The sequence below is a fragment of the Ceratotherium simum genome, chromosome 3, assembly GCF_057802395.1.
Source record: "Ceratotherium simum simum isolate JZ-2026a chromosome 3, ASM5780239v1, whole genome shotgun sequence".
NCBI lineage: Eukaryota > Metazoa > Chordata > Mammalia > Perissodactyla > Rhinocerotidae > Ceratotherium > Ceratotherium simum.
The window spans coordinates 37,480,841-37,620,988 of NC_141902.1; the positions used below are offsets into that span (position 1 = coordinate 37,480,841).

The 140,148-nt window shown below is 47.5% G+C and overlaps 4 protein-coding genes across 9 annotated transcripts in view; 2 read left to right on the forward strand and 2 right to left on the reverse strand.

Moving 5' to 3' along the window:
• The first annotated feature begins 2,550 nt into the window (after positions 1 to 2,550).
• On the forward strand, positions 2,551 to 59,425 carry BUB1B (BUB1 mitotic checkpoint serine/threonine kinase B). Of its 2 annotated transcripts, XM_004421406.3 has the most exons (23): positions 2,551 to 2,771; positions 5,055 to 5,201; positions 16,786 to 16,845; positions 17,736 to 17,880; positions 21,789 to 21,985; positions 28,990 to 29,159; positions 30,531 to 30,745; positions 30,915 to 31,006; positions 35,848 to 36,077; positions 40,532 to 40,644; positions 41,147 to 41,262; positions 42,045 to 42,094; positions 43,258 to 43,318; positions 43,450 to 43,555; positions 46,989 to 47,263; positions 48,244 to 48,377; positions 48,672 to 48,812; positions 49,143 to 49,243; positions 51,546 to 51,695; positions 53,089 to 53,231; positions 56,036 to 56,207; positions 56,993 to 57,099; positions 58,862 to 59,425. In XM_004421406.3, the coding sequence occupies exons 1-23, from the start codon at positions 2,737 to 2,739 to the stop codon at positions 59,043 to 59,045; spliced, it is 3,144 nt and encodes a 1,047-aa protein (XP_004421463.2). In that variant the 5' UTR covers positions 2,551 to 2,736; the 3' UTR covers positions 59,046 to 59,425. The 2 variants fall into 2 exon arrangements, with proteins under 2 accessions (XP_004421463.2, XP_087281217.1); XM_087425091.1 differs by lacking the exons at positions 2,551 to 2,771; positions 5,055 to 5,201 and adding an exon at positions 12,595 to 12,680.
• Positions 59,426 to 73,326: 13,901 nt separating this feature from the next.
• Positions 73,327 to 111,126, forward strand: PAK6 (p21 (RAC1) activated kinase 6). Of its 4 annotated transcripts, XM_087425117.1 has the most exons (11): positions 73,327 to 73,738; positions 74,566 to 74,647; positions 86,073 to 86,189; positions 98,244 to 98,452; positions 99,353 to 100,003; positions 106,043 to 106,540; positions 106,671 to 106,804; positions 107,161 to 107,287; positions 107,401 to 107,526; positions 108,000 to 108,134; positions 109,536 to 111,126. In XM_087425117.1, exons 4-11 carry the CDS (start codon positions 98,249 to 98,251, stop codon positions 109,701 to 109,703), a joined length of 2,043 nt encoding a protein of 680 aa, XP_087281243.1. In that variant the 5' UTR covers positions 73,327 to 73,738; positions 74,566 to 74,647; positions 86,073 to 86,189; positions 98,244 to 98,248; the 3' UTR covers positions 109,704 to 111,126. The 4 variants fall into 4 exon arrangements, with proteins under 4 accessions (XP_087281243.1, XP_087281238.1, XP_087281248.1 ...); XM_087425112.1 differs by lacking the exons at positions 73,327 to 73,738; positions 74,566 to 74,647 and adding an exon at positions 85,132 to 85,486; XM_087425122.1 differs by lacking the exons at positions 73,327 to 73,738; positions 74,566 to 74,647 and adding an exon at positions 85,132 to 85,378.
• Positions 111,127 to 114,953: 3,827 nt separating this feature from the next.
• ANKRD63 (ankyrin repeat domain 63) lies at positions 114,954 to 116,242 on the reverse strand. The gene has a single exon (XM_087429117.1). The coding sequence runs from the start codon at positions 116,240 to 116,242 to the stop codon at positions 115,094 to 115,096; it is 1,149 nt and encodes a 382-aa protein (XP_087285243.1). The 3' UTR covers positions 114,954 to 115,093.
• A 5,516-nt stretch (positions 116,243 to 121,758) lies between these two features.
• Positions 121,759 to 140,148, reverse strand: part of PLCB2 (phospholipase C beta 2) — a 19,945-nt gene continuing 1,555 nt past the window's right edge. The window contains exons 2-32 of one of the 2 annotated variants that reach the window (XM_087425138.1): positions 137,847 to 137,924; positions 137,125 to 137,193; positions 136,326 to 136,466; positions 136,112 to 136,191; positions 135,974 to 136,027; positions 135,793 to 135,868; positions 132,936 to 133,036; positions 132,614 to 132,780; positions 132,377 to 132,523; positions 132,045 to 132,202; positions 131,686 to 131,768; positions 131,359 to 131,443; positions 130,601 to 130,763; positions 130,341 to 130,459; positions 130,117 to 130,213; positions 129,011 to 129,095; positions 128,747 to 128,871; positions 128,074 to 128,228; positions 127,371 to 127,535; positions 126,678 to 126,777; positions 126,033 to 126,137; positions 125,775 to 125,869; positions 125,561 to 125,636; positions 125,262 to 125,309; positions 124,921 to 125,146; positions 124,672 to 124,840; positions 124,489 to 124,565; positions 124,303 to 124,398; positions 123,741 to 123,798; positions 123,032 to 123,118; positions 121,759 to 122,672 (exon numbers count right to left, since the gene is read on the reverse strand). In XM_087425138.1, the coding sequence (XP_087281264.1) occupies positions 122,469 to 122,672; positions 123,032 to 123,118; positions 123,741 to 123,798; positions 124,303 to 124,398; positions 124,489 to 124,565; positions 124,672 to 124,840; positions 124,921 to 125,146; positions 125,262 to 125,309; positions 125,561 to 125,636; positions 125,775 to 125,869; positions 126,033 to 126,137; positions 126,678 to 126,777; positions 127,371 to 127,535; positions 128,074 to 128,228; positions 128,747 to 128,871; positions 129,011 to 129,095; positions 130,117 to 130,213; positions 130,341 to 130,459; positions 130,601 to 130,763; positions 131,359 to 131,443; positions 131,686 to 131,768; positions 132,045 to 132,202; positions 132,377 to 132,523; positions 132,614 to 132,780; positions 132,936 to 133,036; positions 135,793 to 135,868; positions 135,974 to 136,027; positions 136,112 to 136,191; positions 136,326 to 136,466; positions 137,125 to 137,193; positions 137,847 to 137,924 (3,489 nt within the window). In that variant the 3' untranslated portion in view covers positions 121,759 to 122,468. Of the gene's footprint in view, positions 122,673 to 123,031; positions 123,119 to 123,740; positions 123,799 to 124,302; positions 124,399 to 124,488; positions 124,566 to 124,671; positions 124,841 to 124,920; positions 125,147 to 125,261; positions 125,313 to 125,560; positions 125,637 to 125,774; positions 125,870 to 126,032; positions 126,138 to 126,677; positions 126,778 to 127,370; positions 127,536 to 128,073; positions 128,229 to 128,746; positions 128,872 to 129,010; positions 129,096 to 130,116; positions 130,214 to 130,340; positions 130,460 to 130,600; positions 130,764 to 131,358; positions 131,444 to 131,685; positions 131,769 to 132,044; positions 132,203 to 132,376; positions 132,524 to 132,613; positions 132,781 to 132,935; positions 133,037 to 135,792; positions 135,869 to 135,973; positions 136,028 to 136,111; positions 136,192 to 136,325; positions 136,467 to 137,124; positions 137,194 to 137,846; positions 137,925 to 140,148 lie in introns of both variants that reach the window. The other variant, XM_004421408.3, reaches the window with a different exon arrangement.

Here is a 140,148-nt window from a genome sequence, read left to right on the forward strand (position 1 = left end):
ATGTGGGACGCGGCCTCAGCATGGCCGGAGAAGCAGTGCGTCTGTGCGCGCCCGGGATCCGAACCCGGGCCGCCTGCATCGGAGCGCACGCACTTAACCGCTAAGCCACGGGGCCGGCCCTAGGACAGGTAAGTCTTGATGGGCCAGCGTGGAGGTCTAAGGTGGGGAGCCTGGTGCAGGAACTCAGTGGAGAGAGTGTGGAATAGAGAGGAAGCAGACACATGCTATAGAGAAATTTCAGCTGCTATACAACTTGTGTTATTGTGCTCAATAGTTTGTGCCAAATCCTCCTTGCTCTTCAGGTTCACCATCTTCTCCAGGAAAATTTCCCTGACCCTCCCTCTCCCCCACCCCCGACCTGGGTTGGAAGCTCCTCCTATGTGCTCCATGGCCCCCTGTGTTTATTTACCTCTGGCTGTGGTGGCAATGTACTGAAATTGCCTGTTTATTTGCCTGTCCCTCTCACTAGCCTGAAGTTCCTAGAGGACAAGAACTGTGTCTAGTTCACTGTTCATGTCTTCTGTGTCCCACACAGGCTCGGCACATTGAAGTACTCAGGCTGAGCCATTATCTCATCCTCTTTGGAGCATAAATGTGTATGAGCTTAATCCTGACTTCCCTTACAGTTGGTGGGCACTGTTGAAGCCTGTATCACCACCTGGGCCCTGCGCCGGCCGCCCAGCCAGAGTCCAGCCTAACAAGAACTCGTTTCAAATAAGACTGTAGAGCACCTGCCGTCATACACTTTGTTTTTTTCAACCTATCTCCCTTTCTTTCCAGTGAAACAAGCCAAAGGTTTAGCCTGAATGTGTTCTGTGTTGGACCACAGTTTACAAGGCATCTGACTGGGCTACAAGAAAGACTGAGATTAAAAGAGCAAATGCTGGGCCAGCCCAGTGGCTTAGCAGTTAAGTGCGCACACCCCGCTGCTGGCGGCCCGAGTTCGGATCCCGGGCGCGCACCGACGCACTGCTTCTCTGGCCATGCTGACACCGTGTCCCACATACAGCAACTAGAAGGATGTGCAGCTATGACATACAACTATCTACTGGGGCTTTGGGGGGAAAAATAAATAAATAAATAAAATTAAAAAAAAAACTGCACTTCCAAGCAATCAAAATTGAGAAGTCGTGGATGTGAACAGGACACCCTGAGGGAAGGAAATGAGGGGCTAGGTCAATACTAGTATAAGATAAGAGACGAGATGAGTCAGAGAGTGAATCCCATATACCACATCTTCCATAATCCAGGAAGGCTTCCTGGATCTAGAGGATTTGGAAGTAAAGAGTAACCAAAATTTCCTATGGGGAACCACTCCTGCCCCAAGGTGAAACACATGATGTGGGCCTGAACAATTAGAGCCCTCAATCCACTAGCCCCCGTGATTGTTTGGCGGGAATGGGCTAAGCAGAGTGACTTCTGAGTCTGAACTTGAACCCAGAAGGATAAAGTCCTGAAGTTGTTACTCAACGGCAATAAACCAACATAAGGGCAGAGGTGAGAAATAGAGAGATGCCCAGGCCTGATGACATCACATGAAGCCTGGGTTAAGCATCATTTGACGTCTTTTATATACAAGCCAGTAAACTCCCTTTTCTGAGTAAGCCAGTTTGAGTTGGATTTCCATTCCATTGCAATTGAGAGTCCCGATGATGCAGAAGAAAGAAGAGCTTCCACAGTACAAAGAAAGAGGAGAAAGCTGGGGACGAAGAGGCAGGGAGTAATGGACACCTACTCCCAGCTCGCGGCTCTAGGAACTGCCTGCTGCCTCTCCCACCATCCCCACCGTCGTAGAGGAGGACTCCTTGCACCTGGGCTTGTTCAAAAGACTCTGCTCCCTTGGCCACAACTGAGCCCGCCATAGTTTCTTCCTCAGGAAATTGGAACTGGGACAAAGAGTCCAGTGTCAGTCGAGGCTGGTTTCCTGAAGGGGAAAGAGGCAAAACCTTGGGAGCCGTGGCACAGCTGTAGTTTCTGCCCGTGGGCCGTGCAATAGAGAAAGCAAGGCAATATCATCACCACCCTACAGATGAGGAAAACTGAAGGTCAGAGAGGTTAATGTGGCTTGCCTAAGGTTGCACATTTGGGACGATTTTTACAGAACTACAATCCAGCTTTTCTGAATTCAAGGGTTGGGCAGGAAACAGCTGGATTAGAGCAGCCTAAGAACTCTGGACACGTGCGAGATTTGGGGCAGACAACAGGGCGTGATCACAGCCTGCCCAGCCACCCCAGAAAAGAGTCAGGCCAAGTGCAAGCACTCAAAGACATCTCCCTAAACTCAATACACCAACAAAATTCTGGTGTTTAACGGGTCTCTCACTCGACTCAGAGCTTAGAGCCAGGAGCACCTGCATGGAATTTATACCGCATAAAGGTGCGGCACCGCGGCAGCCATAGGAAAAACTACAACTCCCATTACGCACCGCGACCGCCTGTATTAAAACCGGGATAAACTACAAGCCCCAGAATTCCTTGGGCGCGAGGCGCGAGTACGGAGGAGAGGAGGGGCGTGGCCACGTCGTCCGCGCGGGACCGTTAAATTTGAAACTTGGCGGCTAGGGATGAGGGCTTGAGGTGGCCGGTTTGTGAGGGAGTCTGGTGCGTGCTTTTGTCCGGGAACACCCTCTGGTCGCTTCAGTGCCTCTAAGGGCAGGTGGCAGAAGGAGGCCCAGACGGTCTGCGGCCCTGAGGAAAGGCCCGCGGCAGGACGAGGGCCTGAGCCGGGAATGCAGGATGGCGGCGATGAAGAAGGAAGGGGGTGCCCTGAGGTAGGTATGGGAGAAGGGCTGTTGGGAGCTGGGCCCGGCAGGTGACAGAGGCTCCGCTCAGAACAGTCAAGGAGAGGATGGGCACGGTCAGGAGCGGAGCAGGCCTGGCCAGAGCCTCCCCACTGTTGGAGTTGGACGCGAGGGGTGGAGGTGTAGACGCAGGGTGAGCACCGACCTCCATGGGGCGAGGCCCGTGCGAATCTTGCTGCCTCCAGCTTCAGAGCAGAGGAGGCCGCGGGACCCCGGTGGGACAAAGAGCTTGGAATTTGTCGTGTGGCCTGTGTATCTCAGCTCAGCCATTTGCTAGCCATTTGACCTTGAACACATCTCAGGATGGAAAAGGCCGTTATTCCTGCTACCTTGCCGAGTTCTGGGAGAATTCAAAGCATATGTAAAGTAACTGTCCCCAAATAAGTGCCCGACACGTGGTGGGTGCTATCATTATGCCAATAACGTAGTTAGAAATCTAAAAAGCCCTTCTATGCATGCTTGCTGCTGCTTCTTACATAAACACATGTCAGCTCTTCTAGGTTGGAATTTTGTAGGCGTCTTCATTACGGGGTACACAGTGCTTAGATAAATGCCATGTCACGAGCTCTTTAATTCATGCAACAAATATTTATTGACCACCTACTAAGCGCTAGGTGCAGCAAATCAACAAAAGGCACAAAAATCCCTACCCTCTTGAAGCTTAACTTCTGGATGGGATGAGGGTAGGGGCGACAGACAATAAACAAAATAAATAAACTAAAAGTTAGACGGGGGTCAGTACTACAAAAAATAAAACAGGAGGAGGCTGGTTGGTACCATTTTAGATAGTTTTGAACAGGAGGCCTCACTGAGAAGGTGTCATTTGGGTCAAGACTTGAAGGAAACTCAAGAGCTAGTCATGCATGTATCTGGGGGAAGTGCAAAGGCTAGAGGGTTTGACTGATTATGGTTGAAAGTCATTGGAAGGTTTTGAGCAGAGAAAAGACATGATCTCACTTGATTTTAAATGGGATCTTCATGGCTGCAGTGTTGAAAAGGCTAAAGGCAGAAAAGGATGGAAGCAAAGGAGACCAGTTAAAAGGTTATTGAAATCATCCAGGCAAGAGAACATGGTGGCCTGAGCCAGGCCGGAAACAGTGGAGATGGTGAGAAGAGGTTGATTTCTGGGTATATTTTGAAGATAGAGCCAACAGGATTCACTGAGTGACTGGGGAGGTATGAGAGGGGTGTCAAGGTTGGCAGTAAGATTTTTTGGCTTGAGCAACTGGGAAAATGAAATTGCCATTTATTTGAGATGAGGGAAGACTGTGGGAGGAGCAGGTCTGGGAGGAGGAAGGAAAAGGAGAGAGAGAGCAGAGCCAGGTCGGTGTGGGAAATTTAACTGAGGTAGTTTAATTGCTATTTTAAGAGCAAGAGAACAAATTGAGATGAACTCAACAAACGTTTATTCAGTGCTTACTAATGTGAGATTCTGTATTAGACCATGGGGATACAAAAATGCATAACATGACCTTATTATATTTACAGGATTCACACAATATAGTTAAAAAGATGTGAGTAGTTACAACCTAAATTATTAATGACTTGCACTTCACTTTCTTGAAGCGAGTTTTCAGCTCTCGTCTAGACTGAGGTCACACATAACTTTCACTTTATTTTGATTAGTGGCTATCTATCTCTCTGTTTAAACCCAGAGGTAATGTCTCTCGTCTAGAAGTAGGCTTCTATCTGACCATTGCAGAGTCTGTAGTTCAGAATACATACCCCATATGGTGATTGCCTCCAAAAAAGTTGTGGGGATTCCCCCCATAGGCTTGATAGAATTGGGGGAGCCAGTTGTGACCTATATATGAAAACTTCAGTTTTAAATCCTCAGTTGAAACATGGGGTGTTAGTCTGACAAATATTTTGCTTAAATTGCTTTAATTGTTTACATTAAACTAGATGATGCTTTCAGTGGTAGGCATAGAACTGCTTTTGGTCTACTTTGCCAAATTTATAATACTTTTTTCCTTTCTTTTCTTCCTGCCTTAAACTTTATTCTTATAGTACTGTCCACAATACCCTTGTCACTTTCTCGCTTCATTAGGCAACACTACAGCCATAAACTTGGAAACCAGGTCACAGAAAGGCTCCGAAGCTTAGAAGTATAATAACACTACTAATGTGCCAGCCCTCCATATTCAGCCCAAAGATCATGAATAATCGTTTATCTGAAAAACATTTGCAATAATCTAGTGACATAATAACTCAATGTTGGTATGAGATTTACTTTCATTTCCCTCTTCACAGTGAAGCCATGTCTCTGGAGGGAGATGAATGGGAGCTGAGTAAAGAAAACGTACAACCCTTGAGGCAGGGGCGGATCATGTCCACACTTCAAGGAGCATTGGCCCAGCAAGACTCTGCCTGTAACACTACTCTTCAGCAGCAGAAACGGTGTGTAGAACGGTGGGGTTCCAACTGTCATCACACATCCCCAACTGTGGTAGATAATGTGGGTGTGAATCCATGTGGGATGGCATAAGGAGTACTCTTCAAAATTGGTAGGATAAGAATCTGTTCCTTGCCTGCTTTCTCATCACATGACAGCTATCTAAAAATCTCAAGTATGATTAAGAACAAGAACTATAGGATTTCATTTCATTGTGGAGCAGCCAAACTCTTATGTCAATAGAAATACATCTTATACAGGGGGCAGTGATAAGCAAAGTAAAGCAAGTATCATATTACAATAGTTCCCAAAAGTATTATGTCATTCTGGATCCCTAGACAGAATTAACTCTTTGATAGTAATCAAGTAGAGAAATTGCTTTCTTGCACTGTGTGTACTGAGGGAGAGTAAATCTGCTATCTTTTATGTGTACTCAATTATTAACTTTCTAGGAAAGTATTTTTGAGAAGATGTCAAAAAGAAATAGTGGTCTCCAAAGAAAATGTAAACCTCAGAGAAATTGAATTTATACTAGAAAGTTTCTCAATAATGGTTTAACAAACTGTGGATAAAGAAAAGCTGAAAAAGGGCCGGCCCCGTGGCTTAGCAGTTAAGTGCGCGCGCTCCGCTGCTGGCGGCCTGGGTTCGATCCTGGGCGTGCACCGACGCACTGCTTCTCCGGCCGTGCTGAGGCTGCATCCCACATACAGCAACTAGAAAGATGTGCTTCTGTGACATACAACTATCTACTGGGGCTTTGGGGGAAAAAAAAAAAAAAAAGTAATTACATATTTTTAAAAAAAAAGCTGAAAAATACTACATTATTCAAATGGACCTATAGAACTGGCTCTCCTTTGACTTATACATGTTTTGATAAATACACATTTTTCAAAAAAGTAAACTGAAGTATCAGTTTCTACTCGCCATCTCTGACAAAAAAATTCTACTATCATAGGCAAATTATTATAATTTTGGGCTATGATGTAATGAATATCCTTTTTCATCTCATTGGATCTTTAAAAGCATTGAGTTTTATGGTTTTGTTTCAGAGACGGTGGTGTTCTGTTCTCAACTCTTCTTCCTGGCTTCTATGACATTGTACTAGTTTTTCCACTTCTTTAACTACTCTTTCTTTTTTTGTGTTGGCTTTCTACTGCTTTTAACCTAAGTCTCTATTCTTTGCCCTCTGTTCTTCTTCCATATTCAAATTTTCCAGAATTTTTTAACTACTGTTTACATCTCTTTTTTTATTTTTTTTTATTTTATTTTTTTTTAATTTTTTGTTTATTGCAGTAACATTGGTTTATAACATTGTAAAAATTTCAGGTGTACATCATTGTACTTCTATTTCTGCATGGACTACATCATGTTCACCACCAAAATACTAATTACAACCCATCACCACACACATGTACCGAATTATCCCTTTCACCCTCCTCCCTCCCCCCTTCCCCTCTGGTAACCACCAATCCAATCTCTGTCCCTATGTGTTTGTTTATTGTTGTTATTATCTACTACTTAATGAAGGAAATCATATGGTATTTGACCTTCTCCCTCTGACTTATTTCACTTTGCATTATACCCTCAATGTCCATCCATGTTGTCACAAATGCCTGGATTTCATCGTTTCTTATGGCTGAGTAGTATTCCATTGTGTATATATACCACAGCTTCTTTATCCATTCTTCCCTTGATGGGCACTTAGGTTGCTTCCAAGTCTTGGCTATTGTGAATAACGCTGCAAGAACACAGGGGTGCATGTACCTTTGCAAATTGGTGTTTTCAAGTTCTTTGGATAAATACCCAACAGTGGAATAGCTGGATCATATGGTAGTTCTATCCTTGATTTTTTGAGGAATCTCCATACTGTTTTCCATAGTGGCTGCACCAGTTTGCACTCCCACCAGCAGTGTATGAGAGTTCCCTTCTCTCCACATCCTCTCCAACACATATTGTTTTCTGTCTTGTTAATTATAGCCATTCTGACGGGCGTGAGGTGATATCTCATTGTAGTTTTGATTTGCATTTCCCTGATAGTGATTTTGAACATCTTTTCATGTGTCTGTTGGCCATCTGTATATCTTCTTTGGAGAAATGTCTGTTCAGGTCTTTTGCCCATTTTTTAATTGGGTTGGTAGTTTTTTTGTTGAGATGCATGAGTTCTTTATATATTTTGGAGATTAAGCCCTTATCAGATGTATGGTTTGCAAATATCTTCTCCCAATTGTTAGGTTGTCTTTTCGTTTTGTTGATGGTTTCCTTTGCTGTGCAGAAGCTTTTAGTTTGATGTAGTCCCATTTGTTTATTTTTTCTATTGTTTCTCTTGCCCGGTCAGATGTGGTGTTTGAAAAGATGTTGCTAAGACCGATGTCGAAGAGCGTACTGCCTATGTTTTCTTCTAGAAGTTTCATAGTTTCAGGTCTTACATTCAAGTCTTTAATCCATTTGGAGTTAATTTTTGTGTATGGTGTAAGGTAAGGGTCTACTTTCATTTTTTTGCATGTGGCTATCCAGTTTTCCCAACACCATTTGTTGAAGAGACTTTCTTTTCCCCATTGTATGTTCTTGGCTCCTTTGTCAAAGATTAGCTGACCATAGATGTGTGGGTTTATTTCTGGGCTTTCGATTCTATTCCATTGATCTGTGTGTCTGTTTTTGTGCCAGTACCATGCTGTTTTGGTTACTATAGCTTTGTAGTATATTTTGAAATCAGGGAGTGTGATACCTCCAGCTTTGTTCTTTTTTCTCAGGATTCCTTTAGCTATTCGGAGTCTTTTGTTGTTCCATATAAATTTTAGGATTCTTTGTTCTATTTCTGTGAAAAATGTTGTTGGAACTTTGATAGGGATTGCATTGAATCTATAGATGGCTTTAGGAAGTATGGACATCTTAACTATGTTAATTCTTCCAATCCAAGAGCACGGAATATCTTTCCATTTCTTTGCGTCTTCTTCAATTTCTTTCAGAAATGTTTTATAGTTTTCGGTGTACAGATCTTTCACCTCTTTGGTTAAGTTTATTCCTAGGTATTTTATTCTTTTTGTTGCAATTGTAAATGGGATGGTGTTCTTAATTTCTCTTTCTGCTACTTCGTTGTTAGTGTACAGAAATGCAACTGATTTTTGTACGTTGATGTTGTATCCTGCAACTTTCCCATATTCGTTTATTACTTCTAAAAGTTTTCTGGTGGATTCTTTAGGGTTTTCTATATACAAAATCATGTCATCTGCAAATAGTGACAGTTTCACTTCTTCCTTTCCAATTTGGATCCCTTTTATTTCTTTCTCTTGCCTGAGTGCTCTGGCTAGGACTTCCAATACTATGTTAAATAGGAGTGGTGAGAGTGGGCATCCTTGTCTGGTTCCTGTTCTTAGAGGGATAGCTTTCAGTTTTTCACCATTGAGGATGATATTAGCTGTGGGTTTGTCATATATGGTCTTTATTATGTTGAGGTACTTTCCTTCTATACCCATTTTATTCAGAGTTTTTATCATAAATGGATGCTGTATCTTGTCAAATGCTTTCTCTGCATCTATTGAGATGATCATGTGATTTTGTTCTTCATTTTATTAATGTGGTGTATTACGTTGATTGATTTGCGAATGTTAAACCATCCCTGCATACCTGGAATAAATCCCACTTGATCATGGTGTATAATCTTTTTAACGTATTGTTGTATGCGATTTGCTAGTATTTTGTTGAGGATTTTCGCATCGATGTTCATCAGTGATATTGGCCTGTAATTTTCTTTTTTTGTGTTGTCCTTGTCTGGTTTTGGTATCAGGGTAATGTCAGCTTCAGAATGAGTTAGGAGCTTCCCCCTCCTCAATTTTTTGGAAGAGTTTGAGAAGGATAGGTATTAAGTCTTCTTTGAATGTTTGGTAGAATTCACCAGGGAAGCCGTCTGGTCCTGGACTTTTATTTTTGGGGAGGTTTGTGATTACTGTTTCGATCTCCTTACTGGTGATTGGTCTATTCAAATTCTCTACTTCTTCTTGATCCAGTTTTGGAAGGTTGTATGATTCTAAGAATTTATCCATTTCCTCCAGATTGTCGAATTGGTTGGCATGTAGCTTTTCATAGTATTCTCTTATAATCTTTTGTATTTCTGAGGTGTCTGTTGTAACCTCTCCTCTTTCATTTCTGATTTTACTTATTTGTGCCTTCTCTCTTTTTTTCTTGGTGAGTCTAGCTAAAGGTTTGTCTATTTTGTTGATCTTTTCAAAGAACCAGCTCTTGGTTTTATTAATTTTTTCTATTGTTTTTTTGGTCTCTATTTCATTTATTTCTGCTCTGATTTTTATTATTTCCCTTCTACTGATTTTGGGCTTTGTTTGTTCTTCTTTTTCCAGTTCCTTTAGGTGCATTGTTAGATTGTTTATTTGAGATTTTTCTTGTTTGGTGAGATAGGCCTGTATCGCTATATACTTCCCTCTTAGAACCGCTTTTGCTGTATCCCATAAATTCTGGCATGTAGTATTTTTATTTTCATTTGTCTCCAGGTATTTTTTGATTTCTTCTTTGATTTCTTCGTTAACCCAGTCGTTGTTCAGTAGCATTTTGTTTAATCTCCATGTATTTGTGGCTTTTCTGATTTTCTTCCTATAGTTGATTTCTAGTTTCATACCGTTGTGGTCAGAAAAGATGCTTGGTATTATTTCGATCTTCTTAAATTTATGGAGACTTGTTTTGTGGCCTAATATGTGATCAATCCTGGAGAATGTTCCATGTGCATTTGAAAAGAACGTGTATTCTTCGGTTTTTGGATGGAATGCTCTGTATATATCTACTAGGTCCATCTGTTCTAGTGTGTCGTTTAAGGCCAATGTTTCCTTATTGATCTTCTGTTTGGATGATCTATCCATTGGTGTAAGTGGAGTGTTAAAGTCCCCTACTATTATTGTGTTACTGTCTATTTCTGTTTTTATGTCTGTTAATAATTGCTTTATATATTTAGGTGCACCTACATTGGGTGCGTAGATATTTATAAGTGTTATATCCTCTTGTTGGATTGTTCCCTTGATCATTATGTAATGCCCTTCTTTGTCTCTTTTTACAGTTTTTGTTTTAAAGTCTATTTTATCTGATATGAGTACTGCTACCCCAGCTTTCTTTTCATTGCCATTTGCATGGAGTATCTTTTTCCATCCCTTCACTTTCAGTTTGTGAGTGTCTTTAGGTCTGAAGTGTGTCTCTTGTATGCAGCATATATATGGGTCTTGTTGTTTTATCCAGTCAGCCACCCTATGCCTTTTAATTGGAGCATTTAGTCCATTGACGTTTAAAGTAGCTATTGATAAGTATGTACTTACCGCCATTTTTTAACTTTTTTTTTTCCCCCCTCAGTGTTTTAGTAGTCCTTCTCTGTTCCTTACTTCTTCTATACAGAATTGATGGTCACTTTAGTTTGACCTCTGTCTGAAAGCTGTACTCTTTAACTCCCCTCCTCCCTCCTTTTATGTTTTTGATATCATATCTAACCTCTTTATTGTGCATTTGTATCCATTACGTTCTAATCATGGAAATAGATAATTTTTCCTATTTGTGGTCTTCTCTTTTCCCCTTAAATCAGTCCCTTTAACATTTCTTGTAGCACTGGTTTCTTGGTGACAAACTCCTTTGATTTTTGCTTATCTGGGAAAATTTTGATCTCTCCTTCCATTTTGAATGATAACTTTGCTGGGTAGAGTATTCTTGGCTGTAAGTTTTTTCCTTTTAGCACTTTAAATATATCGTGCCATTCTCTTCTAGCCTGTAAGGTTTCTGCTGAGAAGTCAGCTGATAGCCTTATGGGGTTTCCTTTGTATGTGACTTGACTTTCTCTTGCGGCTTTTAGGATTCTCTCTTTATCTTTGATTCTGGACATTTTGATTATGATGTGTCTTGGTGTGGGCCTCTTTGGGTTTATCTTGTTTGGGGCTCTCTGTGCTTCCTGTGCCTGGATGTCTGTTTCCTTCCTTAGGTTAGGGAAGTTTTCATCTATTATTTCTTGAAATAGATTCTCTGCCCCCTTGTCTCGCTCTTCTCCTTCCGGGACACCTATAACACAGATGTTAGTGCGCTTGATGTTGTCCCAGAGGTCCCTTAGACTGTCCTCACTCTTTTTAATTCTTTTCTCTTTTACCTGTTCACCTTGGGTAATTTCTTCTAGTCTTTCGTCCAGCTCACAGATCCGTTCTTCTGTATCCTCTACTCTGCTTTTGAGTCCCTCTAATGAATTTTTCATTTCCAGTATTGTATTCTTCATTTCTGATTGGTTCTTTTTTATATCTTCCATTTCTTTGTTGACATTCTCACTGAGTTCATCTATTCTTCTCCCCAGATCAGTGAGCATCCTTAACACTCTTAGTTTGAACTCTCTGTCAGGTAGGTTGCTCATTTCTGTTTCACTTAGTTCCTTTTCTGGGGTTTTGTCCTGTTCCCTTACTTGGAATGTATTCTTTTGCCTCCTCATTTTGCCTCTTTCCCTGTGCTTGTGTCTACGTATTAGGTAGGTCAGCTACATCTCCTGCTCTTGGATAGGTGACCTTATGTAAGTGATGCCTTAGGAGGCTTCCAGTGTGCTTCCCTCAGTTTTCAATGTTCCAGCGGTGGCCCCTATGTGGGCTACGTGTGTCCCTCTATTGTGGCCTGTTAGCTCTCCCTATAGGTGCCCAGGGAGGCTGAGTTATGCTCCTGGCCAGCTGTTGTAATGCTCAGCTGCTTGTAGTTGTTGTGGGCCCTTCAGTCTCTTTATCAGGTGTGGGGAGCCCCAGCACAGTTGGCTGTAAGTTCTAATACCACATTTGTGTTGCAGTATTTCTTTTAACTGAGTAGGCCCCCAGCGTGGCAGGTTGTTAGGCTCAGGGCCTTACAATTGCTGTAAGCCTCTAGCCTATTAGATCTCTTGTCAGCTCTCTGAGGATTGCAGCTGGGTGGGGCTGGCCTCAGGCACAGGAGCACCCAATTGTTTCAGGCTTTGGAAGGTGAGGCAAACCTCCTATGTGGGTCTTTGAGAAGCCCAAGTCTTCTGCAGCTGACAAGCCCTGTTGCCCACAGATCCACACACACAGTCAACACAGTCCTGCCCCGTGTGAGCGCCCCGACCTCCCCAAGCGGACCCAGTCTCTCCACGGCGGGAGCCCCACACACTCTGCCACCGCCCTACACTCTCCACCCGCTCCTTGTGCACACCCTGCCCGCTCAAGTCGGCTCAGTTGCCAGGCTGCGGACAATCCAGTCTCCAATCTATGCAGGCCCACACGTTGCCTGAGGGCTTGTTGTTGGGTGGGGCCAGTCTCTAGGGTGGGCTGCCTGCCCTGGCTGAGCTGGATTAAATCGGTGCTCTAGCGGGTGGAGCAGACCCTGGGCTAGCAGGCCTCAGGGAGAACTCCAATGGCGTCTGTGTCAGCACACCCACACTAGGCCACAACAATGGCCGCCGCCAATGTCCCAGTCCCTGGAGAGGTCTCACCCCTCACCGAGATGCACTCAGGGCCTATTAGGTGAGTCTCTTGTCACCAAAGCACTGTGCACCTTTCTTTCTGGTGATTTTAGGATGCTTTCTGGAACAGGTGAGTTTGCGCGTGGGCCCTTTAAGAGCCAGTTTTAGTTTCTTCGTGAACCGGGTTTTCTGGGGGTACTCCCCAATGCTTTAGTAGCAGGCAAAGTCAGATATTACGCTGCTGGTGTCGATTGTGCTGGGTCCACAAAATGCCCACAGCGGGGGCGCTTCCCGGCTCAGGGCCCCGCGCCTCCAGGGAGGCTGCGTACCTGTGAGCTGCTCCCGGCGGCCGTGAAGCTGGCGGCTTGTGAAGGCGGCGTTTTTCCTCTCCAGAAGGGAGTCTCTGCCTCTTCCACCCCAGCTAGGACTGTCCGCTGCTGCAGGAGTTCCTCTCATCCAGTTTTCAGTTCTGTCTCAAGGGTCATTTTTCCACGAGTAGTTGTAAATTGGATGTGTCCACGGGAGGAGGTGAGCTCAGGGTCTGCCTATGCCGCCATCTTGACTCCGCCTCACCTACATCTCTTACTTGCCTTCTAAATGTCTTTTTATCTACCAGTAACATATAATTAGATAAATGTTTCACTGATATATTAGATACTGAATCTCTTCTCTCATAATTGACCTTCCTTTTTCTACTCCATTTTGGTTACTGGTACCGAAACTCACCTGAGTGACCTTACTTACTGCTTTCTCACCCTAATTTTATTTAGTCATTTACTAAAGATTTTTTTTAAGTATAATTTACATGCAGTGAAATGCTCAGCTTTTTAAGCATACTATTTAATCAGTTTTCACATGCATTTCAAAACACAGTACATTTTTATTACCTCAGAAAGTCCTCTCATGCCCCTTCCCAATTAATCTTCTTCCCCTCCCTCACAAAGCAACCAGTGATCAGATTTTTCTATCACCATAGGTTACTTTTGCCTATTCTAGAATTTTATATAAATGGAATCATACAATTCTTTCACTTAGCATTTTTTTTTAGGCTTTTTCATGTTGCATGAATCAGTATATTGTTCCTTTTTGTTACTGAGTAGTATTCCATTTGCTTATCCATTCATCAATTGATAGACATTTAGATTCTTTCCAGTTTTGTGCTTTATGAATAAAGCTGCTATGGACATTCTTGTACAAGGCTTTTTGTGGACATAGATTTGCATTTCTCTTGGAATAGAAATGCTGGATCATAGAATAAATGTATGTTTAACTTTTTAAGAAACTGGCAGTTTTCCAGAGAGGTAGCATTTTACACTGCTACCAGCAATGTATGAAAGTCTGTTTGCTCCAAATCCACTCCAGTATTTGTTGTTGTCAATCTTTTTTCATTTTAGCCATTCTGGCAGGTATGTAATAGTATCTTGTTATGGTTTTACTTCCCATTTGTCTGCTGACTAATAATGGTGAGCACTTTTTCACATGCTTATTGGCCTTTTATATATTTTCTTTTGTGGTGTATTTGCCCAGATATTTTGCCTAGTTTTAAAGTTGGATTGCAGCAGTTCTTTATATAATCTGTATATAAGTCCTTTATCAAATATATGTGTGGCAAGTATTTTCTCCCAGTCCATGGCTGTCTATTTTCTTGGTATTTTTTGATAAGCAGAAGTTTTTAATTTTGATGAAGTTTAGTTAATTGGTGTTTTTCTTTTATGGTTAGTGCTTTTTGTGTCTTCTCTAGAAGATCTTTGCCCAGTCCAAAATTGCAAAGATATTCTGCTGTGTTTTCTTCTAGTAGCTTTGTTTTAGCTTTTATATTTGGGTCTATGATTCATCTTAAATTTATCCTTGTGTATGGTGTGAGGTTGGAGTAGAAGTTCTCCACCACCCCCCGCCCCCACTATGGATATATTGTCGTTCTGCCTCCATTTGTTGAAGAAAATTTTTTTTCTTTCTCCATTGAATTGCTTTGGGGCCTTGTCAAAAATCATTTGATTGTGTATATGTGGATTATCTCTGGACTGTATTCTGTTCTATTGATCTAATTGTCTATCCTCTCATCAGTTACACATTGTTTTGATTAGCTTTATATAGTAAGTCTTGAAGCCGGGTAGAGTGAGTTCTCCAACTTCTGTTGTTCTTTTTCAAAATTGTTTTGGCTATTCTTGGTCCTTTGCCTTTCCAAACAAATTTTAAAATCATTTTGTCAGTTTCTAGAAAAGAGCCTGCTGGGAATTTGGTTGGTTGTGTTGAATCTATGGATAAATTTGGAGAATTGCTGATTTTTATCAGTAGTATCTTGGATTTTATTTTTTCACCATTTCTGCAGATAATCCCCTCATTATCTCATATTTAAATCACCATTTTAGCTTCATAATTGTGGCCCCTTTTCTAATTTCTCCTACTCTTGTAATGTTACTTGATTAATCTTTATTATTATTTTTTTTTGTGTGAGGAAGATCAGCCCTGTGCTAATATCTGCCAATCCTCCTCTTTTTTTGCTGAGGAACACTGGCCCTGGGCTAACATCCGTGCCCATCTTCCTCCACTTTATATGGGACGCCGCCATAGCATGGCTTTACAAGCAGTGCGTCAGTGGGCCCCTGGGATCTGAACCGGCGAACCCTGGGCCGCTGCAGCGGAGCGCACGCACTTAACCGCTTGTGCCACCGGGCTGGCCCCTGATTAATCTTTTTTTATATCTTTACTTATCATAGATGAGATACTCTCAAATTAAAGAACCAATAGTGACTCAAGCAGATGGAATCCAAGGTCTTTAAATTTATATTTAAAGCATGCCCTTCTTACTTCTCCAGATATCTCCATTTATTCCCAATACTGACTTTATGTTATAGCTCAGTTTCCTCTGGATAACCTCTCCCACTTTCAAACTTTATTCAATACTTATTTCCCTCTCTCTTGGAAAACTCTTTCTTTCGAATCTTATGGTCCCTTCAGAGTCCCACCTTCTGAGGCTGCTCCATTTGACTTCCATTCTTGGAAAGTGTTTACTATCCATTTTTGGCAGCTGTAATATACTATACTGCTTTGTATTGTTAGTTAATTTTTCATTTATGTACTCTTTCTTATTAGAGTATAAATTATTTGTGTCAGGGACTATTTTATTATTCTTTATATCAGACATAATGCCTTATATAGTTTTTATTGACTAATCATTGCTCTGAATTGTGGTTTATTATCCAGTATTTCCTCTCTGTTCTAACTGTTCAATCTTAACCCTCTACCTTTCCTAGCTTTTTTTTTTTTTTTTGAGGAAGATTGGCCCTGAGCTAACATCTGTTGCCTCTTTTTTTTGCCTCTTTTTTTTTTTCTCTGTTTTTTTTTCCTCCCTGAAGCCCCAGTACATAGTTGTATGTCCTGGTTGTAGGTCCTTCTAGTTCTGCTATATGGGACACCACCTCAGCATGGCTTGATGAGTAGTGAGTAGGTCTGCTCAGGATCCGAACTGGCGAACCCCAGGCTGCCGAAGTGGAACGCACGAACTTAACCGCTATGCCACCAGGCTGGCCCCTTCTGGCTCTTTATAGAGTCATATTTTACACTTTTTTTGAAGTACTCCCCAAATTATATATGGTATTATTCTTCTCTGACTAATGTTACCTGTGGAATTTTTCTTTAACTTTAAGATTCTTATTTCTATATATTTGTGTATGTGTTTAGTTTGTTCAATACTACCGTATACATATAAAATAATAGCTATCATTTATTGAGTGCTTACTATTTCTAAACACTTTACACTTAAGACTAATCAACCTAATAAGATAGGTACTATTATTATCCCCATTTTACAAATGAGGAAACTGAAAACAGAGTTTAAATAGCTTGTCCAGTGTCACTCAGCTAGTGATTAGTAGAGCTGCATTTGACCCTAGGGAGTCTTGTTCCAGAGCTTTAAACTGCTTTTCTATGTTGTCTTGGAATTTGTTTCTCTAGTTTCTACATGTTTTGTCCCTCCTGTTATGTTATCAGGCAGAAGCCTAATTATTTCTATTCTTTTTCTTTCTGTTTAACAAACCCTCAAACTCCAGTGAAGTTATCTAGATTGATACTAAACACTAAATAAGTGAATAAAAATGGAGGTGATACTTGTTCATTTGGCTGTTAATCACTATTGCTTACACTAACATTTTCTGTTTAAATTTCAGGGCATTTGAATCTGAAATTCGATTTTACACTGGAAATGACCCTCTGGATGTTTGGGATAGGTGGGTCTTTTTTATTTAACAAGGGCAATAGAAACTTAACAGATGAGTCCTTATGGCCACACTTCTCAAACTGAGGTATATGGAGCAGTGTGTCAGAGTAGAAAGTGGTGTCTTGGGGACACAGAGACAGAATAATCAGTGTATCTTCCTGAGGTGTTCAGGACTGAAGAAATTTCAAGTTTTTGGCGTGAAACTATGAGCTACACCCTTCTCTCCCCATCCCTATTATTTCCCAGAGGTACATGTTAGCTATACTTGGAAAAGTTTCAGGGATACAGCCTTAGGGCATGACATTGAGAACATTTAAATAAACATCCTTTCAATATATTAGACATTTCTGCTTAAAAAATTCCAGAATGGGTCTCAGAGCAGGAACAACAGTACACGTTTGTCTGGCCGCACACCTAGTTGGGTGAGCAGCGTGGGAAAGGTTGCAGAGAGACCAAAGAAAAGACCCAGAGACAGCAAACGAGACATATAGATTTATTGGGAGTTACTTACAGGGAGGTCCAGTGGTGGCCAGCTGGACAGCAACATGCACCCGCAACCGGGGGCGGGGAGGGGGTTTCTTATATAGGCAGGGGACACAAAGGCTATATGCTTACCAAGAGGAGCTGTCTCAGGTACATCCAGTGTTCCCAGGAACCGTAGTTCACGTGCAGGGGCTTTATATCCCTTTAAGATGTGATGTTCTTTCAGTGAGATAAGGTAAGATCCAGGCTGGCCAGGCCCTAGATTGTTACAAATCCCAGCAGCTGGGCGTCCTGCCCAGAAGAGAGCCGGAAGGACACATGGTTGCAATGGGCTTGTGGGCTCTTGCTGAGCAAGCAAGGCCCAGGCCCTACAACGTTAAACTTTAAAAATATTCTTTTCCTTTTCTTCCCATTCAGGTATATTAACTGGACAGAGCAGAACTATCCTCAGGGTGGGAAGGAGAGTAATATGTCAACATTATTAGAAAGAGCTGTGGAAGCACTACAAGGAGAAAAACGGTATTATAGTGATCCTCGGTTTCTCAGTCTCTGGCTTAAATTGGTAAGTCTTGCTCAATCTGAGAAATATTTGGTTAAAATATTAAACCAAGAGTATTTCTCTAGAGGTAGCTGGTACACCAAAAAATGGCAAAACCTGAGCCATTTAGTAGATACTGAACATTTAATAAATACTCAGTATTTGTTAAATTAGGTTCTACTTTAAAGATAGATTTTAATATCAAGTTTTTTTACTCCTTTAAAAGTGATCATAAGTCCTGTATACCTCTCCATGGGAGTGGGTTATTTTAAACATAACTGGGCCATTCAACTGTATTGGAAGAGGATATGTAGGAGCCAACACATGGCAGTAGTACAATTGTTTGAGAAAAAGATTTTGTAGATGACTCTGGTATCCTTTTCTCCCCTTTTTGAGAATCATTACCATAAAAAAATGTGTTTAATTCTTCATCTGTCTTTGGGCTTCTATTACCTACTATGTTGCTACATCCAAAAATATCTGCCTGACCACTTTGTACTTCTCACTTGACATGTAATTCTTTTATTCCTAGACCACTCTTGAGGATTTTTGTGTGTGTGTGTGTGTGTGTGTGAAGAAGGTTAGCCCTGAGCTAATATCCGCTGCCAATCCTCTTTTTGCTGAGGAAGATTGGCGCTGGGCTAATGTCCATGCCCATCTTCCTCTACTTTATACGTGGGACACCTGCCACAGCATGGCTTGATAAGTGGTGCGTAGGTCCGCACCCGGGATCCGAACCTGTAAACCCTGGGCTGCCAAAGTGGAGCGTGTGAACTTAACCACTATGCCACTGTGCCAGCCCCAAGGATTTTTTTATGAAAACATCTTCATAAAAAATAATGACCAGAGTTTCTTAGACGTTAATTTCATTGCTTTTATCCTAAAAGAGATGAGAAAAAGTGATAAATATTTAGAATAGAATGTTAGATAATAGATAATTATATAATGAATAATTACTTATAAAAAATAAAATAAATTTTTAAAAATATAAAAAATAGTAATTAGATAACAGATTAGATAATTCTAAATAATAGAATATTTACAACAACCATTGTAACATGATAAAATATTGCCATTTGAAATTGATAAAATATCTGGCTAAAATATATCTCTTGAGGAGAGCTTATCTTAAACTTCAAATAGTTACTAACATGGGAAATTAGGTGAATCCTTAAGGCATAATGTATCTTGATTTCCACAGAATATTTGACATATCTTGGCATCCTTATTGACAAGTTGGAGAAATTACCTTAGGGATATTAGTTACAGGAATTTATACCAAAGATGGCACCCAAAAAATGCTAAATAGATTTGTTATCGTGGAGACTATGGTTCCTGCTGGTATACTAATGGATTTTGTTCTTCAGTCTATCGTATTTAATTATCCTAAATAATATTCTTATATGTGATTTATTAAAAAGTTGGACTACATAAACCTCTAAAGTCACTTTTAATCCCAGGATTCTAGATTACATTTAATTGGAGCTATTAAAAGTAACAATTAATTGGAATAATTTTTCTGTTCACTGGCACTAACCTGGTGCTGGTACTGAAGAGCAATGACAATATCATAAAGTAAAAAGTGTAGTCTAGACCAGTGCTATTAAAAGAATGGTCTGCAGACTGTTCAAGATAAGTACAAAAATTGAGAGTAAGCATTTAGAAATTTTGTTAACAATTTGGCATTGCCACAACATCAAAGTGCATCATCTTTTTTCTAGTAACTTCTATTTTTTTTTTGTAGTTTTTAAAAATATCAGTCAACAATGGAATGGAAACTTAAAACACACACACACACCCCCAAACTTGCCCCTTCATCATAGTTAATCTGAGAATTACTGATCTAGACAACCCTCAGATTCAAATGATCAGCAATAATCTGAATTTTGTGCGTGGATAACAGAGTGCATATTAAACTTTTGCTATTTTTTTCTTTATGGGATGGTCAAGAGGAGTAATAATAGATGGGTTCCTCATACTACTCCTTTCTTTTGCTTTGCGGAAAAATTTCTGCAGTCAGAATTATTTTTATAAGGGATAGCTACAATCTAGCTAAAGGAAAAATTTGTTTTCAGAAGATATCCAGTATTTTTAATTAAAAGTGTAAAATTGTTTTAGTTTGGCTTTTTAGGGGTTACCAAAAAGATTTGTTTAACTTTTGGATCTATTAATCTATGTTGTCCTTTTATTTATGTTATTTCTTAAGCGCTCTTGTTCAGCACTCTCTAATAACCTGATCTTTATTGGCTGTCCCATGCTGCACCAGAGCTATTCAGAAAGCCATTAACGAAGTAAAGTAAATGTTAAGCTTTATTTATGTAGTAACAGATATCAAGGACTGGATCTTATACTGGTAACACATTCAGAATTATAACTGCTTGAAACACCATCACATATGGGAAAACATCACCAATTTGGATAACCAGAAAAACCCATTTACTGAATTACTGCAAAATTAAACTATAAAATACTAATTGTTTTTGTCAAAAATATAAATGGAGCATTTCATTTATTCAACCTTTTTCTACCAGAGCCTGGCTAGGGACTGGCATATAGTACATAGCAATGTTTTCTGCCTTTGTGGAGCTTAGTTTATTGGGGAAGACAGATGTTACACAACTAATTGAAAGTGTAACAAAAGCGAAAGAGAGAAAAGTATTGAGTTGTATGGGTATACATACAAGGAGAACTTAACCTAGGCTAGACAATCAGGGACAGACAGATATGAAAGAAAATATGTCTAGTAAATAAACAGGAGAAAATGTTAGCCTCCCTAGTAGTAAAAGAACTCCTAATTAGAACACTGAAATGCCATTTTTATATGAAATTAGAAACTTTTAAAAATAAGTATTTTCTGTGAAATTAGTATTTGGAAATTACTACTAGCATTTTAAATTTGTACAACCCTCTTAGAAAGCAATTTGTTACTTTTTAACATAGTTCTTACTTCTAAGAATTTATCTTAAGGGAGTAATGTAAAACGTGAAAGGTCGTATGCATGAAGATATTTATTATAGAATTATTTATAATTGGGTAAAATTAGAAGTTGTTTATCCAAAAAGTAGAGAAATAGTTAAATGATGGACGATCTACTAGATGCAACATTATTCATCCATTTAAAAATAATAGTGAAGAGTAAGCAGCACCATGGGAAAATGAATGATGTACTGGTAAGTGGAATAAAAGCAAATTTTATTATGATTAAAACTTTATAAATGATAAAAATCCTTTTATCCTGTGTAAAATGATATAATATGTTCCTTTTTTTTTCTTAAGGAAAAAAAGACTGAAGAGAATATATCAAACTGTTAATGGTGCAGGATTTTTAGCGATTTTCCCCTCCTCTCCCCCCCACTTCTTGCTACTAGAATTATCTGCACTGTATGTGGTCTTATAAAGTCCCTTCTAAAATACAGATTTTTTCATGTCGTTCTTTTGCTTATACTCTCCCATCCCAATACACATGCATTGACTATCAGGTAAATTTAAAATTGATTAGCTTGACATTCAAGACCTGTCACACCTTTCTTTCCAAACTCATGTTTTGCCTGCACCCCCACCCCCCGGCCTGCCCCGCCCCCTGCCAACTTTTAGTCTTCTCTATCTTTGCTTATGCTATTTTCTTTTTAGAATGCCCTTCCTTTCCCATTCTCTACCTGATGCAGGTCTGTTCCTCCTTCAAGGCCACACTCAAATGTCATACCTTCTTGATGTCTTTCCTCCCCATCCCTTTTTCTTACAAATTAATCTCTTACTTTTGTCTACTTTTTAGGTCCTCCCAGTATAGTTCTTATAACATTGTATTATAATAGATAACATTTTTTTCAATGCAAAATCTCCATATGGTATCTCCAATGACTGTTTGGCACATAATAGACACTCAATAAGTGAATACAAATTGGTTAACTGTTCATGCTTTTAATTTGTTACAGGGACATTTATGCAATGAGCCTTTGGATATGTACAGTTATTTATACAACCAAGGTATTGGCGTTTCACTTGCTCAGTTCTATATCTCATGGGCTGAAGAATATGAAGCTAGAGAAAACTTTAAGAAAGCAGATATGATATTTCAGGAAGGGATTCAAAAGAAGGCTGAACCCCTGGAAAGACTGCAGTCCCAGCACCGGTAAACTGCTTCTCTGGAGCTTGTCTTAGCTCTTTAAAACTCAGTAGAGATAAATGGTCGTTTTTGCATCTGAATAAAGTACTCTCCATGGATTGGCAAGTTTACTTAGTTACTATTCAATTTTTTAAAAGACATATTTAAATATTTTTTATTTAACATACAATAAAATCCACTCTGGTGTATGGTTCTGTAAGTTTTCACAAATGAGTAGAGACGTGTAATCATTACCTTGATCAAGACAGAGGATAGTTCTATCACTTCGTGAGGGATAGTTCCATTCCCTCATGCTGTCCCTTTGTAGTCAACACCTACTCTCACTCCCAGCCCCTGGCAGCCACTGATCTATTCTCCAACCATATAGTTTTGCCTTTTCCATAATGTCATATAAATGGAATCATGCAGTATGTTGCCTTTTGCTTCTGGCTGCTTTCATTTAGCATAATGCATTTGAGTTGTAGGTGTTCTTTATATATTCTGAATATGTCTTTTGTCAGATATGTGATTTGTAATCTTTTCTCCTAGCTTAAGTCTGGTCTATTCATTCTTTTTAACAGTATCTTTTATAGAACAAAAGTTTTTAATTTTGAAGAGATCTAACATCAGTTTGTTGTATTGATTGTGCTTTTGGTATATCTGAGAACTCTTTGTCTAGCCGAAGGTCACAAAGATTTTCTGTATTTTCATCTTGAAGTTTTATAGTTCTACTTTTTACATTTAGATTTGTGGTCTGTTTTGAGTTAATTTTTGTAGAAGGTATGGGTCAAGGTTCTTTTTGTTTTTGCATATGAAACTCCATTTGTTCCTGTGTCACTTGTTGAAAAGACTTTCTGCATTCAATTGCCTTTGCACCTTTGTCAAAAATCAGTTGATTGTTATTTGTGTGGGTTTATTTCTGTTACTCCATTTTGTTCTCTTGATCTATGTATCTGTTCATTAGTGTATACCACACTATCTAGATTGCTGTAGCGCTATAGTAAGTCTGGAAATCAGGTAATATGAGTCCTCTAACTTTTTAGAAGACTTTTTGTTCTTTTTAGCTCTTTGAGTTCCTTTGACTTGCTGTATATATTTTAGAATCAGCTTTCTGGGATTTTGATTAGTACTGTGCATGAACATGGTACAGTAGTCCTCCCTTATCTGCAGTTTTGCTCTCCACAGTTTCGATTACCTGCAGTCAACAGTGGTCCGAAAATATTCAATGGAAAATTCCAGAAGTAAACAATTTATAAGTTTTAAATTGCGCACCATTCTGAGTAGCATGATGAAATTTCATGCCATCCCACTCCATCCCACCTGGGATGTGAATCATCCCTTTATCCAGCGTGTCCACGCTGTATATGCTATCTGCCCGTTAGTCACTTAGTAGCCCTCTGAGTTATCAGATCGACTGTCCCCGTATCACAGTGCTTGTGTTCAAGTAACCCTTATTTTACTTAATAATGACCCCCAAGTGCAAGAGTAGTGATGCTGGCAATTCAGATATGCCAAAGAGAAGCCGTAAAGTGCTTCCTTTAAGTGAAAAGGTGAAAGTTCTCTACTTAATAAGGAAAGAAAAAAATCATATGCTGAGGTTGCTAAGATCTACGGTAAGAACGAATCTTCTATCCATGAAATTGTGAAGAAGAAAAAAGAAATTCATGCTAGTTTTACTGTCACACATCAAATATGTATTTATAGGAAAAACCATAGAATATATAGGGTTTGGTATTATCCACAGTTTCAGGCATCCACTGGGGGGTCTTGGAACATAGCCCCCACGGATAAGGGGGGACTACTGTATATTTCTGCGTTTATTTTGGTGTTTGATTTCTTTGAGTGAGCTTTGGTAGTTTTTGTCTTTCAAGGAATTGGTCCATTTCATCTAAGTTGATGAGTTTATGGTCATAGAGTTGTTCATAGTATTCCTTTATTATCCTTTTAATGTCTGTAGGTTATGTAGTGATCTCCCCTCTTTCACTCCTGATGTTGATAATTTGTATCTTCTCTTTTTTTCTCTCAGTCTGGCTAGAAGTTTAGATTTTATTGATCTTTGGTTTTATTGTTTTTTCTCTTAACTGATTTTCTGTTGTTAATTTTATTAATCTCTGCTCTTTATTATTTCCTTTGTGCTTGCTTTGGGTTTAACTTGCTCCTCTTTTTCTAGTTTAAGGTGACACCTTAGATCACTGATTCTAGACGTTTCTTTTCTAATATAAAAAATTTCCTTCTAAGCACTGCTTTAGCTGTATCCCACAAGTTTTAATGTGTAATATTGTATTTTCATTTTCATTCAGGTCAAAATATTTTCTAATTTTCTTTATGTCTTCCTTTTGATCTATGGGTTATTTAGATGTGTATTATTTAATTAGGAAATGTTGAGAGATTTTTCAGGTATCTCCCTGTTACTGATTTCCAATTTAATTCCATTATGATCAGAGAACATAATTTGTATGGTTTTAATTCTTTCCAATTTATTAAGGTTCTTTTTATGGCCCAGAATATAGTCTATTATGGTGAATGTTCTATGTACACTTGAAAAATATGTGTTTTCTGCTGTTTGGGAGTGGAATGTTCTATAAATGCCATTTAGGTCAAATTGATTGGTAGTCTGTTCTGGTCTTCTGTTTCCTTGCTGATCTTCTGTCTGCTTGTTCTTTTTTATTTTTATTTTTATTTATTTATTTATTTTGTGAGGAAGATCAGCCCTGAGCTAACATCTGTCGCGAATCCTCCTCTTTTTGCTGAGGAAGACTGGCCTTGGACTAACATCTGTGCCCATCTTCCTCCACTTTATATGGGACGCCGCCACGGCATGGCTTGACAAGATGTGCCTCAGTGCACTCCTGGGATCCAAACCCCGGGCCACTGCAGTGGAGTGCACTCACTTAACTGCTGCGCCACCGGGCCGGCCCCATTCTGTCTGCTTGTTCTATCAGTTAATCAGAGAGGAATTTAGAAGTCTCTTTTATTGGGAATTTATCTGTTTCTTCTTTCAGTCCCATCAGTTTTGCTTCATATATTTTGAAGTTCTGTTGTGGGATGCATACACACTGAGAGAATTGATCCTGTTATCATTATATAATGTTCATCTTTCTCTCTGGTCATACTCGTTCTGAAGTCTACTTGGTCTGATATTAATACAGCCACTTCAGCTTTTTTTGTTTGCATGATATATCTTTTTCCTTTCTTTACTTTTTTTAATAGCTTTAGAGTTGTGCAACCATCACCACAGTCTAATTTTAGAACATTTTTAACACCCGAAAATGAACCTCATACTCATTAGCATTCACTCTTCATTCCCACCCACCCCAGTTCCAGGCAACCACTAATCTGCTTTCTCTCTCAGGATTTGCCTATACTGGACATTGCACATAAATGGAATCCTATATTATGTGGTCTTTTGTAACTGGCTTTTTTCACTTAGCATAATGTTTTCAAGGTTCATCTTAGATGAACATAGTTGCAGCATATATCAGTATTTCATTCCATTTTATTGCTGAATAATATGCCATTCTATGGATATACCACATTTTGTTTATCCATTCATCAGTTAATGGGCATTTAGGTTATTTCCACTTTTTGGCTATTATGAAATAATGCTGCTACAAACGTTCTTGTAACAGGTTTTTGGGTGGATTTCCTTTTACTTTTAACCTGTCTATGTCTTTATATTTAGAGTGGGTTTCTTATACACAGCAAATAGTTGGGTCTTGTTTTTTTCTCAGCTCTCACAATATCTTTTGTATGGTATATTTAGAACACTTAGTGTAATTATTAATTTTGTTGGATTTAGATTTACTATTTTTTATTTGTTTTCACTTCTCTGTCTTTTGTTCCCCTGTTGCCCCTTTCCTGCCTTCTTTTGGATTATTTGAATATTTTTTAGTATCTCATTTTAATTTATTTTATTGGCTTTTTTGTCTTATTTTTTTTAGTGGTTGCTCTAGGGCATATAATACATATAGCTCACCTTTGACAGTCTACTTAGAGTTGATATTTTACCATTTCAAGTAAAATATGGAAGCTTTATAACCATATAGGTCCCTTTATCTTCCCTATATTTTTAGTATACTTGTCATATGTATTACATCTACATACATTGAAAATCCCCCAGACAATGTTATAATTTTTGCTTTCAACAGCCATACATATTTTAAAGAATGTAGGAGAAAAAGTGTTTTGTGTTTACCATTTCTGTTCTTTCTCCATTCCTGAAGTTCCAGATTCTCCTCAGTATCATTTCCCTTCAGCCTAAAGAGGATTTTTTTTAGCCATTCATTTAGAGTAAGGCTTAGCCAATAAATTCCCTTAGTTTTGCTTCATCTGAGAATGTGTTCATTTCCTCTTCACTCCTGAAAGATATTTTCACTGGATGTAGAATTCTGGGTCAATGATTCTTTTCTTTCAGCACTTTAAAGATGTTGTTCTGCTATCTTCTGGTTTCTGATGAGAAATCTGTAGTTATTTGAATGGTTCCTCCCCTATATGTAATATGTTGATTTTCTCTGGGTGCAGTTAAGATTTTTCTCTTTAACATTGGTTTTCAGCAGTTTTATTGTGATGTGTCTAGGGTGATTACCTTTGCATTTAATCTATTTGGGGTTTACTGGGCCTTTTTTTTTTTTTTTGAGGAAGATTGGCCCTGAGCTAACGTCTGTTGCCAATCTTCCTCTTTTTCTTTTTTTGTTCCCCAAAGCCCCAGTACATAGTTGTATATCCTAGTTGTAGGTCCTTCTAGTTCTTCTATGTGGGATGCCACCTCAGCATGGCTTGATGAGCAGTGAGTAGGTCCGTGCCCAGGATCCGAACTAGCAAACCCCAGGCTGCCAAAGGAGAATGTGCAAGCTTAACCGCTACGCCACCAGGCCAGACCCTGGGCCTTTTGAATTTGTAAATGTATGCCTTTCACAAAATTTGAAAAGTTTTCAGCCTTATTTTTACAATACTTTTCTGCACCTATGTCTTTCTTTTCTTCTAGGACTTCAGTTACACATATGTTAGACCTTTTGGTATTATTCCACAGGTCCCTGAAGCTCTGGTCATTTTTAGAAAATTTTTAACCTTTTTTCTTTCTGTTCTTCATAGTAGCCAATTTCTATTGATTTGCCTTCAGGTCATTTACTCTTTCCTCAGCCATCTTTATTCTGATCTTGTAAATTTACCATCCAGTAAATTTTTTTTTTCCTCTGAAGAGGATTAGCCCTGAGCTAACATCTGTTGCCAATCCCCCTCTTTTTGCTGAGGAAGATTGGCCCTGGGCTAACATCGTGCCCATCTTCCTCTATATGGGTCGCCACCACAGCATGGCTTGATAAGTGGTATGTCGGTCTGCGCCCGGGATCTGAACCTGTGAACCCCAGGCTCCCGCAGTGGAGTGCATGAACTTAACCACTGTGCCGCTGGGCCAGCCCCATCCAGTAAATTTTTTAATTTCAGATATTATGTTTTTCAGGTCTAAAATTTCCATTTGATTCTTTTTTATAGTTTCTGTTTCTCTGCTGAGAACTTCTATCTTTCCATTCATTTCAAATGTTTTTACCTTTATCTCATGGAGCATTGTTATAACAGCTACTTTAAAATTTCTGTCTGAAAACTCCAACCCCTGGGTCATCTTGATGTTGGTATCTGTTGATTGTCTTTTCCTTTGAGAATTGGTCACATTTTCCTGTTTTTTTGTGTGTCAAGTAATTTTGGATTATATTCTGGACATTTATCCTGATGTTATGTCATTAGACTCTGGTCCTGTTGGTTGATATTCTCTGGAGAATGTTGATGTTTTTATCTTAGTAGGCAACTACCTTCAGATATCACAAGTTCTTTCTCATCTTATGTGGGTGGTGTTCTAGTGTTGATTCAATTTTTGAGACCTTTGGGTCTATCCCATGTGTGTGTTGCTCAGCAGTTAGTCTGGGACTTGAGCAGTGGTTTATGTCACAGTTCGGTTCCAAACACCTTTTCTGTGCCACTTGGGGTCTTCCCTGTTCGTGCATAGCTCAGGAGTGAGTCCATGGCTTGTGCCAATTCATGTACAAAATTAGGAGATCCCCTTTTCAGTTCATCCTCTCCAGTATTTCTCCCATACTCATTGGCCCTCAAAGTCCCCTTTTCCCAGTCCTCTGGCTAGAAAAATTAGGTTTCTTGAGGAGTTTTAGCTTCCCACACCACAGGTGCAACAATTCAAAACCATGAGAGAAAAGAGAAGAAGGAAAAAAACAGGAAACAACCCTGCATGGGTTGTTTCTTCAAGTTTGACTCCTCTCCACAGTCCACTTGCTTTTGTTTACTATTCAGAGGCCTCAGTTGCTTTTTTGTATGTTGTCTAGAGTTTTTCATTCTAATCAGTGAGAGAGAGGGAGCTATTGTGAGCTTGCTCTATCTTGGCCAGCACTTACAGTTTATTCAGGTTTTTTACCCTTTTGACTATACTTAAAACTTTGGCAGCAGCACAGGAAGTTTAGTCTTCAAACTTCTGCCAGCTTTGCTGGAGTAAAATGTCGTGTTGGATGCAACTTCGTTTCATATGGTTCAGGAAGAGTGGTGGGGGTAGGGGCAGTGTGTGTAGAGAGAGAAAGCAAGACATACAGACAGTGATAAATAGATGTGGCAAGATATTAACAGTTGGTGAATCTAGGTGAAGGATATATGGGTGCTCATTTACTCTTTCAACTGTCTTGTAAGTTTAGAAAGTTTTATAATAAAAAGTTGTTGGGAAACTGATCTTAATGCATTCTATAATCTTAGTCACCCTGATCTGATCCTCACATCAACCTAATGGTACTCTTCAAAGTATTTTTAATTGGTCAAACTTGGACGTTTAAAGGGGGGCTGTATCATTTTAGCCAAAACTTTCTCTGATGTCAAAGTGGCTTTCTTGATAAGATAAGAAACACTTTTTTGGGCTATTTCTATATATTTCTTCTCCCATCCTACTCTTCTCCCTTGTTTGTTTTAACAAATTGGAAATTTTTAATCTGGTGAGTAGTGTTTGTCTCACCAAAAGTTAATCGTCCGTTCTCTTGATTTAGACAATTCCAAGCTCGAGTGTCTCGGCAAACCCTGTTGGCACTTGAGAAAGAAGAGGAGGGGGAAGTTTTTGGATCTTCTGTACCACAACGAAGCACACTGGCTGAACTAAAAAGCAAAGGGAAAAAGACAGCAAGAGCTCCAATCAGCCGTGTAGGAGGTGCTCTCAAGGGTAAGTTTGTTAAGTGTCATTATGGGAAGCTCTTAGTCTCAGGTGGTAGGCAAATTATGTAAGGAGATAATATATAACTATATATGTGGACACTGTCCTAGTTTTCTGAGTACTAGGTAGCAAAAAGAAGAAAGTCTAAAGAGAGCTGAGATCACAGTGTGCACTAAAGCCAAAACATGTCAGCACTTTTAAGTCTTAATTAAGAAAAACCTAATATATAGGAAGCATCAAGAGTTTCTGAGGTTAAGAGTTGTTAGTTGAAAGAAGATGTGCGATAATACAGCAACTATTGTCAAAGTAAGGCTTACATGTACCAAAGCCTCAGCAAATGTAGTAACATGGTCTTCAGCTTTTTGGGGTCAGAAATCAGACTCTTTGTACACCTAAAGATGATCAACAATAAGCTTTTTTTTTTTAATTCACTATTTTTTAGGAAAATTTTAGGTTCACAGCAAAATTGAGTGGCGGGTACAGAGAGCAATAAGTTTTCGTTAACTAAATTTGTAGGAGTTAGACATGTAGGCCAGAATTATCAACTTATCAATATTCAGAATGTTCCTTGGAGATCCTAGAATTAGGGTATAGGGAATGTATATGTAGTCCTAAAGAATATGTCATCTAGATCATGATGAAGCTTGATTGTAATAAGCAGCCCTACAACAGAGAATACCCCTAATAAATGGGCTAATTTATCTTCTCTAGATTCAGCACATTTCAGCTGATTTCTATTGAGAGAAAATTTTAAACTTAAAAATGAAGATTTAGGGGCCGGCCTGGTGGCATAGTGGTTGAGTTTGCGTGCTCTGCTTCAGCGGCCCAGGGTTCGCCGGTTCAGATCCTGGACACGGACCTACGCGCTGCTGATCAAGCCGTGCTGAGGCTGCGTCCCACGTAGAAGAACCAGAAAGACGTACAACTATGACATACAACTATGTACTGGGGTTTTGGGGAGAAAAAAAGGAAAAAAGGAGGAAGGTGGGCAACAGATGTTAGCTCAGGGCCAATCTTCCTCAAAAAAACCCAAATAAATAAATAAATTTTAAAAAATGAAGATTTAGGTTAGGTTAGTCTCTGATATAACTAGACAGTGTTAGAATGATGACTGAAGGAAGATGTAGAATTTTTGTGGGGGCGTATCTGAATAAAAGTCTGAAGGTGAGGGAAAGGAGAGAGAGTACAAGTAACAAATACAGAATGGATTAAAAATTATTAATTTGATCCACTAAGGTTTTTTTAAAAAAATTTTTTTTAAATCTCTGTTTTTATGATAATAGAAGTAATCTTGATTTGGGGAAGAATTAGGTATATCTTATCTGATATCTAAGTTGATAATTAAAGATTTTACGTGAAGTTTTAATATTTTTCTCCTAGCTTCAAACCAGAACAGAGAACTCCAAAATCCGGTCCCTCAACAGATGCAGAGTAATTCTAGAATTACTGTTTTTGATGAAAATGCCGATGAGGCTTCTAGAGCAGAGTTGTCTAAGCCTACACTCCAGCCGTGGATAGCACCCCCTGTGTCCAGGGCCAAAGAGAACGAGCTGCAAGCAGGTCCTTGGAACACAGGCAGGCCTTTGGAATACAGGGTAAGGACTCTTAGATCCAGTGTTTTCGCCAACATAACAAAGACTTCAGATTTAGAGTAGAGGAATATTTTTAGCACTCTTTTAATTCGTCTTGAATAATTAGGCATGGTCTGTATATGTTGTATCAGAGTGTAAAACTGTGGTAATTTGTTTTATTCTTCATTACCAGCCTCGTGGCAATACAGCTTCTGTGACAGCTGTATCCTCTGTGCTTCCCAGTTTTACTCCGTATGTGGAAGAGACTGCACAACAGCCAATTATGTGAGTCTGATTTCCAAATATTTTGAAGTGGGAATTATTAAGAGTGGGCAAGTGCACCTATCCTACTGCCCAAAGGCATTTACTTTATGGGGATGAAAGGAACCAGACAAAGTTTTCTGTTACCTTTATGTCTATATTCCTTTAAGTATGTTAGGGCTAAAAGACCATTTGGTAATATTTTTATTAAGGAATAAACTTAATAAGTTTATATTTACATTGCTGTGGTCAAAGATAATCACTGTGATTTAAGTGAAAGGTTCTACCTTTGATATTGACAGTAATTAGAAATTATGATAGTTTTTCCTCTTATCCTGCTCTTTCCTTCTATATGTCATTTTCTTTTTCTTCCTAACCCTTAGCATTTCTGTTTATAAGATAAAGTATGACAGGTGATGATTAGATAATCAGACAGTCTGAGGTTTAGTCTAATACGTAACGTTGCGGAGTTCTACTACTAGGTTGTATTCAGTGTCTTAGTGCAAGAGTTTCTCGTAACTAATCTATAACCCCTCACTATGTGCTGGTACTATAGGAATGCAAAAATAGATAAGATTTAGAGGAAAAATTCTGTCTGATAAGAGCTCAAAACAAGGGAGGCTATTCTTAAGAAAATCATATGAGCCTTTCTTTACAAAGGATTACCTGAAGAAATTGAAAGCACACATTTATGGAAGTTTAATTTTTCTAATGTTTCAAGTCACTTATGGAAATAATTCTGTCAAAATAAATATGGTATAGAAAATGTTGAACTTTATTTTTATTTAAACTCTTTTTCATGGCTATCTTATTTGACCTCTCTGCAATATTTTTCTTTAGTTTGTGTTTTTCTTAATGATGTATTCCAGGGGCTCTTCATAGATTAAGAAAATCAGCTAAAATGTAATAGTGTTTGTAAATATTTTCCCCTAGTTTGTCACTTGTCTTTTGACCTTGCATAGCAGTAACCATTATAAATATATTTTTAATTTTTATACAAATTTAACAGTCTTCTTTATGGTTTCTATGTCTCCATCATTCTTTGCTGGGGTTACTGCAACCTAACTAATCTCCCCACCTCTAGTGTTACTCATCCCCATTCATTCTCTATGTTGTCACAGGTCTAGATGCAAATCTGATCATGTCATTTTCCTAATCAGAATCCCTTGCTAGTTCTCCATAACCTTTGGGATGAAATCTGAAACTCCTTAACATTAATTATAAGACTGTTCATGATCTGGCCTCTGCTAACATCTCCAGTTTTCTCCTCTACATGTGGTCATACTAGACTGTTTGCAAGTTCCTGAACTTGTCTAGAATAGCCACCCTTTGGACATTTGGGTTGTGTCTGCTTTTTTGGCTATTATGAATAATGCTTCTATGAACATTTGTGTATACTCTTTTGTGTGGACATATGTTTTCATTTCTTTTGGGTATATACCTAGGAGGGGAATTGCTGAGTCATATAGTAACTTCATATTTAACATTTTGAGGAACTGTCAAACTGTTTTCCAAAGAGGCTGCACCATTTTACATTCCCACATGGCCATAATGAATGAGAGTTCCAGTTTCTCCACATCCTCACCAGCACTTGTTGTTATCTGTTTTTTTGGTTATTGCCATCCTAGTGGGTGTGAAATGGTATCTTTTGTGGTTTTGATTTGCATTTCCCTAATTACTAATGATGTTGAGCGTCTTTTCATGGGCTTATTGGCTGTTTGTATATCTTCTTTGCAGAAATACCTGTTCAAATACTTTGCCTATTTTTCTGTTGGATTATTTGTCTTTTTATTGTTGAGTTTGTAAGAGTTTATGTATTCTGGATACAAGTCCCTTATCAGATATATGATTTGCAAATATTTTCTCCCATTCTATGAGTTGTCGTTTCACTTTTTTGATATCTTTTGAAGCCCAAAAATTTTTTTGATTTTGATAAAGTGCAGTTTTCCTGTTTTTTTCTTTCGTCTCTTGTGCTTTCAGTATTATATCTAAGAACGCTTTGCCTAACCCAAGGTGATAAAGATTTACTCCTACATTTTCTTCCAAGAGTTTTTTGGGTTTTTTTTCCCCCACAAAGCCCCAGTAGATAGTTGTATGTCACACTTACACATTCTTCTAATTGCTGTATGTGGGACGCGGCCTCAGCATGGCTGGAGAAGTGGTGCGTCGGTGCGCGCCCAGGATCCGAACCCGGGCCGCCAGTAGTGGAGCGCGCGCACTTAACCGCTAAGCCACAGGGCCGGCCCTCTTCCAAGAGTTTTATAGTTTTAACTCTTATGTTCAGGTTTGTGATCCATTCTTAACTAATGTTTTTGTATGGTATAAGGAAGGAGTCCAACTTCATTCTTCTGCATATGGATATCCAGTTGTCCCAGCACCATTTGTTGCAAAAATTTCTTTCCCCATTAAATGGTCTTGTCACCCTTGTTGAAAATCAATTGACCGTACTGTATGGGTTTATTTCTGGGCTTTTAATTCTATTTCATTGATCTATATGTCTGTCCTTATGCCAATACCACACAGTCTTGATTACTGTAGATTTGTAGTAACTTTTGAAATCGGGAAGTGTGAGTCCTCCAACTTTGTTCTTCTTTTTAAAAATTGTTTTGACCATTCTGGTCCCCTTGCAATTCCATATGAATTTTAGAATCAGCTTGTCAATTTCTGTAAAAGAGCCAGCTGGGATTTTGACACAAAGTGTGTTGAATCTGCAGATCAATTGAATGGCTATTGCCATCTTAACGATATTAAATCTGATCCATGAACATGGGATGTCTTTCCTTTTATTTATATCTTCATTTCTTTCAACAATGTTTCATAATTTTCAGAATACAAGTTTTGCACTCTTTTTAAAAATTAGACTATTTTTTAGAGCAGAAAAATTGTGCAGAAAGTACGTAGAGTTCCCATATATTCCCTCCTCCCCACCCTGCCCGCAGCTTTCCCTATTATTACTATCTTTCATTAGTGTGGTACATTTGTTATAACTGAACCAATATTGATACATTATTGTTAACTAAACTTCTTAGTTTACATTAGGGTTCACTTTAATGTGTTTTACAGTTCTGTGAGTTTTGACAAATGAATAATGTTATATATCCATCATTACAGCATCATACAGAATAGTTTCACTGCCCTAAAAATTTCCTCTACTCCACCTATTCATCCATCCCTCTCCAAAATCTCTGGTAACCACTGATCTTTATATTGTCTTTATAGTTTTGCCTTTTCCAGATAGTCATATAGTTGGAACCATACAATATATAGCCTTTTTAGACTGGCTTCTTTCACTTAGCAATATCCATTTAAGGTTCCTCCATGTCTTATTGTGGCTTAATAGCTCATTTCTTTTTAGTGCTAAATGATACTCCATTGTATGGATATTTACCCATTTATCTATTAGAGGACATCTTGATTGCTTCCAAGTTTTGGCAGTTATGAATAAGGTTGCTATAAACATTTGTGTGCAGGTTTTTGTTTGAACATAAGTTTGCAACTCATTTAGCTGATTATATTGTAAGACTAAGTTTAGCTTTGTAAGAAAGTACCCAACTCTCTTCTAAAGTGGCTGTACTATTTGCATTAGCACTGGCAATGCATAAGAGTTCCTGTTGTTCCACATCCTTGTCAGCATTGGATGTTGTCAATATATTAGATTTTAGCCTTTCTAATAGATGTGTAGTGGTATCTCATTGTTGTTTGATTTGCAATTCCTTAATGACATATGATGTTGAGCATCTTTTCATATGCTTGTTTACCGTCTATATATCTTCTTTGATAAGGTGTCTGTTCACACTTCTTTTTTAAAAATTTATTCTGAAGTATTTTATTCTTTTTGATGCTATTGTAAATAGAATTGTTTTCTTAATTTTCAGATTGTTTATAGCAAGTGTATAAAATACAATTGATTTTTACATATTGATCTTGTATCCTGTTTCTTTGATGAACTCATTTATTAGTTCTAATAGTTTTTTAGTGGATTCTTAGGATTTTCTATATATAAGATCATGTCATCTGTAAATGGAGATCATTTTACTTCTTCCTTTCCCATCTGGATACCTTTTATTTCCTTTTCTTGCCTAATTGCCCTGGCTAGAACTTCCAGTACAATGTTGAATAGAAGTGACAAGAACAAACATCCTTGTCTCATTCCTGATCTTAGCGGGGAAGCATTCAGTCTTTCATTGTTAAGTATGATGTTTGTGATGTAGATGTCCTTTGTCAGGTTGAGCAAGTTGAGGAAGCCTTTTCAGCAGGTAGATGCTTGTACCCTACCGTTAAAGATTCTGATTCAGTGAATCTGGGGTAAGGACCAGGTATCTTTAGGTGTAAAAATGTACATAAGAAAATAAAAGGTATATCAGTGATTGCATCTGCCCTATCCTGATTAAGGTACTTTATGCTTCATTCTTTTCAAACTTACGTTACCACTCTCATTCGTCCCCCTCAGCTGAGAATCTTGAACTTCACATCATCAGTTCTCTAAATGCAGTATTCCTGACTCTAATTCTTTTGGGTGCTTAACAGTGGAAAATGGACTATATTACATGGGTTAATTTTCTTTCATACACTGGGTTTGATTAAGATATAATATTAAGATTTATTTTCACCTATAAGGAATATAAGCTATTTGATGACTCTAACTTATGGCTAATTTCCTTATAACAGAGTAGTACTCAGAACATAATTGTTGATGACCCATGTAAATTATTTTTAGCCTCTTTTCTCAATCTTATTTGCCTTTGTTTTTTGAAATTGATCACATATAGTCTTGCTACTGACATTGTCCCTGTTTTTTTTCAAAACATGTAAGAAATAACTCATTTGACCTGTATGGTGAATAATAATTACTTTGCTTCTTTTAGGACACCATGTAAAATTGAACCCAGTATAAACCACATTCTAAGCACAAGAAAACCTGGAAAGGAAGAAGGCGATCTCCTGCAAAGAGTTCAGAGCCATCAGCAAGAGTCTGAGGAGAAAAAAGAGAAAATGATGTATTGTAAGGAGAAGATTTATGCAGGAGTGGGCGAGTTCTCCTTTGAAGAAATTCGGGCTGAAGTTTTCCGGAAAAAATTAAAAGAGCGAAGGGAAGGTATGTGTATTGATCTAGTTCAAGTTTGTAAAAATAATTTAACTTTGTGGTAGGAAGGTTGAGCTGATATATTAAGTCTGAGGAAAATTGCCCCATCACATTATACCTTTATGTGATGCTTCTTTGGTTTCTGCTGTTTCTCTATTTAAGCTGAACTCCCATTGCTGCTTTCCATGAAACCCCTGGAGGAGAAAACTAAGCAACTAAGTCTGTGTTCAAAAGTAAAGGAAGAGAAGAAGCTCTGAACTGTAGGAACAATTCATAGTCTGCAACACAATGGGCAGAGAGCTATGATCCCTGACATGCATACATGCAGATGCCATGCCTCCCCATTAAGTACTTTTCCTAATATTGCCTGAAATATTTCACTTTACTTTTCATACTCTGCTTTTCATACTCTCTTTTCATACTTTCATTTCATACTCAAATTTCTCCCAGGGCTTATTTAGGTTAACATACTCAGTCACTTAGATGATAGTTATTTCTATTGTTTCTTAAAGACATTATCTTCTTTCTAAATTAAGGGAAGCTTTACTATACATTGAGAAACTGAGAATTTTGGGAAAATGGGAAGCAGTTGTGATTCTGGAGTCTGGAGTTCCTGAGGCCAAGAGGTAGTGCAGAATGGGCTAAAAAGTAGGGAAGTACAGCATTTGAAGCTTAAGGCATTAAACGATGAGGGAGAGTACAGAAAAGGCAATGAGGGAGAGTCTAAAAATAAATTTCATTATTTTAGACATTTTAACTAGGATCTATACCAGGAGAGAAGAAAGAAATGTTTCTTTTTACACAAATATCCAGAATAACCTACTATTGTAGCTCAGCTCACTTAACAGGATATGGCATTTATAGGGCTATCAGGGAAACTTAACCATCACTTATAATTTATTTGAGGAAAAATGATTTCTGAGTTCCAGGTGACAAGTTAGAAGCAAACTTCTATGAAGCAGACTATTAGTAAGTTTGGAATTGCCTTCATTTGTTACATCAACTAGTGCCTTACAAGACTGACAAAAGTGCTCTGGGCTCAAGTAATGTATTGAAAAATGGAATCTATGTCTCTAGGTAGGAGAGGAAGAATGGTTAGAAAGCAAGGAGCTAGTTGAGTAACACTTCTTAAAAATGGGAACGACCCCAACAAAGGAGTAGGCTAGGAGGATAGCCAAATATGAGCTGGGAAAAGAACTAGGTACTTCAATAAAAACTACTGTTCCTTAAGGGAAAGATCTAGGTTATACCAAGTATATAGAAGTAAAATGAAAGTACATTTTACTCTCAGCTAGCCAAAGGACCTGTGCTAAGGTTAGGTGGGATTTGAGTGGGTAAAAAGAGGTATGGACCTCTGAGGACTTTTAATACTCATTTTCTAAACTGCTCTCTGAATCTAATTCATGAATTTATAATTTCCCCACTATATGTAGTTTGTACTCTTATAAATTCTCATGCCTCTAATAATAGACTGTTGCTGACTACTTACTCTCAGGTAGGGATATGAGAAATGAGGAGGAAGACACAGGCAGGGCCTAGAGACAAGGTCGTTATTCTTTCTTCCCATTGCTACTTCCAAACCATGTTTCTCCCCCTTCAAACATTCTAGCTTTGGGGCTGGCCTGGTGGCGTAGCAGTTAAGTTCACGTGCTCCGCTTCAGCAGCCCAGGGTTCTCGGATTCAGATCCCGGGCGGGGACCGACGCACTGCTTATCAAGCCATGTTGTGGTGGCGTCCCGTATAAAGTAGAGGAAGATGGGCACGGATGTTAGCCCAGGGCCAATCTTTCTCAGCAAAAAGAGGAGGATTGGCAACAGATGTTAGCCCAGGGCTAATCTTCCTCACAAAAAAAAATTCTAGCTTCTTTCAGATTCATGTCCTCCAATTTTTTTCTACCTCCTGAACCTCTTTAGTGTTCTTATCTCAGACTTTTTAGTCACTCCTCATCATTCATTAATTGACTAAGCGCCTGGCTCAGTATCCCCTACACCATCCAGTACCATGACTTCTCAATTTCGTGACCACCACACCTCCTGTGATCTCTTCTTCACCCCTGCTCACCACCTCCTCCCATGGTCTTACTGTTGACCTTATCACACAATAACTTTTGAACTTCCTATTCTTTGACCACCACCTTCTAGCTTACTTGCTTTAGGACTCTGCTCTTGGAATTCTTTAGCCTAATTGAGATCACTAGTCCATCCCTACCAATTTTACTTTTTTACTATTCATTACTATCCTTATGTCCTGACTTCCTTTCTTTCCAGCTTAGAATCCATGATTGTCATTATAATCACTCCCTTGCAAATGGCCTAACCCCTTTTTCCCTCTGTCTCTATATTGTGTTCACCTGGCAAAACCTCAACCCTGGCCTCATCAAGCTATCTGTTCACACACCTGCATCCAAGTAGTTTAAATGTAGCTGGAGAAAAATGCAACCAGTATGTACTGTCTCACTTTAAATTCATGACCACAAATCTCAAATGGGCGTTCACCGGCACCTAGCAGTCTTACTACAGTTTCCTGGTACATGAATTTCTTCTTTCTGCTAAACGGCTAATTTAATTTTCTCTCATATTTTCAAATCTTCTACATCCCTGTGCCTCCTCAGCTATGATTTTGCTTCATACTTCGTGGAGAAAATAGAAAGACTATAATGATAACTCTATTTTCTTCCACCAAATCTACCATATCTGCAACCTATTCCTATACACTCTAACACTCTTCTGTTAACATTTTTCTGTTCCTATCAGTGGAGTGGCCCTTTTTTTCTTTCCCCTCCAGCATTTTCCCTTTCTACTAAACCATTCTCACCATCATACAAATATACTCTAATGTCGTCTTCATTCTTTAAAAAAAAAGTCCTCTGTTATCCTCACATTCTTCTCTAGCTACTATCCCATTTTTTCTACTCCCCTTAGCAGCAAAATTTCCTGGGAATTGTAATCTTCTTCACTGCCTATTATTTCCTCAAGCATCCCTTCTATTCCAGTGAAGCAGCTCTGATTTTCAACACCAGAAAACTCCTTTTTGCTAAATCCAGTGGCCGTTTCTCAATCCTAACCTTTATTGACCTCTTGACTTGTCCTCTTGACACAGTTGATGAAATAGTTCTTTATGAAATGCTTCTCTTGTCTTCTTCCTTGATCTGTATTTCCTCTGTTTCCTTTATTGCTGTTCTTATCATCAAGGACCTCTTCCTGAGGCCAAGGATAGAGTCCTGGAATATTCCAATTATCTTTTCTTTCTACATCTCTAGGTAATGGATTAAATACTGTTTACAAGCTGTGGACTCTCAAATTTATTTCCCCGTCCTTAACATTTTATCTGAACTCCAGACTCATACTTAGTTGCCTGCATCTATTGGCTCTCCTAGTAGACATTTTAAACTCAACATAGCCAAAACAGAATTATTGATTTCTGCCACAGACCACACCCCCAACACACACATGTACTGCAGGCTTCCTCATCTCAATAAAAGGTATCACCATGCACCCAGTTGGTTCAAGCCAAAAAAATCCAGAAGTCGTCTTTGATCCGTCTTGCCTTACCATTCCCCCATATCTAACGAATAAGCCTATCAACTTTACCACCAAAAAATTTCCTAAATCTTTATCACCATTCCCATTGTTACATTAATTCAAACCACAGTCTTTTAGCTGGACTACTGCACCTGGACTTTCTGCCTTCATTCTGGCCTTTCCACAGTCTATTTTGCTCAGAGAAAGTGATCTTTTTAAAAAGTCAGATCATGTCACTCCTTTACTTTTAATTCTCCAATGTTTTCTCATTGTCTTAGAATGCAATATAAAGTCTTGACCCCAACGTGACTTGGCCCCTGCCTATCTCTCCAAACTCATCTTTTACTTTTCTCTCTCTTACTATTCTACAACCATGCTGGCCTACTTTTGGATTCTTGAACACAGTGGTCTTGTCCCTGCATTAAGGCCTTTGTGCCAGTTAGTCACTTGGCCTAGAATCTTTCGCCAGATCTTTATGTGACTGGCTCCTTATCATTCACGTTAACAACTTATGATGTTACTTTCTTAGAATGATCTTCCCTGATCACTGATCTTAAGTAGCCCCTGACTTCCATCCCCCTACTCCGTCACACATTCTCACATCACCTATTTTATTTTATTTTTAACACTGATTTTCTTGTTAATTTGTGTGTATGTATTTTTCTCCCCCAAATTGAATGTTAGTATCACATGACCAAGGACTGTGTATTCTGCATCACTGAAAGCTAAATGCTCAGCGTTGTGCTTGGCACCTAGTAGATATTCTATTTTTTATTGACTGAATAAATAAAAGAATAGAGACCTAGACCTCAAATGAGGTTATCACTTATATCATTCTCATCTGTAATATTAACATATGTGTTGAGGACATGAGCCCCAAAGACCGTTTTTGATAGAATAAATTGCTATGAGGAGTAATCCCTCAGCCAACTTTATTGTTTCTAGCCGAGCTACTGACCAGTGCAGAGAAGAGAGCAGAAATGCAGAAACAGATTGAAGAGATGGAGAAGAAGCTAAAAGAAATCCAAACTACTCAGCAAGAAAGAGCGGGTGATCAGGTCATTTCTCCTTTTTTAATACACAAAAGTAATGCTTATTCAACCAAATTTAAACAGTGTAGAAGTATAAAAGGTAAAAGTCCTCCCGACCCCCATTCAGAGTTTCTAGCAGTTTCTTAGCTATTAGTAGCAACAAAGTTGAGCAGGAAAGTTATTTAACAGGTGACTTCAAATGGAATTTGTGGCATGTGATATAAGTGTTGCAATTTATTGACTTCTTAATAAAGACTTCAGTTTTTTATTCTAGTCATGTTCCATTAAAATGGGGTTACCTAAAGAAATTCAGTATATGCTTGGCACTGTTCAGTTGAGTACAACAGTACCAGTTTATGCTAGGGATATAAATTATTGGAAAGAACTTTTGTGGTATAGACATTTTATATGGTTAGTGGATATCTAGGGGAAAAGTATGATAAAGCTAATTTTGGAGCTGAAGCTCAAAAATAGGTAGCATTTTCTAGATAGGAGAGACACATTGATTTTGTTTGTTTAATGCAAATAGCAAGAAGAGAAGATGCCTACAAAAGAGACAGCTGGATTGCGAATTGCTTCACAGTCTCAGGAAATACCAGGAGTGGCTCTATCCAGTTCTGTTTGTCCAGTAAACTCTTGTGCCAGGTAGGACCACATTGGTGGAAGGGACAGTGCTTTTAGGAGGGCATTTAGAACCAACCTTTTACTCTCTACTGACTTGAAGTCTCTTTGACGTTTATATTATCAAGACATCAATCTTGCAAGTCTCTGTCACAACATAAGCTTTGATGCTGGTGAGGGAGGACAGAGTACTGACTTCTGTCCATAAAAAAAAAAATACATGTTTCTTATAGACACAATCAAATATAAATAATTTTTTAAAAGCTAAAACCACCCATTTCCACCACCAAGAGATGACTACTATTAACATCTCTCCTTATGTGTTCTGTTTTTGTTTTGTTTTATAAAAATGAGAGTTTACCATTTTTGTAATCTGCTTATACTGTTAATGTAACTTAACATCTATTATCAAATGTACTTCTGTAACTTTTTTTTTTTGGTGAGGAAGATTGTCCCTGAGCTAACATCTGTGCTAATCTTTCTCTATTTTGTATATGGGAGGCCGCCACAGCATGGCTTGATGAGCAGTGTGTAGGTCCGCACCCGGGATCCAAACCTGTGAACCCCGGGCTGCCAAAGCGGAGCACGTGAACTTAACCACTACACCTCCAGGCCAGCCCCTATAACAGTTTTAATGACTGAAGATTCTGTCTTGTTAAAGAATTTGGATTGACAGTGCTAGAATATTTTCTTTATCTTAGAGTGAACAAGATTATATTTAATGAAAAACCCTCTTGGACTATTAAGAATTAAATAATTCTTTTTCTGGGTACTAAGCACATATTTTAACACAAGTTTCTTCACAGGGAGACTTCACTTGCAGAAAACATTTGGCAAGAACAACCTCAGTCTAAAGGTGAGTTGTATTTGACAATCTCATGAAGAACTTGCTGATAACAAATACATTAGTAACAAGTGGTAAATATTTTTCTTAATTATGGTAAAGGGAGTTGAAAGAAGGCAGAGTGGATACTTAGGTATTATTGTATCTTTGAATCATGGAATTCAGTTATAAGCATATGATTCAAGATAGGATAGACATTTGAAAGAGTATTTTCATAAGATTCTTCACTGCTTTGAAATATTTGGTTTAAATGTAAATTTAAATTTATACTAACTACCAAATAATCTTCCACTTTAGCTAGTGTACACTCAGTTAAGCACATCAGTAGTATTCAGCAGCCAAGACTGGAAAGTGGTTTTTTGGAAGAAAGAAAAAAAAGGCTTAAAATTAAAGCTATTTTATATTCGAATTTGTTCTCTTTTCCATTCAGAGACATGTTAAAAGTGGTAAAAACATGAATATCCACCTGTAAGTTTTTTTAAAAAATGTTAAATAGAATCTGACTAAACCTCTGTTTCTAACTAGCAATTTTTAGGAAATACAAATCATGGAGGAACATGTTAAACAACACAGGAGGATACAATTGGCAAAAAATCCAGCATTGTGGGGCAAACAACCCAGTTTCTTCAACAAAAAATTACTTTAAAAAAAAAAAAAAACCTATAGAATAAAAGTGATTTAAAAGGCATTTCAGCCGGTTACAGTATATGAATCTTACTCTGCATTCCTAATTCAAACTTTCTGAAAAATTTTGGTAAAATGTGAAATTTCTGACTAGATATTTGGTATTCAGAAATTGTTAATTCTATAGGTATGATCATGTTTTGAGATTATACTTTTTAAAAAGAGCCTCTCTCTTTCTGTTTAGAAATAAGTACTGAAATATCTGCAGATGAAATGATATGTAGTCTTGGATTTGCTTCACAATAATCTGGAGTTGGGTTGGGTTTGGGCAGTAGTGGTAGTGGTGAGGGATAAAGGTGAAACAAGGTCATCTTTCTTTAGATAATTATTATTAAATGAGCTCTCCTTTTACATGTTTGAAATTGTTCATTATGAAGAACAAACAGATTGCCTTTCTGCTTTCAAACAACACAAAATATTAATTGATCTAATTGTCTTCAAGAGTAGGGCATTTACTTTTAAGAGTATAAATCTGGTCTCTTTTTATGTAGGTCCCAGTATGCCTTTCTCCATTTTTGACGAGTTTCTTCTTTCAGAAAAAAAGAATATCAGGTTTGAGGTTTTTTGTTTTGTTTTGTTTTAACACTTAAAAGTTTCCTATTATAAATGAGGGTAAATTAGGGGGTTACTATTGTCTATGTCAACAGAAGAAAAAATGCTAAATGTAGTATGTGTTTTTCCAGTCCTCCTGCAGATCTCCCCCGGGTTTTAGCCCAGCGAAGACCCCTTGCAATTCTCAAAGCTTCAGAAAGCATCAACTCAAATGAGGATGTTTCTCCAGATGTTTGTGTAAGGAGCAGTATCTCTAAGTAAATATAAATGGACTCGTGGATTGTTTCATTAAATTCTCACAAAGTTTAGGGTTAAAATTAAAATCACTGGCTTGAAGTAAGCACATGAACTAATAAGCATATTAGTTATCAGAGAATGCAAATCAAAACCACAGTGAGATACTACTTCAAATGCACTAGGATGGCTATAATCAAAAAGACAGAAAATAACAATCGTTGATAAGGATGTGGAGAAATTAAAACCCTCATACATTGTTGGTGGGAATGTAAAATGGTACGTCCACTTTGGAAAAAAGTTTGGCAGTTCCTCAAAATGTTAAACATAGAGTTACCATATGACCCAGCAATTCCCTCCTAGGCATGTATCCAAGAGAATTAAAAACATATGTTCGTGTAAAAAACTTGTACGTGAACGTTCATAGCAACATTATTCATAATAGCTAAAAAGTGAAAACAACCCCAATGTCCATCAACTGATGCATGGATAAACAAAATGCTGTATATCCATACAATGGAATCTTATTCAGCCATGAAAAGAAATGAAGTACTGATACATCTTACAACATGAATGAAACTTGAAAACACTTTGCTAAGTGAATGAAGACAAACACAAAAAATTACATTATTCCATTTTATATGAAATGTCCCAAATAGGCAAATCCATAAAGACAAAAAGTAGATTAGGGATTTCCAAGGGATTAGGGAGAGAAGGAGTTGGAGAATGACTGCTAATGGGTATAGGATTTCTTTTGGGGGTGATGAAAATGTTCTAGAGCTAGATGGTGGTTATGGTTGCACAACCTTGTGAATATACTAAAAACCACTAAAAGGCACATTTTAAAAGGGTGAATTTTTTGGTGTGTGAATTATATCTCAATTTTTTAAAGTGGGAAAAAAATCACTGTCTTAAAGCCTTTATAAAGCTTTTTTTTTTTTAAACCAATGTACCAAAGCTTCTTTGTTCTTTTTATATAAAATGCTTTTTGTGGCAATGGAAGTTATGTGGACCAACCATTTTTCTTTAGTAATGTTCTATTTTAACCACTATGGACTAGTCTATTTAACACATGGACATGATAACACTTACGGTAAAAAGACCCTCCACAGACATTCAAGTCAAAGTAAGTAACTTTTATCATTGACATTTCATTAACGTTTTAGGGAAGAAAATCACTCTTCACTTCAAACTAGCATCTGGAAACTTGTCTTGGGGTTGAAGAGAATTGAATATGCTTAATCTGAAGACTTTTAAGGGGAGATGTGATCAGCAGCTATAACGATTTAAAGCAGTGTGTTCTCCATATCCTAGGGAATGAATCACTCGGGGAAAGTTTTTTAAACATGTTTTTCATTTTATTTGTTTATTGAGGTATATTTTATATCCAGTAAACTGCACAAATATTAATTGTACAGCTAGATGAATTTTTACATATGTGAATATCCGTCCAGTCTCCACCCAGATCAAAATATATAAAATTTCCAGCAACCCAGACAGCCTAGGGAGTCGTTTATGACTAACAGTGCTCAGGCCCTATTTCAGCTATACCGAATTGGAATTTACGGGAAATCCTAGCATGTATTTTTGTTTGTTTTAAATATTTTCCAAGGTAATTCTGATAGTCCACTGACTACTATGAAAAGATAACAATGTAGAATTAATTACATACTGTATTCTGGAGAATACCATGAGAGAACATGATGAATAGATAGCCTGGATTTGGAGGCAGTGGTTCTAGGTTCAGCTGTTCAGGGATGGGCTAAATTATTGAAGGAGTCAATCTTAATCTAGGTTTTTTGTCTTAAATTTTGTTAATAGGTACCTACCAGAATTTTTTCCGTAAAAAAGAATTATATTTAAAATGTCTAATAGGGCCATAACTACTAGAAAGTAATATTTTCATAAAATGTATTCTTAAATAATAGACATAATATTTAAAGTAAAATATTACTTTAATCTTTTAATTTTTTAGCTACATTTATTGTTTCTTCTAGATGTACCTCTCACCTCTGCTTAATAACATCGAGTCAGAAATTCAAAGTATATGTCAAATTGGTAATGATCTAGAAAATTAATATCTAGTATCCACAGGGTTAAATGAAATAGGCACTGTCGTATACTGCAGGTAAATGTATAAAGTGGCACAATCTCTGAGGGAAGCTAGGCAATATGTATAAAGAACCTTAGTGTTCATAACCTTTTGACCTGATACTTTAAATAAAGTAGAAAATATTCCTACTTTAGGAATTATTCCTAAGAAAATTAAGATATTTCTAAAGGTTTAAATGTGCAAGGATATTTAAAATAGTTTTATAACAGTAAAAAACAGAGAATAACCTAAAAGAGTTGGTTAACTTCTGATAGACCCACAGTGTGACCATCATGTTTTTATAAAATTTTTAATAGCATAGAAAATATCCCAAAAATATGAGAAAGAATAATATATACTAGCTATAATTTCACTTGTTTTAAAAATCCCTTTTTTAAATGCATAGAATATGTTTGTGTGTGTATCCTACAAGATGTATATGGTAACAGCAGTTGCCTCGGGGACTAGTAATTGGAATGGAGATAAGGGGTCAAATGCTGGAAGGAGACTTTCTCACTATATATCCTTTTAAACTAGTTGACTTTTTAAAACCATATACGTGTATTACTTTTAAGACAAAGGCATATTTTAAATGTTTTCTGTTTTTTTATACTTTGTTTTTCATGTTTTCTACCATAATCATGAATTGTCTTTTTTTTTTTTTTTGAGGAAGATTGGCCCTGAGCTAACATCTGTTGCCAATCTTCCTCTTTTTCTTTTTTCTCCCCAAAGCCCCAGTACATAGTTGGGTATCATAGTTGCAGAGTTGTAGCTCCCCTATGTCGGACGCCGCCTCAGCATGGCCTGATGAGCAGTGAGTAGGTCCGTACCCAGGATCCGAACTGGCGAACCCCAGGCCCCCGAAGCGGAACGTGTGAACTTAACCACTACGCCCCTGGGCTGGCACCATGAATTATCTTTAAGAAATAAAATAAAAAATAAGTATTTGGCGTAGAAGAAGAAGACTTAAAAGCTAGGAGGATAGCAGATTATTAGAACATTTTCTAGACCAAAACCAGAAGAAAAATAGTATTAGTCCTCTAGTTCGTAGGTGAAAATGGTTGGGAAAAAACTATTGTCCAGTATTTTTCCTTTGTGTGGAGAATCCTCACAGTGTATTTTTTGATGAAATATAGTTTGCTGTTTTCATGATACAAAACCTTTCTCCTCAGATTTTATGATGTGTTTTTTAAAATTGTCTTTCCCTGCAGATTCTGATAAACTACTTCTGTACCCTGTATTGAGAATTACTTATCTAATGTGTGTCTCTCAAAGTAAAGAAGATAGGCCATTCATATGCTCATTGAAATATTGCAGCCAAACTTTATGTGGTTTTTATTTCAGGATGAATTTACAGGAATTGAGCCCTTGAGTGAGGATGCCATTATCACAGGTTTCAGGAATGTAACTATTTGTCCCAACCCAGAAGACACTTGTGACTTCGCTAGAGCAGCTCATTTTGTATCCACTCCTTTTCATGAGATAATATCCTTGAAGGATCTCCCTTCTGACCCTGAGAGACTGTTGCAGGAAGAGGACCTAGATGTGAAGACCTCTGAGGACCAGCAGACTGCTTGTGGCACTACATACAGTCCAACTCTCAGCATCAAGAAGCTGAGGTGATTGGTGATTATAGGTTGCACAAACCAGACCGAGTGCTCTCTTATTCTGTATGTGTTTGTCAGTTATGGTGATAAATTATCAAGCTCTTACTACCTGCCGGGTACTGTGCTAAGTGCTTTACATGACAGTAGGCCTCCCCCAGATCAAGTGTCAGTGGGATTTAATAATTGATTGGAATTGAGGCTTAGGGTTAGAAGAAGTAAATTTTGATAGTTATGAGACTAAGAGGCCCAGGAGGATTATGGTATCTTTGAGGAAACAGCAAAGTGTACCTGATTGGGAGAAAGGAGGCATTTATTTTTCCTTTAATATTGAGTTTAAAATAATGGCAGAATAGCTTGATACTAATTTCAAATAGGCAACTGGAGATGTATTTTTTTAAGTATCTTTTGATAGAGAGGTAGAAATGAATAAAGAATAGATATGAGGGAATGGCATAGAAAGCCGGGGACTAAGCCTTGTGATCTCTCCATATTTAAAAGTCAGCTAATTTAAACAAACTAATTCCAGTTTTAGGAATATTCTTTAATTGCCAATTTGTGCTTTTAAAACCGCATTTTCAGACTTTTTCCCCCAACAAACTTGTTATCACATTTGATAGCATGTATTCACCTTGAGTGATGTGGGTTTCCCTTTTTCTTTCTTGACCTTTTCTTATTGAAGAGTAGTAACAAGTCCAGAGAAAGGATAAACAGGAAGAAAATGTCTTAGTCAATGTTTCTCAATAGTTTAGAAGAGATGTAGAATAGGCATTTACTATAGATTGGGTAAATCATAAGTTCAGAAATTTAATGCTAGTCATTGCTTGTCAACCAGGATAGACAAAGTTACCTAGATTCTGATTATGAATCTATTTCTGTTTCAGGAAAATAATGGACTTTAAAAATGAGACTATTGGATATCAAATAAAATTATAAAAAAGATAAGTTAATATATATTATCCCTATGAGGATTGACTCATTTGTGATTCTTTCAGCCCCATTATTGAAGACAGCCGTGAAGCCACACACTCCTCTGGGTTCTCTGGATCTTCTGCCTCAGTTACAAGCACCTCCTCCATCAAATGTCTTCAAATTCCTGAGAAACTGGAGCTTACTACTGAGACTGCAGGTGGGTTCAGATTTGCCGTTTGTAAGCAAACATCTACATCCATGTCTAGTGAACACTTATCTCAGCAAAGTGAGCTGTATGTTTTTCTTCTCTAGAAAAGTTGCCATAAATTGTGAAATTTCTGGAATAAATTAATATTAACTGAACACAGTATCATACAGACCTTAGATAGATGAGTGTTATTAGGTTAACAGTGTCAATTGTGCAATCTTGTTTTTTTCCCTCTCCTCTGTCATAATACCTATTTTAGACTTTTTGGGTGATTTTTTTTTCAACTTTTTTTCCCCCCCACAGACAACCCTACTCAGTTACCCTGGTGTTCACAGTATCGCGGGCAACTGCTAAAATCCCTACCAGAGCTGAGTGCCTCTGCAGAGTTTTTTGTAGAAGATAGTCCAATGCCTAAGCTGGAAATAGAGAAGGAAATTGAATTAGGTGAGTATCACTGAATGCATGCCCTTATCTGTGTGACAGTGTACAAATAATCACTTTTTTGTACTTGAGCTTGATGCTTGAGCACAATAAATATTTCTAGATTGTAAGAAACAGCATTATAGAAGTTGACACATTGAAGTTCATGTCCCAGTAACAATAGGAATTCTGTCTTCCTCTCTTCAAGTTTTTAACAAATGAATTTGAGAAGTATTCTAGATGCTACTAACTGGCAAATATGCCAGTGCCTTTAGCTTCTAAACCAGGTAGTAAAAACCAGGGGGCTATACATATTCACAGTGATTTTTAAATGGAATCAAACCTTCTCAACAGGTAATGAGGATTATTGCATTAAACAAGAATACGTAATTTGTGAAGATTACAAATTATTCAGGGTGACACAAGGAAACTCTGCAGAATTAACCATAATAAAGGTAGGACTGATTCTTTGTCATTTCAGTTATCTTGTAAATAATATGAGTTGAAGCAATAACTGTGGCCCCATGGTACCATCAAATCCTTCTAATAGTCTATAAGCTTCCTTATAGGAAAGTCAGTGAGGCATCAAGAAATCACTCACCATTATATGCCAGGATAAGATATCAAAAATGAGAGGCTATTGTATAAATCTCTTAATATGTCCAAACGTATTATCAATTTTATCTTTTTGAGGAAATCTCTCCTGAAATTTTCTAGCCTGCTCCAATCTGGACAAATTACACTCTAGGCTTCACACACATGCACATAACCTTGAAATTTCCATTCACCATCATCCTTGGGATTCACATTACCTCTTTCTTATATTGGATGCCCAGTGATATTGGATCCCATTTTTTTCTTCTTTCTTGGTTTAAGTCCTCATATTATAGTAGCTTCCTGAGAAAGGATGCATGGGATGTAAATTGTTTGAATACTTGCTTGTCGGAAAATTCCTTATTCCGCATCTTGATCGGTAGTTTGGCTGGATATTAGAATTCTAGGTTCAAAACTCTTTTTCTTAGAATTTTGAAGATGAGCTCCATTATCTTTCAGCTTTTTTTTTGGTGAGGAAGATTAGCCCTGAGCTAACATCTGTTGTCAATCCTCCTCTTTTTTGCTGAGGAAGATCTGGCCCTGGCACAGAGGAAGATCTGTGCCCAATCTTCCTATACTGTACATGTGGGACACCTGCCACAGCATGGCTTGATAAGTGGTGTGTAGGTCCGCACCCGGGATCTGAACCTACAAACCCCAGGCCACCAAAGCGGAACTTAACCACTGCACCACCAGGCCAGCCCCCATCTTTCGGCTTCTTTTTGCTTTTAAAGTCTTTTGCCATTCTTTGTGTGAGACTATTTTTCCCTCTTTCTGGATCATTTTAGGATCTTATGTTTGTCCCCAGTATTCTGAAATTTCGCAATTACATGCTTTGGTAAAAGTCTGTTGTTGCTCGTATGCTGGGCACTTGATGGTCATTTCAGTCTGGAAATTCCTTCACTTCTGAGAAATTTTCTTCAAACCATAAATTATTCTTCCCCTCAGTCCTCTCTGTTCTCTCATTCTAGAATTGCTTTTATTAGGATACAGGATCTCCTGGACAGACCCTTTAAAAATCTTATCTTTTTTCTCCTAGTTTCTATCTCATTGTCTTTTTGTTTTACTTTCTAGAATGTTTTGTCAACTTTATTTTCACTCTTTTTATTGGGTTTTCCATTTCTTTTGTCATGTATTTAATTTGCAGCAGCTCTTTTTTATTCTCAGAGTTTTCTTCTTTGTAGCATTCTGTTCTTCATTTCAAAGATGGAATATTCCTTATATCTCTAAGTATATTAGTGATGCTTTAAATTTTTTTCTCCCTGCATCATCGCTTTCCTGTTGTCTGTTTTGATGTCTCTTTCATATTAGAGGCTTTCTTTAAGTCTTTGGCTCTCTATTTGTATTTAAGCATGGGACTCTAAAAGCTAATTGAAAGCTCTGTGTATATGGAGGGACTTGGATAGCTGTGGGCCTCACTGTAGGATGATCTCGGCCATTTTATTGGATAACCCCCAATCTTGAGTTCTTTTTTCTTGAGCTGATCAGATCCCTCAGTAGAAACTTCTAATTTCCTGCCTGGAGCATATAATCCCAGCTGCTAGCTTCCTGAAAGCTGAGTTGGGGAAATTAGTCTGGAGAGTGGAATGGCAGGAAAGTGCATCATAACGTTTGAAATATAAACTTTTTCCTCTTTTCTATATGGTATTCCCACCCTCAACAGTGCCTGGTATCCTCTAGTCCAGACCCCTTCTGTTTTATAGTCTCTAGGAATAAACTTCTGGTCTTCTGGAATGGAGGAGAGGCAGTTGCTAGGCTGGGCTACAGAAGCAGGAGGGGAAATCCGGGGTCTAACTTCCTCTTTAACAGAGTTGACCACTCCTGTGTCAGCTCCACCTTCACCCTTACTGCTATAGGTAATTGGTGCCACCAGTTTTATACTATAGGGAGATAGTCTTATAGTATAAATTTGGTTACTCAGTTTTCTGCACTGATAGAATCATCTTTCCTTAGGTCTGCTAGGTAGTTACCTCTTATTGTTTTCTTTCCAGCTCCCAGAATTTGTTGATGCTGTGTCCTTTATTATAGATTTATGCCTTTTAAAACAGCCCTTTATTATTTTTTCTGTTGGGGTATTGGAAGGACTAGAGGGAATGTTTTCAATTTGCCAACCATAACCATAGATTCTAATTGCTCTTACTTTTAAAATATAATTTCTTACAGGCATCTTCTCAGCCTGTCCCATGGGACTTTTATATCAACCTCAAGTTAAAGGAACGTTTAAATGAGGAGTATGATCATTTGTGCAGCTGTTATCAATACCAAGATGGCTGTATTGTTTGGCACCAATATATAAACTGCTTCACCCTTCAGGTTTGCAATAATACAAAAACATATAATTTAAAGTCCTCAAGTAGAGAGGTTTGTGCTCCATTTAGCAAAGGAATTTAGTACAAAATTCCTGTTAATATTCTAGAAATAGACCAATTAAATTTTCAATTAAAAGCATTGATCATTTTCTTTTCCCAAGTTATTTTGACCAAGATCCTCTTTGGTATTTTTTTTTAACTTTTTATTATGTCAATTTTCAAACATATACAAAAGTAGACAATTGTGCAATGACCTAGTCATCTAACTATGATCATCAGCTCATGGCCCCTCTTGTTTAAATTCTGGTCTGATAATTGCAACATCCCTGCCATATCTGGTTCTGATGCTCTGTCTCTTCAAATTGTGGTTTTTGCCTTTTAGTATGCCTCGTAATTTTTTTCTTGATAACCAGACATAGTGTTCTACTGGGTAAAAGGAACTGTTGGACATAGGCCTTTAGTACTGTGGTGATACGGTATGATGGGGGAAAAGCATTGTATAGTCCTATGACTTATATTCTTTTATAGTGAGTGTATGCCTCTGGACTGTGAACTTCACAAGTGTTTCTCAGTTTTTTTCTCCCGCCTTAGGTAGGACAGGATGGCTAGAGTGGGCTAGAGTTGGGTGTTTTCCTTCCCCAGGTCAGGTAGGCTCTGATAATACCCCAGCAGGTTAGGCTTTGGTTAACTAATTCTCCAGAGGGCAGGGCTTGTTAAGAAGAACAGAGTGCTCTGGCCTATTTCAAAATGGTTCCTTCTCCACTTTCCCTGCCAGAAGCATGAGGGGAATTTTTCTTCAATATTTACTGTGAGAACCTGGTCTAGCTCCTAGAGATAAAACTCACAAAAGTGTGGGGATCTGTATGCTTACAGATCCTAGAAGAATTGTTGATTTTTCAGTCTGTTAGCTTTTTACTTGTTAGGATAGAATGGCAACTTCCAAGCTCCTTACATAAGGAATGGAAACCAGAGGTCTATTTTTGCCCCTCTTGTCTTACCTATACTCTCCGCCACTGGATTATTTTTAGAACCCAAACATAATATATCATTTTATTCTTTGGAATGTTCTTAAGAAAGTTTTGTTGCTTATTTTGATGATGATATGAATTCTCTGAAATGGTTGGAATGAGGATATTTTAAAAGTACCATTTATAGAATACCTATTATGGGCCAAGCTCATCCTTGATTCTCTTCATCCATTATTTCATTAACCCTTACAAACAATCTTGTAGGAGAGCAGTGTTGTTAAAGCTGGGCCAAAGACCCAACCTACAGAGGAGCCCACATTTCTAGTAGAGAACAAGGAAGAGTACAAAGCAGCAGTTACCAAGGTATTGAGTATAAAGTACAGTCACCCCGACTTAAGAAATAGTGAGTTTCTGTCCTTCTATTTCCAGGATCTTCTTCAACACAGTGAATTTATTACCCACGAAATAACAGTGTTGATTATTTATAACCTTTTGACAATAGTGGAGAAACTACACAAAGCAGAAATAGTCCATGGTGACTTGAGTCCAAGGAGTCTGATTCTTAGAAACAGGTTGGTCCTTTTCATTCTCTTATAATTCTGTTAGCTTTCTCTTAAAACATGGGTAATTACTATTTTCTTTTGCCTTTTGATAAATGCCATATTGATGAACACAATATCTTAAGAGAATATTTGGTACCTTAGAGTCAGTAATCATTGGGAATAGTTTAAAAGAATTCAAAGAAAAGAAAAGTACTTTGAGGAAATACATTAATTCAGAAAAAATAATTAACCACTCTGAGTATTGTGATGATTCCTGTCAAGAAGAGATATAATTTTATTTATTTATTTAGTTTTCCCCCAAAGCCCCAGCAGACAGTTGTATGTCATAGCTGCACATCCTTCTAGTTGCTATATGTGGGACTCGGCATCAGCATGGCCGGAGAAGTGGTGCGTCGGTGCACGCCTGGGATCTGAACCCGGGCCGCCAGCAGCAGAGCGTGCGCACTTAACCGCTAAGCCACGGGGCCGGCCCAAGAAGAGATATAATATATGAATATTTGAGAGAATGGGAAGTAGATTGTCCAGTCTTTCTTTGAGTGGGGCCAGATGAAGCAAAGATGTTAGCAAAGCCAAGGCAATGCTCAGTTTCAAAGACCAAAGCTTAAGTCAGTCCAAATTGAGGTAATTGCCAAGAGAAGTGGGTAAAACCAGAGTGCAAATGCAAACTATGCCAAGAAAAGGGGGTTAGTGTTCAGATTAAACTTAGTTTAGCCATCAGGTTCAAGGGGTGAGCTCAGAGCAGGAAGTAAGAAATGAAGCCCAAATTCAAGAACTGAGACGATATAGAAAACATTAAGGCATGAACAAGGCAAAGATGGTCCATGATTTTTGTTTTATGAAAAGGACTAGAGGACTAACACACCCTTTTAGGGATCATTGGTCTCATGGTATTTCAGCAAAGCAGCCTGGTTTAAAGATGCTTTGTCTGCCCCAACCCGGTGTCTTCGGTAGTAAGCAGTTAATTTTCTCTCTGAGGTCATTGGTGTACACTAAAGCTGGAATCATTCTTTACATTTCTCCTGACTGGATAATCTATAGGAAGAGACTGAATTAGACTCTAAATCATAGTTAGCCTGCAAAGTAAAAGAACCTTCAGTGTATTTCTGTGATTATCACCAAAAGAACTAGAGCGTCCCACCTTCTTTCCTAAGATAGCAGAGTCCTAAAGGCTTCCCTGGGCATAATGTAGCAGCATTTCTCGTCCAGGACACCATAGGTATTTTGGATGAGACAATTCTTTGTGTGGGTCTGTGCCAAGCATTTCAGAATGTTTTATATCTCTATTACCCCATAACTCTCCCCCACACAGTTAAGTACAAGTTATATTCTCCCAACCATTATGACCACCAAAAATCTCCCCATGTGTTTCCAAATGTGAGAACCCTGGTATAGTTTTATTTTTATCCTATTTCACAACACTGAAAGTTCAGAGGATAGTATTAGAGTTCTCAGGGCTATGGAAATGGGAAGCAAAGGGATTTTCTAATCCTTTTTAGGATTGGGCATTTGTACACTATGTGTTCAGATATCCCTTCTCTCAGTCACCAGAGGACTCCAGGAAGCCACATAGTGTTAAAGGGACATTGCCTTTTATTTTGACACAACTTATCAAATTTGATAGGAAATTTCATATAGATTCACAAGGAATTGAAAGAGTCTTTTGAAATCATGTAGTGGAGTTTCTACATATTTTTTATGAGGAAAATGAGATCCAAAAAAGTGGAATGTCTTGCCCATGGTAACAGTGAGTGGCCGATTAGAGAGCTAGGAGAACTTCCTGCTTCTTTTTATTGATCTAAGAAACATTTTTCCTACTTCTCCCAAGTCTTAAAAATATTAGAGAATTATAGTTTTATGATGGCCAAAAAAAAGTTGCATCTGTGACAAGGAAACATGGGAACAACTGTAAATTTTGAAGTAAAATAGATCATTCTGTGCTGTGGAGGTATGTGATGGGATTAGTCAAATCCTGTATTTAGGAATATAGGACCTGCCACAGATACCAATCAGGGATTTAACTGAGAAAAGCAGAGAGACAAAAAGAACACACAAAAATAATCCATTCTTTTCTCTCGCATAAATAGTTCCAATGTCTCTCTGTAGAGTAGCTTTATTGCATAGAATAGATAAACCCAAGGAAAATATATTAGTGTTACAAAGTATTATATATTGTGTATAGTATAAAAGAATTAGTGTTATAAAGTAGTTTTTTAGGAAATAAGGGTTGGAATTACAGATAAGAGTAAGATAGAATATGATGTTAGTTTAATAGAAACAGGAGAGTTTACAGTATAGGTGGCACTTTACAAAAAACAGCCTTGTATTGTTTTCAATTAAACTCTGGGAAGGAGGAATCTGAATGACACGTGGAAAGCCTAATCTATAATAGTAAACAAGAAAGGCTATGACACCTATAAAAGCTTAACTTTCCTCCATCATAATTCTCGTCAGTGTATAAATCATTGCTTTTGCAAGTGTTAATATGTACAGTACAAGACAGAGACCTGCACTCTACTTCCAGTACTTACTTTATATAGTATGGAAACTTGATAAATGTTCTGTGGTGGCCATGCACTATGGTTTAGCTATACTTTGTGACACTAAACCAATCTTGACGTTCCCCACTTGGGTGGCCACTGCCACTGGTCTTACAGGTGCATTTTCATAACTAACCACTGGAGGGCGCTGTTGGCATAGCTAAGACACACCTGCAGTACCTCTTTTTTTGCTTTCTTTTTTTTTTTTTTAAGACCAGCTATGCAGCTTCTTTCATGGCCTATTTTTATTACTCTTTCTCTTAAATCTGAGCTTAGATTCCATGATCCCTATGATGGTGATAAGAACAATCAAGCTTTGAAGATAGTGGACTTTTCCTACAGTGTCGACCTTAGGGTGCAGCTAGACATTTTTACCCTCAGTGGCTTTCGGACTGTACAGATCCTGGAAGGACAAAAGATTCTGGCTAACTGTTCTTCTCCCTACCAGGTAAGTGTAAAACAAGCCTGATAAAATATGGAGAGGATTTCTTAATCTCTTTCTTATCTAGATAAGCCACAAAAGCTAGTGTTTACTAATATTGTCTCTCCTAGAATAGATGACCTAGTTTTCAAATATTACCAAACCAAGCAAAATGTACCATTTTTATGTCACAACACTGAAGAATATACACTTAGATGTGCAGACACATTACTAACTCATTAATCTAAGTGTCAGGGCCATTTCTACCACTTATCTATGTGGTCTTTTATAAGTCATTTTCTGTGATCTTCTCTGTAGAATAAGGATAACAGTCTACTCTGTGTACATCAGAATTGTTGTGAGGATTAAATGAAATGTATATAGAAGGAACATTAGGACCAATGTAAAGTATTTATATGGTAGCATTATATGCAAAAATCCCTCAGACTCAGCTCTGGACATATGGCATTTGCTGATTGCCTATGTAGCATGAACCTGAACTTGTCATGTGGACCACCTTTAGATCACAGCTGGAGTCCATGCAAATTCAGTAGGTCTACAAATTTGAATTTGACAGTCCAGATCCTTTTTTCATCTTTTGTTCTTAAGGATAATTCCTAAAGTTGGCTCTACTGATCACTTCTTTGGGGAGCTTCTCCCTTTACTCTAAGGGTAAAGAAGAATCTACCAAAATGTATGTCATAAAATAAACTTAGTTAAGCACTATAATACTTTTCAACTTCCTACATAAATAAATTGCCGTAAGAGTAGCAGAGAATTATTTTAGCTGATGGTGCTTTTTGTGATTTCAGGTAGATCTGTTTGGTATAGCAGATTTAGCACATTTACTCTTGTTCAAGGAACACCTACAGGTCTTCTGGGATGGGTCCCTCTGGAAACTTAGCCAAAATATTTCTGAGTAAGTATTGGTAATTTCAAGATCTTTGCCTGTCCAAATAATTTTCTCTTTCTCTTGGGTGCTCCCTCTGCTTTGGCAGCCTTAGTTTTCTTAGTCCAAATGCCATGATTCCATTAATTTTAACCAGTTTTGTTAGAGTATTAGTGGAGCACCTAGTGCAGCACAAAGGAATTGCTATTTAAAACTAAGAATCCAACCACTCAGACTTGAGGACATCATTCTGGACCTAGATGTATCATACAGACTGCAACTGTAGTATGGAAGCCTCTCAATTTAGAAGTGTTAATTAAAACATTTTGTGAGAATAATTTTCTAACCAATTGGTGTTAGCCTTATACCCCTTTTTAATAGCTACTGTTATCAAAAGTTAATAAACATCTCTTGAAGAGAATTAAATTTCTAAATTATACACTAATTTTAGGCTCTTATTTATTTAATGAATGGGTGAAACCAAAGCAGAGAACTGAATCTCCTTGGTGAAGAAGTAAATGCTCTCTTATTAAGAGCTGCTTGGTCTCAGAACCTTAGTACTGCCTCAAGCCTGCTCATAAAACTTATTAAATATCCCAAGTTCCACATTAGCTTATCATAGCTAATAACTTCCCAGAATAAGTTTACCAATCTATCACTTACTGGTACATTCTTTGGTTAAAAATAATAATAATAGTCAGTGTCGAAGATTTAACATTGTTTCTTCTTCATTCCCCCTTCCCAACAATTGAATTGTATTTTTCTTTTTATTTAATTCAGAATTTGGCGAGTCTTGTCTCTAACATGTACTTTAAAAATAGGCTTCAAATATAATGTAACACATGTAGGATAGATTCAAGTATCTCCGGTTGGTTATGGTCCTAGGTGGGTCTAACAGAAACAGAAACTAGTGGGGTCAGTTGGAGTTTCCTAAGAGCCCTGCTGTTAGGAAATACAGTCGGCCCTCTGTGTCCACGGGTTCTGTATCTGCAGATTCAACTAATGTTGGATCCAAGGGCCTTTGGTTGTTGGCATCTGCACTGAACATGTACAGACTTTTTTTATTGTCATTTATTCCCTAAACAATACAGTATAACAACTATTTACATAACATTTACGTTGTATTAGGTATTATAAGTAATCTAGAAATGATTTAAAGTGTCCAGGAGGATGTGTATAGGTTATATGCAAATACCATGCCATTTTATATAAGGGACTTGAGCATCCACAGAGTTTGGTATCCATGGGAGTCCTAGAACCAATCCCCTGCCAATACAGAGGGATGAGTGTAATAGAAGCTTCTCTGATTTAAAAAACAAAAAAAGAAGACACAAATATCCTAGATTTAAGCAATAGTTACTTCAGTCAAGCTTAGGATTCTCAGAGGATTGTGAAGATACCAAACCACTGGGCAGGGGGAGAGGGGAGCTGTAGTCTTTCTAATGACCTAGACTTTGGGAAAATTAGAGGAGAGGAGACAAAATTCATTTTTGTTCTATTTGTAGAAGAGAAGTGCTGCATCTTAGTACACAGAGGAAACTTATAGATTCAGATGAGAGACTTTCTTTCCCTTTACATGCCTTGTATTATGGCTTTTCCCACTATAGTAGTCTTTTTCTTTTTTTCGTAGTTCCACCCTGGGCTTTCAAATGACTACTTGAATGATCTCTAACCATAGAGTTCTAGGTATTACCTTAAATCATCTTGGTGCATAAATGTACCACTGAGTTAAACACAGAAAGAATTCTGTTATATACCTAATCTTGATGGAAATGGTTTTATATATTTTTAGGCTAAAAGATGGTGAATTGTGGAATAAATTCTTTGTGCGGATTCTGAATGCCAGTGATGAGTCCACAGTGTCTGTTCTGAGGGAACTTGCAGCAGAAATGAACGGGGTGTTTGACACCACATTCCAAAGTCACCTGAACAAAGCTTTATGGAACGTAGGGAAGTTAATCAGTCCTGGGACTTAGCTGTTCCAGCAAGATAGGCAATCAACCCTCTCACAGATTCCTGCCTAAAACCAATGGTTGTATTTTGGAACACTGGACCTGTATATGCTATAATTAATTTAGGACACATTTAGATACACTACCAACACTTTTCTACTTTTTGGGAGAGGTGTATTTTTAGATAACTGGCATTTTTTACACAGCAATGTACCTACTCTTGGCCTTGTCTAACTTTAACCAAGAACCGTTTTATTCTAAATGTACTTCATATGAATGGGTACCATGTTGTCATCTAACACGTTTGTCTCTACTTTTCCCTGTACTTTTCCCTTTTGTAATTTGTGACATGTACCCTTATGATAACTATGTATTTTGTAAATAATAAAATAGTATTTGTTAAATTTGTGCTTCTAACATCTCATCTACTTTTTTCCAACTAAGATAATAAATGGCTTGATTTTGCAGGCAGGAGCTATTTTACCATGGAAATTGATATACCCTAGACTTGGAACTGTTATGATAGGATTGTAATAAGAGAGAATAGCCAACCATTCCTTTAGGTGTTCTGACCTTCCACTAAGTGGTCTAGATTGAAAAGTAGATAAAATGATTTACACAAGGCCAAATTTTCTTAAATTTCAAGTGGCAAAATTGTCTGTGTTTTCATTATATTTTAATGTTTTCATTTTTTTATCTACCAAGCCCCTTGGTCTATTTGTATAATCTAGTGGTGCCGCTGCTACTGAGTCGCTTGATTAGGACTGTGTCTGTTAGAAAGGAAAAGAAAAGATTTTGAATGGGGTTTAGCAACATTTCAGAAATGGGATAATCACCATTCTATTACATGCAGAATGACTTGGTAGGGGCAAAGATTAATGATGGAATAGAAGGGATTTTTGTTGTTTCGAAGATTTGAAGAGACAGACGATCAGAATAAAAAGATAACTTTGAAGCATGGAATAATTCAGGAGAGAATAGGTCTAGATGAAGTATTAGACCCCCAAATGGAAGCATGAAGTACACCTGGCCTTGGGGATAAGGAATAAAATTGGTAGAAGAGGGCAATGAAAATTATCTTATTTCATATCTAAATATCAAAATTATCAAATGTGCCTCCATGCTGGTGCCTGATATATTTTATTTATTTTTTTTACTCTAGTTGATCACTGTTACTGCTCTAAGATTGCTGAAAAGCAGAAAATTCTAAGTATATCTCAACTAAAAATATTTAAGCATGTATAATTGAAGCACTGAAACATGATTTGGATCTGAAAGATAACCAACTTAGAAATTTTTGCTCTTAACCAAAATACAACTTTCTTTCAGACATTTTCATATTTGCTTCTGGTACAACTGATAATGTAAAATTATATATCTGTATCTTTTATGTAATTGAACCCTTCTATCTCTCTACTCTCCTCATTTCTCAATCCGCCGCTTTAACACGTAAAGTCATTACTCTGAGGCTAGACAGCAAATTTAGATTCTTTCTTAACATAGGCTTAGCTACCATCTAGTGAATTCTTGAGCAACTTTGACAGCAAAGCTGACGAACCACTGCTCTATTGATAAAGCTTTGTTTCTGAAAGTACACTCTGAGGAAAGGAAGGGGAATCTGAAGAAGCTACTTTATCAGAGAACTTGCAACTGTTTTGCCACCTCTCCCTCTATTCCCATTCCCTCAACCCCGACCCTTCTTTGTAAGGAGGAGGGATGTGGGAAACAGTACCTGACCAATTAGAACCTGTAATGTCTTAGTTTTCTTTTTGCCTAAGCATAAAACCACAAAGCGGGTGCATTTCCATTACCCTAATGTTTTATGCTTGTCTGTCTTGGGAGAAGGAAGCCTCTGTTTTTTGGCAGAGGCTTCAAGTGGTTCTTATTTCTTGTCTCACTAAGGCAGGAATAGTATAACAATGAACCTGAAGGAAAAAAAAAAAGCACAGCTGAAAAGACAGAATTTTCACTTTTGTTTGAAAAGAGACCATGGAATATATAGTGCCTCACCATTCCAAAGTGTGCATCCACTAATCTACCACGGTTAGAGCCTTCATCTTCCTGTGACGGTTGTATAAGAAACCTTCCACTCAAGTCAAAGTCTTCTAACTCACGCCAAACCTGAATCTGGAAATAAAAAGCTTTCCTATAGTGGTAGGACTTGTGACTGTTAGATGAGCTATTATCTCAAGGTAGATAAGAAAGCTTTTCAGAGGGTTAGCACAAGGCTCTTTGACATGAAATTCTTGATGTGTTTCAGCTAGTCTTGAAGCAAAGACAGCAAAGAAATGCTTCTTTTCTGTTTCATCAGCAAATGAGGAATTCTTCCTCCAACTGCACCAACTCTTTCTAATATGCCTAAATTTGCTTCCAATCTGGATCCTAAAATTAATACTTCCCTAGTGAGGAAGATATATTTAAAAAATTTTTTTTTCATATGGCAAACTTTGACCTTAATGAGGCCCTTGGTCCCACCAAAGATGCAAGAAGCATGAATATTTAGTAGGATAAAGGTGGCATTTCAAATCAGTATGGGAAATGATGGATTATTCAATAACTGGTGTTGAAACAATGGATTAGGGTTTGAACTCTATCACCAGTGCCACCACTAATTTATACAGCACCTTTGTGCAAGTTAGAAAAAGGCCCCTTCATCTAGTGGATTCAGTCCCTCCCAGTGCACCATAGCCTGACTGGATTTCAGCCCCACTTAAACCCTCAGCCTGGTGCCCTTGTGCAGTGAATAAATTGCACGGCCATAGGCAGTGGTCGTGCCTGTTTTACTGCTTATTGGCAAAACAATTTTAGATAGATCAAAAATGTAAATGAAAATATAAAATACTAGATGACTTTGTATTCTTTTGTCTGTGTGACATAAAACCAAGATATAAACAAGAAGATTGCTATTTATTAGTATAGTAGATAAAAAACAGAATCTAACATGGCCGCCTATCTCTCTCCTCCAAAAAAAACACCAACTCAAACTAGGAAAATTACTTGCAAACATATATTTGCACCATCTTTCACTTGCATTATCTCAAGGTCTCGTAACTGGTCTCTGTGCCCCCACACCTACCTCCAGTCATCTCGGAACCCTACAATGGCTTCCCATCTTACAGGGCACAAAATCCGCAGACCTCATCACAGCCGACAAGACCCTACCAGCTCTGACCCTGCTATTCCCTCACTCTTCTTTTCCTTGTTCATTTCACTCTAGCCTGTCCCCCTCCTTGCTGCTCCTCAAACATGCCAACTAGTTTCTCTCCTTACAGCCTTGTTGCTTGTCATTTCTTTTGCCTGGAATGTTCTTTCCTGATCTTCAAATGGATTACTCTCTTACTTCCCCTTCAGATGTCTTCTCAAATCTCCACCCTATTAGAGAGGCCTTCCTGGCCAATCTGTACACAATAGCATCCCGCACACACACTGATGTTACTTTCTATCCCTCTTTACCTTGCTTGAGTTTTTCCATAGCACCTATCACCACCTCATGTATGTGTGTGTGTGTAATTTTTTTTTTCTTGTACCCCACTACTGGAAGTTAAGCTCCTTAAAGGCAGGGATTTCCTTTGATTCCTATTTTGACTCCAGTGCCTAGAGCAGTACCTGAATGAATAAAATATGACAAAGCACTATTTTACCTAAAGTACAAAAAACTCTTAAAAAAATTGAAAACCAATGGAAACAAACGGCATGAACAATCCACTGAAAACGTTTAATGGCCAACATACATGAGATGTTCACCCTCATTCCCAATTAAATAAAATGCAAAATAAAACTGAAAATTTCATCATTCATAGTAAATGGTTGAAAATTGTGAGGGTGAGGGGAAACTCATATGTTATTACTTGGAGTGCAAATTGGTACGTTATTAGAAGATGATTTGGCAATATTTATTAAATTTAAATATTCCCTTCAGCTGAGAAATTTTTCTAAGAATTTAAGGAAAAATTGGCACAGGTGCTCAAAGATAAAGCACTGTTTGTAGTAGTTGTCCTCCCTGCTTCCAAGGCTCATTAGTCCCAAAGGGATAATCAGTATGACAGACCCTGGGAAATAAGAGTCCTGGAATTAATGCAGAGGTGACATCAGACCACTGCTGTAGACTGAGGTGCCTAGGCATTGGTGCTGACGGCCAGTCTTCAATTTGGCATGAGACCGTAGAGATGGCAGAGCTGGAGTTAGGCTTTGAAAGATGAATTCCAGACATTTTCAGCTTATATTAAAAAAAAAAAAAGTTTAGGAGAAAAAGTGATTTTGAGGAGAGAGTATAGGGTGGAGAGAGGAAAGAATGAAGGCTTTTACTTTTCAATTTGTACATTTCTGAACATTTTGAATTATCTGACCATGTACAGGTATTACTTTTTTTATGTCTATAGGATAATCTAGGCTAAGAGATTATGGGCCTTGATTTTGTCATCTGTTCCCTTCTTTACATTTAAAAAAGTAAAAAGCCTAAAAAGTGTTAGTTTTTTTTTTTAAAAAACGGGAAATTTGGGAAGCTTTATCCAAATATAAAAACAAGATTAACTTGGAATTAAAATGAGTGAAAATTTTAAAGCATCGAAGATAATATATTTAAACTTCTATTTTTAGTGTGCTAAGAATTCACACGTGTTCAAATGTTTTGTAATGTTTCTATTCAAGATATGCTTTCTAAAATTACCATCTTCCTCTATTACAACTTCCTATGTCTGAACAAGGGATTGAATTACATAAAACTTGACTTTTTTCAAAACAAAATACATTTTATCGCTTTCATGTAAAAACTTATTTCCACAAACTTACATGGTATGATTAAGAAAGGAACAAACAATGATGAACTTAGGCTAAACTTCTATAAACATACTTTTTTCCATCAAAGCATGCTACTTGCAATAATCTTGATACTTAGAGGATCCTGTGGCACACTTTTGGCTGCTGAGCAATATTGTCTCAGAAGGTCAAATTGGCCTCTCAAAGGGAAATAGTGGTTGCCCAATCAAACTGCTAGTTTTCAAACCTCTTGCGAGCAAAGAACTATGGGTCCATTAATTTTCTAGACTCCCAGAAATTAGCACATAGTTCTCAAAAATAAGTAGTGAATTACAACGTTGGAAAAGAGCAGCCACAAGTTCAAAAACTAGTTATATTGGAGCCTTGGTGAGGAGAAAAAAATCTATGCTAGGCTCTAGATGTGCCTGGAATCGTAATCTCACTTTCATTTCTCGTGTGTCACTTTGTGTGTGTTTCTTTAACCTTTTGTCATAATTGACTGCTGACCTTAGATCGTGCTACACTTCATTGTCCTGTTTACTCCTTTCAAAATTAAATGTTATTTTCACAGGTGTATTTATTCCATCAAAATGGGTGCTTTCTTTATTTCCCACGTGTGTTTAATTCAGCCTCACATTCATTTGAAACACTTTAGTTATATGAATCATCGTATGCTGCAATTTCAAAGTAGTTTAATATTACTGGCCTGGTCATGTGATGCATTTTTATTTAATTGATTCAGTCCTGCAATTAGCAAAATGAAGATGGCACTTCATAAAAACAAATACCCATTAAAATCTGTGAACAAACAGATGAATATACATTTACTTGTTTGCCTTTGCATTTTTTAAACAAAATTTAAAAAGAAATCTGGTAATGCTAAAATAAAGTGATAAACATATTGAAAAGGATGACACATGAAGCTTCAATGAGATTAACTCATTCAAGGAAATAGCTAAGGGTGAATGAGTGCGTGGTACAGTGAATCAGGGAGTCCCCGGGAAATTGAGGGGGTCACGTCCAGTATCCTAGCATGTGGCCCAGTAGTCGAGGTTCCATGGTGTAGGCCACTGGGGAGCCTCCCATCTGTACCATTCCCCTGCTGCTTTGTTACTAGTTGCTGGACAGATACACGTACATGCCTTCCCTCTCTAACTCAGATGAGCTCTTTGGGACAAGATCTGTGTTTGTTTTTTTGTTTTTTTAGGAAGATTGGCCCTGCGCTAACATCTGTTGCCAATCTTCCTCTTTCTTTTTTCTCCCCAAAGCCCCAGTAAATAGTTGTGTATCATAGTTGTAGAGTTGTGGCTCTTCTATGTGGGACACTACCCCAGTATGGCCCGATGGGCAGTGAGCAGGTCCGCGCCCAGGATCCAAAATGGCGAACCCCGGGCCACCAAAGTGGAACACGCAAACCCAACCGCTACACCACTGGGCAGGCGACCAGATCTGTATTTTTTTATACCCTAGTTATAACTTGTGTGTACTGCTCACATTATAGGGAGTCAAGTTCACAGGCCCAGAACCTCCTCAGTACTGAGGTGGCTCCCTGCCTATGGTTCCAAACCAAATACTAGCATGGTGGTTAGAAATGCTGCCTCTAGAGCCAGAGTGCCTGAGCTTGAATCCTGGCTGTGTGGCATTGAACAAGTTACTTACCCTCTCTGAGCCAGTGTCCTCTATAAAATGAGGATAACCTGAGTGTGTACTTTATAGAGTATTGAGAACTAAAGCTTTTAGTACAGATACTTGTAGATGCTTGTATTGATTTGGTTCTAATGTTGTTTAAATGGTCTAAAGTTCTCTGGAAACCTCTCAAGTAGATTGGGATCCCAGCTATTTGATTGGAGCCTTACTGTCTTTTGAATTAATTTATAGTACAGAGTAGAGCTAAATCTGTAATATAATAAAAGTAGGTCAAAGAAATGTGGTGTTCTGTAATCTAAAGATATGGGAAAATTAGTTGTTTCTATTGGGAGTGACCTTCATTATTTGTACTTAAAGACGACAGTCTCAAGATCAACCAAGTACCAAGCTATCAGGAAGGTCCACCTGGTCCCCAGTCTTCAGTCCATAAGGCCATTTCAGTCCAAAGAGTCTTCTCTGACTTACAGCTCCCTGCTGCTTCTGTGCCATGTTCAGAGCATGGGACTCTTTAAAAAGTCTGCCTCTGGTCCTGGTGGCTCTGATGTAGGAGGCAGGGTCTTGCTGCCACGCTGGTGGGAAACAGGAGGCAGATCCCTTCCCTCTACTCCTCCTCTGCCTCCTCCTAGCCACCTCCACTCCTCCTCTCCTCCCTGACCAGGGGAAAGACTTTCTGACTTAGGGAGCAGGGCCTACTCACCCCGTTTAAGGCCAAGACATTGAGTCTCTTCCTGAGACTCTTCCTGCTAGAGCTTAGGCTTTCAGAACTATTTCTATTTTATGCTCTGCTACATCCCTCTCCTGAGCCAGTAGATAAAAGTTGACTACTTGCTTAACAGGCAAAAGGAAAGGGGGAACATAGGAAGCCCCAAAAACTCGATTCAGGGACTGGAAAACCTGGGCTCAAACCCCAGGTCTGCGCCTGACCAGCTGCTTGCTCAGGGAGGTCCACCTGCCCGCTATAGACTAGGGCTGATGGCTCCTACCTTAAGGGGCTGTTGGGAGAATTACCAACACGATACGGTTGCTGAACATGCAAGTTCCTGGTTCATAGCAAGCAGCGGATTCTCCCCAGCAGCCAGCCCAGAGCTGGGCGCACAGGAGGCAGTCCGAGCGGGTGTAATCCACTGTGGAATCTAAGCCACGATTGAGATGCCTGACATTCTTAGTCACTCAGACCTCCGGCTGCAGCCTGTTGACTCCTGTTTTACTCTTTGTTGAAACTTGTTCATTTACTCCCTCCAGGGCCACAATAATCTCTGGGAATGTGTCAAAAAAGACAAGCCAATAAATATTTATTAAGCTCTACTGGGACTCCACATTAATGACAGGCACCACGATGGGTATAAAGAAATATAACACATGCTTACCCCCTTCGGGGAGTTTATAATTTAGTTATAGAAGCAGGACACTACAGGTTAAATGCCAAGAGAATACAAGGAGAAATAAGTGAAAGGACATCTCAAGGTAAGCCATGACCAAGAGCCAAAGGAGTGGAGCAGATGTGTTGGGACACTCAGAGGAGGGGAGGGCCAGCGAGGGCCGGGGTGTCCCGAAAGGCATCCTTGCATGACAGGGATTGGAGCTGATTTGTATTAGGTAGTTTTCAGCTGCAAAAATCAGAAAATCCAAAATATCATAAGGGGTAAGAATAGCTGTTATCTCATATAACAGCAAGCGCAGAGCTCAGCCTTCACGAAGGACCCAAGTCATGTCCACCTTTCTATTCTGCCATCCTCAGCGTGTTGGCTTTTGTCCTCAGGCTGGTCCCTCATGGAACCCAGTTGGCTACCATGGTGCCAAGCTCAACAACGTGGAACAGCACAAGAAAACTTCCCCAAAACCCTCCTAGCAAACTTCCCCACATGGCTGGGCCTAAGCCAGTCCCTTGCAAAAGGAAGGGAATTACCAAGATTGGTTCAAGACTCATCAAGATTCACCTGCAGAGCTGGCAGGGGGGAGGGGCCTTCCCTGAGCACACAGAGAGGAGAGCGTACATCCAAATAAACTGGGTTTCTTCCAGCAAGTAAGGGACATGGATTTAGAGAGACAGCCAATAGTGTCTGCCACATGGGTGGTGGAGGGAAGAAAAAACGAAGGATTTTGTAGCAAAATAGCATCCTGGACTCTGAAACAGATTTGCCTGGATTTGAACCCCTGCCCTGTCGCTTAGTGACCTGAGCCAGTAAGTTAACTTCAGGAGGCCTTAGTTTCCTCGTCTCTGAAATGGGATAATAATAGTTCCGACCTGGATTGTAAATTTCATGAGGACAGGGGCTTGCCTTTTTCACTGAGTCATCCCCAGCACCTAGCACAGAGCTTCGTACCTAGCAAGTACTCAATAGATATTTCTTGAATGGATTCATCAATTGAGTTGTTGTGAGGGTGAAATGAGTTCATGTATGGCACAGTGCATAGCCTGTAGTATGTGCTCAAGAAGATTAGGTTTTAGCCACAGTCATTGTAGAGACGTTGGGACCCCTCCACACATGTCCTTTTGCTGCTTTGCATCACCTGTGCTTGCCCTATTTATCACCAGCCTCGTTCACTGAAGAAGCTGAGATGTGTCAAGAAGGCTCTCCTGCTTGTGGCCGGGGGCTGGGATGGCAAAGGCCCATCACATCCTCTGCTGGCAAGAGGACACACTTGTGAGTCCAGAACTTGGGGCTCCGCGGTTTGTAACTCTGCTCTGACTAGCTGCTGAGCCAGCCCTCACATTGCTGCTAACTCCTCAGAGTCAGTCCCCTGAAGTACCCCTGGGACCAGCCTAACTCACTTCTAAGGCCTTGTGGCCACAGTGGAGAGGGGCGCCCGTTTCTTTCCAACAAAAGGCTTTTCTTTTCCTCTGTCTCTAGTGAAGTCCCAGCCAGTTTCTGCTAGTCCCTCCTCTTTCCTGCTCTGACAGAGATGGGCCAGCCCTTCCCATAGAGGCTGCTCCCAGGAAAGGCTCATCCATAGGAAATGCTGCTGCCGGGCCAGCTGCCAGCCACTGAACTTCTGAGGATTGAGCGCCGACTCCCTCCTGAAGTCTAAAGGCCCTGTCCTTGCTGTCCCACAGAGATGAAAGCCAGCCAGAGGCAGGCACGTCCCTTCCTGCAGCACTCACAGCCCCTTCAGGGCAGGTTGTGGTCGGGCTTCAACTGAGTGTCCCTCTTCAGGCGTCTGTGCAGTGTCACCCAGAAACAGTCAAGCCAAAGCTCCCCCAGGGAGTTGGTGCCTCAGCCACCAGGTGTCACAGTGACAGCCAGGGCTCTAGATCCTGGCTTTGCCACTTCCTAGCTAATTCAGGGCAAGTACTTTACCACTATGAGCCTCAGACTCCTCATCTGTACAAATTGGGATAATAATACCTACCTCTTGGTGTTTTAGGATTCGATGAACCAACGGGTGGAAAGAGACTAGCTGTACTATGCCAGGCACATGGGAAATACTTCATAAAAATGTTTTCTTCTGCTGCCGCCTCCATCCCACAAAACCAAGTATTTTCACAATTCCACACACATGGTCCTGGAAAAAGAATTCCGTTCCCTATTTACTTACTTGAAAAATCCTGTTTCTCCTGAGGGAAAATTCCTGGAGGTCAAGCAGAGTCCCTAGCCAGGCTCACTCCTAATCCTGACGAGATTCGGGTCTGTCCCCTCCCTCATGTCCCCTATAGCATTGTGATGGATTGGGCAAGCAGGGAAGACCATATAAAATGTGCCCTTTCAGGCCATCTGCTGACACTGCCATCTTCTCTGGGTCTGTGTCCCCACTGGCCATGCCCCTGTCACCTCTCTTCTTGCTTCCCCCAGTTGCCCCAGAGGCAGGGGCACTGTGGGGATGGGAGCACGGGGGAGGCTGAACCAGCTTCTCAGGGAACAATCCCTGTCTTCCCTCAGACTGTGCTATGGTCCCTTCACCTCCTCCCCACTTCTCCTGCCCATTGGTATCCAGGCGGGTCCTGCAGCCCAGACTGGGCTATAGAAGGCCTCCTCATGCCCTCTTCACTGTTAGGCAGAGGGCCAGCATTGGGCCTTCTGATCGAGGCCAGATGGGCAGTGGCCAGGCAGCAAGGCTGTTGGTCAGCAGCAACAGTAACTCCTCCTAGGCTTTTCCAGTTCGCTTTTGTTGAAGACTTCCTGGAGGAATTCCCTAATCTGCAGCCCAGCAGGCCCTCCTACTCCATGGAGCATGGTGGAAAGAGTCCCACCAGTCACACTCTCAGCCCCCTGCCAGCCATCCCCACCACCAGGGAGCCTCACTGCCCTGGGATCCCCGCCCCACCCCACCCCCACAGGAGGGAAGGAGGAGGAGCGTCTCCTTCCCTGGCACCCCACCTGCCATACGGAAAGCCATTTGGGAAAATCTCTTAAAGGTGGGGCCCCTGCCTCTGGCCTGGCTCTCCTGGAGGCCCAGGGCTGAGCGGCATCTCTAGGTAACACCAGCCCCGGAGTGCAGGACACAGGCCTCTAGGGACAATACCTGTTCACGAATCCAAGCCCTTCCTTTCCAGAGCCCACCCTGGCTTGGGACGGTAGGGGGCAAAGGCGGGCAGAATCTGATGCCCCCTCCCTGGCCCTGTGGGGAGAGGTGTCGACGTGTGCAGGCAAGTGGAGACAGGCCCGCACAGCCGGCAGAAAGGCCTGCGTAGAGCACCCTCTGTACACACAGCACAAGGGGCGCGGAGCGTGGGGAAGAATCTAAAGAGCTAGAGAAACTGGGCAGTAAAAGGGAATTTTTCCACATGCTAGAACCCTAGACTTTGTTTCTGAAACTTTTTATTCTCTGGGAAGCATTCATTTATGAAGATTGTAGGAGCCTATTGTCACATGGCCTTTCTAAACACATCCCCAAATGATTTTTTTAAACTATGCAGCGGGACATTGTTGATGTAAGCAATCACTCCAGCTGAATCTGCCTCCCCAAAGTGGTGTAGATGAGCCAAGCTGCTTTTGAGGCTGTAAGTATATCTCCATTTTCAAAAGCAAAAGGGAGTAAAATGAAAGATTTTATTAAGAAATTATAAGGACGCCACTTAGCTGATTCACATTGCTGCAACTCCCTGGGAGCCAGGTTTCAAAGGCAGAGATGCCCCCGGTGACAGCACCGCTGCTGGCTTTGATTGAATTACAGATGTGTCACATTGGGGGCTTGATCGAGAACGGGCCCGAGCGGGCAGCCAAGGGAACAACATGGGCCTATGAGGAGGGAAAGCTGAGTTTCAGTCAGGACTCTGCCTCTGATTTCCTCTGTGGCTTTGCTGAGTCACTTAACCTATCAGGGCTGCAGTGTTCCCACTTGTAGAAGGAGGGGTGGGGCTGATGATTCTAGAACCCCTTTCAGACTCCGTGATTCACCGATTCACCATACTCCAAGTAAGGGTGGCCGGAGCACAGAACCTCTTCAGATGTTCACTCATTCATTCAACAAAGTTTGCATGAGCATCTGCTGTGTGCCAAGCTCCATGCTGGGTTTCCTGCCCTGGACAGCTCCCAGCCTACTAGGATTAGCAGAGCGGTGACTCCGCTGGGATAAAGAAGAGCACAGGGCACACCACTGGCCCAGGGACACGGGCATCGGCCTGCCTGCCCCCCTGCAACAGGCGGCCAAGCTTTACAGTGTTTCTTCCAACAGCTGGCAGCTCCCCTCTTTGTACAACCTGTGAAAGAAATGGATCTAAATTTGCAGATACTCTCACCAAATCAAGAAGTCACGCAAAATGATAGAGTAGAAGATGGAGTCTCAGTTTGGGCAGGCCATCGATTTTCAGAAGTCCTTGAAGACAAGAAGAATGAAAGAATCACAATTATTGATTATCACACTCAGGAATTAAAAATGATTAGAAAAAGTGGCAAAGATGTTGTGGTGATCATTGGCCGGCTTTGGGCTTCCAGCACCCTTTCCTTTAGTAACAGCACCCTAATCTTCTTCCCCACATCCTGTGTGGTAGCAGACGCATTGTGCCCAGGCTACACTCCCCTCCACCAAAGCCAGAAGTGGGCACGTGACCTGAGCCCACCAACCAGACGCTCCCTGCCCTTGGACTAGGTGTGGAGGTGCACGACGTGGAGCGCGTGGTGGGAGCACCTTCCATCCAGGTACCTGGAAGTGTGGAGACTGCGGAGTCAGTCCTGATACCCGGATACCTCAGGGCTGCCCTGGCTTCTGTCCTGGACTCGATTCTCCAGACTTCTCATCAGTGCTAGGAGGTAATTACCTGATGGCTGTCAAAAAATTCCTTTCCTCCTCAAGATGGAGCTCGGGTGAGTTCCATGGCTGGTAGTTAGAGGACTTGCCTAATTGAAGTTTTTACGATTAATGCCATGTGGTCCAGCCCTGTGCAGTTCAATCAAAATGTCTGTGTGTGCAGCTTGAGACCTTTGCACAGGAGGTGACTCGGGTCATGGTGCTGGAAGATTAACCTGCCACTCATCGTGGGTGGATAAGAATGAGCAACAAGCAACACAGTCATGAAAGCGGAGAAGAAAATTAACGTTTATTGAGCTCCCAGTATGAGTGGTCCCTGTGCCAGGAGCTTTGCTCATTTAATTCCCTCAACCCTGTAAGGCAGGTGAAATCATCCCCATTTTATGGATGAAGAAATTGAGTCCAGTAGGTTAAATGACACGCCACAGGTCACCTGGCTGATGAACGGCAGATCTGGGATGTGAACTCAGGACTATGAAACCCAGAGCCTGGGCTTTTAACCAAACACCACATTGCTTCACTATGGAAGAAAATTTACGAAAGTTTTCAAAAATAATAGAGCAGCCTAGTGCCACCTTGGATGTAAGGGGCTGGAGGTGGGAAGAGTCAAGAAGAGTGGCAGGTTTCCATCTGGCTGTCAGCAGCAGTGGGCACTGTCAGGGGTGGCACCTGCAGTGGGGCAGCCAGATGTGGGCTCTGGGGTGAGCATTTCCAGGTTGATGGTCAAAGCCATGGAGAGGATGGTGTTTCAACAGGAGTGGGGGCGAGTGTGGGGCGAGAGGAGCAGTGGGCCAAGACTGGGGCTTGGGCACCCCACAGTTGGACACTGGGAGAAGAAAAGAAGCCGGCGAAGGAGACAAGGAGGCTTGGAGAGCGGGCGGTCATTATGGGAGGCCGGGCTCTACCGGGTACACCCAGAGGAGCTGGCCGGAGGGTGCAAGGAGGAGCTCAAGCTACCTACCCATGCCCCTGTTCCTGACCAGGCGCCATGAAACAAAGGGCTCTCATCGAGTGGCTGGCTTCTTGTCCCTTCCAACCCAGGAAGCTGGTGCCCACCCTACCCAGCACCCCCATGTGCTGCTCTCCCACCCTTCACAGGAAAACCAGCTGAGACTCCAAGACAGGAGCTCAGCGCAGCTGTGCTCAGGGCTGACCAGGTCTGAATCCCGCAGCTCTGCGGGGGTGGGGAGCCTAGGAGGTCTGGCTTCTGGGGCACTGGGGGAGGCTCCCATGGAGCCGAGCAGGCAGCCCTTCCTCTCCCTTTCCCTCAGCAGAGGAAGGCAGGGAAAAAACGTGTTTTTATAAATAGCTCCAGCCCCAACTGATTTGTAAATTCAGTGGGTTTTTTGTGTCAATGACATCACCCTCCTCCCCATGGCAACCCCCGACGATATCAAAATTGCCAAGCAACGTTGGAGCAGCTCGGCGCCCCAAACGAGCAGGTCGCTGCCTGAGGATTTAATGGAGGAATCCCGAAGTGAGCCGAGGGTCGCGGTGGAGGAGGGGCGCGCCGCGGCTGGGAAGGAGGCTGGAGCCCGCCGGTGCTGCCTGCCAGGCAGCCCTGGGCCAGCTGGGGCTCCTCGGCCACGCTCCCTTTGACAGCTCTGCCGTTGGCAGCGGTGGGGGAGGGCACCGCTCCCTGCCTGATGTGCCAGGAGCCCAGAGCAGCCATCCAGGTGACTAAGCCGGCCCACTGGCACTGAGTCACCCACTGGCTCGGAGGTTTCTTCCTTCCCTTTTTGCATCTGATTATTTTGGGAGCTGGAAACTTGGAGCCGCACCTGAGTCCCGCCCCTTCCAGCTCTCCCCTCCCTACCGTGAGCTCCGAGGAAGATGAGACCTGCCGGGAGTCTGCCGCCACCCCCTAAGGATATGGAAGACGCAGTGGGGGCCCGAAGTGCCTGGGGAGAGACGCCAGCCAGCAAAGTGCAATAGCAGACATGGTGATCAGGCTGCCGCGTCCTCTGGAGGTGTCGGGAGAGAAGGGGAGTCTGGTCCGCGCTGACTGGAGTCCTCCCAGGCTGGCTTTGAACTCACCTCCCACGGGATATTTCTGTAAATGAGTGGCTTCTAGGGTCAGAGTGGCATTTGGAGAGCGAGGCTGGATTGGCTTAGGCTGGCCTGGGAAGGTAGGTGGCTCTGTGCTGGGTGTGGCCCCACGTGTGTGTGTGTGTGTGTGTGTGTGTGTGTGTGTGTGTGTGGTTTCTCTGCTGAGGACAGCAGGGGCATCCAGCGGAGAGCTGGGGATGGGGTATTTGGCAGCAGTTCATCCTAATGGATGCTGGGCCCACCCAGGCCCTGAGATGGGTGCTGTGGAAAAGGAACACCAAGCAGCTGGCCTGAGCAGGGTGAGGAGCAGCTCCAGCTCAGACAGGCCCAGGCCCTCTCTGAGTCCACAGGACAGACACACGGCAGGAAGCCAAGGTGGGGAGTGGTCCAGAGGGGCTGGCCAAGGGTGGAAACCAAACCTCCAGGAGGCTGGACAGCGCATCGGCTGCCCCCTCTTCTGACAGCCCCGGGCACTAAGGAAACAGCTTCCTACCAAGGAATTGTCACTCTCCCATGCAGTGCCAGCCAGCACCTGTGTGTGTCCTCTGCCGGGCTCACAGGGGTGCATTCCCTGAGAAGGGTGCTGGCCAGGGCGCGGCTTCTCCATACTCGGGACCTAGCCAGGGGCCAGCGATCAGCCTGGTGCTCAAGCCAGACTCTTGACCCCCTGGCCCCCACAGGGCTTGCTCTGGTGTGTGGCAGGCAGAGAGGGGCGTGGGCCCCCCACCTCCCCCACACAGCTGGCAGCCTCACGGGCACACCGGTGAGTAAGCCACAGGAGGGAGGAGGCTGTGTGCCCACAGAGGCAGGACGACACCAACCAGGAACCTTTGGGAGAAGCGGCCAGGAGAGAAACGCACTGAGGTTTTCTTTTTCTTTTTCTTTTTTTTTCCATTTTTGCCTGAAGGGAGTACGGCTTCCTGGGCTAGAGACAAGCACCGACCTGCAGTGGAAAGCTTGAGGCCCAGCTGCCCGGAGAAGCAGCCAAGGTAAGGTCCCCACTGACCCTGCGGGCTCAGGCTTCCTGTAGGGTGGGGGTGCCCAGGTGTCCAGGCCGCCCACCCTCTGGGATGGGGCGACAGCTGTCGGCCCTGGGCTAAGAAGCCCCACGTCCCGCCCCACCTGCCACTCCCTTTCCAGATCCATTTTGAAACAGCCCTGTCCAAGCTGGTCTTGGGCTTCCTGGCCAGAGGGAGAAATGCTTGTTTCTGCTGTTCCTGCCTTTACCTCCCGCTCCTGTGGGCCAAGCCAGTGCCTTTAGGAGGCTCCTCCAGGCCTCTCTCACCACCACCTCTGGGACACTCCCCTCATGTGATCATCCCACAAATATTTATGGAGCATCCGCTGGGTCCCAGGCTCCAAGTCACACCCTTAGGCTGAGCTTGACTTGCCACAGAGTCTGTCTCTGGAACTCCGTGTCAGGCCAGGCTCCCTGGCTGAGCACCGTCCCCCCTCACAGGCCTCGGGCTCCCCACCTCTGCTGTAAGGTTAATGACTCGGTGGGCTCTGAGGGGGTCAGGCCCAGTGAGCTGGGGTTCATAAAGCGCTGGGGCCCCACCGAGAAGCAAGGCTAATACAACATAATTTGTTCTTTCCCTGCCATCACATGCCAAGGTCAGAGGGTCCTGCTTGGGGTCCTTCCCTAAGCTGGTTCTGGTGGGAACGAGGTTCCAGGAATAGAGGATGAGCTCTGAGCTACCTGGCCCCCAGGCTATAGGCCTGGGACTCTGCTCCATGGAAGCTCATCTAGATGGAAATAAGGGCTTTGGGCCAAGCAAGAGGTCCCCTCTGCAGCTCAGAAGAGGCAAACCTGGGAACCCTAGTGACAAAGGTGCCTAGTCGGAGGGGAGCAGGGAACTTGGCACCAGGAGCAAGGCTTCTGGAAGCACCTGATTTGGGTGGAAAGCTGTGTGCCCCTCTGAGTGGCCACAAGGTGGGACTGTGGGGGCTGCACAGATGTTCCGGTCCCCTGAGGACAGACTGATTCTTTGTGAGCTGAGCTCTCGAGGACGTGCCAGGCACAGGGAAGGTGCAGGCAGGTCTGGGGTCTCCAGCACAGAAAAGCCCACACTGTGCACAACTCCCAAGGACGACCAGGAATGCCCCTGTCCTGGAGGGGAATATGGGACCAGAGTCAGGATGAACCCATAAGTGTCCCCCACTCAATTAATCCCCACACCTGGCCCCAGGATGAGGAAAATGACCCAGGTGTGGGAGTATTTCCTGCCTCCTTGCAAAAGGTGACTCCAAGCCTGGGGGTCCCTGTGCGTGCAGAGCTGAGCAGCAGGTGGTACCCAGCTGGGGGCAGAATGGCAGAGACTATGGAGCACCAGGCAAACAGCAGGCCAGCAGAGTGGCAGCTGGCTGGGCCAGGAGGGAGCAGAGGGTAGAGGCCAGGGCATAGGGGGCAGGAGAGGAAAAGGCTGCCTGGGGTTTTAACAGGGCTCAGGGAGGGCTGGCTTTCTTATGCCTGCCTGCCTCTGTGGGAGGGCCGGGCAGGGAGGAGGCGGAGATGCTGAGATCTTCCATTCCGTACCCAAGCAGCCAGAGACGCCTCTGGCGCACTGTGTCTGGATGCAGAAGGCAGGAAGGACTCATGGGAAGCTGTCCTTCAGCCTGAAGCAGAGCCCTTCCCATAGGATACCCTCCAGACCGTGAGTGGCAAGGCCTGAGATTCAGAAGCAGTTCCTAAGACTTGGGCGGTAGGAAGGGTGCTAACAAGCCTCATAAACACGCATTCTGCAACCTGCCCCTCTGATCAGGGGTTTTGAGAAGAGGGTTCATTTTTGTGAACTTGCCTTGGTGGAAGAAAGTGGGCTAGCCAACAGGTTAGAACAGAGCATAGAAAATGGAAGCTTTGGAGGCAGAAAGAGCTCTCAACTTCTTGAGGCCGAGCTGGCCCTCCTCCGGGGGTGAGTGGGCTGACTGGTCCTGGGAAGCTGCCCCCTTCTGAGTTCAGCCCTGCGGTCCACTAAGGGCTAAGGTGAGAAGTGTGGGGTGAGAGATAAAGGGGAACTTGTCTTTTCTTAGCAAGATGTGGGGTCCAGGCAGCACTTGGAGATGGCAATTGGCACCTTGTTCTGGCTCACTTGCTTGCAGGCAGGGAACAGACATTGCCTGACTACTAACTACAAAACACTGGTGGGCTGGAACAGGGGCTGATAAAGGAACAGGACAGAGCCCTTACCCTGAGGGAGCTTACAGCCCTTCAAAAGAGGAGAGGAAAGGAAAGCTGAGCCTGGGGCCAACCCCCAGCCGAGCTGCAGAGCTGTGATCAGCCACAGGTTGGCTTCCTTCTTTTGCCTGCTCTGGGCCCCAGACTCATTGCTGAAGTTGTCAGTCATGACCCATCCAGTCCAGATAATTTATAAATTTAGACCAACGCTGGCAGATGGTTCTTAACATAGAACTGGATAAAGATGGACAGAAAAAAGATTAGAAGAAAATGAAAAACAGAGGAAGAAGCAGCTTCTACAGTTATGGGCAGAAGACGCGAGCTCAAGGAAATACGCAAGCGCAGGAATAGGCAGGATGGTGGATGGTTAATGGTGCGGAGTGAGCCGGGTGAATGTCAGGCCCAGCACTGCCTCTCCCTGCCTGGGTGACCTTGGAAAAGTTACTTCATCTCTCTAGGTCTCAATTTCCTCTCCTGTCCAACAGAGATAATTATAGTACCTAAGAGACAGATGTCGAGAGGATTAAGTAAGGCCATATGTGAACACTCTTAGCAGCATGGGTGGCACACAAGTGCTCAGCAAAAGATAACGTTATCATTGGGATGATTATCAGTGTTAGAGGAACAAAATGCCAGGAGGGAGAGGGGAATCAGAAAAGGCTTCGTGGAGGAGGTGGCTTTGGAAGAACTCTGCCCTGAAGAAAAGCTCAAGCTCTCAGAATGCCGATCGATCCATGCTCAGTAACGCTGGGAAGAAACGCAATACCAGCTCCGTTTTTTCCCAAATAGCAAATTGTTTGTCCAATGAGGACAAATCTCTAAGGAATGACTTGAGCCTAGCAAGAGTTTCCTTCTCCTTCTGGGGTTTCGAGTATGAGCTCTTGAAGACTTGAAGTGGGCTGTACACAGTGAAGGAATCCAGAGGCCTAGTCTGGGCCTGGACTCTAGTCACGTGCTGGCCCCGATTCCTTGAGAAACTGGGTACCAAAGAGCCCCATCTGAAGCACAAACTTGGAGGTGCTGCGTGCAGAGGGTCCAGACTGGAGACCACAGTGGGCTCCTTGACCACTCTGGCAGGTGACAGAAATAACCAGGAACCATAAAGTTCAGTCTCAGAGATTTTTGCTTTTCCTACCAAAGGATTATCTGTTCTATGAATTTAGAAAAGGCAATCCCGGGTTCTGTTCCCCTAAAAGAACAAGGCAAACCCAGAACATGACAGACTTTCACATGCTGGGGGGAATTAGCATGCAAAAATAGGTTGCCTCATAACTATATGGGGCTACATGAGCCTCAGCAAAGGGACACCCATGCTGGCCAGCATCTTCTTCTATAAAACCTCTTTATGACCCACCAGGCAATGCAGAGACCCAAGTCTTTACAGAGGAACAATGATGACCTTTTCGTACACTTGTGGGCTCTTTGTGGCGACCTTTCTCCCTAGAAGTGCTGCCTCGGTTAGCAAATGCCGACATCTTTCTGCTTGGCTCTGGTTTGCCCAAGCCTCAAAGCACTGGGGCCAGTGGGCCTCTGGCTAAGGGGGCGGAGGCAGGGCTGTGTTCTCTTGCACACTCAGGCTGCCCTGGAGAGGGGGCCTCTAGGTGCTCAGAGAAGTAGATCCAGAACGCTCAGGTCAGCAGGTGCGTTGTTCTGGTCCCTGATCCCAGTGCAGCAGGAACCCAGCCTGCTCACCCCAGGGCAAATGGCAGCGAGCCAGTCACCTTGCTCAAGGCCCCCTGCTGCCTGCCTGCCTTCCCCAGGCTCCCGAAGTCTGCAGCAGCAGCAGGGTTAAAACCGGAAGGACTGGTTCTCTGTTCAGCTTCCCGGCCTGGAGCCTCCAGCCTCCATTTTCTTTCTTTCAGCTTCAAATGAGGCTCCCTATGGAATTGGACAAGAAGACATAGAGGGTGGGGGGAGCCAGGAGACCAGCTGTGCCACAGCCTCCCTGTGGGTCCAGGGCACTGTCCCGGGTCAGTGGGGAGGAGCGCAGAGGAGGAAAGGGCTGCCCCCGAAAGGAGCCGGCCGCCTTGGATTGCTGCGGCACAGTCAAGCTGAAGGGAGGCCCTAAGAATGTTCAATCCAGTTTAAGCCCCGAAATTTTATAGCGGGAAACAGAGACCCAGAGAAGGAAGCAGGTCCTGAGACCCACACAGCTAAGTGGTGGCAGAGCGTTTCAGGCCTGGGGGTCCCCACCTCCCAGCCGAGTAGTCTTGCACTACCCAGGCGGCCTTTCCATGGGCAGCAGCGTCAAAGGTGCCCCCAAGCAGGGACAGGCGCAAACCACTGCCTAACTTGATGGCTTGAGAGAGGCAGCCTGGCCAGACACAGTGGGAGGCCGACAGGTCCCTTCGCTCCTCTGTGCCCCCTGCCCTAACAGAGGCCTGGGCCCCCCCGCCACTGCATCTTGCTCAGTGTGGAGCCCAGCTCAGCCCAAGCTGGTTCATCAGGCCCCCCAAGGAGAGGCTTTGCCCACTCCACCCAGGCCACTGTCTGATAAACAGATCCAGCTAATTTGTCAACGGATCCACTCAAGTACTACTTGCCCCAGGAGGCATTTGACATTTTAACCATGAGGCTGGCAATGTCTTAAGCAAAAGAAGAGGGTAATGATGAGAGTATGCAGGAAAGAAGGAGAGATTCTGGGGTGGAGGTTGGGGAGGCACGCGGGAGACCCTTAACCTCAGGTGATCTTTCACCAGTATACACTATGACCCCAGGCAGGAATTTAAATGTCCAGTGGCCACCATCAGAGGTCAGATCCCAGAAGTGCGAGCCTGTCACCTATCATCTGTCACCCTGTTACTGGGCCCAGCTGGACAAGAAGACTTTTGTATTCCACTGTGTGGATCTTACTGGAAGATGGTGTGTCTGGGATGGTGAAAGGTGGAGAAAGGCGGATGTCTCGGATCCTGGGGAGGCCTGGAGCCAGGCCGGGGGGGGCAAGAATGCAAGGCCAGGAGTAAGTGAGCGTGCAGGGCTCCTGTGAAGGAGGGGACGGTCTGCCCCTGGACAGGCCATCATCCCAGCAAGGACTGTCGTGCCAGGCGCCGGTGAGGGCGTGGAAGCGCACACCAGGCCCCTGCTATGTCAGCGTTCCCATGAAGATCCCGCAGGCCACCACCCCTGGAAGGAAAGACCCTGCGAAGGGATGACAGTAGATGCCTGGGCCCCTCCAGGACCCTCTAAGCATAGCACAGCCCAGCCAAGTGGCAGTTAGACAGGTCATGCCCTCTAACACTGACCCAGGGCAGACACAGAAGGCAGAGGTCCATGAGCTCTACAGCCAGACGGTCGGTGCTCCTAGGAGGCCCCACAGCCCAGAGCCTGTGAACTTGGTGCATTTGGAGCTGAGGTGTTCCACCCAGAGGTCTGTGGATGGGGCTGGGGCAGCCAACATCACGCTTCCTCAGACTCTCCTTCCCTGGGTCTCTTGCCTGAGCCCTCGCCTGGTCACAAACCTCCCACTCCTCCAACTCACCTGTCCTTCCTGAAAGTCAGGCCCTGGGCTCCAGGGAACAGGTGCCAGTCACAGCCCCGCCCCAGCCTCAGAGCAGGGGCACCGCTGGAGGCTCAGAAGAGAGAGGAAAGAACAGTGAAGGGTTTCCATTCGAGGAGGCTTCCAGCTGTTAGTTCTGCCAGCAAAAATGCCAGCCAGAAAACTAAACTGCCAGCAACAAACATTTGGATGGAACGTTGGAGCCCATTTAGAGCAGGGGCTGCAAATGATCATAGTGAGAAGGTATTAAATGAATTCATCATGTCTCTAAAATGAGTGTCCTTAGCATGAGCGGCTCTTTGTGTTCCCAGCCATCCCCAGGGTAGCTCATACCCCCATGTCCCTAGGAAGGGTGCTACAGCCTGCCCTGCCTCTGCTTCAGCCCCTTGAGGTGGACAGAGAGTGGCCCCTGCATCTGAGAGCCTTGTCCAGGTCACCAGGCCACTTTAGAACTGTCAGGAAAGTTCAGCCCCCAGTGTTGGTTTGTGTTTGTGGAGAACAGGCCTACGTATTCCCAGTGGCATTGGGAGCCTAGTACAGATACAGAACTTGAGAAAAAGGCAGACAGAGAGAGGCTGGAGGCTTCTGGGTGTGCTGGTTTCCCTCTGCTGAGGTTCAGGGTGGCAGAAGGACACCTCTGTCCAGCAGCCGGGCAGGGGAGTCCCATGGACTTTTCCTAAGAGCCTAACTGGGCCAGACAGTGCTGCCACCTGGGCTAGGGTCCTCTCTCCCGGATCTGGAGCAGACAGACCTGTTGGGTTGATGTAGTAGTAAGTTCTCCTGGGAGAACCCTGGAATTCTGTCCCTGTGGCACCAAACAGCTCCCTGTGGCAGCTGTGTGCGTGCATGGTGTCGGGGAAGGGCGCTTCTTCTTTGGTTCCTTCAGCAGCTGTGAGAGCTGAGGGTAAAGAACCTCTCACCCTATTTAGGAGTGCTGGTCCTCAGGGGCCCTGGAGCCCAATGCTCTAGACCTCATCCCTCCACCACCTTCCCAAGGGAGAGAGGCACTCTCTCCCCCATTATGCACATTAAGAAATGGAGGCTGAGACACACGGGGAATCTAGCGAGGCAGAGGGGCTCCAATCCAGCAAGAACACCAGAACATCTGCCGCGAGACTCTGTCTCCCTCCCCCCTGCCTAAGACCCTGAGGGCTCAGCAGTGTCAGCTATCTCAGCTTATGCCCCAGAGCCTCAGAGGTTTGCAACAACAGCAAACCTGAGAGAGATGGGTGGTCCCATCAGGGTGGGGGCACTGCCCAGGCCACCCCCAGAGCAGCAAGGGACGGTGTTGGACAGCCTGGAAGAGAGGGGGAGGAAGGGATCTTCTCCAAAGAGTGCCTCTCTCCTAGGGCTAGGGCTGCAGGTGAGTGGGCAGCTTCCTTTCCTGGGCCCCAGGCTCCAAGGGGCTCCCCTAGCGGAGCAGCAAGCCGGCTGCCATCCCCCTCCCCAGCAGTGCCTGCACGTGGGCCCATTCTGGGTCTGTGAAGGACAGAGGGCCTGATGCAGGGACTTCAGGCAGGGCGCAGGCTCATGACCAGGGGAATTTAGCACCTGGTTCCCAGCAGGGGACTCAGTGACAGGGTGGGGGAAATCAAGGTCTCCTCTGTCCCTTATACCCCATGCCGTGTGGGGTCCACATGCCCTTGTCAGAAATGGGGGAGGGATACCCCCCACCTCTGTGTCACATGACTCACTCTTCCTGGGCAGTGGTCAGACTTGGCACAGGAGGCAAATGACCAGTGCCTCCCCCACTGACTGTTCCCAGGGACTTGACCCCACACGGTCAAATCATATCAGGCGGTCCTTGGAATCAGGGAGCTTTGAGCAGTGCAGAGTGAAGAGAACAGGTTGGGGGCAGACACACTTGGGTTGAAATTCTGGCTCCACCACTCAGTAACTATAAGACCTTAAACTAGTTCCTTAACCACGCTGAACCTCAGTTTCCTCATCGGTAAATTGAGAATAATAATATAGTACTTCCGTGCCAGGGTTGTTGTGAAGACTTGCATGAGACAATATGTGTAAATAGCTTAGCATGGGGCCTGGCCCATGGGAAGCATTCAATAAGTGGCAGGCGTTATTATGACCATTATTAGAGGAGGGCAGAGTCCTCCAGAGACAGGAGCTCCGGAAGAGTGGGTGAGCTTTCCTGATCCCCAGGAAGCTTTTCAAGTCATGGAGCAGAAAGGAGCAGGGAAACGATAATGTGTTTGTGTTTCTGAACCACAAGTCAATCCATATCTTTCCTCTTCGGCCCTAACCCAGGCTCTCAGCCCTGGCTGTAGGTGCTCAGATGTTACAACAGGCCCCAACAACCACAGGCTGAGAGAGAGCCGGGAAGTGCCCGCCCTCTCACCCTCCCAGACAGTACTGGTTGCCAATGCCCCAGAGCTGGCGGGGCTCCAGGACACATTGCCCATGAAATATCGTTTTCGGTGTCCCTGTCCAGAGCTCCTGCCCAATTCGTAGCCTGGCAGTGCATGGACAACTCCCAGACCAAGGCCTATGCCAGCCGCCAAGCCTCTTCAAAGGAGGGGGTGCCGGGTCCCACTCCCTGTGCTCGGCACAGCGACCTGGGAACAGGGCAGAGGGAGGCCCGTGGCCGCTGGAGGAGACACAGTGCCCTAGAATGTTCCTGCCACTTCCTGCACTGCTGTTCTGCCCCCTCCTCCTGGGCTGAGTTGGGCATAGATCAGAGGAGGATAGGGAAGGGGGGAGTCACACACAGTAATTAATCACTCAGGACCCATTCTGCACATCCCAGCCATCTTAGTTTGCAGAAGGTCGTCCAACCCAGCGCAGCTGACCCACCTGTAGACTGGAAGTGCAGAAACCTGGGGTTGTGACGGGCCCGAGAGGTCCCCTAGTCTAATCTAGTATCCAGTATGGGAACCTTTTCTCTAGCATATCTGACCAATAGTTATCTGGGTTCTTGAACACCTCCAGTCATTACCTCCTTGATCAGTCTTATTTGGGAGTCTCTGCCTCTCTTAAGGCTCCAAACCCCATCGCAGCTCCCAAAGGTGGGAGGACCCCAGGGTTTCCTAGACTCACTCCCTACAGGGTAAGGATGGGACTTAGCTAGTAGCCTTGCTGAGATTCCCAAGCCTGGATTCAAACCAAACTAAATACCATTTCATTTCTGATAACAGTCCAATATCACACTTTATTGTAATTCAACAGTTCAAAAATACTGCTTGGAGCTGTGGTTTTGGTATATAAGGTATTTGTATTAAAAGAAAATAATTCATGTGTACATTTGTGAGTCAGTAAAAAATAATTTAGGGTGTTGATTCTAGGTTCAACAACATAATGCATTTCACTCTAGCTTTGCTTCATGGTTCATTTCAAATCCTCAGCACCCAGTCCCCCTACCCCCTACTCAGCACAACCTGTTTCCCGCAGCCAGCATTCAGCCAGTGCTCCCATGTCCCTGGGTAACGAGTCTGTGGGGAAAGCCATACTTGTGTCACCTGCCCCCTCCCCACCACATTGCTCCCTCATCCTAGGCTCAGCAGGCAGCTTCCTGGGGGGCCAGGAGGTGAGGGGTTGGCTAACAGGGTCAGGCCTACAGTGTTGCCTGGTCAGAGGAAAGAGAAAGAATCTGCTTGGGAAAGACACAGAGAGGAGGAGAGACAGAGGGTAGGGAGAAGAGTAGAGACTAAATGTACGTATGAGTGCGTGGAGGGGGGCGGCAGGGGGACCTGCAGTTAGCTGTCCCAGCGTCCACACCACTCTCACAGTGTCTCCACCGGTACCACCGTGCTTTCCCCAGGGAGGCTGAGGGCATCGGGGCTGGTGGTGCAGCCAGATAGGGTTCAGGGCTGTTCGGGGCTGATGAATTCCCTCCAGCCACCTTAGCTCTGTTTGGTAGGAGCCTAGAGCAAACTGCATAAGCAATAGAGCCCATATGCAGATGCTTTATCCATCAATTGCATTGATATAATAAAGAATCAGTGAACAAAAATGATACATGGCAATAGTGACCTTAATTAATAACTAAAGTTTGGGGTGCCCAACAATGACAAAAATCCCTGCATTGTCCTTGGTCCTCGCTCTGTGACACTGGCAGTCACCCAGCCACTGCTTGGGGGCAGCATTTGGGGTCCAGATGTACTGAATTTCCAAGCCAGAATCCCCTCAGCACTCAGTCAGACACAGCCTCTCTGGGGGCCCAAGTCTAGGAGAGCAACATTCAACAACATAATGCATTTCATTCACTTCCTTGTTTGGGGAAGAGACAGACAGGTGGCCCCTGCCCTGCCCCAACAACATATACACAGGAGAGACCAGACTCTAACCCAAAAGAAGCAGGGCAAAGGGCAGCCAAGAGTGAGCTACTCGGAATGGCCATCCTGCTCCTAGGCTAGAGCTGGAGGAGACAACCAGGGGATGAAGGCTCTGGAACCCCTCCCATCCCATTCTCTATTTAGTGTTGCTGGGCTCCTGGAAGCTTTTTTTCCCAGAGGTTCCCTACTCCAGAATCCTGAAGACAGAGGTTCCCAGAACTGAGAGCAAGATCTGACAAGGGAATTGGAATCTCTTTAAATCCTGCTTTCCTGCCTGCACAAGGGGGCTACCCCAGGACAGTCTTAGGGCCTTGTCCAGATGGGGAGGACAGGCCGAGGTGCCAGGTTGTAGGAGTCCAGCTGAGGCTGTTCAGGATGTGTGGGTGGGCGCACTCGCCCCGCTGCACCTCTAGGATCCAGCAGCCTCCAGAGCGTTCATCTGCAATGCAAATTAATGAGTTAATTACACAGAGAGGCGCTCAGCGGACATCCAGGTCAGGCCTCCGCGTGGCCGCCCAGGGGTCGTGGCAGCGGGTCCAGTCGGGACCACAGCCCGAAGGCGAAGGGATGGCGGGAGCTGGAGGCCAGCTATTAGAGGAAAAGGATTGAGCACGGGGGCGCCCCTCGGGCACAGAGGCTCCCGGCCACGGCCCCTGCGCCCCTCGGCGACTTTTCCCGGGCTCTGTGTTCGCCGTGTCTACCTGAGGCCACACCCTGAAATCAAACTCGCGGCCAGGTGAAGCCGGCGCTGCACAAACATGTAAGCGCGGCCTCTCCTCGTCGTTCCCGGCGCTGTGGTCCCTCCCGCGGAGGGCGGGCCCGGCTCCCGCGGCCTCTCCGAGCGCTCCGGGGGCTTCCCGCTCGGCAGGTGGGTGCCTCGGCCACCCCGGGAGGCTGGCTAACCTCCCTGGGCTGGGGCCGGGACACGGGGACAGGCCTCCCCGCACGCGCGGCCCCCTTTCCCGGGGTTTTCATTCCCCGAAGTTAGGGGCTGGCGGGCGCCCTGTGCACCCGGGAGCGGCCCTGGGGCGGCCGGCGCCAGGCGGAGGGGCCCTGGGCGCAGGGACGGAGAGCTCGGCGCCGCTGGGAGCGGGACCTACCGCCGCGTGTGCGCCCGGCCCTCCCGCCCCGGCTGGCTGGGCGGCTGAGGCGCGGGGCGGGGGGGATTCGCGTCCCAGAGGGCGCCCCCCTGGGGCCTGCGAGGTGGGGCCGGCTGGCCGCGCTAGGTCGGAGCGCGGTGGGGAGAGGGGCCGGAAGCGGTGCTGCGCCCACTGCCTCCTCGTCCCCGTGCGCCCCGCGGGGAGCCCGCCGCCTCCCCTTGTACCTGAGAAGGTGGCTCAGTCGGGAGGCGGGCGTGAGGCGTTCTGATTGCTCTGGATTCCGGCCAGTCGCAAAATCTGCAGGGACACTTAACAACATTTGTCACAATGAATTTCTGATCTGTTTCCACCCAGGCGTCGGAGGACTGGCTGGGGAAGGTCCCCAGTCTTCCTCTCCTCGGTGCCTGAGAGCCCTGACCCCTGAAGGGTGAGGATTCCAGAGGAAGAGGCGGCAAGGAAGGCGGCCCGCAGGTGAGTGAGGGACCTCCAGCCCTGGTAAGGTGTCTAGGAGCCTCCTCGGGACCTTCTTGAGGGACACGCTGGAAGGGACAGTGGGCAGGCAGGTGGCCTTCCTGGACTGGCCCATTCTTGGTACTGTTAGGCAGCAGCAGTGGTCCCTTCTCGGTGCCATTTCTCAGTCCTTAGTGGATGTGCATTGTTACTTCCACCTCCCCAGCCCACAGCAGGCGGCAGGGCTTCAAATGCCAGGCCCTGCCCTGACCCAGCCTCTGCTTTCATCAGGTCTGATGCCTGTCTGGGGCGAGGCAGTGTCACCTAGGCTGGTGCGCTGAACTCTTGCTTGGGAAAGAGGCTCCCGAACAGGAAGGGCAGTAGCAGGCCCAGCGTCTGTGCTGAGCACCGGCCCCAGGCAGAGGTGCTGCTCAGCACATCCCAGCCTGCCAGCTCATTCCCCGGATCTCCAACCTGCTAAAATCAGTCCATCTTTCCCCACCCTCAGTGAGCAGCATCCAACCTGGATGTAGATGCTACTAGGAACACCAAGGACTAAGACATGAAGAGTTCCCAGGGTATAGGCTGCGTTTTCTATATATTGCCCCATCCTGGTGTTTTTTAGGCTCCTCTGACTTGTTTTTCTAGGTGGGGGAGGAGAAGGGGTTTGGGTCTCCGTCTGTGCTCTGGTCTTTTGTGGCTGGTGTGGCATATATTGCAATGCTGTGAGTTCTCCTCAGGCCACACAGTGGCTGAGAACACAACGTTTGGAACCCAAAAGAGCTGGGTTCGAATTTGCCTTTGATCCTTAGGCAAGTTGCTTTACTTCTCTCCAAACTTGTTAATATCCTCATCTGTAACATGGGGATGATCATGCCTTCATCATAGGATGGTTGCGAGGAGTCACAATGATGATGTAGAGCAGCCCCAGCAGGGGCCACCTCCCCAGCCTCCAGTTGTTAGTATTAGAAAAGGTGAAGCTACCCGAGCCCTACTCTCTTGGAGCACTTTGAGACGGTCTGGCTCTCTAGCAGGAGACTGTGGAGGGTGTCAGAGCAAAGCAGTGGGAATAAAGTCAAGGCAGAGGGTCCACGGAGGGCAGGTAGTGAGGTGGCCCAGGGAAGGGGCCATTTCTGGAAGCGGATCCGGTTTTGGAGGCAGAAACAGCAGCACGCTCTGTACATGTAACACGTGTTCACGTGTTCCTGGGTGACCCTGGACACACTGTTACCATACGCGCTGCCTGGGGCAGAAGGAGCCTCTGGCTTGAGGCTTCCAGTCCGATCTCTGCCCCAAGTAGCTGTGGGGGTAGCCATTTGACTTCTCTGGGCGCCGGGTGTGACAGAGGAGCTTGGATCAGAGAGATCTGGGTTTGAATCCCAGCTCCACACTTATAATCTTGGACAGTTACTTCTCTCCAAGCCTTCGTTTCTTCACCGGTAAAACAGAGCTCATAATATCTGCGTGTAGAGTTGTGACCCTTAAATGCACTAATGAGTAGCACTGAGGGCCAGCCCTGGTGGCCTAGTGATTAAGTTCGGTGCACTCTGCTATGGCGGCCTGGGTTTGGTTCCCAGGTGCGGACCTTCACCACTTGTCAGCCAAGCCGTGGCAGCGGCTCACATACAAAATAGAAGAAGATTGGCAACAGATGTTAGCTCAGGGCAAATCTTCCTCAGCAAAACAACAAAAAAAAAAGAAAAGCACCAAGCACGGTATCTGGCATGTGCTAGGTACCTACTTTATACGTGTATGTGTGCATATTCCCTTTCTCGTGTCCTCCCTCTCCCCGGCCGCCTGCCGTCTTTAAAATGCACCCAGTAAAGCAGGTTTGGCCCATCTCACAGCCGTATTGTGAGCATGAAGTCAGGAGATAAACAAAATAGATATAGAAAGTTAGGGGCTGTAAAAACATAATCCTTTTGTGTGGTTAGGGGACTTCATCCTGCCTATGGGACTCTAGACGACCTTTCTAGAGAGGCACTGAGGACTCGGTGATGAAGACTGAAGGTCCGGGACAGTGAAGAGGTGCCTGGCCTGCAGCCCTCCCAGGAAGGCTTCTCTTCACTCTCCCCTTGGAGATAACCCCATGCCCAGAGAAGCCCAATGCTGTGGACTGGGAAGGGGTTGGGATTCTGAGTGCAGGAAACAGAGGTCAGAGGCCTGCTCTGGCTGAGCCGCTGCTGGCCCACGGCGCTGTGCATGCAGCTGGAGCTGGGCCCAAGAGGCCGGCCTGAGTCAATATTGACCTTCCCGGCTGGCCAGCCTGGCTCTTCGGCCTCTCATTCAGCTGGAGTGTTGACACAGTGATTGAATGAGCTTTATTATCATATTCTTTTCAACAACTGCCCCATTATCTCTCCCCTGGGGATTCACTGGGACCTGTAGTGTGGGAATGGTGACAAGGGCGGGGAGCCCAGACATTTTGGCTTGTTATGTGCACAGTGCCCTCTGCCCTGCACACTCAGCTTCTCTCTGGGCCACTCCAGTGGGACAGAAGAACCTCAGGGGACGCTCCACACTCCAGCACAGTGGCCCTGGGCAGATCTTACAGGGCCCTTGGGCAATGGCAGTGAGGGCCACAGCCTGGGTCTAGGACCCACCCACCCTGTAGGTGACAGCTAGGCAGAAAAGCAAATGCAATTCTCCTCAGGCCCTTCCCCCTGGTATATTTCTGGGGGCCAGGAAAGGGTGCTGGGGTGCCAGCTCTCATGTCATGTGAAGAGGGGCAGATGGCAGGCCTAGACCCTTCGTGGAGGCTGAGGGAGGACAGAGCTCAGCTCCACACAGAGGATGAGCAGCGAGGGGACAGAGGGACAGAGGGCAGAGCCTCGGGAAGGGGGAGGAGCTCCCCATCGCCGACCACATTCGAGCAGGACACTGACAAGCTCCTGTTGGGACTGCCACTGAGGGACTGAACGTTGGGCAGGGATGGAGCGGAGGCCAGACCGCCGCAGCGAGTCCACAGGGCGGGCATCACCATCTCTTCTGGCGGGCAGTGCACGTCAGGGTGGGGTCTAGCAATGTCTATTTGGAAAAGCAAGCTAAACCACACGAGAGCAAGGCCTTTGTTTTGTTCACCATGGTCCCCAGAGCCCGGAGCAGAGTAGATGCACAGTAAATGAAGGTATTGAATAAATGAATGAATAATATAGTTTTATATTTAAACAAACTCCAGAAAGTAAAATTTAAGAAAAGTCTTCCTGGCTGATCAGAATACTCCGATGAAAGTCTGGCTCCTGTCCAGGGTGTTCTCAACCAGGGGGCCGGAGAGGCACGTTGCTCTTCATGGAGGGTTGTGTAGGATGACAGTCCCCAAAGTGGGTTACAAAGAGGCCCGCAGCCCTGCTGCGAATCTCAGGGTGGAAGGGGCCAGCTCTGGAGGTGACAGGGTCCGCTGTAGGCCACTCTGTGACTGGATGGTGGCAGTGGTGGGCAGTGCTATAGAACTCGGGGGCTTACCTCTACCTCGGTGCCCTGATTCTAGGATTGTTCCCTCCTCAGAGCATCCTGGGTGGGCCTGAGAATGACATAGGGTGGGTGGTGGGAGGTGGCAACCGCATTCACATCAGGGTCTGGGTCAGATTGACTCGGGTCTGCCCTTCTTTGCTGCTCCACTTGGGCAGTCACTTAATCTCTCTGTGAACATGGATTTCCTCATCTGCATAATGGGTACAATAATTGTCCTCCCTCACAGGCTTGTGGTGAGGAGATCCCATATGTGAGATGCTCAGCCCAGAGCCTGGGGCTTACAGTAGGCACTCCCTGAGTGATGATTACTAAAAACACCCAAAATGGCCCCTCGAGCTAGAACAGAGGCTGTTTCTCTCCTCACTGTACTTAGAGAAGCTGGCCGAGGTGAATGAGTCCATTCCTTTGTTACCACTGGAAGTGCTGAGGCCTAGAAAGGAGATAGGCCGGGGTCATAAGCTGAAACTTCGGAACCCTGCACCCGGGGCTCAGCAGAGGAAGTCTGGGTGTGCCCCCCAACCCTCGATCACTGGCCCTCAGAGCAGGGCCCAGAATGCAGCTGCCTCCTCTCTTCCCAGTCACTCAGAAATGGAGGGGAATCCCACCAGCCTCATTCCTAACAGTTAGTTAACCAACATCCCAGAACTTACATAACCAGCTAAATCCTGCCCCCTTCAGAGTAGCTGCAAACTCCTTTGGTCTCGCTTTCTAGAAGCCACCTTCCCAGCTTGCAGCACATTCTTCTGAATCCCTTCAGCGGGCTAAATGTCCTTTCCTTGAAAGAGACTCGATGTGTCGAAATAGCCAAAACCCACCCGAAGCCAGGTCTGGAGGGTAAGGTGGGTGACCACGTCAGACGCTGCCACTTCTGGTGAAAAGCAGAGGTGACAGGTTAGGAGAACAGTTGATGTTGGCTCAACACGGGCCCCAAAGGTGCGGCCCAAAGAGGACTTCTGGAAGTGCCAGAGCGTGTTGGGAACAGGCAGATTCCCTCCCAAGTCTGCCTCACGTGGCAGCGCTCATTTGAGGGTCTGAGCTCTGGTTTGAGGTTTAAATACAGACTCATTTCTCTATAGCTCTGCCTTGGGTTTGCGGGTCCCCAGCAGCTTGGTGGCCTGGCAACCCAGGCCCTGGCAGATGGATGTCTCCTCCCCCAGAGACGAAGCAGTTTGAGAGGGTGACCCACCCACCGCAGCTGCTCTGCTTATCTCCCTTGTGGACTGTAGACCAGCCAAGCCTCAGGGCCTTGCTCTGGGGGCCCCACCACCCAAACCCCTTGTCATTGTGGAACAGTAGCATTAGCCACAATGCTCTGTCCACACTTCCTCGAGCCAAGCCTACAGGTTGCCTGGCTTCAGGCTGAGATCCTACTGAGGGGACCTGGATGCATCCTGTGCTGCAGAGAATACACTCCTGCTGTTTCTGCAGCTCTTTTCGTATGTGCCAGGCCCTGACATCACAGCTGCCGACGTGAACTCTTTGGAACATTTTACCCACCCCTTGCAGGGCAAATCCCTGGTTCTAAACAATATGAGGGTCTGCCTGCAAGTCAGGACAGCCCCAGTCTCCCCTGGCCTCTGACTCACAGATCAGCCCAGGAAAGAACCTAGCAATCTTGGTTGAGGGCGCTGGCTCCGGCCCACCCCCTTCTACACACTCCCATGAATTCATCAGGTTTGCTCAGCCCCACTCCTGCTCACAGAGACCTCCGGGAAGGAGAGAAACAACAGCCCAACTCCCTCAGAGTGGGCGTGGTGGACCAGATCTGGGTTCAAACCCCAACTCGATCGTTTCCTGGTTCTGTGACCTTGGGCAAGTTATTTAATCTCTCTAAGCCTCATCTGGATTTGTGGATAATAATAATAATTCCTACCTCCCAGAGTTGTTGTGAGAATTAAATGAGTTGATCCTTGGAAAGGGCCTAGCACATGGTAAGTGCTCAAGAAAAGTTACTTCCTGTTCTGTCTTGAGTCTCCTCTGGCATGACAGTCCCACCCTTCAGTGACCCCAGTCTGTGGCTCCCTGAACCCTCCACCAGCTCCGCCCTGGGGTTTACTGGGTGTGGCAGCATTTCCTCCAGAAAGCGTCTCCTAGGCGCTGATGGCTCCCATCTGCCGGGCTCTGGCTGGAGGAAGCATCTCAGCTGGAGCTGTGCCCGGGGGAACTTCCTTCTCAAACCAGTTTGGGCTGGGCTCTCCCCCGCTGGCGCTGGGTCCCCCTCTGGTCCAGTCACAGGCCAGCCTGGCCAGCTGGCCTGCTAGAAAGTAATGTCTGCAGACATTCAGAAGAGGAAAGTTCAAAGCATTCCTCAATCACATTCCTCAGTCACAGCAATGCATCCCAGCCTCAGAAAGAATCCTCAGCACCTCCTTCACCTGTGGTGGGGCGGGGTGTCAGATGGGAGGGGTGGGGGCAGCGGAGGTCGCCCCGAGCCTGAGCGCTCACCCTTCCTCTGCCCATTTCTACTTCAGAGTCTCAGGCCCAGATCACTTCTGTCAGACCAGGCAGAAGGAAAGGCAGGGACTGGCTCTCTGAAGGAAAATCATCTTCCTTCCTCCTTCCTCCTTTTTCCTTCCTCCTCAGGAGTATCTTCTTTGAGGAAAGCTCCTCCATTCAATGAATTGAGTGTGGATGCAAAAAGGTGGAGATACCAGGGATGGCAACTTCAAGGGCTGGCACGGCCTGATTTGCTTTAACACTATGGCCTCACCGCTAATACAGCCCCACCCTCCCTCAGCCCCAGGGCCCTTGGGCTGGGGTCAGAAGGTAGGGAACTGAGGTGGAAGATGGAGACCCAGAAACGGCAAACTGCAGGCCCCTGCCTGGGCAGGCGGATGTGCTCCAAGGGCCCGCTGCTGGAGAGATGCAGCACGGTGGTGTCTCAGGTGTTTCACACCCAGTGACTTGGCAACACTAGGTACTTGACTGGGTGAGTTCTCTTAGGAACTCAGCTTTCATGGATCACTCTTTCCTTTATTTAAAAATATTTTGGTTTTTTTAGAAAAGCAGCCCATCATCTTTGAGGAAAATTTAGAAGAGTAGAAAGATGGGGTAGGAGGAGATCACCTGTGGCCCCCCAGTCAAACACAACCACAATGAATATTTTGCTGTATTTCCTTCAAATATTCATTGTATTCGTACTGCATTTACAAATTAACCTAGATGAAATCTTTAGAAAGAATCCCCTACTCCTAACCTGTGCCATCAAGAATTCTGCTTTCTGAGCCAGCCCTGATGGCCTCGTGGTTAAATTTCGGCACACTCCACTTAGGCGGCTGGGGTTCGCTTCCCGGTCGAAGAACCACACCACCTGTCTATCAGTTGCCATGCTATGGTGGCAGCTCACATAGAAGAACTAGAAGGACTTACAACTAGAATATACAACCGTGCACTGGGGCTTTGGGGAGGGGGGAAAAAAAGAGGAAGATTGGCAACGGATGTTAGTTCAGGCCGAATCTTTCCCTGTAAAAAAAGAAAAAGAATTCTGCTTTGGACAAAGAAAACCTTGGTAGATTTTGTCTCTGGGACCCATGAGTGTAGACAGGTTTTGGCCCCAGCAGGTCAGAGGCTCCAGGAGAGCCCACCAAACTTGGGTCCCACCTGGTCACTCACACCAGACCTAAGGTAGGACGTGGCCAGACTGGGTTTCTCTCCTGCCCCCCCATCACTCCCACCAGCTTTATTATTTTACCTTTCACATTTAGATCTGATTAATTTTGGGCCATGACATGAATTCGTTCTTCAGGATTCTTCTCTTTTTTCATATGGATATCTAATTGCTTCAACTATATTTATGGAAAAGATCCTCTGTTCCCCACCATATTGCAGTGTCACCTTTGTCATAAATTAAGTGCCCTTATATGACTGGGTCTATTTCTGGATTCTCTCTTCTGTTCCATTGGTCTATTCATCAATCTTTGTGCCAGTTCCAGACTATATTAATTATGGTAACTTTATAGTAAGTCATGATATCTAGTAGTGTAATCCTCTGACTTTGCTCCTCAAGATTGTCTCGGCTATTCCTGGTTTTTTATGTTTCTCTATATATTCTAGAATCTGTTTGTCAATTTCTACCAAAAGAAATATGCTGGGATTTTGACTGAGATTGAAATAAATCTGTAGGTTAACTGGAAATAATTGATATCTTTACAATATTGAGTCTTCCAATCTATGAACATTCTTTAATATCTTTTTTTAAATAATTTTATTTATTTATTTATTTTTCCCCCAAAGCCCCAGTAGATAGTTGTATGTCATAGCTGCACATTCTTCTAGTTGCTGTATGTGGGACGTGGCCTCAGCATGGCTGGAGAAGTGGTGCGTCGGTGCGTGCCCGGGATCTGAACCCCAGGCCGCCAGCAGGGGAGCGCACGCACTTAACCACTAAGCCACGGGGCCGGCCCTAATATCTCTAGTTATGTTTTACACTTTTCAATGTAGAGAACTTGCACATCTTTGATTAGATTTATTCCTAGGGATTTGATATTTTTAATATAAAATGGTAAATGGTACCTGAGGGTTTTTTTCTTTGATAACACTTCTGACATAAAATGAGCAGGTTTTTTCCCTCTGAGACCATTTCTCCAACTCGGAGATCAACTAGGTGTCAATTCGATTCAATTCTGACACTAACTACCTGACCCCACAGGGTCTGTCCCCCAAGCCGCCCCCTGCTTCAGATGCCAGTCGCAAGTCCTGGACCACTCATACTTCTGACCAACTGGCTATAAATCAAGGGTTCCCATGATCCCGCCTCAGGTTTGATAAGTTGCTATAATGGCTCATGGAACTCAGGAAGGCACTTGACTTACTATTACCGGTTCATTGTATAAGGATATATCTTAGGAACAGCCATATGGAAGAGATGCATGGGGCAAGGCATGTGGGAGGGGGCTCGGAGCTTCCATGCCCTCTCCAGGTGCCTCTGCCTCCTAGCACCTTGATGTGTTCACCAACTTGGAAGCTCTCTGAACACTGTCATTTAGGAGTTTTTATGGAGGTTTCATTACGTAGGCATGATTGATTAAATCATTGGCCATTGGCATTGAACTCAATCTCCAGCCCCTCTCCCCTCCCCAGAGGTGGGGACAGGGGAGGCTGAAAGTTCCAATGTTCTTGTCACTCTGGGGATTCCAAATGTTTTAGGAGCTGTGTGCCAGGAACAGGGGACAAAGACCAAACATCTATTTCCCATTGTACCACAGAATCTTTTTTTTTTTTTTTCGTGAGGGAGATTAGCCCTGAGCTAACATCCAATGGCAATCCTCCTCTTTTTGCTGAGGAAGACTGGCCGTGGGCTAACATCCATGCCCATCTTCCTCTACTTTATATGGGACGCCGCCACAGGACAGCCTGACAAGCGGTGTGTTGGTGCGAACCCCGGGCCACCGCAACGGAGCATGCGTACTTAACCGTTATGCCACCGGGCCGGCCCCTACAGAATCTTTTAAAAATTTCATTTTCTATTTGTTGCTGCTATATAGAAATACAATTTATTTATATTGACCTTGAATTGGGACCTTCTAAATTCACTTACCTAATCCCAATAGCTTGTATGTAGATTGTTCTGAATTTTCTATGTAGACAATCATGTTGTCCCAGGCAGTGTTAGCCTCACCGCATTTTGGATGTGTCCTAGCAGCCTCCCTTTAGGCATGCATTTCCCACCAGCTGAGTGACCAGCTCTGATTTCTAAATCTCTACTCCCCCTCCCCAACACCCCAGTGCAATTCATTGCTTCTGCCAGCTCCCCACCCTCACCACCGTAACTCCTGGACCCTAGGACTCCGGGCCGTCCCTCTTTGTCCTCAAGCCTTTCCTGCTGCCTCTGGGAAGAACTTGTTCTGGAATCGCTGTTGGGTGGACTCAGGAGGGGCATCCCAGAGTCACTTAGAGCATTTGCTGAAGATGCTGTGCTCGTGCATTCCTGCAGCAAAAGCTGGGCCCTTGGGGGGCCGGGGGGTTGGGGAGAGGGATGTTCTGAGCGGAAAAAGTATGAGCCAGCTCTTCTTCAACTCCAGGGTGTGTCCCCGCACCTCCAGAGGAGTTCACAGTGCGAGGGAGGAGGGTAAAACCGTCAGCTAAGCTACTCAGGGATAGAGGCTCTGAGAGGCCATTAGGACAGAACTAGAGAATGGAGACTCTTCTGTAGCCAAAGGCTGAGAGGGAGGAGGTCAAGTTTTACCAAACTGTCAGGAGGTTACCTATGGAGAGGTGGCAAGGCTCCCAGCAAGCAGGCAGGGCCCCTTGACAGGTGAATCTGGGAGGGAAGGAGTTCAGCATCACCCCCAGGCTTGTATCTGCCCACGTTCCAATATCTGTAGGGCCCTGAGCTTAGAGATGGGGATGCACAGAGAGGTAACACAGCAAGAGAAACTGCCCCCATTTACTGGGAATCTGCTCACTTCATACTCCCTAAACCCCGTGAGATATCTTTTATTAACCCCACGTTATGGATGAAGAACAGTGAGGCTCAAATCAGTTGCGTAACTTGCTCAAAGTCTCCCCGACTTAGTGGGAGACAACTACAACTCACCCGCAACTCTAACAGGTGTATTTCTTCCCAAAGTCCTTGGTCCTTGGGGGTCCCGCCCACATGGCTTCACCTGTAGGGAGTGTTTGGTACACTCTCCAACCTCGAGGTCCCAAAAAGTGGCTGGCATTCCAAGAGGTATGACATGGATTCAGATTGATTCACACACAGTAAATTCCTAGTGGGAAGCTGTGGCTGTTCCAGCCCCTGCCTTTCTGAGTGGGCACCAGCTGCCTCACAGATCTGTGACCTACTCCAGAGCCTGCTAACGTGACCGGGAAAATGCTGTTTCCAGAGCAGGAGCCAAAAGAGAATGCCCTGGCCCGGTACTCCAGATCTCTGGAGAGATGAGTGATCCAAGCATTCAATTCAAGAAACAAACTTGAAACCTACATGTGACCTTTCCAGGTGACATAAGAACCCATTGAGTATATTTCACCACAATGAAGAAAAACTTAAAAAAAAAATCCATTGAGCTATTTTGAGCGACTTCAGATACAAAACCATTCAAGTGGGCTCCCCAACCCTGTCTTTCATCAACTCGTGGTCCCCACCAGGGACTCCCTGAAGGTGAGGCTGGGGCAGCACTTGGGAAGAGCCACTTTACCTCCTGGGCTTCCAGTCTCCCTCTCTCAAGTCTGCATGCCCACGTCACTCCTAGGGTTGATGGAGCTCAGCAGGGCCTTAGGCAAATGCCAAATCAGCAAGGCAAGGGATGGAGGTTTGACTACCAGTGATGTTTTGTACAGTCAGAGTTCTGAGACCTGAGAGAAAGGGGTCCAAGGGGAGGTGGGCTTTCTCTTCCCTGGAGAGCTTTACCGCTAAGATAGTCGCCCCTCACCCACCCCAGCTGTGCCCTTGGCTCAGAGCTTTCTAGAATTAGGGCTGAGCACCTGTGACCATGAGAGCCCTTTCAGAGTTCCTGATCCTGTGATAATGGTCCCAGAGTGGGCAATATGTTGGCTTTTTATGAATGTTGTACAGTCATGCATCACTTAACGACAGGGATACATTCTGAGAAATGCATTGTTGGGCTATTTCGTTGTTGTGTGAACATCACAAAGTGTACTTACACAAACTGAGATGGGATAGCCTCCTACACACCTAGGACATATGGTACTAATCTTATGGGACCACTGTCGTATAGGCGGTCCATCACTGCCCGAAATGTCGTTATGCAGTACATGGCTGTATATCTCTTTAACAGGTTTTCTGTTGTTGAACCATCCTGGGACAAACCCAAATTGATTGTGATAAAAAACAAAAAATAAACAAAAAAACTTTAACATACTACTGGATTCAATTTGCTAGTTTTGTTTAGGATTTTCACACTATGTTCACAAGTGAGATTGGTTCAAATTTTCCTTTTCTGTACTATTCTTATCTGGTTTAAGGGTCAAGGTCATACTTCATGAGTCGCCTGCTTTCCTCCTTCTTTCCTCTTCTATAAATTCTCTTTTTTTTTAAAATGCTGTTTTTGCTTTTATTTTTTTTTAATTTTATTTATTTATTTTTCCCCCAAAGCCCCAGTAGATAGTTGTATGTCATAGCTGCACATCCTTCTAGTTGCTGTATGTGGGACGCAGCCTCAGCATGGCCGGAGAAGCGGCGTGTCAGTGCGCGACCGGGATCCGAACCCGCGCTGCCAGCAGCGGAGCGCGAGCAATCAACTGCTAAGCCATGGGGTCGGCCCTATAAATTCTTTAATCATGGAATGATATTTGTAATGGGCTTTGGATCTTACAAAAACACATGCCCAGAGTCCGCCTGCTCCACCAGGGACTTGGCACAGACAGGAAGAGAGACACCTCTTTTTCTTGTTTGTAGTCTGTGTTGGCTTATTTATGGTGCTTTTGTTGTTTCTGGGATGACTCTGCTGGGAGCTAGCCATTTCCCCAAGGAGGTAGGGATGGGAGGTGAGGGGAAGCCCTGGGCCCGGGACAGGGGAACTATGCTGCTGGGAGGGAGCCCGGAGCCTGGGGCCCCAGCACCCACTGCAGCTACCCCATGCTTCCCAGGGGGCCAGGATCCTATGAAGCCCCCACTGGGGCTCAGCCTGACCCTCCCCACAGGCATCATGTTCCGCAAGAAAAAGAAGAAACGCCCTGAGATCTCGGCCCCACAGAACTTCCAGCACCGCGTCCATACCTCCTTTGACCCCAAGGAAGGCAAGTTTGTGGGTCTCCCCCCACAATGGCAGAACATCCTGGACACACTGCGGAGACCGAAGCCCGTGGTGGACCCTTCCCGCATCACGCGGGTGCAACTGCAGCCCATGAAGGTAAGGTGGGCGGCGGGATGGCGGGGCCCAGTTCAGCCCCTCCCACACCGCAGAAGACCGTGCCTGGCAAAACCACAAAGGCACCTGGAGGAACCACCTAATTACCGGCTATTAATTAGCCGGCTGTTTACATTCCTGCTAATCAGCCTCTCGTTTTCTCCCTGGGTGACCCTGGGAGGAGGAGCCTGGGGAGTCCCTCTCTCCAGGGTGGTAGGGTTGCCAGATTTAACAAATAAAAACACAAGATGCCCAGTAAAATTTGAATTTCAGATAACAATGAATAATCTTTTAGTATTAAGTGTGCCTCATGTAATAGTTGGACCTGCAGCCCCTGTGGGGCTCGGGGCTCTCCCAGACCGGGAGGCTTTACTTGTGTGGGTCAGGAAGGGTAGATCCAAGAGCCTGGTAGAGGCGGGGGTCAGCAGCCGTGTCAGGGACTGGGGGCCCCGAAGCCAGTGTGTGTGGACCCCTGGACTGGTCCCTGCCACCTTGGAGAGCTCTGCAGCCTCCCAGCAGCCCCCAGATGGAACTAGAGAATGGCAGCAGGCCCCAGGCGGGGTCTGGAGTTCCCTCCACGCCCTCGCAGCTTCCCAAGCACAGCTGCCCGCACCACTTGGCGTGCTGGATTGTAACCCCATGGTTGTTCACCTGCGTGCCCTGCTGGACTGCGACCCCCATGAAAATGGGCCTGCTCCCTGTATCCCTGCCCCAGCACAGGCCTGACCCACTGTGGGCCCTGGTACGTGACTGAAAAATTAAGGAATAGATGGATGACACAGCAAGTGAGGTCCTTGGGTATTCCTCCCCAAGGCCCCCCAGGGAGGCTCTCTGACCTGGTGTCAGCCGCCTATCCCTGCCATGAACAGGCTGCTCACCCACACTCTTCTCCCCTCCCTCCAGACAGTGGTGCGGGGCAGCTCCGTGCCCGTGGACGGCTACATCTCGGGGCTGCTCAATGACATCCAGAAGTTGTCGGTCATCAGCTCCAACACCCTGCGTGGCCGCAGTCCCACCAGCCGGCGGCGGGCACAGTCCCTGGGGCTGCTGGGGGATGAGCACTGGGCCACCGACCCGGACATGTACCTGCAGAGCCCCCAGTCTGAGCACACTGACCCCCACGGCCTCTACCTCAGCTGCAACGGGGGCACACCAGCAGGCCGCAGGCAGACGCCGTGGACCGAGCCGCAGAGCCCACGGGTCCTGCCCAATGGGCTGGCCACCAAGGCACAGTCCCTGGGCCCCACCGAGTTCCAGGGTGCCACACAGCGCTGCCTGCAGCTGGCCGCCTGTCTGCAGAGTTCCCCACCCGGCGCCTCACCCCCCACAGCCACTGGTAGGCGTGGGGCCAAGGCTGCCAGGCACGGCTCTGAGGAGGCCCGGCCGCAGTCCTGCTTGCTGGGCTCAGCTGCAGGCAGGCCAGGCGGGGAGGGCAGCCCCAGCCCCAAGACCCAGGAGAACAGCCTAAAGCGCAGGCTGTTCCGAAGCATGTTCCTGTCTACTCCTGCCACAGCCCCTCCGAGCAGCAAGCCAGGCCCTCCACCGCAGAGCAAGGTAGGTCAGGCCGGGGCCACCCGTGGGGGCCACTCTTCTCAGGGTAGGGAGCCTGGCCTGGCAGGTGTCCATTGGGGAATGTGAGTCAGGGACGCAGGCCCTGCCTGGCCTTCCCACCTACAGGGTTGGGCTGGGGACAGCATGAGGGAACAAAATATCAAGACACCAGCTCAGCCTCAGCTGAGGATTCTACCCTGAACCAGCTGAGCCCTCGTCCTCCAAGGGCTTAGCACCTGTGAGTCAGAGGTTGCAAGCCAGGTCATTTTCCAGGGGGCTTCAGAGGGGCTTATGGTATGCCCGAGCTGACACTCCTCTGGGTGTGTCTAGGCGGGCCACACTAGGAGGCAGACACCCCCCTGAAAAAGCAGCATCTTGAACGACAAGCCCAGACTTTCCCCTGCCCCCAGTGCCATAGCAACCCACACCCTGGCCCCAGCAGAGACAGGTGCTCCAGCCCTGGGCAGGGGCGGGGTCTCTCTGCCTCCATCTTCCCAGAGCTTCTTTCCACCTCTACCCTCTCTTGCCCCAGTCTCTCCTGAGGTCCTGCTCCCCGGACTTCTTCTCCCTAAGGTGCAATATTCCTGTTAACCCCTTCTCTAGTGATGATTCTTCCTTCCCTCTCTCCCTTCCTTCCTCCCTCTTTCCCTTCCTCCCTCTCTCTCTTCCTTTCTCCTTCCTTTCCTTTCCTTTTTTTTTTAGCAGTTGTTCTGTTTAACATTTCTGTGATGGTTTATTCTTGAGTTTGTGTGCCATATGAAAAGGTAGAGAATTGAACTTGCCTGGGTCCAGGAGCGGTAGGAGAGCCGACATCTGGCCTCTGTGACAGTCTCAAATGCACATATTTTTCTGGTAAAAAAGGAAACCATGAAGGGAGCCCTAATGGTGACATTTCTTGGCAGGCAGAGTTTTTGCTTCTTACGTGCCCTGTGACAGTAACATCCTTTCCCATTGGGCACATGGGAAGATTGACTCAGAGAAGCTAAGATGACTCCCAGGTATCGCGAATGCCTCAGGGAAGGAAGGAGGAAGGGCCCTCTGGGCTCGTGCCTCCTGCTCATGAAGGCTTTCCCATCACGGTGGCCACTTGTCCCTAGCTCCTTCCTGAGGGACAGGCAGAAATGAGCTTAGGCTGCAGCATGAGGGTTGTAAGTCAGACCTAAGACACAACTGCTGACAGGAGTCCGAGTGATGGAGGCTTCCCTCCCTGGAGGTTCTCAGAACAAGCCTGGGTCCTCCCGTTGGCGAGGGCACGAGTGTGGTCTGCCTTGAACATGGACGGGGGTTTGAGGGTTGGCCTGGACCCACAACCTTTCTAAGTCACCGCCAGCACTAGGCACCCAGCACAGGTTCGGGGCTTTGTGCACTCCAGCCCCTCACTGGGACAAAGGACAGTGGACTGGGATCCGTGGGGTGGGGGTTGGGGGGACGAACAGATGAGATGTGGTTTGATGTGTCCGTGTGAGGAACATGTGTGTCTGTGAGCTGAGGGGTCTCTGGAAGGCTGTGCCCCTGGGGAGACATTCCCCAGAAAAGCAAGGTGGGAGCAGGACAGAGCACACTGCCAGGGAGTGAGAACTGGAAGTTGATCGCTCTCTGGCCTCTCAGGAGACCGGCCAGGGGGCTGCAGGGATTTGGAGAAAGGGGGTGTCCACACCCGGCTAGGCACTGACATGCATGGTTCTGGGCTCCTGCCGGCACCCACAGCAGGGAGCAGGCCGTCCACCCAGCCTCTGTCGGCCTGTCCATGCCTGCACACTTGACCGAGTACCGACCATGGGTCACTGCTGGGTGTGCAGGGCTGTCCCCCACCCCTGGGGAGGCAGGTGGTTGTTGTCTAGGGCTGAGAGACACCACAGTTCCAAATCCAGGAGAGTGGTTTCCTTCTCGGCACCTGGGCATACCTTTCTAGATCCATGCTCTCAAGCCAGGCCTTTAAAAGTCGGGCTGAGACTTCCTCTGAGCTGCTCTGGGCAGGGCCTCTCACTCCCTGAGCTGCTGACCTTTGGAGCGGATAATCCTTTGTTGGAGGTGCTGTCCTGGGCAGTGTAGGGTATTGAGTAGCATCTCTGGCCTCTACCCTCTAGATGCTAGTAGCATCCCTCAGATGGGACAACCGAAAATCCCCCCAGACATTGCCAAATGTCCCTTGGAGGACAAAATCACCCCCAGCTGAGAATCACCGCTTTAGGAAAATTACAACACAGATGGGAAGCATCCGGCTTCCTCCTCCTCCCCTACAGCCCTGGGAACCCCGGACCAAGCCAGCAGCCAGCCCCCTGCACCTCAACACGTCCCGGAGTTGGCCCTGGACACTCACAGCAGGTCCTATAGCAGCAGTCCGTGCACTGGTGCCCTGCGAGGTCAGGCCACCAATGGCCACGGTGTGCCAGATGTGGCTGCAGGAAGGTCTGTGGCCCTAGGGCTCTTGTACTCAGCCCCAGGCAGCTTGGCCTGAGGTCACTCACTTTGGCTAAAGAGCAAAAGAAGACCTTGAGTGGGGGCAGGGAGGCCAAAGAGGTAAGACAGGAGCTCGGGGGATGTAGAAGTGGTTCTACTTAGGGGCAGAAAGGCTGAGTCAGAAGACCTCAACAATCAGCAAACCTTGGTTAAGCACTTACTGTGTACCATGTACTCCTTTATATGCCAAGGACCCCCAGTGGGACCACAGCATAGGGGTCAGGGGTTAGGCTGACTGGGACTGAAGTCTGGCCTTGTCCCTTACTGCTTAGTGACTCTGGGCAAGTTACTTAACCTCTCTGTGCCTGTTTCCTTACCTACAAATGCAGATGATAATAGTACTCAGGGGATAATAAAACAACCCACAGGGTTATGAGAATTAAATGAGATAATGCATTTAAGGCCCTTGTCAAAGTGGTAAGCCCTCAATAAATGACTTTATTATTTTTTTTTTTTTAGCTTTTTTTGTGTGTGTGTGTGTGAGGAAGATCAGCCCTGTGCTAACATCTGCCAATCCTGCTCTTTTTTTGCTGAGGAAGACTGGCCCTGGGCTAACATCCGTGCCCATCTTCCTCCACTTTATATGGGATGCCGCCACAGCATGGCTTGCCAAGTGGTGCATCGATGCGCGCCCAGGATCCAAACCGGCGAACCCCGGGCCACCGCAGCGGAGCGCACGCACTTAATGGCTTGCGCCACCGGGCCGGCCCCTGAGTTTATTATTTTTTAAATATTATGACGTGGCCTCTGCCTTTGGGGAACTTATGGTACAGCCCTCCAAGCCCACAGCTGGAGAGCCCAGCCCTGTCACCATGCCCCAGGAAGGGAAAATGAGGCATTGCTGTAACTCCACACACGACTCTTCTAGGGGCTTCTGGCCCAGGAAGAGGTTTCAGTCACACAAGTAACTCCAGAATTAACCCAGAGCCTTAACAATTCATTCCATCTTTTGTCCCCCTTTCCCTTTCTTAGTGGGGTTTAACAGGTTTCATCTGGTCCTTTCTTGTGACTACATTAAGTAAAAGCTTCCTCCTTGTGGAGACAGGCAGTAAGGCCAACAGAGGGACATTTGGGACCAGACCCTGCTGAGGTGAAGACCGAGCCCGGCCCCATCACCCGTGTCCCATGTCTCAGGCCACGTGGGTGCCGGACTCTCCACTGATCCCTGCGTTTGCTGCTTCCACCACTCACTGCACCCTTGGCCCCGAGCTCAGCCAGCAGCTGCAGCAGTGTCTCCACAGGGGCCTTGACAGTGGAGGGAAGCAGATCCCCTCCTCAGCCCCTCCGCATGGCTGTCCTCATCCCTCCACCACACTCACTGGTCCACAGAGCAGAGACAGCTGTGCAGGAGGCCGGGAGGCCAGGAGGTGAAGGGAATCGTTTCACAGCCTTCCTTAGAGACTCAGGGTGAGAGAAGTCAAGGGTGGTTCGAGCAGCCTCAGGAACAGCTGTAGGTGCTTTTAGGTCCCCATGCTCTGCCCAGCCCCACACAGATGCTCAGAGAGGCCATTTTCTGGCTTAGGTCCACGCCCCAAAGGTCAGCAAGCAGCCTTTTTACAGGGACTTGGGGGCTGCTTCGGTGACTGTGTGATGCAGTGAGGCCTGCAGGGTGACATCTCGTGGAACCTGTTCCATGACATGGTCTCCCAGCCTCAGTGGTGCCATGCCCCCTCCAGCCGCAGTCCTAGCCCTCCCGCAGGCTCCGTGAGGCCATGGACCCAAAGCCCCTTTGTCCAGAGCTGCTCAAAGTGTGGTCCACTGTCCTCCTCCATCAAAACCCAGGGGCCTTGTTAGAATGCAGAGTGTCTACTCTAGGGACCTACTGAAGCAGTCTCTGGCCCAGGAATCTGCATTCTATCCAGCTCCCCAGGCACTGCATTTATAGAGGAGACCAGGGCTCAGAGAGGGTGACTTGCCTAAGATTCATTGCACATCAGAGCAGAGCAGGACTGGAACCTGACCCCCAGTCCTGAGGTCCCACTGCTCTGGAGCACAGAGTGGAGAAAGGTGGGGGAGGCTCAGGTGCTGACCTGGGAGAATCTCTTTACATCTGTCCAGATCTGCTTGCTGGGCGGGATGGAGTCATCGCAGCCATGCTGGGAGGCTTTCCTGGCTCCCTCACTGCGGAGGCTGAGCCCGAGCCTGGCACGGCCTGTCAGAGGGCAGGCAGAGGCGGGAGTGGGAGAATCTGCCCCGGGGCTCTCTGCTGGCAGGGGTCACCGTGCACATGCTCCACTCCAGGCAAGGGCAGGGACTGGGCTGGGGGTGGGAGCCCTGAAGCCTGGGGAGGGGGTGCTGAAGAAGCGGAACAGGCTCTGGCTGAGCCTGGTAGGACCCAAGGCCTAGACTGGGGTCCCTGATCAAGCAGCCCAGCCCCAGCTGAATGTGAGGGAGATTCCCTGAAGTTGATTCAGCTTTGGGGGTCAGGACCAGGACCCAGTGGGCACCTAGACAGCCGCCTGTGTGCTGGGTTCTGAGATGTCTGGGAGGCCGCTCTGCAGCCCTGAAGTGTCCTCCATTAGGTGACGCGTCACCCTCTCCAGGAGCCCCTTTTAAACACACATAATCCCTGGGAGGAGTCAGGTTGCACATCGCCAACTCCCTCGGGAGAACCCAAGGATGGGACCCTTTCCTGCCAGGCTGGCGGGAGGGCTTGGGCCCAGACAGGCAAGGGGCCTTGAAGGCTTCCAGGGCTGGGCCTGAGCAGGGCTCACCAGGGGCCCACTCTGCTACTCAGCTCCACCTTTCTCTCCTCCTGGCGGAGATCATAAGGATAGGCCCCCTGCCCTCCCTTCCTTGCTGGGGGTCATCAGCCAGGCGTCTCATGCTTGGGAGCAAATGGAGGGGCTGGTCTGGGGAGCCTTTAGGAACTCTCCCCACCCCTGGCTTGGATTTGGCTAGACCTACTGATTCGAGATCTCCCTGGCACCAGATCCCCAACCCAGGGGACACCTGAGAACCCCCCGAATGGTAACAGGGCTCTGTGGTCCTCTGTTGGGGACATAATCTCACAGCACAGACATGCAAACTCCCTGTTGTCAGGCACAAGCAGGGCTATCAGACCCCCGCTGCGGCTTCCCTGCCCTGTCCTGGGAGTCAGTCATAGCTGCCCCGCTGCCCCCCACCCCACTGCCCAGGCCTCTTCTGCCCATATGGGCCCCTGGGTGCAGGAGCCACAGGATGAATGCCCCTGACCCAGATTCCCACAGCACAGAGTGAAGCTGCCTCCTGGTGGCCTCCCTGGGGTCTAGCTGTCAATTACCCAGGAAGAAATACCCAGCACAAGGACACCCCAGGGACTCGGCTTTCTTCGTCTTCCCAGGAGCAGCAGAGTAGACGTAAAGAGCTGTTGTTTCATCTGCTCACCTAGGAACATCGGGGGCTGGTTTCCCGAGCAGGACTATGCTTTGGCTTCAGCTCCCTTTGAAAATCTCAGCTCGCAGCACCTCCCCAATTTGGTCTGAGGCCTGCATGACCCTGCCCATGCCCAGAGGTCCTGGCAGCCATCCCCTGCCTCGGGGAAGTTTGCTCCAAACGCTACCACAGCCAAACTCCTTTCTGTTTCTTTCTTCCTCCCTGCAGCCCAGCTCCTCTTTCCGACCACTGCAGAAAGGCTCCCCGCCAAGCCTGGTGGGCAAGGCGCAGTCCTTGCCTTCGGATCAGCCTGTGGGGATCTTCAGCCCTCTGACCACCTCAGATACCAGCAGCCCCCAGAAGTCCCTCCGCACAGCCCCAGCCGCCGGCCCGCCTCCAGGCAGGTCTTCCCCAGCGGGCTCGCCCCGCACCCGGCATGCCCAGATCAGCACCAGCAACCTGTACCTGCCCCACGACCCCGCGGTGGCCAAGGGTGCCCTGGCTGGCGAGGACACGGGCGTTGTGACCCACGAGCAGTTCAAGGCTGCACTCAGGATGGTGGTGGACCAGGGTGACCCCCGGCTGCTGCTGGACAGCTACGTGAAGATTGGCGAGGGCTCCACGGGCATCGTCTGCCTGGCCCGGGAGAAGCACTCGGGCCGCCAGGTGGCCGTCAAGATGATGGACCTCAGGAAGCAGCAGCGCAGGGAGCTGCTCTTTAATGAGGTGGGAGGAGAGGGCGGGGATGTGGGCGGGGCGTTTGGGATGGGCAGTGAGCATGGGGCCAGGCAGGACATGGGGAGCAGGGGCAGTGGGGACAGTGGCTAGCACTCAGACATCCCCGCCTGCCCCCCAGGTGGTGATCATGCGGGACTACCAGCACCTCAACGTGGTGGAGATGTACAAGAGCTACCTGGTGGGCGAGGAGCTGTGGGTGCTTATGGAGTTCCTGCAGGGCGGGGCCCTCACGGACATCGTCTCCCAAGTCAGGTGGGCAGCTGGGAGAGCTGGGCCCCAAGTGCTGGCTGCCCCCACCACTGTCCTAGCAGGGGCATTGGGCAGCCTCAGGCACAGAAGACTTGGGGTGCGTGTTAGATCGTCCTGAGGTCCCCCTTGTCTCTTTGGGTTAACAGACACAAACAGGGGAATGGGGAAGACAAAGTGGTCTCCAGTCTAGGCCCAAGCCCATTCTCGCCAGGGCTCTGGCCTGACTGGGCTGCTGCACACATTGCCCCAGAGCTGTGGAGCCTGGTACCAGGGGCACCGACTCTGCCCAGCCCAGCTGCCTTGCAGCCCTGACAAAGCTAATATTCTTTTCCGCCGGTGGTCCTGCCTTCCCTGTCCAGGCTGAATGAGGAGCAGATCGCCACCGTGTGTGAGGCTGTGCTTCAGGCCCTGGCTTACCTGCATGCCCAGGGTGTCATCCACCGGGACATCAAGAGTGACTCCATCCTGCTGACCCTCGATGGCAGGGTAGGGTCCACCCCACGCTGGCACATGCACGCCCCCCACTTCCCTGCTCCCAGCACGGCTCCTTCTCCTAGTTCACCACTCACTCCCCTTTCTCCCTCTCACCTCAACTCCAGGTGAAACTCTCAGACTTTGGATTCTGTGCTCAGATCAGCAAAGATGTCCCTAAGAGGAAGTCTCTGGTGGGAACCCCCTACTGGATGGCTCCTGAAGTGATCTCCAGGTCTTTGTATGCGACTGAGGTAACCATTCCCTCCATCCCCTAGTCCTCCCAGAGGAGGCTTCGGAATACACGGCTCTTCCACTGTGGCCCCCTCTGGAGCACCAAAAATAGCCCTGGTCCTCAGTTCCCACTTAGTCAGCACCCCACCCCACTGCCTACTGCCCCTGCCCCCTCTTGGACGGGTCTGCTCTCACCTGTGACTTTGTTGCCACAAACTGGTATCGAAAATGCCCTCCCTCAGCTCAAGGGCAGAGTGGGGTATGGCCAGGCTTACCCATGTGTGATGGCCTTTCACAGAGAGTGGCTGACAGCTATGTCCCTACAGTCAATGGTCATTCATGCAGGAAGTAACTGACCACAGGGCAGGTGGCCAGGAAGGAGGCTGACTTCACCAAGGAGAGCTGGGACCAGTTGCTCCCCTCCCCCTACAGTACGCTGCTACCAAAGGGCCACACTCTGGCCAGTGGAGTCAGGGACATTCTCCTCCTGCAGGTGGATATCTGGTCTCTGGGCATCATGGTGATTGAGATGGTGGATGGGGAGCCACCCTACTTCAGTGACTCCCCAGTGCAAGCCATGAAGAGGCTTCGGGACAACCCTCCACCCAAGCTGAAAAACTCTCACAAGGTCAGTCGTTGCACAAGGTGTGACCCCGCAGACCTCATTCTCCCTGAGGCTTAGAGGACCAGAGCCTGGGCTCCCAGGCCCAGCCTTTCTCGTCCACAGAAGCCAGAGGCTCTGTGCTCCTAGAAAAGACTCCTCTTTCCCCACACAAAACCCGCCCCTGAGTGTGGAGCCACATCTACACACAAACTCCCATGGTCACTCCAAAAAGTTTCCACCTGCAGGCGATTGACAGGAGCCCAATAAAAGGGAAAGCAAGGCTGCCAGGAATCCCTGATGTCCTGGGGAGGAATCAGAGAAGCTAATTGAGCGGGAACCCCTCCACCCCATCAGGGAGCCATACCGTGGCACAGTGTTCCCAATCTATCACAGAAAATTAGCTTATCCTCCATCAATGCACATCCTGACCACATCTGAGCCAGTGTGTGTGTGTGTGTGTGTGTGTGTGTTTAACCCTTTTCCGTCAAATCCATCCAAAGTCGCAGAGGTACCTATGGTCACCCGTTGCTGGTGGCCAGGTCAGCACAGGGCTGCGAAGTTGCACTGCCATCTGGTGGCCAGAGTGAGAAATGTCCCAGAGGGTTGAGGCCCAGACCCTAAATGGCAATATAGTTCTGTCCCTAACACGGCTGGTTGTGAGGACAGACAGGAAACACCTTCCCAGACAACTGGTCCTTGGAGTCTGCACTGCTGACCCCAAGATTAGCAGATGGGAGAGATGTCCAACTAGCTAATTCCCCAGAGGATGCAGCCTTCTGTAACAGCCCAAGACTCAGCTTCATCCCAAGATATTGGCTCAAAATGAACCAAGATAATCCTGTGACTTAGTTTCTAAGGCTTAGAGCAATAAAGAAATCTTCCTTTTCAGGTCCCACCTTGTTCTTTTCTATTTTTCAAAACACTTCTTCCTCCCTGATCTTTATTTTTAGTCTTCACGAAAGCACTTTGTGGCAAACAGGGCAAGAACATTTTATCATTGGCCCATTTTGCAGATGAAAAAATTGAGGTGTAGAGAAAATTGCAACTTGTCAATCTGGGATAGACCCAGGACTGGATCACTGATACCAATCTTATGGCCCTTCCACAGAGCTGCAGGGCCTGAACACTGAGAGCCCTGAGGAGCAGGGTGGGGAACCGGCTGTATTTGAGACCAGCTCCCCAGCGCTCCAGGCACCCTAATTCCACTGCTCAGCAGCACCCCCTAGAGGTGAACTGTCCACTTTCTGTGCACTGATGCTGACTTTCTTTACCTACCTGATAATCCAAAAAGTACTGAGCCTGGGAGGAACCAGAAAGTACGAAAGGAGAGAATTTAAGACTTCCAAATGATGGTGGGGCCAGGCAGATGGGTCACCCCAAAGTGACTGCTAACTGTGGCTTCCTCTCGCTGCCCTGTCTCCACAGGTCTCCCCGGTGCTGCGAGACTTCCTGGAACGGATGCTGGTGCGGGACCCCCAGGAGAGAGCCACAGCCCAGGAGCTCCTGGACCACCCCTTCCTGCTGCAGACGGGGCTGCCCGAGTGCCTGGTGCCCCTGATCCAGCTCTACCGCAAGCAGACCTCCGCCTGCTGAGCCCACCCCCAGAGTGCGCCTGCCACCTATGCCCACAGGCAGGGGACACCGGGCAGCCAGCCTGCCGGCATTCTCTCAGTATTCTCTCCAAAGATTGAATGTGAAGCCCCCTCCCCGCCCTCCTGCCCCTCAGCCCACTGGGCCAGGCCGGACCTGCCCTCTCGGTCTCTCTCCCTCCCCAGTGAGTCCCCAGTTGCCTTTGGGATGATGGAGACCCTTCTGCAGGATGACCCTTTGTTATTTGCACAGGGATATTTCTAAGAAACGCAGAGACCAGCGCTCCTGGCCACTGCAGCCAACACAGCAGAAAAGGCTGCTGCGGTTTTTAAAGGTAGTTGTACACTAGCACCCCAGGCCCCCCAAGAGGGCAGCCTGCCTGTCTTCACCAGGATACTTGCTGTTCTCAGCTCCAGTTCCAAACCCTGGGGTCTCGAGAGGGCCACAGGGAAGGGTTTTATTGCCTAAATCCATCTTCCTCCCTTGTGTCTGACTTCCTGAAGGCACGGTCCCACCTGCACCTGCTTCCCGACCCACCTGCGCCGACAACACTCTCCCTGCACAGCCTGCTCCGAACTGTGAACAGCCTGCTCACAGGCTGTGGGAGGGGGAGGGGCACTTTCTGGGTGAAAGAAAAGAACGGGGTTGGTGGTAGAGGTGGCCTCACTTTACAGGTTGCATGTGTGTGTGCACACCTGTGTGTGTGTGCATGTGTGTGTAAGTGGAGGAAGGTCACCCTGACAGCCTGGCTCCCTTCAGGTCACCCATAGCCAGCTTCAGGAGGGCTTCCCCATCCTCTTTCCCACTAAGTTCTGCTCTGAAGGGACCTGCTTTCTTGGCCTAGCTTCCCACCTCTTAAGTTCCATGTTTCTACTTGACCATGAGGAGGTCTCGATTGAGTCTAACACCTCGGGGCTTGGCAGGTGTCTGAGTTTCTCCTGTATGTGGAGTCTGAGAGCCAGAGACTGGAATGGTGAGGGAGCAAACTTTGTTTTCCCTGTGAGTGCCATCTCAATAACCAGGTCATCAGGGACCCGTTCTTTTCAAAACCGTGGTCTGGGGGAGGCGAACCAGCTCCCGGGGTTCCGTCACGTCAAGAGAATGGGCACCCCGTTTGCGCAAACCATCTGCCCCAGCTGCCTCCTCAGACACCTGTCTCCTTGTCCTCCTTCCCTCCCCACCTGCAGGGCTGTTGTGAGACAGGGAATCCCAGGGAAGAACTCCAGGTGTCTGGACCCTATCTAGATAATATTTTTAGATTCCTCTGCTCCCTAGTGGCCTGCTTTGGGGGAAAAAAAAACAAAAAAACTGCAAGGACTTTTTTTTTTAAGGGTCAGAGTTTTAAAAACAAAAGCATCTTCCCTAGAAACTTTTGTGAATTGTTTGCACTTGTTCCTGTTTTAAATTAAACTGAGTGTTCAAAACCTCTGGGCTTCCTGTTGTCTCTGGGAGTGGAGCCAGGCTGTCTTCGAGCTGGACACCCAGTAGTGGGTGTCTGGAGCGGCCCCCCCTCCTCCCCCACGTGAGCACCCCAGCAGTCACTCTAGTCCATAGAAAACCCAACTCCCTGGTGGCTTGTGGGCCCGAAATGAGGGCAGAGAAGGAGGGAAACAGGAAGTGAAAGGCCCTTGGGACTGAAAGAGCTGAGAAATAGACAGGGCTCCTTCCCAGGGGAGAAGAGCACAGCCAGGAAGCCAGGGCCGAGGGCTGTGCTTGCTGGCACCACAGGGGCTCTGGGGGCAGCCACCAGGGCTGATGACCACTTTCTGCAGCAGCTTCTCCCTTCCCCCATTTGCCTCTCACCCCCTGAAAGTCCGAGGCTGCTCTCCTCAAGGTGTCCATAGAAAGTGGCCTGGAACTGCTTCCAGTGAGAAAGCAGTCTCGGTTTCGGTTCCTGGAACTGAGGCGGACAGTGAGGAGTTGTGAAAGAGCAGTAAAGGCTGGAAATTCAGAAACCTAGGTTCTGGTCCTGAGGGTGGGGGAGGTGGATGAAATTATCTTTAAACTTGTAGCTCTGACACTGATTCCAGTACTTCCTTCCTGAGATCTTGTCCTGCCCCCTAACCCAGAGTTCATGGAAACCTCTTAACCAGGAGCCAAGGAGTCATGCAGACCTTCTCCTGTCCCCACAGCATTCCCACCTAGACAGCTGCCCTGGTCCGAGGGCCCCAGTCCCACCAGCTCAGTCAGGAGCAGTGCCTGAGTCTTACCCTCAGGAGGCAGCCACATGCGAGGGGCAGAGACGGAGGCTGGTGGAGGGCGGAACCTTCGCAGAAAGGAAGAGCACCCTTCCACCTCTCCAAAGGGAGCCCAGAGTCAGGAGTGGTGGGTAGGGCAAAGAGAGGCCAGTTCTCACAAGTGAATAATACTGGATTTAATAACTATTCTTTTGAGTTCTTATAGTCCTTCCACCACACACTGTCACTCTAAAAGCATGTGCGTACTCATTTAGCCTCACACACAGACCAATTCTGAGCTTGCTCTCAGAGTACGGAGCTCCAGTGGCATGGGCGACTCTTCACAACGACAAAAGCAACAAGAGTTGGAAAAGCAGTGTTTAGAAAAGTCTCTTGTAAAGTGAAGCGAGCTCAAGAGGACCCCAGCCACAATGCCCTGGGGCTGACAATGAGAGGAAGTTCAGGAGAGTGAAACGTGGTGAACCCTGTAAGTTCTGCACAGAGCTGGGCCTGCTAAGAAATCTGCAAGAACAGCAAGGCAGTCAAACACACAATTCAGATCAGACAGGAAAGATCTGCTGTGGTTTTTTAGAAATATCACTTTCAACCACCAAGTCCTTGGCCACTCCACCAAGAGGAGCCCTCATGGCTGTTTACCCCATTCAGAGGGCTCAAGGTGACATTCAACCAGAAAGCCCCATGTCAGTCACACTTGAAAGATAACAGCACCTTCAACACAGTGTGCAACCCAGACCTCATGGTGTTTTGAAGAAGCCAAAATACTTGTATTCTTACACCATTAAAAACTTCATGAAAATTAAACACAGTTGGAAAGGGATCAAGTGAGCAAGCAAAGATCAGAAAAAAGGAGTTTGCACTTGGGGTGTCCAATTATCCCCCATCCCACCCCAGGTCCTCTCCTTCTGGCTTTTCAGGCCCTCGGGTATTGTTCACCCACCACCCAGACAGAGGGGCTGAGGAGACGGGGAAGGGCGAGACACCCCAGAAATGAAAGCAAATCTCATCAGAAGAAAACAGTGCATAATCAGTAGTTCCCGAGGTTCAGGTCTCATAAGGGAGGAGTAGGGGGCTCCAGTTTTTCAGAAGACAGCGGGAACTCTCAGGACAGGGAGCCTTAACTTGGAAGATCTTGGGGTCCTTAGCGAAGGGTCTGGGCTCCTGCTACTCCAAATGCGAGTTTTTTTGTTTATTGTCCCTCATTTCACTCTTGTGAAATGACTTCAAGTATCCGGATTTAATATACTACAAGAGGAAGAGGATTCCACGGGTAAATGCACACGGAGGGAGAAGTACACACCGGTGATCCCAAATATAACCACAAGTCCGAACGCTGAGCTAGGGCGCAGCACCGAGAGCGCCGCGCTGCCACCAGGGGGCACCAGAGATCACGTCCAGTCTCGGGGCCCTCGCGGCCTCGCTGACCCTGGAGGGGTGGAAGGATTGGGACGGCGTCTGACACCTACACAAGGCCAGCTCCTGATCACCGACCCCTCACCTCCAGGCCCAGTTTCTCAGCACAGGTCATTCTCTCTCTGGGCAGTTCCCTTAGTTACTGGTGAGAAACCTTCCGTTCTGCAAAGACGAACAGACCGACGTCTTGAAAAGACCCGACTGCAGGTAGATGAGGGGGTGCACGCTCAACCTTCGGAGTTCACACACAAAAAAGCCCCTATGAGCCGCCACCCCGCAGGCTGGGTGCACGGATACACATGCTAGTGCTTCCGCAGGGTCCTAGGGCACGGGATTCGCCAGACCCCATAGTTTCCCCTCGCTAGGCCAGCACAAGGAGGAGGGCGGGGGCGGGGAGGGAGGGGACGAAGGACCAGGCCCGCAAAGGGCCCTTAACCACCTCTCCGCGGTTGCCTCTGACTCACTAATCTGCCCACTAATAAAGCTGGGCCGGGCCTGCGTCCCACGCGTTGGGGCAGAGGCAGGGATCCTTGGTCGCGACCTCTAGAATCCATCATCCGCCCTCCCCTCCATTAAGGGCCCAGCGAGGAGCAGGAGCCGTTGAACAGCCCTCTTCCAGCTCTCGCCGGAGTTTGATGTAATTTAAACCCGGACCTGTGGCTTGTGTGGGCTTCCGACTCCCGCGCCGCCGCCGCCGTTTAACGTGGCAAACACTTCAGTCAATTATCCCCCTTGCGGAGCTTCTATTTAAAGAGACATTGTCAGGTTCTTAAGCCTCGGATCAGACCCGCTGCTTTCTGCTTCATATACAAAGAGACTCAAAACACGAGTTCTTTGACGACTGGAAGAAATACAATTAAGCAAAGCCTTCACAACCGTTCCAACCTGCGGGAGCACCCACGTGCGGGACGGGGGAGCTGGGAGGTGGTGGAGGGGGTGTGTGCTAAGTCCTTTCCATTTCAGGCCTCTGCGAGTGAGAGGAAATAAGGCTGGGCTATGAGGGGTGAGACCTCAAAGATGGAACTCAAATGAGGCAGAGCCGAAGAACAGGCTGGCTCGGAGCCCAGAGATGGGCTGGGTAGGGGTTGGGGTGAGGCAATGACCCCACATTGTCAACCAAGTTGAATCCTGGGTCCGCCTGGGGCAGGAATTACCCAGAAGCTGGTTCAAGGGGCAACTGGTGTTCAACACGGGGGGGGGGGGACTCTGCCACCCCCAAAATGTGCTTTGTCTTGAGGCAGGAATTTCTGTCCCTCCCCAGATTTAACCTCCACATTCCTTCCTAATCAGCTCTCCTAATGGAGGACAATAATAACCTCCATTATTGTCAGCTGGAGGGGGGGGCGGGAAGTGGGGGTAGGCCTTTGTTCTACAGGACCACTGGTCTGCCTGCCTGGCTGCCAGGGTGTGGGGAAACCCGCAAGGGGAAGGGGATGGGGCAGGAGCCAGCAGGACTCAGGACTGAGCCTTGGGGCACAGGGTAGGGGGTCCATCTTCCTGGCTGGAAGGCTATGGAACCAGTCTTCTACTCCTCACCTTCCAGGACAGGAAAGGCAGGCTGCAGGGAAGATGAGAGACTTAGGCAGGGAATACCAACAAGCACAAAAAAGAAATAAGATAGAGGTCCCTTTTAGAAAGAGGGCACCTCGCCTTGGCAGTGGGGACGGGCCCTGGGATCACCGGCAGGAAATTGCCAGGAAAGTGAGGGACCTGGAAGAAAGAGAGAAATCCCAGTGGAGCAGAGACGGAAGGGTAGGGGGGAGCAGGGCTCGGCGTCGACGCTGTTCACCGCTGAGAGTGCAGCACCACGGCCTCCGTGCCCTCCTGCCAAGGCTGAGGCCCAGGCACCGAGTGGGGCAGAGCGTTGGCCTCTAACTCTGGGCCGCTCTCGGGCCCTGGGGTCTCCCCAACCAGACTGGGGATGTCTGGAGCTGTGGAGCGTCGGCGCAAACCCAAGCGGCCACTGCCGGGGTCGCCCTCGGGGTGGGGGCTAAGGCCGATGGGGGCTTGCACTAAGGTCGGGGGCGCTCCCTCCAGCACCTCCTGTGAACGCCACCGCCCGGTCCCCGAAGACTGTGGCGAGTTTGGTCGGGCCATCAGGGCTCCCGCCCGCAGTCGAGCAGCCTCCTCCTCGGTCACGGCCCCCAGAGCCAGGCTCATGCTCCGGCCCAGCTCGGGCCGCTCGCTGCCCTGCGCCCGGTGCCGGCCCGAGCTCTTGCCCCCACAGCCAGCCTCGCCGCCGTGACCGTGGCCGCCGGCCGCTCGCGCAAAGCGCGCCAGGAGAGGCCGCGGTAGGCGCCGGGGGCTGGGTCGTCGGCGCTCGGGGCTGGGCGCGGGAGCCGGACGGCCAGGGGGGCTGTCGGAGTTGGAGCCCCGGGCGGCGGCGGCAGCGGCTGCGCGGCCCCAGGGCCCGGTGAGGGCCTGCACGCAGGTCCCGTGGCCGCGGGCGGCGGCCAGCTGCAGCGCCGTGAGGCCCGCACGGTTGGTGCGGTCGAGGCGCAGGCCGAGGCGGCGGAAAGAGCGCACCAGGAACTCGAGCACCGCCCCATGTCCGCACGCCGCCGCCCACATCACGGGGCTGTTGCCTGCCGAGTCGGCCGCCTCGGGGTCACCGCTGAACTGCACCAGCAGCTGCACGGCGTCCAGGTGGCCGCGCTCACACGCCAGGCTGAGCGCCGTGCGGCCGCGCTCGTCCCGCAGGTTCACGGCCGCACCCTGCTCCAGCAGTAGCCGCACAAAGCGCGCGCGCAGCGCGGGGTCCGGCAGCCCCACGGCCACCATGAGCGGCGTGCGGCCCTGCTCCGCGCGGCAGTCGATGATGCTGCGGTCCAGAGCATCCAGCACAAAGCGGGCCAGGTGCACTTTGCCCGCCTGCATGGCCTCAAGGAAGGTGCGCGTACCCGCTCGGGGGCACAGGTCCTTGGGCTTGAGCATGGCCCCGGCCACCGCGCCCAGGCGGCCCGGCAGCTCCGCACGGGGGCGCCCCGCGGGGCTGTGGCCCCCGCTGGTGCTCTGTTGTGGCTCTCTCCGCGCGTGGGAAGCTGCGGCCGAGTGTCCTGGGCTTCCCACTCTTGTGCCCCCGCGGCTCCCGCTGCCCCGCCGCTGCTGGGCCGCACGCCTGGCGTCTCGTTGCTCCTTCCCTGGGCTTCCCGCCTGGAGGTGTACCTTGCTCGCTACTCCGAGCTCCGCGCCTGGCCCGCCACAAGACGACGGGAGACGAAGCTCAGCCACCTCCTGACTCTCCTGCTGCTCTCCCCGCGTCCGGCGCTTCTCAGTCCCTCGTGGCTTGGAGCCGCGCCACTCACCCGCACCCAGGGCAGCCCCCACTCCCCTGCTGAGACGGTGGTGCCCGCCGAGCGCGCCTGCCTCCAGCCCTGGCGGGGCGCGCCGCTCCTCAAGCTGCTGGCGCCGCTCCTCCGCCTCCTCCCTCTCGCGGGGGCCGGGCCACGCCAGGGCGCTTGCTCCTTACTTGGGGGGCTCAGCGGCGCGGGAGCCGCCGCCTGCCTGGATACCTGGCTTTATAGCCTCGGGGGTCTCCAGGGCAATGGCTGCCTTGGAAGCGGGCTGAGCCGTCAGGGCAGAAACGGAGCGGGCGGGGGAGACCATCCCTGACCCCCACTCCTTCGTAGGCCTCGATGTCGGGGAGCGGCTCCTCCTCCGCGCTCCCCTGGGGCTGCGGCGGCGGTTGCGGGGCGGGGGTGGGGGCTGCTCGCTGGGGGCCACATGCACCGATCGAGCCAATCCCAAAGTCACAGTCTTCTCTCCCTGCCTTCCGCCCCCACCAGAGTCGGTGCCCTAGGCTCCTTAGAAACTGGCGGGACCTCGGGCCCGTCGGGGAAGACCGAGGGCTGCCTCCAGCCGTCCGGGTGGAAGGAAATGGGACCCCATGGGGGCGGAACTGGACCATAAGCGAGTTAGGGGTGGCGGCGAAAGGCGGACGGCGAGTGATTTAATTTGGGGGAGGGGGTACCTGCGCTGCGCGCGGAGTCGGGGGCGCTCAGTCTGGCTGGGAACTGCCACTCGAAGCGTAGCGAATCACGCAGTCACACACAATTGTTCCTCCCGCACACGCTCACTCAGAGCGGGGGTGGGAGGAGAGTGTGCTCTCCAATTTCAACGTCTCCAACCCCGACAACGCGCCCGCGTGCCAGCTCCCGGCGGCTGAGAAGCAGGCGGAAGGGAGCCTTAGGATCCAGGAGTGCGGCAGCCACGTTACCAACTCCCCGCGCCGCCTCCCCGCTGCTTCAGGACCGGCCGTCACCCCGGAGAGAGCGTGGACATACGAAAGGCACCCGCATGGTCCCGTCTCCCTCCGGAGCACAAAACCACGCCCAGACCACAGGGCTCTGACCTTGACCACTAGCTGACCCCCTCGGAGAGGAAGAAGAGGAAGAGAGCTCCAGTCGATAGGGTGTGGAAAAACCACTGCATCTCCTCTTCCTGTGGCCCGCTGCTCAGCCCTGAGGGGCGGGGGTGCGAAGGCCTTGCTTGAGGGGAGTCAGGGCGCCTCACAGCCGCAGGGAGGTGGGGGGGGTGTAGGATTGGAATGGATATTTGTAAAGTGAGATATGAATCAGGTACCAACTACAGAATTTACTGAGACATTTCATGAGCCAGGTATTGTGTTCCCAGCTGTGGGAAATACAGAAGCAGAAGTTCAGTTCTGGATGCAAGAGACCTCTGCTCTCAAGCGGGAAGACAAGCCCAGGACACAAGAGGTGGAGGTTATCACCTGAGGGCTGAATGCGTCTGTTAAATACAAAACTGAGACAGTCCTTAGAGGAAAAGTGGGGAGCGAAGGGCTCCGGGGTCTTCTGTGAACAGGATTTCCGAGATGGTCTTCAAGCATGTGTGGGATCTGGCTGCTAAGAAATAAGGAAGACATTCCAAACGGGGTTACTGAGGCAAGGGCATGGAAGCAGGAAAAACACCTTTAGGGGACAGTGTTGAGCGCTGCTCTAAAGGGCCCCTTTCTATGAAAGACAGGGAATTAAGGGAAGAATAAAGGTGTCCTCAGCCTGGGCAGAGCAGTGACAAAAAGCCGTGCAGCAGGAGCTGCCTGGGGAAAGGTATGGGGTGAAGAGAGGATTGGCCTCTGGGAAGAAGACGGTGGGCCCAGGTGAGTGACATGGCCCTGCACCCTGAGCTTCTTGCCTCTCTCTAGGCTCCAGGGATGCCCACCTGGCATCCAGGGCCCAGCCAGGGAACGGGGGCTCCACTTCCCTCTGTCCTGGGGGGAGCATGTGATGTGTACCTGTGCACACTGGGAAGCCCCCCTTTTATCTTTTTGCTTTTTTTCTTTTGGTGAGGAAGATCAGCCCTGAGCTGACATCTGATGCCAATCTTCCTCTTTTTTGCTGAGGGAGATTAGCCCTGGGCTGACATCCGTGCCCATCTTCCTCTACTTTATATGGGACGCTGCCACAGCATGGCTTGACAAGCGGTGCATCGGTCCATGCCCGGGATCCAAACCGGCGAACCCAGGGCCTCCAAAGTGCACTTAACTGCTGCGCCACCAGGCTGGCCCATCTTTTTTCATTTTTTTAATCCTCCTGCTCAGGACTCTGCCAGTTTTCTCTCACGGTGTCATAGAAAGGGCACAATATTTGACATCAGAGTTAAATCCCTGCTTGGAGGCATTTACTAGCAGAGTAGCTCCAGGCCTGCAGATTCTCATCTGCAAAATGAAGCCAATAATACCAGCCCTGCCTGCTTCGCAAGAGCAAGCTAGAGAGTGTGGGGGAAAGAGCTGCACAGTGACTCCTAGTGCAGAAAGCCCAATCCCCCCTCCAGACCTGGGGGCCCCTCCTGGGGTGTTGCCCAGGGGTGGATATAGACTCTCCAACCCCAGTAGGGACACAGGAATGGTCTCCCTGCAGAAGAAAGGCTTTTCTTCCCTTCATGACTCAATTCCTCTTTCCTGCAGCATGAAGGAAATTGCCTCCTTTCCTTCTTTCTGTTTCCAGAGGAGGGGGGGGAGGGGGCTGGAATCTGTGTGTGGCAGGCCAGCCTGACAAGCCAGGCAGCGACCCTCCCACGTGGAGGAGAGAAGCAGCACCTGGAATGGGCACCTCTTTGGTCCTAAAGAGCTGCGCTGCTTCCTCCCTGAGACAACTCCGCCTCATTTACAGCCCTGTTCCCTGTGGTGGATGGAGACAGTTCCAGGGAAGAAGAGGAGCTGGGGCAGGTCCCCATCAGGCCCCTGGCCTGACAGAGAGTGCCATGCTGGGTACTCTTTGGAAGGAACAGCCGGTTCCATTTGCCCCAGCTGGCTTCCATTTGCCCCAGCTGGCATGGCCAACCCAGGCAGGCCTGTGGCGGGATGGGATGGTGGCGCCAGGTCTCAGGCCCTGGGGCCTGTGCTCTGACTTCCCTGTGGGCTCAGTATGTTCTGAACAGAAAAGAAATAGCACAGCTGAAAAAAAGCTGAGACTTTGCTGCAGAGCACAGAGGCACCAACAGCCCGAATTAGAAGCTGTCGCTTAGGGAGCTGAAGGCTGACAGGAGATGGAGCCGAGGGAGGCAGGGGGCAGGCAGGCCCTCCACACACCCCTCCCCTCCCACCTGCTGAGCCTCTCCTCCTGCAGGCCCCAGGCTGGCAAAAGGGCTTCCTCCCAGAGGCAGCTCAGGTCTGCAGTCTGTCACTCTGTCTGCAGCTGCCCCCCTCCCAGGCCCCCTTTCTTCCTCAAGTGTCACCAGCCCCCTCAACCTGTCACATTGCACCAGCTTAGCAGGGCTGGGCCTGGTGGCACGTGGCTGGGAGATCCAGAGAGCTGGGGGGGGGGGGTGCAGGGGGCGGGGTGAGTCAGCAGGGGACTCTGGTATCTGAGTCAGCAGTGGAATTGGAAAGGGGGTAGGGACACTTCTCTTTACGCAAAAGGTGAAACTGAGGCATGACGGGTGGACAGGGAATCTCGCCTCAGCCTCATAGATACGCAGCAGGAATGGAATCCAGGTGCCCTCCTGTCCCAGTACTTGAGGGAGGGCATCAACATTTCCTCTGACATCCCCTGCAGCCAGAGACGAATTCATCTCCAGGGCCCAGAGACTATGGCATTTTCCCGAGGGGGCACCCCCTGCCCTTTTTCCAGAGGACAGAAAGCAGGGAGGTGGGTATCTGGGCTCAGCCTCAAGGGAAGCCCCCAGCCTGCTTTGCAGAAGCCTCTCCAGGAGGCAGGATTGCATCCCTTCCCCATTCCGGGCTTCCCAGCTCCAGACTGGGGGTCCAGAGACTCTGCCAGGCCTGGCTGAGGGGCAAGGGGAAGGCAGTCTCCTTCCCCTGAGCAGTCATTGGCAAAAGCTGGGGGCTGCGCATTGGGCCCTATTTGGCGCTGGCTCTGGCTTATGCCCCCACGCCCAGGTCAGTGAGTTCTTCTAGGCCTGGAGCCTCATCCCTGGGTGGTTCTACCCCTGGGTTGGGGGGAAGATGAGGCACCTGAGTGCCCAGCTGGAGGGCTGAAGACAGGGCACTGCCCTGGGGTGGAGGGGTCCCACCCTCAGCTGCATCCAGTGTGTCTGCAGGCTGATCAATGACAGACCTTACTCCTGGGAATGAGCAGGGCCCCCCCCCCACCTCACCCTGCAGCCAGGGACCGCTAGGATCCCAGAGGCAGGCCCCCAGAGGGACGGTGGGGTTCCTGTTTATTTTCCAAAGGCACAGGTGCTCACAGCTAATGGCGTTGCTATAGCTGTCTGATGGGAAAACAACCTCTTCCCAGAATCAGCCCCCACCCTGCCTCTCCCAAGCCAGTGCCTGTCCCCATTTGGGATTTGGAACCATGTCATAGGTGCAGTGAATGGCTGCCCACAAGCCCCTCTACAGCAAGAGTGGGGTCAACCATGACTGCCACAGGGGCCTGAGAATCTGACCACTCTGTCTGCCTAAAGGGGCCCAGGAGGCCTGAAGGTTTGCGACTCCCCAAGAGGGTGGGGGGCACCTTTATATTAGGCTCTTCTGCTCCAGCCCTGAGGGTGGAGACAAGGAAGGGCCACATCTGGGTGGGGAGTGGAAAAGAGGGATGACATCATTTTCCAGTGGGTGTGAAATCAGGGCCACAGAAGGGGAAGTGAATCCTCTTCAAGCCCAGAGGCAGGGCCATTCCAGTGGGCTCTGGAAGGGACCTCACCCCAGGGTTCAGCTCTCAAGGGTTTTCTCCCCCAGCCTACTTCATTTTGGGGGCATTCTACTCCCCTGCCCTCCATTTCTTAGCTGTAGAACAGAGGCCAGGCTTAGGCAGGAAATATTGGAACAGGATTCTTTAGTAGGAGCAAGAAGGAGAAAAATAAATAAACCTCATGAAGTCAGGAGAGAAAATGATGCTGACCTTGTCAGGAAGTCTGAGCAGGGGTACATACTAGGAAGTACCCCCCGCCCAGGCCTAGGAAAAGGGGGGAGCCAGGCTCTGGGTGGGAGAGTGCCCAAAAGGCCGTCCTCCTCCCCTCACCACAGTTGTCTCAGCGGCCTGAGGGCCAGACAGCTGAGGCAGCTTTTCCGCATCAGCCTCCCATCCCCCACAGGCAGGAGGCAAGGAAAGGGGCCTCAGCTGGGATCCCGGCAGCAGCCGTCCCCTTGGAGCTTGGAGGTAGTGCCAGGCTCTATATCAGGGAGCTGAACACGAGGCCAACTCAGGCCAGGCTTGAGAAGGGGCCTAGAAGCCTGGGTGAGCTGCCCACCTTATGACAAGAGGGTTTGGAGTTTGGTCCTGCTTGAACTACAGGTGCTAGAGTGGAGGTTCCAGGTGGCCAGGCCTAACCCTCCAGGTGAGGAAACTGAGTCCAGAGTAGGGCACCACTAGTTGCACACTAGGAAAAGTAGAATCGGGCCAGGACCCCATTTCCAGGCTCCCAGTCCATATTCTTTTGCCCTCAACAAATATGCGACACTTATTCAGAGGTGAAGAAGGATGAGGAGCAGGAAGTAAGCTTAGAGAGGACCTCTAGGCTCCAGATGGGTCCCTGCCCTGATGGCACCCAGTTCCTGCCTCCTCCTCTAGCCTGGCTGTTGAGGAGGGGGCTCCAGCATCCAAGGGAGCCCCAGCTTCCCATAGCCTCAGAGTGCTGAGGCTTCCCAAAGCCTCAGAGTCTTTCCTCCTGGGGGGATGGAGCCACGTGCCAGAGATGGGTGAACGTCCTTGCAGAATGTCCCAGTGGAATGGGGGCATTAGAGGTGGCTGTCTTTGGCACCTGCCTTTGCTGTGAGTGGGTCCTGCTCACACAGTTCCCTGGAGGCTTCACAGGCCCTCTCAGGCTTGTCCTCTGCCTCTGAGGGGAAACAGGCCCTGAGGCAGCCTTTCACCGACTCCTTCACCTCTGCCTCTAGGCCCTTCATCCTGGTCTCATACTCTGCCAGCGCCTCCTGCTGGAACTGTGGGGAGAGCAAGGACCACCACCTGGCTTAGGAGGGGCTAGCTGCCCACTATCCCTCCCCTGGACAGTGGAACAAGGAGATGCTGGGTCTGTTCAGAGCTCCCAGGAGACTGGGGGGGGGGCGGGGGGGAGGGTAGAGGAGCCCATCAGGGAGTCTCTGAGGAGAGGGTGTGCCAACCAAGCAGAGATCTGCAGAAAGGGCCTCAGGACCCCGTGGGAGCCAGAGCCTGTGACCCACAGGTGAGGGGTGAGTCCCCCTCCCCCAACCTCCTGACTGGCAGCTCCCTGGAGTGGGGCCCCTTTACACCCTGGAATCAGGCCAACTCTGCTGGGGCCCAGGGGAGAGGTCCCTGTCACCTGCTTCTCCATCTCCCGGATCTGTTCCAGGCAGGCTGCCTGCTTCTCCTCCAGCTTCTCCTGGTGCCTCTCCAGGTTCTCTGTCATCTGGGTGGGAGCAAGAGGCAGGGAATCAGAACAGCACAGACAGGTAGCCTGGGGTGGAATCCAGCTACAGTCCCAGTTAACCTGCTGTAAGACTTTGGACAAATTCCTTAACCTTTGAGCAGTTTTTTTAAATTTGTAAACTGAGGATAAGAGTACCCATCTCGCTGGACGGGGAAGGATTACGTGAGACGGTTCACGTGCAGCACCCAGCGTAGTGCCCGCACAAAGTCAGGACGCAGTGGATGGCAGCTCTGCTACTGTCTACTAATCCCCAGGGGAGCTTGGCTCCACTCTCAGCAGGGCCTTCCTTCCTCCTCCAACTCTTGGAGCTTCAGGAAGCCCCCCTCACTCCCTCTCACCCACCCACCCCAATCCTGTCCTCCTCTGGCCAGCTAGCCAGAACAGACCCCTTTAGGCTGGTATCCCAACCTCCACACAAAGGCGGAACCCCGGGATGGCCTAGGGGCTCCCCCTCCTCTGCACCACCTCCTCCCATCCCTAGCTGCACAGGCTGCTCTGGACAATGCATCTCCTAAGGGCAAAGTAAAGGCCTGGGGCCACCTCTGTCCTCCTATGGAGAGTGTGTGCGCGTGTGTTTGGGAAGGACACAACCCCTACACACCTGCTTGATGACCTGCACCACCTCCTGGATGTGGGAGTTGTTAATCTCTCTCTTCAACCTGTTGGGGTGATGAGAGTGTCAGAGAGAGCAGGAGGTCCCTGGGAAGAGTTGGGTGAGATGAAGACTCCTCAGGGTGTAGGCGAAATGAGAAATACGCCATAGGGGCGGGAGCCAGCCAGAGGGGTAAGCATGAGGACCCAAGGAGGATCTGAGGGGACTTTCTGAGGAAAAGGCTTCCTCACTAAAATGCACTCTTTCAGGGCTTGCGCAGGAAGGCACAGGTGGGAAGCAGCTGTCCCAAGGTTTCGCCTGCCTCTTTGCATGCTTGATTTTCCCTTAAATTCTCCTCTCTGCTCAAATAGTGTTGGCATGTGTTTTGCCTAAGGAGAACACTCTGATCAGAGGTGACAGAAGTGAGATTAACTTACAAGAGCCAGGGGACAGGCACATCTCTGGGAAGCAAGTCAGGATCCACTTGCAGGGAGGCCCTTCCCACCTGGAGGGGTTCCTGCTCAGCCCTGGGCCCAGAGTTTGAGTCCTGGGCCTCCCGGCTGGGGCTCACCTCTCCTGGGCCATCTTGTCCGTGGTGACCTTGATCATGGCCTGGATCCGTTCCAGCCTCCTGGCCTCCAGCTTTTTCTTCATCTCTTTGGTGTCACTGCAGACAGAAAGGCATCAGGGAAATGTTTCGTGGGGCCTGAGCCCTCCTGGGAGATGCGAGTCAGGCGCGGGAGGGAGGCAGTCGTACATCTCCGAGGTCTCCCTGAGAGTCTTCAGCTCTGCCGCCTGTTTCTCTCTGGCCAGCTCCATCATCTTGGCGATTTGCTGCGGGGAAAAAGATGGGTTTAGCGAGCGGCCCTTGGTTGTGCGGGGGGGGGGGGGGGGGGGGTGTTGGTTGGGTTGTGTTTCCTCCCCTCCCCCGCCCTGGCACCTCGGCCACGTGCTGCTCCCTGCGCTTCAGGATGCACTCGTATTGCTCCTCGCCCTGCTGCAGCAGCTCCAGCTCCAGCCTGTCCCTCAGCTCTCGCACGCGCGCGTCCGCGCCCTCGGGGTCCTCGCCCGGCGCGGCCCCGGTGGCCTCCTCGCCGCCGGGCAGGCTCCTGAGGAAGCCACGTGGGGACAGGCCCTGAGCCTTGGGCTGCCAGCGCCGCGGAAGGCCGAGCACCGCCGCCGCCCTTACCTCTTCTTGCGGGAGCCCTTGCTGGGGCCGAGCCTGCGGACCCCGCAGCCGCCCCCCGCGCCCGGCGGCCCGAGCTCGGCCAGCTGCGCCGCGCCCCTCTGCAGCAGCTCCTCCCAGCGCCGCGCGCCGCGCCGCTCCAGCTCCCGCAGCTCCTTCTCGTGCCGCCGCTGCAGCTTCGCGACGCCCTTCAGCTCCCGCAGCTCGTCCAGGCTGGCGGTCCGCGGCTCTGCGGGGGCCGGGGTGAGGCGCGCCGCCGCCCGGGAGCCCCCCAAGAGCCCTTCAGGGGCCCCGGACCCTCCCCAGGCGCATCCCCAAGATCATTCGGACTCAGCAGGCCTTACCCGCAGCTTCTTTCGTGGCCTCCTCCCTGGCCCTAGCCCCGGCCCCAGCTGCTGGAAGAGCCACAGGATGAGCTGACAGGTGCCCTGGGGGGCCCCTTGGCTGGGCTGGGCTCCTCCTCGCCCCCTGGGGTGTCGGTGTGGGCCCCCTGCAGCGCACTTTCCCTGTGCTGAGGCTTCAGACGCAGTGGTTCCCTCCCCGAGTCAAAGTCTTAGTCTTTTAAAGAGCTGGGATGTGCCTCTGGGTGCGGCCAGAGAGGTCGAGGCCCTTCCAGTAGGTAGGAGGACCCCGCAGTGCATACCTGCTGACCCGTTGCTCGTTGGGGCTGATGCCCCATTGACCTGACTGGGAACTGGACTCAGAGGCGGGAAGGGCTTCTGTGCAGGGAGAACAGGGTAGGAAGGTGGCTCCAACAGCCCTCTGTCCCTGAGCCCAGGGCTCTGCCCCCCCCTCATCCTCCCATGGAGAGGGCAAAGCTCCTGGGGGTCCCTGGCAATGGACCAGGCAACACAGACCTCAGGCAGACCTCCCATGGCTTCCTTGAGCTTCATAGACTTCTTATCATGGGCAGTGAAGAACTTGATGGGATTGGCGAGGGCCACGGTGAGATCTGGGTGCACAGGGGCATCACAGGCCTGGTATGGAGATGTACCTGGAAGCCTCCCCCTTCCTCATCCCAGGATACCCTGTCCTGCCCCACTCTGGAGGTTCGCTTGAGGAGGGAGGAGGGGAATGGACAGCCTGGGGCTCCCAGCATGCCAGGGGCCTCCTACCTGCCCAGGTGTCAGGTACATAGTCCTTCATCTCCAGGAAGACGAAGAGCGCAGGCATGGTGAGGGGCATGTTGCTCTCGCTGTGCAGGCACAGATGGTGGTATCCTGTTGGGCATGATGGGGTGGGCAGTGAGCCAGTGCCCACTGCCACCCAGCACTGCACAGGAGCAGCCCAGCACTCAAGACTTCTGGCTTTAGAGTCAGAGAGGCCAGAGTCCGAATCTGGTTCTGCACCTTCCTGGCTGTGTGACCTTGGGCAGGTTACTTTAAATCTCTGAGACTTTCCTCAGCTGTGAAATGGGGAGAATAGTGTCTACCTCATGTGGTTATTGTTAGGATTAAGTGAGAATGTGTTATAAGCCCTTAACTCATTTTAAGTGCCCAATAAGTGTCAGCTACTTGGGAAACTGTCCCAGTAGTTCCAGGAAATTACAGACATTCTGTTAGGTGGGCAGAGTCCCCACCTCTGTCAGTTTCTTGGAGTGGTACTATTCCTGCCGCACTCCTTAGGGCTGATAACATGAAAGGGTTAGGTAAGTTCTCAGGGCCACCTGCCTAAAACTGTCCCTCCCTCTGGACAGGCTCCTGATGCTGGCCTTGGTCTCAGACCTGCTGGGAACAGAAAAGAAGGACCCCTATACTTACCAGAATTCAGGGCATTGATGGGGATGATGCGATGTCCAAGAAACTTGCTGCCTTCCTCCATCACAGCCACCCTGAGAGAGGCCAGCTCAGGCATCAAGATCTAAGGAGAGTTCAGGACAGGACAAGCTGGCGATGGGGGAGGGCAGCCACACTGCCCCGCTCTCTGGCTCCAGAAGTCTTAGGGTCAGAAGTCTTAGGGCGTGAGAACATGACAGGTGTTATCAGATTTGGTGAGGACAGCGGGCACACTCTAGGCCACACACATAGACATCCTTACAGCTCAGGCCGTGGCTGGTCTCACACAGGGCAGAAGGGCTGGGTGGAGAGCCCAGGGCTCTGGGATCCTGGTGCACACAACCTTTGGCAGCTTTGCCAGTGAGTATCCATTGGGGGTGAAAGACCCCCGTGATTCCATGGAGCCCTGCACCCTGGACTGGGAGTTCACATTTCTGCCTCTAGTCCCAACATGAACGTGCATGCGCCAACACACACATGCACACACACACAAAAGCTGCCCACCAAGTAAATTTCTGTAAACGTGGCTTTTGGATTCTTGAAACTCAGGAGGGCATGGGGTGAGGGTGGGGAGAGGAGGAGGATCAAGGATGTCCCTTTATTTATTTCCTCTTTTCTGTAAGTAAAGGCCAAGAAGTAGAGACAGACCCCAGCCCCAACCCTGCCCTGGCCCCCCACCTTCTCAAAGACAAAGGGCTCCTCCTTCCAGACAGGATTGATGGAGTTGGTACTGGGTGACAGCTTGGTGCGATAGCGCCTCTTGGGGTCCCCAGGAAGGCCAAACAGCTCCACTTCCACATAGGTGCGCACGCTGCGTTCTGACAGGAACTGCCCCGAGATCACCTGGGGGTGGGGGCCCACGGGAGGCCAACATCAGCTCCCCCACCCAGGCTCTCCCCCAGCACCTGGGGCCTCCAGCTCCTCTAGCTGAAGCATCCATTCTTGGGTACTGTGAAGAGCCTCATTCAGCTCCAGCCACTGAGCAGAGGCTGTGTGGCTTGAGGGCTACAGCTAAGCTCTGGTGACCAGAGTCACCAGCACTCAGGGAAGAGGTGTGGGCCTCCCCACCTCCCTCCCCAGGCAAGGAAGGAACAGCACCTCCCCCATGGCCTGCGGCTCCTGCTGCCCCACTCTGCCCACTCTTCTCCCCTCCCCCACCCCAGCCTCAGCCCTTCCCCTTGGTTTCCATGGGGACCCAGAGGCAGCCTCCAGTGCTGAGGAGGAGGCAGTTTCCAAGGCAACTTGCTACTGAAGGAACTGGCTGGGGCTGAAGTTTTCAGGATATCGGGGGAGGGGGCTGGGAGTGGAGGAATGGGGCTCTTGTGTCTTTCTGCTCAAGACCCCAGCCCTCCCTGCCCGCTTGTCCGCCTGAGGGCCTTGCCGTAATGGAAAGGGTGGTGGCTACCACCACGTCGATGCGATCCACCGAGAAGGGGTTGAACTGTTTGTCCGGCCGGCGCATGAACTCATGCTTGAGAAGGTAGCCGCTCTGGCCGTTGAACTCAAACAGCGCCATGTTCTGCTGCATGGGCAGGTCTGGGGGGACAAGGGCACTCAGTGAGGGAAGCCTGGCCCTGCGTCTGCACCTGTTCTCTATTTCCACATTTCCCAGCCTTTCCCGTTTCCTGAAGGGGAGGTTGGGCGGGCTGTAGGATGAGGGTTTCTCATGTCTCCGCCTGGTTCCTTAGGGCGTCTCATTGCTCAGGAAGGGTCCACAACCTCGAATCAACAGGAGCAAAGCACGACCAGACCTCAAGTTCGCAGTGGGAGTTGAGGCCAGTGGAGCAGGTGTTCCCACAGACCCATTCAGGCAGAGCAGCCAGAACCCATGCCAGAAGCTGGCATCTTCATGTACATACTCGTATCCATGCAATCATATAGGCATGAGCTAAAGCATTTATACGCCTAAACACTCACACACCTGCATGTTCTCCCAGAGCCTAAACAAACATCAGGACACCTCGGTGTGTTCTGAAGACCCCCACAGTGATGGAGTGAAGGTGGGAGGGGCAGGGGGCAAGGGAAGGTTCCTAGAGGCCTGGGAGTGCCCTCACCCATCGTCTGGAAGTTGAGGGCAACCATCTGGCAACCAGCATTCCAGAACATCTGGGGCATGTAGTTGGAGGAGTCCATGCGGGTGCCCTTGGGGTAAATGCGGCTCATCTGGCGCTTGTTGTAGCTGCCCCCGAGTATAGGATGCCGGCCCAAGGCCGCCGTCACCAGGAGGACCCGACAGCCCCCCCTGTGAGCCTGTCCCCAGACCTTCCCCATCCCTCCACCCCAACCAGGGGCCCTGGCTATTGAGGCCTCAAGGATACTCCACAAACTGCACTGAGGCCTTGGAGAGCAGGTCATAAGCCTTGAGCTCTGTGAAGGAGGAGATGACATAACTTCGATTCTTCTCTGTGGAAGGGAGAGGGAATCCATGTCAGGCTGGCCCCTCCTTCAGCCCTGCCCTCCCCTTTGGGACAGGTGCCTTCAGCACAGAGATCCCTCCAAACTAGTTTCCACTGAGGCTTGAGGGTTTAGAGGGCCACCACCAGGGGGGGCTGTACAGATCTATGTGGGCAACAGTGTATGCTGGGGTAAAGGGTATACACAGTGGATCTGCACCAGGATGGGTGTATGCCACAGTTTTGAGAATGAGGGGCACAGAGAGTGTGAGGAACACGCTAGGAGGAGCCCAGGGGGTGAGGAACATGCTGTGATGTGCAGAGTAAAGTGTGCAAGTTGTGACTGAACGCGAAGGGGCAGGGGTAAGAGGTACACACCAAGGGCAGTGCATGCCATGGGTGGGCACAGGTGGGGGTGCAGGCTGTGGGTTCAGGGGTGAGGAGTCAACGTTGCAGAGTATACACTGCACAAGTGTGTACACAAAGAGGTGTTCACGTTGGGGACACACACAGAAGGTGAGAGGACTGCCCTGTGCGTACATGTGGAGAAGATAAAGGTAAATAGCATGAGTGTGCACAGAAAGGGAGGGCTACAAGGGGCAGATGTGCACTGGCTGGTTTCTCTGCCTTCCACCCCCTCCCAGGAGTTCTCATGCCCCTGGGGCCGGGGCTTCTGGGCTTGGGAGCCATAGAACCTGCAGGAGGCTGCAGGAGCCCCAGGCCAGGCAGGCTGAGGTGGCCTGGCATAAGCGACCTGCTGTCCCCGACACACTCCAGAGCTTTCTGCTTGGTGCCAAGTTCCTCAGTTCAGTACTGGGAAACTGGGAGCCACTGCCACTTGAACATGCCCTTTGCCTGACTCCTGTGCTGGGTATTTATAGACAGGGCCCTAAGTCCAAGGAAGGGGGAGACCCCCCTCCTTTCTCCCACCCATCAAGCTGCTCTGGTGTCAGGACACACTTCTTAAGAGCCTGCTCCTGAATCTAGCCTAACCTCCAGCTTACCCCCACCCCCACCCCATGCTAACTCACGGGCAGATAACTCAAAGGAAATGAACTTGGTGGGCTGGATGTAATTGACTAGGCTGGACATCTCCTTGTAAGCCGTCACCTCCAGGCCCGCTGTGCCCTAGGGAGGAGAGAGGAGGGTGGAGAAGAGGAGGACGGTACAGAGCCCAGGGACATGGCCCCACGCCCCCGCCCGGAGGGCTCTGCATTGGAGACAGTACAAGGGCCTCAGGGCTGTCGACACACACCTCATCCGACTGCATCTTCTTCATCTCTTCTTCATCCAAGCTTCCTGACTCTTCCTCCTCTTCCTCTTCCTCTTCCACCTCCTCCTCCTCCAGCTCAGCCTCTTCCTCACCAGCCCACACTGCCACACACAGCTCTGTGAGCACTGGGGCAGGGGGAACCCCGCACCAGCCTGGCTCCCTGGCACATCGCTCCAGGCCCAGCCCCTCTCTCCCACTCCAGATGCCCCACCTCCACCCCCACTCCTACCAGGCTGACTCACCTGTGTCCCCACCCACAGGGGCGCTGAGGGGACTGCTACCCTCAGCCTCCCCATCCGGCTCCTTGCTGGGGGCTGGTGGGCCAGAAAACTGGTTCTTCTTGTTCTTGATGAGGATCTTGCCACGGAGATCCTCAGGGCTGGGCAGGGGGATGCCTGGTTTCAGCTGTGGGAGAGGAGAGAGGGTCAGCACCCTCCCCTCACCTTCATGATGTAGCCTGAGCTCCTTCATACCAAGCTGAGCTCCATCTGCCCCCTGCCTCCTTCTCCAGCCTCGCCTCTCCCCACCCCGACCCTTGAGCACTAAACCCCTGCCTGACCCGCGTATCCCAGTTCCTCAAACAATGCTGTTCTCTCTTACCTACACCATCTGCCTTTCCCCACGCTCACCAAGACAGACCCAGTTTCTCCCTCAGGTTTTGGCTCAGCCATCACTTCCTCCAGGAAGCCTTCCCTGATCCCCAAGACCGGATCAGGACTCCCCTCCCATAGCAGCCACTGGTTGTAAGGGCCTGGTTACCAGTCTGTCTGCCCACTAGTGGGTAAGCAACCTGAGGGCTGGGACTGCATCTTTGTCACTAACGTCCCACCAAAGTCTAGCACAGTGCCTGACATATGGTAGGTGATAGTCTTCCAGCCCCATGACCTTCCCAAATGAACCCCAGCATCCTCTGGGAACATCTGCCTCTTTAACCCAGCCCCCACCCTGCCCAGGGTCCCCAGCCCCCAGGCCCAGATGCCCCACAGTGGATTCCACTTACTGGGAACTTTTCCAGGGGCTCTGTGAGCAGCATGTCCCCAAACATCGTCCGGCAGTACTCGGCCATCTTGGCCTGTTGGCGGGGTCTGCAGGGAACAGGAATGGGGCTCTGTCCATCCTTTTGTGCCCATGGTGACCCAGATCAGGGGCCCAGGAGGTCGGGGAGGCCGGGACAGAGGCAGGAGAGCCTGGGGTCCCACGGAGGTTGTGTTGAGACCTGGGAGAGAACTAGAGGCCCTGGCTAGAGGCTGGGGATGGTTGTGGGGAGGGCAGCTGCATAGGAGACGGGGACAGGGTAGAAAAAGGCTGAACAGGCCTGGATACGCACGAGTCCACGTGGTTTTCAAATGACAGGATGACAGGGTAGGGGGAAGTCTTAAAGGCACTTTCTGCAATAGCTTCAATTGCTTCCTGGAGGAGAAGGGCACTCAGTGTAGAGGGAATCAGGGCTCCAGGCTTCCCCTCCTCCAACAGCACCCTTCCCCACTCCCCAGTTTCAATACACGCCTACATCTGGAGAGCCACTGTTGGCCCCCTCTCTCCTCTGGTTCTCACTGGTTCCCACACTGGTCGAAGGCCTCCCAGCCACTCCTCCTCTCTAGCTTCACTCCCCCTAACCCTAGAAAGCTTGTGGCCCGGGCCCCTCCCTATTGCCACGGCCACCAGCCTCCACACATGGAGTCTCACCTTGAAATAGATGTCTGTGGTCATGGTGAAGCCATGGGTGATGATGGGCTCCTCATCGGGGGGCTTCCCCTTCCAGCAGTCCAGTTCCACGCAGCGGCAGCCAGCCAGCAGCACCTGTCGGTACATCTCGGCCGAGGAAAGGCCTGAGAACTGGCCGGCTGGGGCCAAGGGAGGGGGAGGGGCAGGGGCTTCACTCAAGGGCAGTCAGCTCTGCCCACCCGCTCCATCCTGGTCTGTCCTCTTGGCAACCCGTGGGCAACCCCTGCTGGGGATTCAGGAACAGGAGCAGCCCTGTAAAAGGAGAGGTCAGCAATGGGGTCACCAGGGCCCACCTGTCAGGTAGGTGTTGTGTGAGGAGTTGATGAAGTAATGATTGAGTGGCTGCGTCATGTCGTGGTGGAGCAGTAGCTTGTCCTGGGCCAGCACACTGTTCTCTGGCCCGCAGAGAAACCACACCATGCCCTCAGGTGACAGCTGGCCTGGGGGACAGGGGATAGCTGTCAGGGCCACAGCCCAGCGGCCAGGGCAGGACAGGCCCGCGGAGGGCGAGGGGTTCCGTTAGTCCTCACCCCTCTGCACGTTGATGCCACTGGGCTCATACTTGTCGATGAGGCCCTGCACCTGGTCAGGCCGAGCTGGCGGGAACAGCAAGGAGTTGAGGCGGGAATCTCGTTGTTTCTTGTTGATGAATTTGGTCAGGTGCTCCTTGGTCATGTAGGGTTTGGCCTTGGCATGGCTGCAGGCCAGAGAGAGGAGCACAGGCCTATATCCCTTGGGCAGAGGGGCTGGAACAACCCCCTTCTCCAGTGAAGCCATGTAATTGCCCGCATGGCAGGTGGAAATTGTAGCCACGACCCTGTCCCCCTGTCCAGCCCAGCCCGAGAAGCTCACTAGGATGTGAAGATCTCGTCTATTTCTGGCCGAGGACAGAGGCTCATGAGGAAACTCTTGTAGACGGATTCTGGGAAGTCCTCAGGATTGATGGCGTCATTCTAGGGGGATAGAGTCACCCTATCACTCCTGCCCCCACCTTCTCAGAGCTAAGAACCACAAACTAGGCCCAGCCCTGTGCAAGGGGGCCTGGTCAGAGGGAGGGCCCAGGGCAGACAGAGGAGCATGAGGAACATCCTGAGCACCCACTTTTCAAGGCCCTGGTTGCCGAGCAGAGAGCATGCTTAGCTGGTTTGCTTTATCCCTGAATTTGCGCAATGGCTAGTCCCATGGCTGGGGCAGGAATGGAACTAAGAATGATCAGAACTGGGAAAAAAAGAGGTCAGAAGTAAGTGGGGCCACTTATCAGAGCAGTGGGCTATCTTTTTTTTAAAGTGGAGGATAAATTTTCAAAAAGAAGCAATTTGAATACGAACAATGCACCTAACAGAGCCCCAAGATGCATGAAGCAAAAACTGAAAGAATTGAAGGGAGAAATAGGCAATTTAACAATGATAGTTGGAGACACCAAAAAGCACAAGGAACAACACCAAAAAAGATAAATTGGACTTCATCCAAATTAAAAACTTTTGTGCTTCAAAGGACACCATCGAGAAAGTGAAAAGATAACCCACAGAATGGGAGAAAATATTTGCAAATCAGATATCCAATAAGGGATAACTCAACAGTAAAAATATAACCCACGTGAAAGATGGACAATGGATTAGAATAGACATTTCTCCAAAGAAGGTATGCAAATGACCAAGAAGCACATGAAAAGATGCTCAATATCTCTAGTCATTAGGGAAATGCAAATCAAAACCACGAGATACCACTTCACTCTCACAGGGTGATTAAAAAAAAAAAAAAAAAGACAGACAATAACAAGTGTTGGTGAGAATGTGGAGAAACTGGAACTCTTATGCAATGCTGGTGGGATTGTAAAAGGGTGTAGTCACTTGGGAAAACAGTTTGGCAGTTCCTCAAAATGTTAAATGTAGAGTTACCATATGACCCAACAATTCCACCTCTAGGTATATATCCAAGAGAATTGAAAACATATGTCCAGACAAAATCATATACATGAACGTTCACAGCAACACTATTCACAATAGCCAAAAAGTGGAAACAACCCAAATGTCCATCAACTGATGAACAGGTAAGCAAAATGTGGTATATCCCTACAATGGAATATTATTCAGCAACAAAAAGGAATGAAATACTGATACATTCTACAACATGGATGAACCTTGAAAACATTATGGTAAGTGAATGAAGCTTGACATCAAGATCACATATTGCATCATTCCATTTACATGAAATTCCAGAATAGGCAAATCTACAGAAATAGAAACAGAAAGTAGATTAGTGGCTTTCAGGGATTCTGTGCCTTTGCATTCCATTCCAGAAAAACCTATCGAATGTCTTCCAGGATCATACTGGAAGGACAACATCAGTCTTAGTTTGGAGCAGAGGGTCTGAGCAGGAGAGCTAGACGGGATCTCCCTAAGACTGGATCTTAGACCCATCAGCTCCAAGCAAAGATGGGTCAGTGGTCCCTACTGGGACACAAGGAGAGCTGATAAATAAGGACACTTAGCCAAGGTGGGAGCTCAGGAGGCAGGAGAAAAGGAGGGTGGATGTGTACTGACAGCAGCAAGCAGTACCGGCTACAGGGCCCTCAGGGGGAGCCCATTCCTACCCTCTCACCAACCCCATGCTTGTGACTGATTGCACCAAGGGGTCACTAGCTCCATAGAGCTGTGACAGTGGGGGAAGTAGTCCTTCTGGGATTGTGTGGACAGGCGATTAATAAGGTCTCAGTTTTATTTTTTATTTATTTATTTATTTTTAATTTTTTTAATTTATTTTTTCCCCCAAAGCCCCAGCAGATAGTTGTATGTCATAGCTGCACATCCTTCTAGTTGCTGTATGTGGGACACGGCCTCAGCATGGCCAGAGAAGCGGTGCGTCAGTGCGTGGCCCGGGTTCGGATCCCGGGCCACCAGCAGCGGAGCGCACGCAATTAACCGCTAAGCCACGGGGCTGGCCCGGTCTTAGTTTTATTTATTTATAACGTTCCAAATTCCTACCAGGAGAAAAGACTCTATGAGATTCAGGTGGTGCCTACACAAAGGCACAGACAAGGGGGCCGGGGGCTGAGATCCAGTCCCACAGCCAGGCGTGAACTCTGGCTCAGGGCTGCCTCTGCCCAGAGGCTCCTTTTTGTAATTCACATAAGGCACCTCATTGGGTGACCTGCCTACGACTTGTAATTAAAAATTAATTGCTTAGCTAAAAAGGAAGAAAAAATGTTTTCCGGTGTTGAGCTGGAGTCTGTGTCCTAGCTACTTTCACCCTTGGTTCTGTTCCTCTCCCTCACACCCTGCAAAACTAGTCCCTGCAGATTTCCGATCCCTACAGACGGCCTCCTGTCCCTGCTGACGTTACCTCACTCCTCCAGGCTGAAAACATTCACCTCAACTTCCATCCCAAGGCTACACTGGGAATGCACCCACCCTGCCGCTTGCCCTGAACACCGACCACTGTCCCCCACCACCACCCAAGGGTAGGGGATGCAGACCGACCTGCTCGGAACCTGGCATCTCACCCCTCCTTGTTCTGGTTCTGCCTCTGTGCCTGGTATCAGAAACCAGTGGCTCTAGGGTTAACTGGCATTTCGGGCTGCTGGCTGGGACTGTGTTGTCATTCCTGCCGTCCCCATCCCCCACCGCCTGGACAAGTTGCCCTCTGGTCGGAGCCAGCTGAGGTGAGAAGGAGAATGCTGAGGTGGGCTGGGGAGCGGGGAACCACTCACCTTGCCTTTTGGGAGGTGGCAGGCGCTGAGGGCAGCTTCCACCCTCTTTCTGTCAGCAGGAAACATCTGGAAAAAACTGAAGGAGCAGAGAAAGGCCCCAGGCAAAGAGAGGGGTCAGGCCTGGAGAGGGAAGGCTTTGGGGAGCTGGGCAGAAGTGTGGGGAGGGAGTAGGGAGGCTCACTTCTTCACAGGAATCTTCCCTTCCAGGTTGAGCTGCATCTTGAGCTTCACCAGGCTGGTGGGGCAGAAGGCAGCCTGTGAAGGTCTGAGGCTGGCACACTTAGCCCCACGCATTAGGGCCAGGCAGGCAGGCACTTACATCTTGTCCAGGAAGGTGCTGCGGGGGGCATTGGCCGTCAGCGGGTGCTTGACCAGAGCCAGTACATCTTCAGCCCAGTCCTACAGAACCCCAGAGCACAGCAGTCAGGCCCCTGACCACGAAGGTGCCCCTACCACCCTGTGGCCCAAGCCTGTCTCTCAGGAAGTCCAGGCTACCCCAGTGCCAAGCCCCATGCCAGGAACCCGCCATGCACCTTGCCAACGTTCTCTTTGTAGGAGACGAAGTTGTGGAAGGTGAGGTCCACCATGTCAGGGCCAGACACCACGGTGAGTGTCTTCAGCAGGATGTTGTTGTCAGGAAAGTCCATGTTGAAGACGTCCCGGAGCTTCTGGCTCTGCAGCAAGTGGTGACATGGTTAGGACCAGAGGTGTGCCCCCATCCCTGCCCACTGCGGCTCTCCCTGCCCCTCCCTCTCAGCCACTTGAACTATGGCCCACTGGGGCAGAGTCCTATCCCCATCTTAACAGCCACGGGCCTCAGCACCCTCCTATCCCTGACTCCAGGGGCTGGGATGGGGAGGCAGAGGCTCACAGGAAGAGATTAACCAAGGCTGTGGGGCCTGAGAGTCCTGTGTATTTTGTTTGCCATTTTTCATTTGAAGATAGAATCTTAGCTCCCACGAAATCCTGCTTCCCATCAATCCCTTCCTCCAATTTTCCTACCAGCATTAGGCAAATCCAGGCAAACCAGTGAGGGGGTGGGGGGTGCAAGGAAACCTCCCAGAAAGCCTGGGGTGCTCCAGGGGCAGGAGCTGGCTGCGCAACATCTCTGCTCACTGTGCCCTGGGACCGAAGCCCCAGCAAGCCCAGGAGCAGCCACACCCCTTCCTTGGCTGGGGCAGGGGCAGGGGGAGTGGGGGCAGCCCTGATGCCCAGCCCAGGAACCCTTCCCCTTGCTCCAGAGATCAGGCTCCCCACTCCCCCAAGGACTCCTGCCTCAGCCCCATGGAGCTGGTGCCATGCTGAGCCTGGACTGCTACTGGGCCCACCTACCTTGGGTATCTTGGCAAACTTCCCAAAGCGGGTGTCCCGGATGCTGGTGATATCCAGAAACTCCATCTCCTGGAGAGGGCCCCAGTGGGAGCAAAGATGGGATGTGGACAAAAAAGTCAGGTCAAGAATGAAGAGCAGAGAGGAATTAGCTTCCATACCCCTTCACTTCTTGGCCAACTGCCCTCTCTAGATGCCAAGACTGTGTGGGGCCGCCCTGACCCCAACCTTCCCTTCCCAGAGATCAGGTTCTCCCTGCACATGGTGACCCTCCTCCCTTCCTCTCGTTCATTCCTTCTCTGGCCACTGGAGTTACTTGGGAGCTGTGGCCTGCAGTCTCGCCTCCACCATCCCAGATTCTCCCCAGGCTCCCCCTTCCTTCCTTCCCCCTCACCCCGGTGCTGAGGCCCTTCTCTGATCTCTCTGAGCCCTCAGTTTTGCCCAAAACAACAGGCAGAGAATCAGCCTTCAGCAGCAGCTCTTTTTCCTTTCTCTCTCTCTCTTCAAGGGATGCTAAGGCTGGAGCATCTGGGCCCGAGGAAGCCATGGTTGGAGATACTGCATCCTCTCTCCCAAAGCAAATAGCTCCGCCCACAGGAGCTCCCAGAGGCCACCCTTGCAGGCCATTCTATACTCCACATCTCCACCGCCGCATCGTCAAGAGGCTGCTTTGACTCAGTGGATCAGCCGGACCTCAGGGCCACGGTAGGTAGGGGCCAGCTCACCTTACTCTGATACGTCCAGTATAAGTAATAGCCCTTGGGATCCACACGGAGGATAACCGGGGAGGCGATTGTGGTTTCCTGCAGAGAGAAGGAGTCAGCTCCCTGCTCTGAGACTTCAGGCCAGGGTTCTGGTGCTCACCATCTCCCAAGGCAGTGGCCGCCCCGGGAATCTGCAGGCATTTCCTTGTTCTCCAGAGCTAAGCGCTGGGCATAAGCCTTCAAAGCTCTGAACCAGGGGTTGGGGGGAGGGTAGAGGATTGGAGACGGCATTTCTGGAAGAGAAGAGGGTTTCCCCTCTAAACCCCAAATAGAAGTTCTCCCTCTAGACCCCAAACAGGGTCTTGGCCCCCACCTTCCCTGTTTTCAAGGGCCACAACTCAGCCAAAGGGGTAGAATGTCTCTCCCTGAGACTCCAGGCTGCTCCCAAGAGAGCTCAACACAGTGAGAGCCAAGATCCCAATCCCCATGCCTACACCTAAGGCCCCGTGCAATCCAGCTGCAGCCTGGCTTCCCGCATGCCCAGGCCTCCCCTCCGTGAACCGCCCACCCCATCCATCCAACTGTCCCATAGACCCCATGTGTTCCCACCTCGAAGCCTAAGCGGCCAACCCTCCCCTGCCTGAAATACTGTCCAGCGCAAGCCTCACCTCTTCTGAAAAGCCTTTCCTGAAACATGCAGTAACAGTGGGGTGGGGGCTGGTTCTGAGGCCTAGAAGCCCATCCGGGAAATCCCCAGGGGCTCTTGGACTCCCACGAAGCAAGGCTGTACTAGACCTTGGCCTTGGTGCCCCATGTTTGCTGAAGCAGTGAGTGGGTGACGAATGAACTCACTTCTGAATTCCTGTTCCCCTCGCAGAGCACACAGGCTACCTTTTATTTCAGGGGTCTTTGTATGCATATATAATAAGACATTAAAGCTGAAGTTTCTAAGAAGCCACGGTAATTGCTGCACACCAAACCAGACCAAATGCAGAATTTACCAAGGAAATGGCCCCCAAAAAAGGGTTCTCAGATCAAGGGTGGTTAGAGACGGCGGAAAGAGAACACTTTGTGAGGAGGCTGATTTTGGAGAAAGCTGTGTTGTGAGCTCCCTTCCCTTCCCTCCCCAAGGGAGGGTTGGCGGTGCCTGACCCCTTAACTGAGGCCTAGTGAGGGGTCTCAACTGCACTTGGAGAGCTTCTGTCACCCCTGCAGCTGTGGGGCATAACAGACTGGGGTCTGACTTCTGCCCAGGAAACCAAGCGATGACAGGCGGGCTGACTATTGGAGGCAGAAAGACACTAGGGTGCTAGACGAGCCCAAACCCCCAGAGTCTGTTGGGCCGTGAATGCGTGAGTATTTGCTGGAGTCCAGAGTGCGCCTGTGGGAGAGGGGGGCAAAGGCCCCAAAGCCACAGGGAGCTGAAGGTGGTAACTGGATCAGGAGTGGGGGAAGAAGTAGTTGTGTGACCTCCTGACACAGAGATGGCAGGAGGACCCCAAGAAAGAAAGCCATACCTCAGGGGGGAGGGTCTCCTGAGAATCCTCAAAAACATGCACCAGAGAAGGAATAAGCCTTAACCTTCAGCCAGGCTCAGAGAGCGTGAGCCAATTTCTGAGAGCACCTGTTCAATTTAGAACTTTCATACTCCTTTCCTACCCTGCACCCCATCCCTAGGGGGGCTTGGAGGAAGAGCAGGTAATCTTACCACAGGCCATTCCAGAGGGCCCGCAGCCCACCTGAAACCATTCCTAGAGGGAGGAGGGCAGAAGATGTCATTCTAAATTAAGGTTGGAATTTTGAATTATAATTAGTTTCTGAGATAAGACTGGGTTTTGCGAGGAAAAGTGACCATAGGGTTGTCTATTCCCCAAGAGCAAATGGAATGTCTTGTGACTGGCTGAATTTCCTTCCACAGGCAGGAGGAGAGCTTCTGCCACCAAATGCATTGTAGAGGGGCCGTGGGAGACGAAATGAAGTTGGGAGTTGATTACATCCTGTGCATCATGCTTCTTCAACATGGCACGACATACCCAGGTCATCTACCAACTGGGCCAAAGGTGGTCTGAGAGCAGAGCCCCATCTCACAGGTGTGTGTGCCCCATGACTAGGCCTGAGAGATTCCTACTCGTGGAAGTCAGGATCCAGGACCGTGTGGTGCCCTATCTTAGGGAGAGGAGTACACAGGTGCTGGCTTGCACAGAAGGCCACATAGCATGTCCTCACCCCTAATAACCTTCTGCCCAGTCAGGTTACATACACTTCCCAGAGGAACTGAGAGAGGCCACTTCACTTTTCATTCTGAGCCACTTCCCTCATTCTG

Bases quoted from the DNA above. Each gene is read 5' to 3' on its own strand.
- BUB1B (XM_004421406.3), top strand. From the start codon at position 2,737: ATGGCGGCGATGAAGAAGGAAGGGGGTGCCCTGAG. The intron at 21,986-28,989 runs GTAAACTGCTTC...CTCTTGATTTAG, and splicing joins AGACTGCAGTCCCAGCACCG to ACAATTCCAAGCTCGAGTGT. The intron at 42,095-43,257 runs GTGAGTTGTATT...CTTTTTATGTAG, and splicing joins AGAACAACCTCAGTCTAAAG to GTCCCAGTATGCCTTTCTCC.
- PAK6 (XM_087425103.1), top strand. From the start codon at position 97,745: ATGTGGGACGCAGCCTCAGCATGGCCGGAGAAGCGGCGTGTCAGTGCG. The intron at 107,288-107,400 runs GTAGGGTCCACC...CCTCAACTCCAG, and splicing joins TGCTGACCCTCGATGGCAGG to GTGAAACTCTCAGACTTTGG. The intron at 107,527-107,999 runs GTAACCATTCCC...CTCCTCCTGCAG, and splicing joins GGTCTTTGTATGCGACTGAG to GTGGATATCTGGTCTCTGGG.
- ANKRD63 (XM_087429117.1), bottom strand. From the start codon at position 116,242: ATGCTCAAGCCCAAGGACCTGTGCCCCCGAGCGGGTACGCGCACCTTC.